At 45.4% G+C, this 144,179-nt stretch overlaps 2 protein-coding genes across 11 annotated transcripts; one reads left to right on the forward strand and one right to left on the reverse strand.

Annotated features, from left to right (window-relative positions):
• Nucleotides 1–11,490: 11,490 nt before the first annotated feature.
• GASK1A (golgi associated kinase 1A) lies at nucleotides 11,491–28,158 on the forward strand. The gene is made up of 5 exons (XM_027897538.1): nucleotides 11,491–11,495; nucleotides 20,710–21,219; nucleotides 24,843–24,965; nucleotides 25,247–25,350; nucleotides 25,931–28,158. Exons 2-5 carry the CDS (start codon nucleotides 20,725–20,727, stop codon nucleotides 26,139–26,141), a joined length of 933 nt encoding a protein of 310 aa, XP_027753339.1. The 5' UTR covers nucleotides 11,491–11,495; nucleotides 20,710–20,724; the 3' UTR covers nucleotides 26,142–28,158.
• Nucleotides 28,159–46,929: 18,771 nt separating this feature from the next.
• POMGNT2 (protein O-linked mannose N-acetylglucosaminyltransferase 2 (beta 1,4-)) lies at nucleotides 46,930–76,741 on the reverse strand. 10 transcript variants are annotated; one of them, XM_027897480.1, is made up of 4 exons: nucleotides 76,684–76,705; nucleotides 74,306–74,437; nucleotides 57,800–57,904; nucleotides 46,930–49,242 (listed from the first exon to the last, which is right to left on the reverse strand). In XM_027897480.1, the coding sequence occupies exon 4, from the start codon at nucleotides 49,148–49,150 to the stop codon at nucleotides 47,414–47,416; it is 1,737 nt and encodes a 578-aa protein (XP_027753281.1). In that variant the 5' UTR covers nucleotides 49,151–49,242; nucleotides 57,800–57,904; nucleotides 74,306–74,437; nucleotides 76,684–76,705; the 3' UTR covers nucleotides 46,930–47,413. The 10 variants fall into 10 exon arrangements, with proteins under 10 accessions (XP_027753281.1, XP_027753290.1, XP_027753246.1 ...); XM_027897489.1 differs by lacking the exon at nucleotides 57,800–57,904; XM_027897445.1 differs by lacking the exons at nucleotides 57,800–57,904; nucleotides 74,306–74,437; nucleotides 76,684–76,705 and adding exons at nucleotides 52,117–52,307; nucleotides 56,866–57,104.
• Nucleotides 76,742–144,179: the final 67,438 nt, after the last annotated feature.

The following is a 144,179-nucleotide window of genomic DNA, read 5'->3' on the forward strand; positions in this document are numbered from 1 at the left end:
AGAATATTTAAGAGTTTCTGTGAAGACATGAGACTTTCAGTTCCTTACAATATGCAGCATATAATTTCTGCTTTTTAATCAAAGCCATTAAGTAAAAAGGGACATGACCTAAAAGATCCATCAGAAACACTGAAGTGCCTGAATAGTCTTTGCATTATAAAATAATTACATATCTCAGTGTCAGCACCCATGCAGTTTTCTGGCAGGAGATAATATTTTCTTCATGCTAAAGAAAGAAATGGTAGAAGTCTTGGGTTATCTAGTAATTTAAAAACATTATTTTCCAAGTCAAATGCAAACTGGAGGAGGGAGAATATATTTTTTAAAGCATGGAGGCTGTAAGACCTTTAAATATGTCAAAAGCATACTCATATATGTTTTCAAATACTCTGATAAGCATGTGCTGTTACAAATCTGTGCTTTATCTACTTATGCAGAATTAGGCATCTGCATACTCAAAACACTTGAAACCTGTACAGTGTCCTGAGCAATTTCTATGCTCTTGGAAATAGAGTTCAAGCACATGGTTGATCCGAGTGGGTCTAACAGCTAAAGGGAAAAAATCAGAAATTATGCAAATTGGGATTAAAAGCCACATTCGAGTGTCTGGAGACCTTGATTTTAAATTGGATTTTGAAGTGATTAAATCCATCTGAATTCTGAAAACACTTAACTTGAAAGTAACTTTAAAGTTCTGTAACCTGGAGGTCCTTTAAGGTGAAAGATTTGTCCCTTAGGGTTGTTTGGGTTTTTAATGTACTACTGTTAACCTGGGTTATATAAGACTGGGGAAAAAAAATTGTAGAAGTGCCTTTAGAGAAGATGGATGTGCCTTCAATCACAATGAGCTCATGAATGCTTTTTCTACAGCATTTACTAATTCTTAAAGGTACTGTCTTCCAAAGAGTAGCTTTGCCTATGACTGCAGCAATTTATCCAGTGTTTTGTTCCTACTGGGCGACCACTGAGGTGTCCAAAACTTTTCCACAATGCAAGGTGTACAGTGACCTGCTGAGCTGCCTGGCAGCTGGGATTTTTCTGGAGTGACCCTGTAACAGTACAAAACATGCCTAGAGGATTGTGTCTGCCCAAGAACTGCACCATGAGAGGGGAGTGTTAAAGATTAAGGTGCTGTTGGGGAGAGAGTGTTTTGTGCCTTACAAGAAATCGAGGCTCTGTAACAGCATACCTGACATCGAGGGCTTCTGTGAAAGGACCATTTTTAACGGATTGGCCGAAAGGGGAAAAGAGCAGAAATAGGATATACCATGTTTTGGCACCTGCACTGTATTTCTGACGGGATGTTCCATATGAGCAGCATCTGGTGCTGCATTTAGCAACTCGTGGGACCTCTCAGAAACCTGCAGGTTTGTATTGTGGGCTGTCCGCCTTCCATTCAGTCTGCAAGCATTGTGCCTTTTGGGTGGGTTTGTCCTTTCTGTAAAGCAACGGGAATGCAGAAAACTACAGGAGTACAGATTATTTCTGAAGGTTACCACAGGATGGCAACGTTAGCTCTTCATAAGGTTGTTCCTAGGGCCAGGCAACTGTGCAAGGAATGGTGCCAACCCTAGGGGATGGCACAAACACTTGGGAGCGGTGGACGTGCTTACCCAGTTCTTTATTTTGCCTCCATATTTGACCAAGATATACTTTGCTGGGCTAAGGATGTAACTCCTTTTACTTCGTGAAGCTGATTGTAAAGAAACAGGATATGCTGTTAAGAAAGAGCTTAAAATTAACTCCCCGTGTTTGTTTTCTCATCTCACACAGAACAGATGGTGGGCTTGCTGGGGAGAGGGGGGCGTGTACCCTATCCCAGTTTACTCCCAAGACAATTGCTGTACCTGTAAAACAATACCAGCAGTTGACAGTCCCGGTCCTAATCTGTGCTGCAAAGTCTGGGAGGCATGGGCAATTCTAGGAGTGGGATTCGACCCCTTTGCATAATCTGTGGTTAAACATATAAAATACGTAGTTAATGTGAACCAGCTGTGGTTCTGGGCCAACTGGTTTGCTGGTGATGCTTAGTTGTTTGTCTTGAAAAAGGCTATATTTAAGTGCTTTTGTTTCTTGACTAAACATGTCTGTTACTGTGTTTGGCAGCTGAATGTGTTTCAATTATTGAGATGTAATAGACTTGAAAGATCTCTGGATTTACTGATGGCCTTGTGGCAGATCTGGTCTGGTTTATAGCTCCGTTTATTTTGTCTTACTTCAGTTGTAGTGCCTCTTAAATGTTTCCAGCCCCATATGTTTCTCTGCTTTTCTCCTGCATACGTTGTTTAAGTGTCTCTGAAAGCTACACGTGCCTGCCTTTCACTGAGATGAAAAGGTGCTAATTTATATTCACAGCATTATTGGTATCCAAGCAAGTACAACTTACAAGCAAGTGGTAAGTGGAGCAAATTACAGGGATGGCTGTGAGGTCTACTGCTTTCAGATCTTCAGCTTTTTGTTCTTCCATTGTAAAATTCCTGGGTGTTTTTGTTTGCTTGGTTTTTTTAATTTGGGAATAGTTTTTAATGTTGTTTTCAGCTTGAAGTTGCACGTACTATTGTCACACTCAGGTAATTTGGAATTTATACTGAGATTTCCTTCTCTGAAGCAGAAAGATCAGCTTTTAGCTGTTTAAGCATGGCATTCCTAGTTGTGCTGAAGTACTGCAGTCCTTGTCCTGCTTTGACTCAGGCAGTGGCCATGTGGATATTTGTGGCGTACCCACACTCTTTTTCCCTGAACTCGTAACAGGCTTCATTCCTGGATGCTGCGCAGCTTCCAGTTCATGTCCATTCCTTAAGTAGGAATGTGGCCCAAGCTTCATTTTGTGCAGCTGACCCCTGCATTGTATATTCTTGTTTTAAATAAGTGAAGAGTAGGCAATTTTTTCCTCACCTCGCTTTCAGTGATGATAAACCATCCTGAGTGGGCTCCAGGCGAGTAGAGTTTGTAGCAAACTGTGTGTACGTCCAAATTAGAGAAGTCTTCTACCTGCAGTCAGCTATTAGTGCTGATCACCAACCTACAAATCATGCCATTGCCACCAGCACAGAGCCACTTCCTCCCTCCTAAAGTGCATTGACCCAGTTCTTGTTACAGAGGAAGTACTTAACATTTCCCCAGTGAGCCCTGGTATGAGAGTATTTTTCAGGATAATTTGTTCTGTAGCTGTTTGGGGTCATCGCTCCTTGCACCTAGTGAGGAGAGGCTCATCATGGCCCTCAGCAGAGCTGAGCTCTTCCTTCGTGTCCACTTTGGGCCGCTGATGGAGCGTGGGTGGTGTTTCAGGGCACTGTGCCTCTGATATATGGAAGAATCTCGTCAGGAAGCTCTGCTTTGAGGACAGTGATAGATGTTTCGAAAAAGTAATGGTGTGCATAACTAAATAGCATGAAAGAATATTATCTTTGAGATCCGCTGGAGCTTTACTGAAGGACATAGTGGGAGGGCACCACATCTGAATATTTTTCACAATAACTCTTCAGTCAAGACTTTTTAGACCCGCTGTTTGAACCTCCTATTTGCAAAAGCCATCAAACAAAAGAAAGGGCCATTGTTAGCTGTCAGACTCTATGTAAAGCTATCCTAAAGAGAGGATGGAAAATAGGCTCGAGGGCTTCTTCCTTCTCTTCCTTCCTGGAGTCCCTGAAAGGGAGGTTTGTTTGGGTTTTTTTCATTGTTTATCTTTCAGCTCTATTGCTTGTCCCATTCGCATTGCACATGTGAGACTTAGTTCATCCTGGAAATCTCTGTGGATAATGGAATCAAATCAGGGTTTACAGCATAATGAAATAAATTAGGTCTGACCAGCTGAAAGTGGCATCATTTTTGCTCTGGTTGCTTGAAGCATTTCTCAAGGTCCAGGGAGAGGCTGACAAGCTGCTGCTGTTGGAGATGCATGCAGGTCCTCATCCCAGATGTGAGCGGGCTTCCTTAACTCCCAGCCCCCTGAACATGACCTTGGAAGAAAAGACATTCATACGGTGGATCTGTCTGGTCTCTGCTGGCAGTGGGACAGAGCATTCTGCTTGAGTAGGAGGCAGGTGTCAGGGCACAAGGGAGGTGTGAGGGTTCATGTGCTTCTCCAACCCACAGCTTCACAAGAAGCGGGGCATGGTCCCTGTCAGTGATGTGGTCCCCTGGCTCCCTTGGCTTTCTCCCTGGGGACACAGGCAGGATGAATGCTCCAAGTGGGAGAGACAAAGGTTCCCAGCTCACTCCCTCCCCTGTCTCAAAGTTCCCAGAACCTAATCCTCTGATTATGAGAAACTTTCTAATTGTCAACCTAATTTTATTCATGACCAATTTGTAACCAGGAGGCACCACTTCTTGCTTCTGTAACTGCAGGGCTGTCAGGAAAGATTCATGAGCCCATATGTTGGTCAGACCCTATTTTCAGCAGCCACAATTCAAAGCTTTCACTTTAAATACTGCCTGATTATTCCATGTATTAATGCATACATTTTGTCCCATCCTAGCATGATGGGACTTCCCCTAATGCAAAGGTACATGCACAGCCAATATAGCGTCTTAGTGGTCCCAAATCTCAAGCATATGCCAGTAACTCCTTCCAGGGAAAGAAACAGATTGCTTGTCTTTTTTTTTCTCTCTCTCTTTTTTAGGGGGTGGAAATGTTCTGTGCATTGGACTCATCTTCATTTTTCCCTTGTTTCAGCATGATCCTGCAGGTTAGAGCTGGAGGTTTGCTGAGGAAAATGAAAGAGCCACAGCCATGCTGTATGGAGAGACATGGCACACAGCGCCCATGCAAACCACACGAGTGGAATGCTAACAAGAATCACAGGCAGGGATGCTCTGTGCTCCTGCCTGGCACTATCCACACTCCCTTTCAGGCTTCCTAAAAGTTGTCTGCAGTTTTAAGCCACACAGGGAGCTGTGGATGGTGCAGGAGAACCCAAGTTCACCCTGACTCTGCCTGAGGAGAGCAGGTGGGGAGGAGCTGAACTGTCCCCTGCAGGGCCCCACCACGGCTCCAAGCACGAGTAAGATGAGCTTGGACAACGCCTGCTCAGGAGGCCAAGGCGATGAGCCGAGCAGCTCCCTGAACTGCCAACACTAATTCTTAGCTCCTCCAAGCCAAATAATTTGTGCACTAATTTTGCAACTCTTCAGGATTTTTTTTTCCCTTGATGCTACGGAGTTTCCAGTGGAGTTTTCCCAGGCTTGTCTGTGACTCTTCCTAGCCACCTAATATGAGTGTGGTAGCACAAGTGGATGGCTAAACAAAGTTTTTGTCAAGTAGGAAGGAGCAGCGAGGAGTGTAACAGTCACTGGCTAACGTGGTCTCATGGTCACACCAACTCATTACCTTCCCAAGGAGATCACGGCTGGCAGGGCATGTTTGGGTGTCTCCAAGGCAATGGACACAGAACCATATGCCATTTTTATTTTGTAAATGGTTTCATTTAGAGGGACTGCTTTACATGTTAGATGAGAAACTGTCTCAACAACACATCTCAAAATGAGACATCAGTGCTAAAGCTTTTATAGGTTGTGGGGTGGAATTGTTCTTCATCCAACATCCCGTATTTTTGAACACTGACCAAGCAGAGGATATACAGACACAGGTATGCATTTATTTGCTACTGAAGTTTGCAGATGGTGCAGGATTAGTGGGATACTAAATAACAGAGATTTGAATCCCCTGATTTACATGGTGACTGTCCAAGAAAATTATGTTTCTGATTATTAATTCAAGTGCTGGGTTTTTTATCTAGAAAGGAGAAAGAGAGAGGAAGAAAAGATATGGCTTGTATTGAGAGGGTGGGCATCTCTGCCTTGGAAAGGACAGACTCTGAAGAGGACAGAGGTGTCTAGGGTGAAATAGAGGTAGAAACTCAGTGTCAAATTTCAAGTTGATACACCAGCTGCTGGGAGCAAGGGAATCCCGTGGGATAGAAGCCTGTTAGGGCACCCATGTTGTGCTGCCCTGGCAGGTTCACCCTCTGCCATGGGCTTGGGTTGCCACAACACTGGTGGACTGTTGATGGCTGTTTTCACATGGAGCTGAAGTTCTGTTATTTCCAAAGGCTGGTGGAGGATGGAGGCTGAGACTCTCGGTGATGCGGAGTGGTGAACTCTTTTGGGGGGAGCATGCTACGAAACAGTTGATTCTCTAACAACACAAGAAATGTCTTGGACACAGGGCATGGGTGGTAAGAATTTTTTCTGGCTGAAGATGGGAGAGCTTTAAAAATAGCCCTTAGAAATAAAAAAAAAAAAAAAAAAAAAAAAAAAAAAAAAAAAAAACAAAAAAAAAAGAAAAGAAAACCGTAACTCATTTTACTCATAATAGTCCATGTCCCATAAAAACAATACTGCAGTCTGACAAGCAATTCAGAATTTCTAGCGTGTATTAAGATGTAAGTTGGAGGAATGAGTAATCACCTCAAAGACTTAGGATTTCTTTGTCCCTTCCTCCATATACTTGTGTTTGAGTCATGACAACAAGGAGCATACAATAGGTATTTATGGGAAGTATAAAGCCTGTGAGCTCGGGGAACGTGTGGTTTCTCTGCAGATGTTATTGTTTTCTCTGGCGTCTTAAACACTGCTTATAAAGGATTACTCTCCCTTTAGGATGTGACCTCTCTGCCTTTTGTCTTGAGTCAGACAAACGGTGACAAAAGCATCCCAGCAACATTAATTTACTCTAATTACTGGATTGGGGATGTGCAGCTTCTTCAGCATATTTATAAAAAATTCAGTGCATTCTGTAAGTGACTTGGGTGGGCTTATTTCCATGTGAACAATGAGGAAAACCTGAGATGCAAGAGTCTGTTCCCACACACAATGCACTGAAAGAAATCACCCACATCCGGCTTTTTCTCCAAATTAGGGGCTTGTAGCTTGTCCCCTCTAGGGACACTGACTAGGGAAGTGGGGCATGGGCATGTCACGCTTCAAAATCAGATGCAAAACTCAGTTTTGCAGCTTATCTGCTTCTCTGCATCTCCTGGGTCCCAGCGCCAGACCCGCAGCTCTGAGCAGGAGCCCATTCTGCTTGATCCCTGGAGCCTTAATTTCTCATCTCTTTCACAGCTGCTGCAAAGGAAGAGTGAAGTATCAGTGTCAGTCTACAGACTGTTTCTTAGTAAAGCACTGAGACCCATTACCAAGATATAGGAGATAGTGGGATAGGGAGGGAAGAGAAATTTGAAGGCTTTCTGAGCAGCTCATTTGTAATCAGTACTTGATAGGCAGTGATTTATCTGGCCAGGGTTTGGGTCTCAGAAATTCATTCAAGCTTATAATTATCTTGGCAGATGTGGAAAGTCATATTCATAGCCACTCAAACCTATTAGAGCCTCACACTTTTCTAAAAGGAAGAAAAAAAAACCCTTCAGCTTTACTTTCTTAGAGGCAGAATAGCTTTCTGTTCCTTGTCGGCTCTTGAAATCTGTCCCCTTTCCACTGCCTGTCTTTAGCTCCCAAGGGAGAAATGAATGCAGATCCACTGGGACAGAATAGGAAAAAAAAAGGTATTTCTGGGGAGAAAAAAAAAAAAGATCAGCCTATTTTCATCCTTCTGCAACAGGTATTTCTGTATGAGGAAAAGCAAGTGAAAAGGTGAGTCGGTCTGTGAAATGAAGGCAGAGTTATACCAGAAGATTTTGCTAATGCCTACACTGGTGGCATTTTGGGGAGCAGAGAGGTCTCTGTGCTGCTGTGGGTACAACAGCACCCTTGGCCTTCTTTCTCTCCATCGGTTTCCTTGGATTCTGGCCTGATCCTGCTCTTACCTCAGGGAAAGGTCTCAGCTCTCCTACTTCAAAGTAATTGCACCTGGCTAAGCTGGATCTGCCCGGAGATATCAGCAAATTGAGCCACCCTCACTGCTGCCCTGTGCCTTGCAACAGGGAGAGAACACCTTTTCCTCTTGTCTAAGTGCAAGATGAGAGGGAGCATCTTTTGTACTGGGCATCATAGATAACTGGCCTGAGCTTCTGGTGTGAGACATGGCTGTTTTGGAGGCTTTTACCTTGCCTGTAGGTTGAATGCTGTCCCACTTCCCTCTTCTCCTTTATCTCCATTTGCTGTCTATATCTCATGGGAGTTTCTTGCAGTGGAGATCATCCCTGGCATCTGATTGAAGGACTGGCCTCAGCCAAAATCAGGGAAACATCAGGGATATCTCTGTGTAAATAGTAGAATGGCTGTGAGAACGTGAACAGAGGTGGTCAGGTGATGGAAAAGAAAAAAGAGAGAAGAAAAGCAGTTTTCAGTATTCAGGTAATCACTAATTTTCCAGAATTCAGTAGCAGGGATGCTACCGATGGGATCTAGGGCTGCACTGATGGGCCTAGGACTACCCAGCTCAGGTACAACATAGACACGGCCCTATGGTTTTGGGGAATCCTCCTTAGGAAACTGATTCATAATGCACTTGGTTCTCAGGTTTTACTGCATTTTTAATCTGACTTTTGCACTGTGAACATCAATAATAAAATTCTCCAGGGGAAGGAGGGGGGAAATAAAACTGAAATTTCAAAATGCCAAGATTGGAGCATTTGTTTCAAGGCTCGCTGGATTTATCTTACTGGTTTGGCCACCAATCCCTTACGTCTGCCTCCTGCAGCAGCCATCCAGGCTTGTTTCTGATGTCAAATTCCTCAAATGTCAGGCGTGCATTTTGAACAGCGATTTGTATGGAGAGGCAATCCAGAGGGACCAGCCGGAGTGCTTGGCCTGTCAGTCAAGGCTCGCAACGCCGCTGCACTGAGGGAATCATTTCGACATAAAATTGCATATAAATTGAATCTTTTCAAAATTAAGAGAGGGAGACGAAAACAAACACTTCCAAAATGAGGTGCCACCATTGAGTCGTGATGCACGGGGTTCAGCCCTGCAGATCCCTCCTCTGGCACTTGGCTGCTGCCTGCCCAACAGATGAGAGCTCAGTCCGTCTTTGTGCCAAGGCTAATACTGGGTTATTGTTAATTACCTAATATTACTGTTTCTAATATAATTAGTAATATTAGGTCATTGTCTGCCCTGGGGTACTGACCTCAAGGAAAATGTTTTAGTATGTTCAACGCTGCAGTGGCCAGGACAGATGAGGTTGGTGATGGCAGCAAGGAGGGGATGCAGGGCTTGGTTTCTATATCCCTCCCTCACATCCTAGTGCAGAGTGGAGGAGCGTGTGCTGAAGCCAAAATTAGACTCACTGCTTTTGTGCGTAACCTTCAATCCACTTCTTTTCTTAGTTATGCTTTTGAGAAGCAACAGAAGGGGTAGGGAGATGTACCACGTTAAAGATAAGGTGCAGTCAAGGAACCAAGGGGGTATGGAGGCACTGGGGCACTGGGAGTGGCAGGAGACTCCACTAAGCAGAGCATTGAGTTGCCGTCACTGCTTACGCTCACTGTGTCCCATGACCTTGGGAAATGTCATTGCAGGACCGTGCATGGTCAGTGAGTTAGAATGGGTCTTGGGGGCATAGAAGCCTCCTCCTGGGCTCTGCCACTGCCCTCCCATGCTGCCTTGGACAAGTGACTGGGCCCAGTTTCCTTCAGCCTCGTCCTCTTTTTTTCAGATCATCATATCTTCAATATTGCTCACAATAGCCTGTACTGTGCCTTTGTCAGATTTTTTTAAAGTACAGATATCAGTAAGGAACAATGCTGATCAACTTGGTTTGTTTTATGGTTTCCTAGAGGGGTACTTCCACAGACTGGGGAGCTGGAAAACTCCCACCCCTGACACAGAGAGTTTCCTCTTGTCCCCAAGACAGGCTGGTGGGGACTGAAGCAGTTGGTGGCTTCACCTGCCACAGTGAGGAACTGATGGGTTTTGCTTGGCCATAGCCCAGGATGGGAAGAGGAAAGTTATGTGAAAAAAAAATGCTTTGCAGCCTGGCAGCTGCCTGTGTACCCTGCCTGGCTGTGGAGGGCTTTCCAAAGCCATGCCTTCAGACCCTCTTCTCCCAGAGGCTTGAGGAAATGGCATTTAGGATGCACCCCACACCCAGGTGCCGAAGGAGCAGCTGCACTGGCTGGCACTGCAGGGCTCACTGTGCTGCACTCCTGACTTGGTGCTGGTGGGTGTGAGGCTCTTCTTCTTCTGGACCTCCTGGGTCCCTCCTCTCCTGGCTGCCTGAAGACACTGTGTGCCCCAGAAAAACAAGAGCACCCTAAAAATGGTTTTAGCACATTCTTATCTGCCTTTTAGGCAGATAAGAAATCTTCTCCCAGAGCTGCATCAGCTTCAGATACTGATGTAGCACAGCTCTTTGCTGGGCTGTTACTGAAAGGCAAAGCAATATTAATAAAAACCTGCAAAAGGCACTTTCTCAGGCACCTGGGAGCAGACCTGTGGTTCACCTTCCTGGCTCTTGGGTCATCATGGTCCCTGGGGCTCTGCCAGTCCCTCTGCTTGTCTGGCATCAGGGTCACTGGGAACAAATAGGTTTGGGAGGAGCACATGTGTCTTCATCTCCTCCTTTACCTGTGCCTCCTGGCTCAAATTTGTTCTCGGTGTTAAAAAAAAAAAAAAAAAAAAAGGAAAAAAAATAGAGAGAAGAAAAAAAGCTACAAGAAGGGCTTTTATTGTGAAAAAGAGACTCTCCAAATGCTTGTTCCCCCCTTCCCAGCCTCTCCACTCCCCTCCCCACAGGGAGGTGGGTCTGGGATGAGGCAGAGTTTGAAAACTCACAGCTGAAGTTTGAAGGGTGTCCTCCCATCCAGGGGGAACCAGAGGCACACGCTGGCGTGTCATGACAGGACCCCAACAGCCCCTTTACGCGGAGTCGGGAGCAGGGATTGCAGAGATCCCGGAGGGGCATCCCTGGGTGGCAGCCCCCGGCCGTGATTAATGGCTTGCGGAGAGGAAGCGGGCTGATTAGTTGCAGCAGATTTTTTCTTTTTTTTGTTTTTGTTTTGTTAATAGCTCTTTTTCAAATTTTTGTATTCTGTATTGATTCCCGGTGTTGTATGGAAGTGGCACGGGCGGAAGGCACCCTGCTCGGGAGGTGACCGAGTGCTGTGCTGCCCGCAGGCAGTGAAACGCATGAGGAGGAGCGCGTCGGCTCGTGCTGCGAGACATGGTAGGATTTGGGGGTTCCTTGCTGGCAGTGGGAAGCAACGCTGGGTCTGCTCAGGGACACCAACCCCACGGGATGAGGTGCAGTGGCGTATCCTGGCTGTCTCCATCGTGGGGGCAAGGCGAGCGGGACCACTTGGAGTGTTGGGGCATGGTGAGTCGAGCAAGGCAGGGAACCACTCCAGCATGTGTCTGTCGTTAAAAGCATTAGGGATGGACCAAGCAGATTGTAAGGATGCCCGTAAAGGCAGTGCCTGGGGCTGCTGTGGCTGAAGGTACTGCTGTCAGCCTGGGAGGTGATTATGCTTTCTCAGCCGAAGCCCACCTCTTTTAAGTGCCCAGGTGGCACTGCTTCAGGCAGGCAAAGAGCATGGGGTGAAGGCAGTGAAGTGCAGAAAGACTCAGAGATTACAAAGAGCCCCTGTGTGCTTTCCGTTTGGTCCCCCACAAAGGACACTGCTTTCCTCAAAAAGCTACGAAAGTGCACGGTTTGGCAAGGGGAAACTTCATGTCCCTCCCAAGAAATGTTGTATTTCCCTGGCGTTAGAAGATTTATCCACACTTGTAGCACATTCCAAACTTTAGGGTGGTGTTTCATGTTATCTAGTTTTAGTGCTCCAGTTTGGAACATCCCTCAGCAACCAGTTTCCCGACCCATCAGAGCAAGCACTCACCAGCTGAGCTAAGATGGGACCCCCCTCTCCCTGTTACCACTGTCCCACTAGGGGACAGCTGGGGTGTCACACTGGGGGGTTTGCACTGGGGTGGGGGGCTCCGTTTCTGCTTTGCCACCTCAGCACTTGCAAAGCTCGTGTTGGGCAGGGATTGCAAACCTATTATGATAGATGAGCTGAGGAGGTGCCTGGTGCTGCTGCCAGAAACTGGTCATTTGTGTTGCTGAAATGTTTTTGTGTCTGTGTCTGAGACATCAGATGTGCTGATGTCTCAGAGCATCTCTGAGAGCGGTGAGGCTGTGCCAGACTTCACCAGACTGTGTGAGAGTGTCTTTGTAGGGAGGACAGTGGTGTCATGCTTTATACTTTCCATCGTACAGTTTGCACAGGGTGTTTTGAGTTTCTTAACTAATGAACTTCAAGAGCAGGAAAAATAGACAAGACTGGGGCTTGTGTCACCCATTTTGCCGTTGGAGATAACTCCTCCCTGTCAAAGGGAAAAGCAAGGCAGCTCTCCCCACACCAGCCTTTTGTCTGCAGTAACACTTTCCTGTACGAGCCTTCACTATGAAGCCTTTCAAAGCAAGCATAGCCTGTGCCAGATACCTCGTGTGGTCCCCCATGTGAGAGCTGGGTATTCACTTTTTGCCAGGATTTCCATTTTGCCTTGGCAAGGGAAGGTCTGCTTTTGCAGTCCTTTCCCCCTCCTGAGCTCCTGCCTTGATTGCTTTGATTTTGTCTGTAATCTGGGTTTGCTCTGGGCACCTGTAGGCAGGGCAGTGACAGTCATGAGGAACAAATCCGGGCTGCGCCCTAAGCTAATTGTCCTGTTGCTTCATTTGTAGCAAAACCCCAAGCAAAATGCTCAAGATGATTTTTGACTTCTTTCACAATCACCAGGAGGGTGACCCCTCGCAGAAAGCCAGAGGGATGCCAGCTGTGAGCTTCCCATGTGTTAGTATGGAGAGCACGCTCGCAGCCGGCTGCTTGTTGGATCCGCTGCCGTACATGCCCGACCTGCTGCAGCAGTGAGTGCTGGGGGATGACTGCATTACAGAAACATCTCCTTTCTTCTGGTTTCAAAATCTGCCAGAGAGTAGTTTCCAATTGCTCTGTCATTTGCCTAGTATGAGGCAGTCTAAATACAAGGGGCTGATTACACTGTATTAATCCTCTGGCATAGGTGCCAAATGCCTCAATTACCCCTTCTGTTTCCAATGTTCGTAACTCCAGTCTGTTTGCAGCTATTTGCCTTGCCCTGGAGGAAAAGCCCCTTTTCTGTGAGCCTGGCTGCACCAGTGCTTTTACCATGTTTGCTCTGCTCTCTCACCCCATAGGATTTGCTGTGAAAAGAAGGGTGGGGGGCAGCTGCCAGCAGGCTTTACCCAGGACAGGTCTGTCGGACGCAGGCAGCACTCAGAGCCAAGTGGCAAGCAGCTTTCTTCCTCTCTTTTTCTCTTCTAGATGTAGTGGCTTAAATGGAGGAAAATGGGGTTGCCTTTCTGCAACTGACGCCAGGGCTGGTATGAACAATTCTGTTTTGAAGAAAGCCCACAGGGCTGAAAGGCCCTGCTGTCCTCCTCCTCCCTCCCCTTTGGAATCCTACGAATGCACTTTCCTGCTCTCCAGGAAGGGAAAAACCCCTGACAGCCAGCTCAGGGAAACCCAAGTGTCTGACTTGGGCAACATCCACTGAAACCCCAACAAGGGAATCCAGTCCAGCCCCTTGCCAGCACCCCAAAGTGGGTTTTGCAAGCTCTCACTGGACACCAAGCAAGCATTCCCATTTCCTGATGCTGGTCCACTTGTTAGAAGTGAAAACTGCAAATAAGTGGATCAAAACATTCTCTCTCCAAAATACAGAAGTAACATGACCCCCAGTAAAATAAATAAAACTGGACCGAATGCCAAAAATGCGTGAGAGAGTTTTAGCAGCTTTCCAGGTACTCATCAGCAGGATTGGTAAACTCATCAAGAGAAAGAGGAAATAAAACTTGATTTTATTTTAATGTATTTGTCCCCATATTAAATACAACCCAGAACACGCTGTAAAAGAGACGTGGCTTTCTAGCACTTCTGCTCTTTGCCACTGTTCTGTGTGGAGGAGCTGAAGCAGCGCAGCCCCACTGGGGCTGCCAAGCCAGAGCTGGTGAGCAGCCCAAAAGTGCAGCAAGAGAAGCTGCTGGGGTGAGGTGAGTTGTGAGGAAGAGGGTCCACGGCTCCCAGAGTCCAGCTCTTACATCCCCTGGTTTGGGAGTCCCACAGGAACCATTAGTGTGAGCTACTGGCTGCGGCTGGAACCGAAGTGCTGAGGAACAGGATTCCTGAATGTTGCAGGAACAAAGCATTTTGTTCTTCACCAGAAGAAACCCAGGGGTTTTGAGGCAGTTGGTATGTGGAACTTATAGGGAAGGAGTCCAGCCTGTGGGCTGCAGGCTGCTGCCCTCCTCCAAAGCATCCTGTGTGCAACCCCTCACAAACAAAGGCAAGACTGTTCAAAATGAGCGGGGCATGAGGCGCAGATGTTGCACAAAGGCAAGCCACATCTGTTTCACCAGGGAAGGGGCCCCCTTCGTGCTCGTTCAGCAGGCAGATGGGAAAGCTGCTCTGAAAACTAACGGAGCTGAGTGCAACAGGCTGGCCAGGAAACTGGGACGAGGGGAGGGGGAAAAGGGAAACCTGGCGGGATCCTGCATGGCAATGGGGGAGTGAGGAATCAACAGTCACCCAAACCCACTCCTCTCCCTCCTTGATGTCCCTGGCAGGATTTCAAGGTTCTGCTACTCACATATAGGTGTGAGGGTTAGAGGAACGAGCAGAGGGAGAGGAGGAAAGATGAGGAGGACCTCCCCTGTCCCATGAGGTGAGCAGGACAGTCTTGCACTCAGGGCTGCCCAGGCCCTTCTTGGCTCCTGTGAACATGAAGTGCTGTTTCAGGTCCTCAGTGACCTGGATGATTTGGGTGCAGGTTGATGTCACTTTCAGTGGTGAAAAGTAATGGAGATATTTGCACACGTAATAGCAGCAGACCTGTGCATCTCGGTGATGTGTCCTGAAAGACAAACAATCTCTTGGGAGATGTATCTCGAAGAAGTAGAAGATCCAGCTAAGTGCAAGAATCTGTAATAAAATCACTGAGTCTGAATGTAAATAGAAGAAGGATGAGGCATCTGAAAGCTTTCGGTTTGCTTACTTTAAGCAAAAGAAGTATGGCATCCTGGAGAATGTTTATTTTTGTGGTGCTTTGTGTTGACTTCTGGGATTAAATTGGAGGATCCTAAGCTGCACTGTACATAGCATGGGGATGAAAAGTGCCCTGTCCATCCCTGAGTATTAACTCCCTGCAAGTTGAGATTTACACAGGGAGAGTGAGAATTATGAGTCTTTCCTTTTTGCTCAGTGAAAATCACATGATTTAGGAGTAAGGACAGTGTCATCACAGGAAAAGCAAGTTCCTGTGGGTACTCTGCAGGGCTTTATTCCAGCCCAGCTGCAGGATGAGGTGTGTGTCCTCTCTGGGTAACCCCATGCAGCAGTCCTGACCTTCACTGCATCAGCTGCACCCCGTGGTGGGGTGTCCCTCACCCAGGTGCTGACCATCTACTTACGTCGTGGTGTCTGTCCTCTGTCTCCTGCCCTAGATCTTCCTTCTTCAGAGATGGACATTTGGGATGCCGGGAGCCTTGCGACTCTTGTAGGCTATTGCTGGGTGGGGGGTTTACAAGTCTGTGTTTCTGCTGCACTTGTTTAGTCTGTAACTCAACTGTGACCAGTCAGTGCAATAAGAATGGCACTGTTACATACAAATGCTGGAATTTTCTCATTATTCGAAGCAGTTTCCTGCACTGGCTGAAGATTTTGTTTAAAATGGTCCTTTGGATGGTGGGGTATGTGAGAGGGGACTCTGCTCTGCCTGTGGCTGTGCAGAGAAGCACGCCCAGGGTAAAGAGCTTCCAAAAAACAAAATAGTCAGTCTGGGTGGGGGGCTTAGAGCAAGAAATAGGACCTCTGACCCCTGGGAAGCAAAAAGCTCAAGGGCCTGATGCAGGGCCTGGAGGCAAAGACACGCCAGAGGCTGTGGAGCTTGAGGGTTTCAAGGTTTTTATAATTTGCTGCCTCAAGGCTGTAGTGATAACTGGGAAGAACTGTTAAGGCAACTTTATTCGACAACTTAAAGGCAGCATGTTGGAACCATCCCTTCAAAGTCAGTACTTAGACCAAATGGTACCAACACCGTTCATCCCTTTATACTGCTGCTGAAATGTTGCCCTTTGTTAGTGCAAAGCACACTTGTCTTGCAGTTAGGCTATAAATTACCCTCTGGAGGCAGAAACTTTGCAGACTGCCCAAAATTTAGCAAAGCACAGCGTGTTTTAAAGTTTATCCCAGGCAATTTAACTTGGTCAGTCTCTGGTTTGGTTTTGGACATGCTGATGGGAAGGTTTGTGTGCCAGCTATGAAGACTTTGCTGACTCTGCAGGGAAGGACCCAGCACCACGTGGTGATGTGCCACATTTCCATCTCCCCAGCCTCAGCTGACCCAGCATCAGTTTTGACTCCCTCTCATAGGGTTTTTGGGAGCACAGTCCCCCTTCCCACGTCCTCAGTGCCTGAACTGAGCTTCCCAAGCCACTTGTGAGGAGCAATTTGTGGAACTGTGTCTGCAGGAGCACCTTAAACAGACAGTCATGGCCTGTCTCATCCCTGCCCTGACACCATGCAGGGTGGCCTTCACAGGATGCTGAAATGCAGTAGGGTCATGATCCTTCATCCTTGAAGGGCATTTTGGAGGAAAAAAAACCCCAGCATCCCTGGTGGAAACAACCCCAGACACAGAGCTGGTGCAGGTCTGCTACGAATTACAGCCACTTTGATGGATCGTGAGGCCAGGTGAGGGGCTCTCTGTTCTTCGTGCCCCCTGGCGATGGAGGTGCTGGTGGATGGTGGTGGGATCTAGAGCTGTACCTTTGTGCTGGGTACACAGCCAGAGCTACCCTGGGGACTGGCAATCATTATTTAATGGATGTCTTTAGTAAATTCCCACTCTGAGAGCCATCCATCTTCCCTGAGCAGGATAATATAGGAAGGCACTTAGGCACTTGAATGATGAGCAATGGATGCTGCCAAGGATTTCCTTCTGCTCAGACTTGCCCAGAGTCACTTTGGGGGTGGAGGGGTTTTGTCTCCTTCTGTGTCCTCAGCACTATTATGGGTCCCCAGGAGTGAGCTTAGCCCATGTGCCATATGCCATGCCCTTAACCAAAAATCTTCCTTCACAATACAAAAAAGAAGAGGCTGTTCTCTCCCCAGGTCCCACTGACGTGCTCGCTCTCCCCAAAACACCAGGAGCTTCTGCAAGCTCCTCGTGTGGGTGCAAGGCTCGGGAGACATTCCCAGAGGTGGGGGGCAGCCAAAGGAAGTTTCCCACTTGTTTTCAAGCAGTCTTTGTTAAAATTGGTCACGGCAGGCTGCTTCTCCTGCTGCCCAGGCGGTTTTGCGGTTCATTGGGCGGGCAGCGAGCACGGTGCTGGGAGGGTGAGGGTAAGCACAGCTCTTCGTGTTGCACCCCCTGTGCAAAGTACACCCCTCTCAGTGTGAGTCCAGATAAATGCACATACCTGCTTTTAACCTGCTCATCAGCAGGTTGCCTTCGGCAAATTCCTCTGAGCTTGGGAGCCTAGGGCGGGCTGGTAGCCGAGAGGGACATGGCCATGGCTGAGCCATCCTGGCTTCCTTGGCCACCTCTTTGGTATGGTGGCGTTTACTTCTGGAGGGGTCTGGCAGTGACAGTGCAAGGGCAGGAGCACTCTTTTAAATGCCAGAGGAAAGCAGGGACTGATTCCTGTTTTGACTCCCTCTCAACAGCCACGTATTTCCGCGGCATCTCTCTTGTCTCAGGGCTGTTTCTTGCATTCTTGGATAATGAAGTTTGGGGGTTGTTTTTCTTTTCTTTCAAGCTTGGCAAAACCAATTTGATGCATTTTGAAAAGAAATTGAAAACAGGCTTCTCTGCTTCAAATTCTGCCAAGGTTCAACCATCCTGGGAATACAGTGTCAAGGATAGCCCTCCCCCCTGCGACCACACTTAGAAAGTTTTATCTCTCAAGCATCAAAGCTGCACAGCTCTCCACTGTGCCCTCAGAGCCTGGGCAGTGCTGTATGTCTCTCTGATGAGCGAGAGTATATATTATTTACTTATTGGCATCCTGGAACAAGCAGTACCTCTCTTAAGCCTTTTTATGGGTTTTGCCTGCTGGGAAAAGGACCTAATTTCTGGCAAAGACGTGCTGTACTGTCAGTATGTCAGCCTGGCAAAGCAAACCTGTACGTATGGTTTGCATTTTGGGCTGAATTGAAGCCATAGCTTAAACTGCCGCGTTGTTTTACAACATGGGCTCAGAGAAACTCTCTTTGGAAAAGTATTTACCGAGGGCTTGTAAATACAGTATTATTTCTGCAGTGTTTTATCACCTAGGTTGTTATTAAATTTGCAATATCAACCTCCAGAAATAACACAGGGAGTGTACTTGAACTTTTTTTGTTTCTTTTCTTCGTTGATGTGGCAGGGAAACCCTGAATGGTGCTGGGGAAGGGAGCCTGTGCTGGCCCTTGCTCAGCTTCACAGCCCAGGATTTCAAGCGTAGGGTGGGAAAGTGATGAAGGTCAAACTTGTGGTGCCGAAACCCGAGCTCACTGACAGGGAAGACAAAGTGGGTTTGGACAAAAACGATTCCTTAACCACTTGGACTGTAAACTGACTTGACATTAAAAACCTGGCAATCGTTGCCATCTGTTTGGCATCCTCTGTTCTCCAGCTGTGGGTTAAAAAGGATTTTTCCTGCAGTATTTTGAAGGTTCTGCAAATGGGTCCCAAACGCACCCCTCCAGGATACTGGGATTTTTGGGACCCAGGCTTTTTGCATACCCAGGGACAGTGTAAGCAACCAAAGGGTTATTATCAGCTGGATAACAAAAATAATCACCCTGAAAACCCTCTGTGCAGAAGAAGAGGGTTATGGGGAAGTTTAGGTGAGAGCAGGGTGGGCCATGTCTCCCCAGAGGGGTAGGACAGGGGAGGTGCTGGGAGAAGTTGCCCAGGGAAGCACAGATTGAGAAAGGAATCAGTGGACGGATGCAGATGGAAATACTGAAATTTACAATTTATTCTGTCCTTTGGGTTTAATAACATAGATGTTATTGCAGTTAATGCAGCATACTTTGAGGCCAGAGGGACAGATTGTGAGGCCTTTACAGTGATGACTCAAAAGGAGTATAGATATCAGAATATCAGGATCTGCCCTTTTTATGCCACAGTGTTATTTTACTGGGGTTAAACTATGATACAGACATTGCATCTCCTCTAAACCCTAGCTCAGGATGCCAGACTTGGATTTGGATCACAACCAGCCTCTTGCCAGAAGTCCTGCTGCCTGTTGGGGCACTTGGGTGTGTTCACAGCCATTCCCTCCACAGAAAGGCAACTAAGGCAATGATTTAGCCATGCAGTGATGCCTGGGACAGTTAATGCCAAGCCCTGAATAACCCTGCCTGTGATCTGGGACAGGATATCCCTCACTCTGGACTAGGTCTTTTGCACTCTGAGGGAGAAAAAACAGGGGGTCCCCTGGCAGGTACCGAGGCCCTGTACCAGACAGCCCCTGGCTCCCAGCAGAGGCTGGTGTAAGCTGTGTCTGAACAAAGAATTCAGCCCAGCGGATATATTTTGCTGCACTACATTGTATCTCTGGGAGAGAAGCAATTAAATGAGAGCTATAAAGCTGAATCACTCCAAGTGCACCATCAATAGCTCTTGTAAGCTTCATTAAATCTGCTCAGTCCTTGAAAGGGAGACATTAAAGGAAGACTCCTATGGTCGAGGCCAGCAAGTTGGTGGCTCCTCTCATCCACCTTGGCTGATGCAGTGTCTTTGCAAGGGATGTGGCTCCTCACCATGGGGCTGTCGAAGCAGCCTGACCATTGTGGGGGCACAAACCTGGTGGATACTGGGACAGTGCTGGATCACCTTATGGAGGGGCTCGTGTACTGGGGTTGCCTGTTCTTGGGGCTGGAGTTGTGCTGGGGGTGGATCCCTGTGTCCAGTGGGAGCCTGCGATCCTAAAAGCCCCTTGGCTGGAATTGTTTTTGCTTGCCCAGCTGCTTTCTGGAAGTCATCCTGGCTGCTGGCTCTCACCTCCCCAGCTTTTTAGATCTCTTTTTTCAAGCTTTTACTCTTATAAACAGTCTCGTATCCCTTCTTTGGCAATACATTGTCTCACTGTGTCTGCCATGGATATACTTGTGCTTCCAAAATAAATAATTGCAAAAAAATGTATCGACTTGACTGCTGCCTTGACTTCCAATGTGAGTTTGAGCCACTTGGAAATGCCTGTTGAAAGCAGAGAAAACGGCGCCAATGTGCTTTTTGTGGCTCCAGCCTCCAGAAATGTGTTAGACTGCCCGAACCCTGGTGAAAGAGGCATGCCTGCAGCGTGGCTCAGGGCTGGCTTGGAGGATCTCCCAGTGCTGCCCCATCACGGCCCTTCACCTCAGCCCAAAAGGGAATGTGCTGTGCTCAGGGCAGCAGAGGGGCTGATTCTCCAAAGCAAAGGCTATGGAGAACTCTCCTGGGCTAACACTCCAGTACCGCTCTGCCTTTCTCTCCCTGCAGGCCCAGCGAGTGTGGCGAAGGATGGGAATGAAGCTCTCAGCCCCAGTGGCCGTCGGGATGCTGCTGGCCCTGGCCCTGCTGGCACTCATCCACCTGCCCCCACCGCCGGACCACTCCCCTCTCCCACTGCCAGCCTCGTCCTCCCCAGATCCCCTGTGGGAGGTGGCTGAGCCACTATCTGGAGGACCAGCCCGCAGAGAAAGGCTCCCTGTACCCCTCACTCGCTCACGGCGGGACCAGCCCCCCGGCCGGGGCAGGAGGCGGCGCCGGGGTGTGGAGAGGAAAACTCCCCCTTGGCTCTCTGAGGATGACCTCCAGAAGATGCAGCTGCTGGCCAGTGGGCAGGTGATCTCCAAGACCCGCATACCTGCCCATGGGCAAGTCATGCGAGTGGGGCTGCAGGCCTTGGGGGATGCCAAGGGGAATGCCTTGCCAGCCAGCCCAGAAAGGGACTGCCAGGATGGGCGCTGTGGGCTCATCAAGCGCCCCGGGGACCTCTATGAGGTGCTGGCCTTCCACCTGGACAGGGTGCTGGGGCTGAACCGCAGCCTGCCCGCCGTGGCCCGGCGCTTCACCAGCCACCTCCTGCCCTACAGCTACACCGATGGCTCCCTGCGCCCCATCATCTGGTGGGCTCCTGACCTCCAGCACCTGGAGGATGCCAACAACGACCAGAACTCCTGTGCCTTGGGATGGCTGCAGTACCAGGAGATGCTGCAGTCCCACAGACCAACGCTGGTGGCCGTGGATGCCCCCTGCTCCAGTATCCCACACGGCGAGTGGAGCCGCCTGGCCCTCTTTGACTTTCTTCTCCAGGTAGGGCTGCAGTGATGGAGATCACCTGTCCCACCGGACGTGCCACCTGGGTCCCCCTGTGTCTGAGCATTTATTGCCTGGCCACAGACCCTTCTCCTCTGCGGGGTCACATAGGCTGGGGTTTCTCGCGATGTATTTTCACTCATTGGCTAATGTTGAGCAGCAGAGCTTTGTGCAGAAGCACTTTGGCCCCAGTATGGTCCACGCTTGGGACTTGCAGGGGAAACACAGGCAGGTTTCAGACATGGTGAGTCCACTCTCATGTGGGTGAGCTTTCTGCCATTGTGGCTTTGCTGGATTCCCTTTGTGCAGATGACAGCAGCGGCTTGGGGCATTCCCAGGGACATCCCTAGGGCATCCCTAGGGACCAGCAGAATTTTCTGCGTCAGTCCTATCAGAGCCAACTCCAGGGATGTGCTGCTGGCACTGGAAAAGAGGAGCCCTGCCCTTTTGAACAGCACTGATTTCCTCATCCTCTGCATTAGTAATACTTAATCTCCCATCTGGAAAATCATACCCTGCTGCTACAAGGGATTACAACAGCATCCCAGAGAGTTATCAGTTCTTGGAGGGCAGCTCTAAGGAGGCAAAAGTGATTTCTATAGGAAAAAAAAAAGCCTGTTTAGGCACCTTGGGGCTGGAGCTTTGGTTATCAGACAAGGGAAAACTGCCTGAAAGGGCAAGTATTAAAGTGAAAAAAAAGAAAGAAGTGAAGAAAGAAAAAACACAAAGTAAATGTGTTCTCATTTTTCTCTCTCTCTTTGTTTTTGTTGTTGGGTGGTTTTTTTTAGCAAATCCTGACCGTTAATCTTTATAACCTTGAACTAGGACTGGCAGAGGCAGAGCAGTCCTGGCTGGGCTTGGAAATATTTTAGCTGAAACAGCCAGAGAAATGAGAAGATTAACCAACCTCCTTCCCTTCCCCAGGCCAAAATGCTGCTGAGTGTAGTGGAAAGACTGAGTTTCCAGGAGAAAGTATCTGGTTCTAAGGAGAGTTTCCCTTGGAGTGCTGGAGCAGCACAATGATAAATCAAGGTTTTCCTCAATAATTCCTATGGGATCCTCCATGCAGAAAAGCCATATAAAGGTAAAGAGTCTGCAGGATATTGTAGAAGTCAAATAGCGTTGTTCAGAAATGGCTTTAGCCTCTCACAGCCCTTGCTGGGAAGGAGAGGCTGTGAGATTTGAGACCTATTGTAAAATTGGCATTAGAACCTTGGTAGTTTTCCTCAATTACCCTTAAAATTGGGCTCCTTCTATGTTGACTTCTCTTGGTGTTTGCAATAAGGGAACCCTCCTCTACATACAAAATTTTACTAGGGGCAAAATGCCAAGCCTGGTGGAAAAGGTACAGCTGCTGATGGCTTTGTCCTGTGCTTTAAAGAGGGCCAAAACCGAATTGCCTCTGAAGCCCTGCAGCCACATCCCTTCTCTGGAGAGCTCCCTTCTGAACTGGGGAAAAGCAAGGAAATTTTCCCTAGAGGAAACCATCCCAGGCTGAATCCTGACTGGAAAGACCTACTGGACCCAAGGGGATGCCCTGGGTTGGTCATAGGACCAAAGAGGGGCTGAAGGTGAGCTTCTTACGGGGTTTGAGCTTGGACAGGAGTAGGTATGGCTCTTGTGTTCAAGCAATAGGACCTAATGTCCCATGCATTAGAGCTATTTAGTCTCTGGCAAGAAGAAATTGATATAAACACTCAGGAGAGGGCCAGGGTGAAAAAGGGCTTGTCAGCATGTCAGTGGCACTCTCAACATCTCCACAGCCATCTGGTCCCTCTCCTCGGGCTCCATTTGGACACCAGGTCCACCTCCACGTCACACCTCTGCGTGTCCAGCACCAATCCACTCTGGTTTCACAGGTGCTTGTGGGCGGGTGAGTAGAGCTCTGAGTCCTTTTAATGTCTCTCTAAGTCATCTCAGGTTGTCTTCACCTTCTGTGCAGCCTGGAAGACAACATAGCAGGTGAGAGAAACTGGCACACTTTCCAGTAGGCAGACACAGGAGATGTGTGGAGGAAATGTAATATTTTCTTCCATTTCAACGAGTTCTCTGTCAAAATGCTCAAGTACTTTTCACTGGAGTGCCTCTCAATGGAGAAATGCTCATCCAAGTGTTTCGTTAAAACTCAGGAAATGGAGAGGTTTGTTAAGGGGCTCCAGTGGGGGACTAATCCTGCTTTGCAAAGGGTTACAAATGGAAAGGGTTCCCTTCCCTTTGGAAAGGGTTACAAATGGCCATGGAAATCACAGTTTGTGTTTCCTGCAACCTCGTCTCCAGTGTTTGGTCAGTGTTTGGGTTCAGGCTGAACTTTCTCTCAAAGCACAGCCTGTGACTGACAAGTTGTGCTAATTATCAGGGTGAAAGGAATAGGCAGCCACTGTGGGTCACTTGGCTTCTGTCTAGTCATCACTCGTAGGTCACTCCAGGCTTACCTGAGACCTCTTGGGTCTTACTCCATCCAGCCTTCCTGGTGGCTCCAAGACCCTCATTGCACCCCAAGCCCTGCCTTCTGGGTTGGCACCAGCAACACCAAGTGAGTCAGTTGGACATTTTCATGCTTCAACCAGAAAATATATTTATTTTATGTATATTTATATATGCAAACAGGCCTCTGGAGCTGGAGGTGGTGAGGCAGCTCCCCTACACTGTTGTGGCAACACGTGGGAAGGACTGTTGACAGGCAAGGAGGCCCTGTCTGCCCCACAAACCACCACAGAGGCTGTGCCAGCTGCTTCTGACAAAGCTGAGGAAGCTTCATGAATACCAAGGCAGGCTTACTGAATTCAGGTCTGACAGAGATTTATGTCTTTTAAAAGTCCTTCATTCCTCCGAGGGTGTGGTTGAAACGCTGGAAGTTGCCAAGGAGCAATGGGGTTTCTGCAGGGAATTGGGGTGGGAAGGAGGAGGTTTGACAGGCTTGACAACACAAAGCATTAGCAGCACCTGCAAATAATTAACCAGAAATGTAGCTAAAACAAGTCACTGTGGCCCAACTTAAATGTCAGGCACGCTCTGTGAATGCACACATTGCTTTTTCCCTTGCTGATACTTTTCCATTCATCTTTCCATTGAGAGCTGCTCATGTTACCATAGGGATGGATGAAAGAGCGTGTATGTCACAGGAGCCAGATGAAACCATCATCCAGAACACCAAGACTTGGAAAAAAATTATCTTTCTGAGGATTCAAACCCTAGGTTTCCTTGGGTGCTTTTCTCATTTTTCTTTTTGTGTTTGTTTTTGTTTGGTTTGGTTTTTTTTACATTCATGGCCGTGTATGTTCTTCCCTTGGTTTCAGCTGGAAACACAACCCGTTCACTCTGTGAAAATACAGAGTGGGGAGGTACCAGGCACAGAATGTACCTGAACTCCATCAGGAAAGCATGTCACCATCACCTTTATCATCACCTTCTTCAAGACAAAGGAGTTTTGCAAGCCAGCTCAGCTTCTTTGTTCGTCTCTGCCTCTCACTCACTCACCGATGTATGCCATCTTTTCCCATTTCATGTCTACCAAGGATCCCTAGAAATGTTTTATTTTCCTCTGACCAAGAAAAGTTCCCAACAGGACCTCCCCATCCTGGGCATATGTCCCTGCTAAGGTTCCCAAATGTCTCCTGCAGGTTCATGACCGCCTGGACCGCTACTGCTGTGGGTTTCAGCCTGATCCCTCTGAGCCCTGCATGGAGGAGATGCTCCACGAGAAGTGCCGGAATCCAGAAGAGCTGGTCCTGGTCCACATCCTGGTATGTCCCCCTCTCCAGAGGCTAATCTGAGCTAAGATGAAGGTAGCTGGGAGGCGCTGGGAGGCACTAGCAGGGCTGAGGTGGTAGCAAAGAGAACACAGGTCCCATGGTGATGTTGGGTCCATGGAGGGAGGTGTGCCCAGCATGGAGGGACCTGGACTTGGGCATCTGCTGTCCTCCAGATAATCTCAGGCCTTCTCACTGCATTAAAAAGCAGGCTACAGCCACAAACAGGTGTCTCTCTGCAGTGAGTGAACTTCTCCTTCCCATCCTGCTGGCAGGTCCGGAGGAGCGCGCCATCCCGCCTGGTGTTCATCGACAATGCGGGCAGGCCACAGCACCCCGAGGAGAAACTCAACTTCAGGCTCCTTCAAGGCATAGACAGGTAGGAATGTGCACCTTCCTGGGGGCAAGTCCCAGACGAGTGCTGAGCTGGCATGTGTGGGATGCCCAGCAGCCCTGTGTGCACACCTTCATGCTGCTCCTGGCCGCCCTAGTTGGGCACCCCTGTGAAGCAGGGCCACCTCCCACCCAGAGCAGGGTGGGTGGGCAGGCTCACAAAAACATTCCATGTGCCCCTTGCCATGAAATGAGCTCTTTATTCTGCTCTGGATGACTGATGGCAGGCTCCAAAGCCTACTTCCCCTCTTTAACTGGCGGCTACACAAAAATAGTGAATAATCAGGTATTTCAGCATTCCTTGCATCGTTGCCTGTGAGGCATTTTGGCATGCTATAGGCCTCCTGATTTGGAATTTGTTTGGATCTGTTTCTGTTGGAGCTATCCTCCATGCTCACCATGGGCAGAGCTTTAAGCAGGAGGCTCCTCATCCTGTGTTCCTCTGGGTGGACACGCATTTCTTCCTGAAGCACCTTTGCTCAAGTGCCCTGCTGCTTCCCTGCTGTCTGCCCAGACTTCCCCGTATAACCCCTTCCCTCCTTGTCTCTTCTGCTCCTCCTCTGCAGCTTTCCAGCGGCGGCAGTGGCCACGCTGAGGTCGGGCAGACTGCAGAGCCTGCTGCTGGAGTCACTGCGTGTGGACCGGGAGCTCTGGGACAGCCAGGGCGGTGCCAAGGGCCTGAGACCCCTGCTTCAGACCATCGACAGGCGGGCACGCATCCTGCTCCGCTACATCCAAGAGCACAACCTGACAGTGTCTGAGGACTTGCCACGCTGAACTGACCTCCAGGCAGCACAGAGTGCCTGCCTGGCAAATCCCAACAGCAACAGATGTACCTCATGCCCTCAGCATGGGTGATATGAGACTGCTTGGCTCTCTGCAAGGTGTTTCCCCCCACCTTGTAGAATGCTCTGGAGAAGGAGATGGGATCACAGGGAGCAGGAAAGAGGAGGAGGAGATGTCTCCTGAGACAACCCACAAATGCTTGAGAAAGGCAACAGTTCCCATGCTGAATCCATGGTCTCAGCATGGATTTTCAAAGGAGGGGCACATCCATGAGATTTTTGGGTGCCTTCACACATACACACACACACGCACGCACACAAACACAAACATACACACACAGCTACTGTGAAAAGTGGAGGCTTGGACAATTGAACACGGACCCTGGGAAAGGTTAAAAAGCAGCAGCAGAAGTCACTTTCAGACTTTCCATTACTTGTACTGGACTTTTGGATGGTGCTTTCCAAAACATCCCAGGCAGAGAGGCAAGGGGAGACCAGAGGGGAACTTTCAAAGTGGATTAAGCAGGGACAAGATGCTAAAGCTGAGCTCTCTCTGGTACTCCCACGGAGGGTATCGCGTGTGCTTGGGAGCAAGTGTAAGCCACTGCTTGAAGCCGGGGCTAGGCAGGACCCTGGACTGCAGCAGCACCGGGCAGCAGCTGCCTTCACACAGCCCATGGTACCATCCCTGGTGAGCTCCATGTGCCTTGTGCCTTGTGCCATGCCTCAGCAGGCCTGGGCTGCTGCCAGGGTGCGCTCTTGATTTGAAGATTCAAATCTCTTGCTCACTCTTTCCCTTCATCAGCAGGGGATTAAAAGGCAAAACTACCACGGTTGTGTAAAGCGCTCCTGGCTGCTCTCTTGGGCACGGCTGCGTAAAACTCTTTCCAAGGCTTACAGAAATATGTTTTTACAAAAATACTAGGCTATTTCAGCAGAAGGCAACCAAGTGCAAAACGCTTCCTGAGCATGCTGGCACCTCTGGCAGAGCCCATCCTGCTCCTGTCATCCCTCAGGCTCTTGCTCAGCAGCCCTCTGTGATGAGGCACAGCAGCATCCCAGCCAGGCAGGTCCTCAAGTGTCAGCGCTGAGAGATAACCCAAAAGCAAAAAGAACAGGAGGAAAAAAGATACAGGGATGGGCTCTGTCACTCCCCACAATGTGTTTCCCAGCTGAGGCATGCAGTCAGTGTTTGCTTGCCAGGAGCTGCCAGTTCCTGGCCTGTGAGCCAAAGGTTTGCCACCAGGACAAGGCTTATTAAAGGGGAGCTGCCTCAGGGAGCAGCCCTCCATTTTTCCCTCCCCACAGGTAGAGCCTCCGTGCTTGAGGCACCCCAAGTCACTTGTGCCTTTGGAAAGCCTCAGTGAGACTGGTGAGGGCACCCATGCAGAGCTGCTGTCCCATTGCCATAGCTTTGGAGAACACGGCCACCCATGTAGCAGGGGAAGAAAAGGCAGGTATTGATGCCTTCCCTGCTCCATCCCTCTTAACATCATGTCAATTTGAGAGCCTGCAAGGGGATGCTTTAACACCCATGCTGATAAGCACAAGCAATTACCTTTTGTCCCCGTTTTCCTCTTGCTGAAGAGAAGATGAAGTGAGGCGTGGGTGACATGAATCAACAAGCATAAGTGCTCTCAGGAAGCATCAGCACTCAGCATTGCAGGCACATCAGCATCCAAAGTGCCATCAGCATCTTCCTGGAGTCCTGCCCTCCAATTAGCCAGGGGAAGCCTTTCCCCCAGCACTCTCTCCACCCCATGAGTTATCATCCCATTTGCCATGCCTAGGATGGATGACTGTCACGGAAGCCCTGCTAAAACCTGAATTGTGGGGATTATTATTGGTAGGTGAGCTTAGCTTGCAAGCAGGGAGGAGAGTGAAATAACTCAACCTGTTTTCTACGAAAAGCCATGCCCAAGCATGGCTGTATAAGAGTAAACAATACTAAAGGTAACATATTTAAATCCAAAAACTATGCTATGAAAAGCTATGAGGTAAAAAGAAAGTTAGAGTGTGCAGCATCAGTCATAGATGAGAAATTTCATTAAAAGAGAGGTTTTTCATCCCATGTAATCTAAGTTCTCAGAACTGAGAGGCAGGTGGGGCTCTGTGCAGTGGCCAAAGCTTGTGGATTTTGTTGTGCTGGAACAGCAGCTTTTGCCTTGCCTGTGGTTGCATCTTCTCAACCTGAACATTGCACAAAGTAGTGGAGATTTTTCTGGTGGTTTTTTTTGCATTTCCTTAGTTGTAATGTGAGTTTGTACACATATGGGTACATCTGTAAGCAGTGACGCATGTGAATAAAAATCACTCATGATTTAACAAAGAGCCATGTATGGATAAATGAGAGAAGCAAAAGCCATGATCTTGCTGAGACTGACCATTATTCTTCTTTAATTTGTCATTTGTTCCATGGGCTTGTCTGTGTACCCATTACATGGCTGTTCAGAGGAATCCCATGGACTGCTTACATCAGCCATGTAGTGTTCGGTTCAGTTTGCTCCAGATGTGAATGTGTCATATTTCCTATGATAAACTTGTTTTCATGTTATAACTATTTTATAGTTACAAATATTCACTTGGGGCCATGCTTGACAAAGAAGATTTCTTCTGAGCAGTGATCCTGATTTAACCAAATTTTACCGGATATCATTACGGATCCTGTTAGGGTGTGGAAATAAAATAAATAAATAAATAAATAAATAAAAGGACATGGTCTAAGCTGGTTGCAGCACTGGGGCGGGATAGCTTTGGCTTTAAGAAGGCAGCAGCAGCTAAGCAAGGAAAAAAGCAGTGGAGAAGCAAGGGCTCCTCAAAGGAGGGCATCCCTGCAGCACCCTCATGCTCACCTTGGCACTGTGGGAATGTACTCCGAGAACAGCCTTTGAGAGGACGGGCATGCACCTTCCCAGAGCTTCACCAGTAAGGAACTGATTCATGCTGCAGTGATCTGAGTGACATGATCTGTGTTTAACAGATCTCTGGCTGTGCACAGCCCTTCAGCTGGCAGGAAATTGGGCTGGGGGGTGGGAGGCAGGGGTCATGCTGGCTCCAACCTCCTGAACACGCACACACGTGTGTGTGTGCCAACACACTCCTACTCACTACTCCTATTCAGCCTGTTCTTAATGTCCCCAAAGTTGGTGACCCCCGGTCACCCCCCAGCAGCTTGCTCCAGTGCTTTGCTGGCTCCACCTTCCATAAACAAAACACCTTTTTGCTGCATTTAAAGGCTATTTGTTGAGCTGCCCATTGTGGCCACAGGACACCAAACAGTCTTTGCAGCAGACCTGCGTGGCCCTCCCAGAGCAGCCTGAGCTCTCAATGAACCCACCCATTGGCCAGGGGTGGCACCAGTGGGGTGGCACTCAGGGGTGATGTGACGACCCACCCTTGTGCTTCTTTCCCCTTAAGGGTGAGTTATTCCAGGTGGCACTCAGAGACCCCAGAAGATGCTTGGCAAAATCCTCCCAGTCATCCCTGTGCCATGCAGAGGAAGCGTGGGCTGACTGCTGCCTGAAAGGCAAAAGCTAGCAAGTAAATCCAAATTTATTGTTAAATAACTGGATATAAAAATAATCCGGCTTTTAGAAAGCAATTTATTTATGCTTTCAGTACTTACTTAAATATTTATGCGGAGAAGGAAAAAAAAAGTCTGCTCTGACATAGGACTATCGTTGCAGCAGCGGCCTTTAAGATAAATGGAAGTAAATTAGCCTGATGTTTTATTTACATCCAGCGAAGCAATAGATAAACTCTCCTTGTGATGGATTTTCTTCATTAGCTGGGCGAACGCCTGAGGTACAGCTTTTGACATTGTTTCTTCCGTGCGGTTAGACAAACAGTTTATCAAAAGGGTATAAAATTGTCAGGAAAAGGAGCAGATTAATGGGCAGTAAAGTGAAGATCATTGAATTTATGATATAAGTAGCAGTATCACTGAAGCTTAAGAAATGGCTTATCAGATAACCGACATGTGTACGCATGCAGAAGCGCCGAGCCCCCTGGATCTGCCGCATTGTCAGCGGCTGCTTCCCAAATCCCAGTGCGGGGATCCCCACGCTGAAGCTTCACCTCCCTCCTCCTTCCCTTCCCTTAGGTCTGGGTTTATGCCGTAACTCTCTAATTAGAGCTTTCCTCCCAATTAAAAATCCCCAAGACTTTTAATGGCTTCAGGGATTACAACCTTGTCTTCATGTCTGAGCTGCTGTAACCACTTCCGCAACCTATTTCATCAATTTTGGCCGCTTTTACAGCAGTGATAATCATACCTATATCAACAACAATAATGTACAGGTCTTATGATTCTCTGCAAAAAAATAAAACCCAGCATTAGCACCTTATGGATCCCATATGGCTCCTGCAGCAATTACCTCTGGAATGATAATTACCTGTCAGGTAAGGCTAATGGAAAAAGGAGACAGGGAACCTGGGAGAAAGGAAACATTCCTGGGTATGGTAGAGGGGCTGGGCATGTGGGTGCCTGAGGTCTCTGCCCTGCCAGGCATGGGCTCCGGCTTTCAAGCTTCAGAAGCAGGATTTTGGGTGCAAGGACAACCAAGAAACATGAATTTAGCTGGTGCCGTGAATCTCGGCCTCCAAGAGCTGTCTCCAGCAGGTGGCATCGTCTCGACAGGCTGTCTCTTCCCCATGGTTGCCAAGAGCGTCTTAAAAGTTTCATCTCCGGACCAACAGATTTCAAGCTGCTGGAGCATCATTAATTCCCTAATTCCCTTGCAGCCTAATCCACCCAGCTGTACTTTATATCTCTCCAGCAGCACTACCTTTTTCCCCTCTGTTATTCTTTTTCCAGTGAAAATCTAGATTTACAGAGAAAAGCAGACCATAGCTCCGAGCTGGGAGCAAGAAAGAGAGGAATGAAGGATGGCTGCTTGGAGAATGAAATGCCACAGCACCCAGGAATCTGCCTACCCAAGTGTGGACCCATGTGCACAGCACCCACAGGATTTCTGGACTGAAGACCTCAAATCTTCAATGTGATCATGTTTCCAAGAATAAGTCCTCTACAGATATTTTTTCTACCTGCTGTTTTGGTAGGATAATCTCTGTTCCAAAGAACTCATAAACCTCAGGATTCCTGAATAGGCCCTGCAGTCGTCCCTAGGATGGATTTTAAAATGATACATCTCTCAGAGCTGTGTCCTGCCAACCAGCAGATAACACAAATCCAACCATGCTTTGGGGCTTTGAAACCCACTGGTTTGTAAGCAAGGCAAACCAAAGACGGGAACAGCCTCTCCCAAACAGGAGGAATTTTCCATCCAAGACTATCACCACATTGTCCTTGGGGATTTCCCTGGGTTTTGCTGTTTCACTCCTGACTGAAGGATCAGCCTCACTTTTTTTCCTCTTCCGAGTTGAACCAGGTTTTATTCCACTCAGTCATACCCAGCATCATAAATCCAGGAGACAATGCAGATGCAAAGGGGTTTCTTGCATGAAAGAATCCTCTTGGATGAGGGTTTTTCCCACTAGTTACTTAGCCTTGGGAAAGCAAAGAGAAACTTTTCAAGGGTGTCGGTTCAGTCCTGTCCCCTCCCAGTCCAGCTAGATGAATATGGGTGGGTTCCAAACCAGGTACAGGGAAGAGCCCAAGGAAAAGCTGAGTCCTAACTCTGCATAGAAATGGAAGTGCCCACGTGGGGTTATTTTCCCAGTGAGAGGTGAGCACGGCTCCACTGCGCTGCTGGCCAGGCTTTCTGCTCCAGCAGGCATGGGACCACCTCTTCCAATCCTGCTTCTCAAGTGAGTTTTGCTTCACTGGATATAATTTTTGGCCATATCCAAGCAGGGATGGAGTTTTTATTGAGGATGAGGCAAGTGGATACAGTGGCACAGTCTACACTGCAGATGTTGCTGTATTTTCGCATGTGTTTGATTTTAATTGCCCATTCTGGCAGCATCAGGGAAGGCTTGGAGTAAGAAAAGCATGTCCCAGGGCTCTTTATGTGCATAAACAATTGGAGGTTTACAGCCTTGACCTTCCCTGAAACAAGTTCTTGGCTCCTCTGAGTTAAATCATGGGGGGAAAAAAAAGGATCTATTAAGCTGAGCTGCAGATCTGGGCTTCTAGGAAGTGCATCTATGTGCCAACCAGGAGGCTGAGATTTGCCACAATTGGGACAAATCTTTTTTAATGGTTTTTGTTCGATTCACTGGGGTCTGCCAGCTCTGTTCCTTGCCTACAGGAAATATTCTGGGAGCAGGGAAATGGTGATAATATTCAATTTAAGGCACATCAAGCATGATTTCCTTGATTTGGAGTGAGGGTGAGAGGTGGTGCAAAATGTATGCACAGAATGGACCGCTTAGGTCAGACACTTCCTGCCCTATCTTTCGAGCATGAAACCTGGCATCACGTGCAAAGACCCACAATCAGGTGTTCAGGAAGAGTTTATCCTGCCCACTTGAGTCGAAGTTGTATGCTCAGAGTGCGGAGATCAAAGGTCTCTTTTCTCTCACTGATGGTCAGAGCAATTTGCTGAGGAGCTTAATTGGAGGGGTAAGATGGGGTAGCTTGCACTGCTACTTCCTTACCTCAGAAAAAAGAGATGAAGGTCTCCAGGACCTTAAGCAACACTAACTGATCTCAGAAAATTTAAATGTGCTGACACATGCCCGTAGCACATGGAGACAGGAGCCCCAGAAGCCTGCTTTCCTCCACTGGCAAAGCCGGGGTGTTGGCACAGGTAAGCTATGCACTGCCACAGACAGCTGGGAGCCTCGTCAGGGTGCTGCAGCTGGTGCAGAGGGTGAGCAGCCCTCTTCATCTCAACCAAAATCACATCGCCCTGACGGCAGGCTGTGACACTCTCACCTCAGCAGGACCAGGAGGTGCAGCATCCACGTCCATTCTGCCAAGGTGTCAGACCCCAGCCTCCCCGGCACCTCACCACTCTGAGTGCCCAACCCCAACCCCAACCCCAATCCAGGCAGTCCTGGCTCTGAAGGGGAGTCCGACTGTCAGCCTTGCATAGGGACTTTGCTCTGGGTCATCACCAGTTCTCACCTCAGGTGCTGGCCTGTCCATCTGTGAGGCTTCTTTTTTCCACACCACACCCTGTGGTGCAGTGCAAGCATTTTGCCTGTGCCAAGGATGTTGAGAGGCAGCTGGGAAGAGCTGGCTGATATCTGGGGAGTGCTGTGCCGGTGGCAGATGTCATCACTCATTGCCCATGCAGGGGCACCGTATCAGCTGCAGACTCTCCCCTGCCTTTATTTTTCCTCCTCTTCCAGAAATGGGAAACAAGCAACATGTGTGGGAGATATCTCTACTTCAGCTGGGCATGGCCTTTTCACGCTAATTACTGTTCATGAAGTGGGAAAAAAGCTCCAAAACCACGTGGGTGTGCTTCTGTGGCAGCAGAACCCAGGTAGGCAACGTGGCTTCACCCCCCAGGGCTCCGCTCCAGGCTGACCTCAGGCTGTGCAGAGAGAGAAAGAGGCTGCTCAGTCCTTCCCCGCCTCTCCCACCTGGTGATGCTTTTGCACATACCCTGCTAAAAGATTTCATCTTCCTGAGGCGTTCTGATTGCTCTCGGTAGAGACTGCCTTTTTTATGCCTGCAGTGTTATCCCTTCCCTGCCCTTGCCTGCTCGAGCTGCCTCTTGCACGCTCCACAAAGCATCCAGGCAGTCTTCTATTTTAATTGCCTTTGCCCTCCTCCTGGCTTTCCCTCACACTAACTTCAGGGGGTGTGGGGCAGTGGAAGGGCTGGGAAATAGGGAACATTTGAGCACTAAGAGGCAGAAGAAAGGAGGTAAGCAGGTACCTGCTGGGCTGGTTGACTTGAGCCCTGGCATGGTAGGAGCAGATGTGTCAATGCAGACACCTGCATGGATATGGGCAATAATTTCCCTGTCTTTGCAGAGCTACAGCCTTGAATTTTGCCTCTTTTATTCTGTAGGGACCGCTGACTGCAAAAAACAGATGCCATCTGTCCACCATGCCTTGTAAATCAGATTTTAATCATCTCTGGGAGAGGGCTGTCTCCTGCTGAGTGCTGCAAACCAGGTCTGCAGGAGTTGCTCTGCAGAATTTACATTTCTGAGATAGATTAGTGTTTAGGGCTCCAGCTTCATACTGAGGAGGCTGAAATTTAATTTCTCCCCCTCTCACAGATTTCCTGGCTGATGGTGGAAAGTGACTTAGGCTGTGACTGTGTTGATCAGATAAGTGGGGATCTGGTTTCACCTCTGGGATGATCTCCCTCCCCGACACACACTGCAGCACCTCTGCATCCAGCGTGAGCTGGGGAGCTCCCATGGCCAAGGACACCATCAGGCTCGCACAGAGGCACCTCCAAGATCCAGTTTTGCTCCATGAAAACCAAAACCACCGGCAGCAGAGATGCTGGTGTCGGAGTTTCCTTCTGCTCTGACGCTGCCAGTGGCTGACTCACACCAGCCAGGGGCTTGCTTGGTGGATAATGCCCTTGTTCCAAGGGCCGCTGGGTGCTGCAGGAGCTTACAGTGGGCTTACAGTGAAGGAGAGGGCCAGGGAGGGAAATGGCACAAGGTCTGACTTTGTCTGATCTTGTACAGCCCTTATACAATTCTATAAGGCAAACACTGTCTTCCTACAGCAATAAAATGGGCAGCCGAGGATGCTCATAAGTACAGGTGAACTGTCCTACTGTCCTTGTCCTTTCTTTCAAATAATTGTATATTGCAAAATCATTGCTGGTGTTACAGGGAGGCTGCAAAGCTACCTCTTTGAGAGTAAGGAATCAATAATTCTCTTCTTCCCTCTATGAAAACAATACCATTAAATCATGTTGGTTTATTAAAAAGGTAATATCCCCCAAGCACAAATGGCAAGGCTGATCACAGCCTGCCTGTGGGGAGATACAGCTCTTTTATCCACAGCCTCTGCAGACTTACTTTTCAAAAAAGAGCTTAGCAAAGCCTTTACAAACATGGTTATTTATTAGTTGGCATGGCCGCTTTGACCCCCCCCCCAGGGGTGCCCGCAGGGGCAGAGCAGACAGAGCCTGGCATTACCAGCTGGAAGCTTTGAGACAAACCTCTTCCCCTTCTCCTCCATCCCAACCAGCCCGTAGCTCACTCACCTCTGCTGTTTTACACTAAGAAAGTGCATCCTCCCAGACCACGGATGGAGGAAGGTTTGGGCAGGGTCCCCAAGGTGGTATGAGGTGTCTGATGAGCAACTTCTGGAATTAAGGACATCAAAGCTGGTTTGTAAAAATGGGCTAATGAGAGGTAGCGTGGTACCCAGCTAATGGGGAGAGCCCATCCTCGACTGCACAAGCCCCCTGCAGTACTGGGGTGCATTCTAATCAGCACTCAGATATCAGACAGGAAAAGAAAATGTTTCCCATCTTTTCTCATAAAGATTCAGTTCTTCATTCCACCAACACCCAGATGAGGCACCTTTACTAATAGATGTGTCATGAATAAATATTTTCAAAATAATTAACTTAAATGTTAAAAGAACCCCTCCAGTATCCCTGTTCTCTAGCTAGTAGTTGTGGAGCTGGGGTGGGGAGAAGGTGGAACACCAGGTGGAACACCCTCTTTCCAGAGGACCAAAGGAGACCATGGATTAAACCAATTATTGAGCTGGTTTCTAATAAGCCTCCTGCAGCTTTGCCAGCTGGATCAAAGAAATTAAAATCCTTAGGCAAAATAAATATTTCCATTCAAATCCTATTAGTCTTCCTATTCCCCAGTCTTCCCCCAGATCTTTATTCCTAACCCAGATGCTCAGCCCAGTCTCAGTTATGATGATGTCTGGACTAAGGTGTCACACCTATTTCCAGGTAAGACTGTGATACCTGGAGGACGTTGGGACCATCACCTTACTGGAGCCCAGGGAGCTCTCACCAAGGCTGGCTTTGTCCTACACCCCTCCATGAGATCCTTCACTTGTGGCCCTTCTCACAAGCAGCATCATTTCTCCCCTCTTTCTCCCCCTGCAAAGGAAGATAATTTAAAGACTAAACCCTGCTGAGAAATTAAAAATTCATAGGTCCCTTGAGACACAGGGTACAGCTATGCAACCAACTGCATGAGCAGGGAAACAGCTTTTCTACATGTTGGGGAAGATTTGGCAGGTAGGAAAATATTTCTCAGCTGAACACTCTCCCTCTGGTTTGGATTAATAGCTTGGGTCCAGCTTCACTCCTCCCATAACAAATAAATTTTAAAACATAACTAGCCCAAGAGAAGAAGTATCTGCTGGATGTCTTCTTAATGCCATAATTTTTTCCTCTGTAAGGCATTCCTCTTTTAAAAGCTCTGGCACTTCACAGCTCATTTTTCTTGGATTTTTAAAGGTGCCTGTACTGAGTACATGCAGACAAGCAAGTACTCATGTGGTGACATACACACGATACACGTGGCAAAAAGAACAAGGCGAGCTGTTCCCGGCAAACAATTTATTTCTGCTTCTGAGTTTTCAATGAGGAGGCACAGACATGTTTTTGTTTTTTTTTTTAAACAGTCAGCTATTAGTCAAAATTATTTGACACTCCACATGGCAGTATTTGGCCCTGTTGCTGCTCACCCTGCAAGGCAAGCTCCCATCACCAGTGTCCACTGCACCTTGGCCACCACCCTTGACACAGGCTTCTCCTGGAGAGAGGTTTGCACACTTTTTTTCCCATGGTTTTGGGATCTTCTCCTGCTCCAGAGAGGACCCTGAGCTGTGATTAAGCTGCCCCTGAGAGGGAGCACAGTGGGAAGTTATTAAACAAGAGCTCAACACAATCCTTTGTACTTCTCTTAAACAAATAAACAATAGATGTTCCCTTCAAAGCTGATAAAACACTCACAAGCTCTGCCTTTCAACCCCAACAAAATCCCAGCAAGACATTGCCAAAGAGATCCTTAAACCCAAGCACTGAACTCAATGTCGAAACATTAGCACCCAAACGCGCGAGAAATATGGTGGTTATAAATCAGGTCTTTAAACTCCTGAAGAGAAGTCATAGAGCAGCTCTCAGCTCCAGTTGTGGCATGAGTTTGGACAAACCTTTATCTCTGTTTTAGCAAAATGGAGTAAAACACAGTCTGCTACACAATTTTTTTTTAGTCTCCCCAAATGAAACCCTTCATCGAGTGCCCTTCACTATTCATCATGCTGTCTCTAAAGGTGGGAGAAAAGCAAGTAAATATGAAGAATAAAGGGGGACACAAGTGGCTCCCACTGAAATAACCCTCTTGCACAGCAGAGGTCCTCTCTCTGGGGAGGAGGGCTTGAAACTCACACCTCAAGGAGGAAACAATTCTGATCAATAATGGGGAGCAAGGCCAGCACATCCACAAGTGCTCCACAGCCCTTTGACTTGGCCAGCAAACAGTGACAGAGGACAAGGAAGCTGCCACCAAACGCAGAGAGGCTTTAATCCCACTTTTGCAAAGAGTGCAAGAGCAAACTTTTGAGGTGGGAGGTGACACACCAGTCCCGTCCAGACCTGGCAAAGCCTGGACTTACACCATTGATGCAAGCCCGTTTGGTCCTTTCCCCTGCTTGCTGCTACTCTGCTGGCACCAGGGAGGGCGACTGATGAGAGCTGGCAGGAGCCTGGGCACGCGTCTGAAAGCCAGAGAGAAATGGGAAAGACGTGGCGTTAATTATGATGGCTTGGGACCAGCTGGAACTGTCGCGCCGAGTTAACTGAGGAGAAAACAGCTCACGGCTTGGGGATGAGGCGGCTCGGGGGGCTTGGCAGGGGACATCAGATGAAAACTACCACCATGTGCCAGTCTCCTGCCCTTTCCCAGCCTCCGCCCTGGAGCATCACCCTGGTGTCACCGGGGATGCAGCTTGGATAATGGGAAAATAGAGCAAGCCCACTGGCATCAGCGTTTGCCTTTGAAGCCCTGCCATCACATGTGGGCTCCCAGACTGGCAGGGTTTGAGCTGTCTTCTTAGCTAAATTGGGAAATTAATTACCCTGAGCCCCAACCCCAAGTGAGCGATGGGCAGCTCTGTCTCAGCGATGCCTGGTTTCAAGTGACTAAATCAAGCTCAGCAAAGCAGTCGGGAGCCTTGTCACTGGGTGTGCTGCAGGACTGTGGCTGTCAGCAGGCAGGATGTTGAGGGAAACACCATACACTGAGGTCTGAAATAGCTGGAGCTCTCTTGGTGGCTAGAGAGCTGAACTGGAGTAGCAGCAGACACACATCAGGTGGGTGTAGATGTACCTGTGTGCTTATTGGAATGCTTTGAATGGAAACAGACAAAACCTATTAAAATAAATGGCACTGGGTTTATGCTTCTTTTTGCCTCTATTTCAAGCAGATTTACAATTACCTTGCATTTATGGGTAGTTTACATTTTGTAAGCATTTCAAAACAGTTCAGCCTAAAAACATGTGTTTCAAGCCTGTTTTAATCTTGTGGTGAGGAACAGATTCCCCTGTGAGTCATGGAGCTTCCAAGTTAAGCAATGAACAGGTTCCTTTTATAGCCCCTTTCAGATTTGCCTTTGTTCTGTAAATCTGTGCAAAGGTAACTAAGCTCCCAGGGCAGCCCAGGTGGCGGGAGCCCCCTATTTCACAGCCCCAGCAAACCTGGCTGTGCCTGCAGCACTGCACACGTATTTCATGGGTCTCTGCTTTGGTCTTTTTCCCAATAAGCAACTGTGTTCAAGGGTCTGATTTTTGTTTGTTCCTCTGCAACCTGCAGAGGTTGTTTACATGAAGGAAATGGGTATGAGAAAGGTTATCAAACCAGAACTGGGATAAAAAGGGAAAGGCTCCATGGAGCTGCAGTTGGATACACTGACTGCTCCAGTCTGGGTTCAGACATGTTTTTGTGCTCCTGAAGCTGCTGATCATCCAATGGTGGTAATATTTTCCTATAGATTATACAGGATTGGCTGCAAGGGGTTCTTTTTTATTTCCACCACGCAGAGAGGGTTTCCAGGTAAGAGGCTTATGTAGCCTGGAGCAGCACAAACTGAGGAGCACTACTGCTCTGTGTGGGTCATTTCATGGGGCTTTATTGCCCCTGAAAAAAAAAGAGAGCTTTAAAAGAGAGCTGAGAAAGCAGAACCAAAATCCTAGCCTAGAACTGGGTGGCTTGTTTATGTGCGGTGCTTACCCATGGGGCCCTCACCTGAGCTACTGGTGAGGAGGATGCATCAAACCAGCCACTAATATCCTTTTGCTTTTTATGGGATAAGGATCAGCTCAGCAGGAACAGAGCAAGGCCAGCGGTGCTTGCCTTGGGAAAAACCCCACAGGCAGCTGTGTCCATCACAGCCTGGTGTTATATACCTGCCAAACTCACCTACACCACTGCTATACTAAGTGTAGTCTGCTGGTCAGAGATTTCCCAAACCTGGGCTGTAAAAAATACACTTTTTTTCTGAGGAGAACACACTTAAATTAGGTCCTTACTCAGAAAGGTAATGGCACATAGAAGGGGAACATGCAATACAGAGAATGAAGCCAACTGCTCTTTTGAAGTTTTCTTTCTGTCTACAAGCTTTGCAGAACAATTCTGGGAGGAAAAGGCTGAGATTTTCAGCAAAAATTCTGCCCTGCAGACAGGGACTCTCAGGCCAGCCCCAATGATTTCCCAGCCCCTCCTAGTCTCCCTAATAGAGCTTTTGGTTTGGGTTTTTTTAATGCAGAGGAAGGAAGAGTTGTCAGAGAAACAAAATGCTTCTCATAGAAGTGGCTGGGAAGTGCAACCGCGGTGTTTGGCCCCTTGGAGTTGCAGCAGAGATGTCTCTTTGCCTTCTCCAAGGACACAGCATCTTCCAGTCATCAGCATCAACCATATGTCCTGCCATCACTTTCTGCCCAAAATGAAGCAAGTGAGAGGTGGGAAAAGAACAGGAACCCAAAGCACTTGAAATCCTCATTCCCCGACAACTAAATCCCATTCTCCCCCTCAAGCAAAATGCATTTCAAATTGCTCCCTGAAGCACCATCATAATCCTGAGGAAGGAACGTGGAGGAAGAAGGAAGGAAAGAGATTTTTCACAGCTGTCTGGCTCTGAAACTGAAAAGTATTCATGCGTGGAGGAAAGCACCTTTCTCTGTCAGAAGGAAATACATGAAAAAAAATGTTTAAGAAATATGGAAGCAGCACTCATCTTCCATTGTGCTGTACAGGTGATGCTGTCAGGAGGTTCCTGGCCATGGCTGGAGATAATGCTGATGTTTTCCCATTTCCCATTAGGCTCCCCTTTGCCTGAAAGTCCAGCTCAAATTTTTCATCTTCTAATGGCAAAACAGAAGATGGAATCTCGAGAAGAGTGAATAAAAAGAACAAAGTAATGGAGAATTATATAAATTCTTGAAACAGAAGAGGAGGATCGGGAAAAGAGCTTGTACAAACAACAAATTCCCCTAGCTAAAACTGATGGCTTGGACCTACAGTCCTCCACTGATCTCTAACCTTAAAAACAAGAGACTTCAGTAATTCACCCCAGATGGCAGTGCCCCGCATGCCAACCCCCCTCTCCTCCGTGCTTCTTGCAGTGAGAATCCTGCAAAAAACCAGACACATTTCATGAAAACTTTGCCCAGATGGCCACCAGTGTCCCTACCCTGTTAGTCAGCTTGAGCAGCAGCCTGAGCCTCTGCCTTCTAACCTAGGTCTGTCACACCTTGCCACCAAGAGCCATGATCCCTGAATACAAGCAGATCCAGTCCCTGGGGCTGAAGAACAGGGAAAAGCCAGCGCTCAGCTCTGTTTATTTCAGCACTGGTGAAATCACCCCAGCGCAAGGGACCCACTGGAGTCCACACAGCAGCTGCTGTCTCAGCACCCATTCCTGGATGGCAACAAAGACCCGGCAGGTTTTTGCCAGGCAGATTGAAGAAGCAGGAGGAATTGACTCATCATGGAAACGTCACACCGCTAGAAATGTCCACGGGATAACATCATTGGAAATCCACAGGCACAGGGAAAACAACATTGCTGCTGGTGATGGAATGCCTGCAGGATTGTCCCTCCTCCATCCACCTTACTGGCCAAGCTGGAGGAGGCAACTACTAATCCTAGGGGCCAGAACAACATTAAAATAAGGAAGGACAAAGGAACAAGGAGCCTCTAGGACAGACAAGAGATATGTTAAACTGAGTGTGTCTGTGGATGCTACATTATGCATACAGGGACACGGTGAACCCAGAAGGTAAAATCAGGCAATTGGAGCGAGCTGTTGGAATACACACCAAACAAAGGGAAACTCAATTAAACTTTAAAGGCAACACATTTGAAAACGGCAGGACTAAGCGACATTTAAAGGTGATGATCATTGCCAAGTTATTTCGAGCAAACAGGAGGCTATTCTGTGTATCTGTTTGAACATGCCAACAATTAATTTGGTAATCAGCATGTTCTGGAGGGACGATTTGAGAGGGTGACAAGGAGGGCCAGGCCCTCAATCAGTGTAAATTCACGCTGGCTTGCTGCATGGCAGCCAGCCCCACGCTAGCAGAGGGTTTGGCTCAAGCCCCCTCAGGGGGGATGTGCTGGGGGAGGTGACTTCTCTTACATAAGGACGGTGATGTGCCTCACACACGTGCAGATGGTGATGCTTCTCTAACCACCCACAGCACAGATGGACTGTCAGTCATCACACTGAAAGCCATTCCAAGAGTGTGCCTACCCCCAGTCCAGCAGGGAAAATTAAGTGCTCTTTTATCCACTAAACCTACCCTGCCTTACACCACATACACGCCAAAAGGAAAAATATTGTAGAAACATGTCTGCTACTTATAAAGCTCAGAAGATGAGACAGAGTAAAAAAGATGCTGAAGTCACCCTCTTGTTCAATATAAATTAAATGGTGTGCTTATAGAGTCCCTTTCACCCACGGATCCCGGAGAGCAACAACTTCCCTGCTGTGGAGATGGACCAGCTCCTGCCCTGAAGAGGTTAAAGGCTTGGGTCAGAGCCCTTGCCAGTCCACCAAGGGTAAGTGTGGCTCTGCCTCTAAGCCATCTATGCCAACAGCCTACGGGGTCTTAAAATTATTTATTTCTCAAGTGTCTTAATTTAATTTAGGTCTTGTGAGGTGTTGATGTCTCAGGACAAGACATTTGTAGATCCCAGAGTGGTGCTTATGCAAAGCCTTAAGAGACGGGGGCGAAAAGGTGGCCTGAAATGGAAGAAAGAATAAAAATTTCAAAAAAAAAAATCAATAAACAGCTTTAAAGAAAATTACTGTCATACATTTACCTTGAGTAATGTATTTAGTTGTGAAAGACTGAGATGATAAAGCTGAAAACGGCACTTTGCATTACTTCTCACCAAAATCTTCTAAGAAATGGGTCTGGTTTCATCTGCAAACATATTTCCTAAACTGTCTCTCAAAGGTTTGTTTTTGCTTTATATTTTCCATCTCTCCACAGAAGGTCTTAAAAGTACCAGGTTATTGCTCTTGAGAATCATTATTTCCTTAAGAAAAGGATCTGTCCAAAAGAATCAGGAAAGGGGAGTGGAAGAAGATAGAAAAATCTCAAACTGAACTCTGTAAAACCAAATATTTTTATTATCTCCAGTCACTTGCTGGAGGTGTAAAACCCACACTGGGTGACCAATCTGGGTTGCAATTAGCCCATCACTGCCTGCCCCTACCACCCATGGGCAATGGGTGACAAGAAAGAAGCCAAAAGCTGGAGAAATCCATAGGGCCAGTAAAGAAAAGTGCGGTAATTTTGCCATGCAAAAGATAGCCAGTAATGATTTATGGCAGCCGTGGGGTTTCCTGGATGACACTTAGGATTCTGCATCCTTGGCAAGGGCTAAGTGCACTGCATAAGCACCGGGGCACCTCTGGCTGGTGAGATGGTGATCAGCTGGTGGCCATCAAGGTGCCCCCCTTGTCTGCAGAGGGGGATCAGGAGGAGCTGGGTTGCACCCGTGTGAGAACATTGCTCTCAGGGAACCAGCATCCTCACTGCCTCTCCCTTAGCCAAAAGCTTAGTGATGTCTTCATGCTGCACTCAGCCATGGGACCAAGCTCGGGACACCGACCTCCAAGCCACGCTCCATCACACAGAGGAAAATTCCTGCCTGGAATAAGGGTTTAAAATCCACGCAGAAGATGTTGATAGTAGCTCGGCAGAACACCGGCTATCTCAAACCAACTATTAGAACAAGATTTCATCATTATTTCCCTGTGTGTTAGGTTCCTGGGAAGCTGGCAAACAAGTGCCATAGAAATTTTCTGCGGTGAGCTCCACCATGCCAAAAGCCACCTGCAAGGCTGCGTAGCACAAGTCCCTCCCACCACTCGACAGTCCTAGAGATAGTATGACTTGGTGGCCTTTCAGCCTTATTTGTGCTACTTTATCCTGATCCCTGCTCTTCCACGCTACTCCTCCAGAGCAACTGGCCTTCTGCTGCCTGGAGCAAGGGCTGGGCTGTTTAGGACAAGCCACATCTGTTAAGTCTCAGCTCTCCACAGCCCTGGTGGCAAGAAACCTTCTCGAGAAACACAACTGAGCCAGACTAGAGTTGAGTCTCTTCAGAAATATTTCTATTCTTGGGTATGGTTTTAGAGGGGAGGATGGGCCATAAGCTGTGGAAGATTAACAGTAACATGAATTGCTCTGGCTCTATTATAAAGTCATAGTTGAGAGGTCCTGTCCCGTAGGGAACTGTATTGCCATCAACCTGCAGCTCCTGCTCCAACACTTCACAGGTCCAAGCTGGCAAATGCTCCATTTGGTCCTTCTTTGTCCTTGAATGTCAGTAAGAGCCCTCCCACAGCAGCCACGAGCTGCTCCTTGCACTAGGGCTAATTAAAGGGAGATACAAAACTGCAGCCAGAGAAAATCCTTCTCCATAAGCACAGACAAGCCCAAGAGCAGCGAGTTCAAGACCAGCATCCTGCACTACCCCCCGAGAGTTCTGGAAATAATCCCAGCTATTTCTCTTCTTCCAGGACAGTGGGGGCAAAGAGCACAACAGAGCACAATTTATTTGCTTTGGGAGCAGAAACAAGTTGATGCAGTGGTGGAAGTTCTAAGCTGCTTCCACAACACAACTCATTAAAGGAGCCCCCCAAGGTCACCGGGGGAAGAAGCTGTTCTGGAAGTAGAGTAACTCTGCTCCAGCCCTGCCTTCCCATGCACGAGAGAGATGCAGCCTCAGTCCCTGTGCACAGAGAGTCTGTGTTCATTAACAAGACAAAACTTGAAGTGATAACAGGCAAACATTCCTTCTGATTCATTAAGTGGCACTGACAGAGAAAATACCAGCGGGTTTTCTTGAAACGTGAAGGCTAAAGACTGTGAGAGGATATTCGTGTGAAGGAAGAGAAACAACAGCCCATGGGACAGGGGAGGACTGGGGTGAAAAACGGAACGGGCCTGCAAAGCACCGATGGCAAAGCTATTAGAAGGAAAGAAAATTCATAATGGAAAGATGCCAGGACTCCAGAGCAGTTCCTGAAGTAGTATAAATCAGCATTACACTACTGTGCCCAATTTATGAAACTACAGGCCAGACCACAGGCTCTCAGTGCTGTGTGCTCTGGCAGAGGAGGAACTCAGTTATAGCAGTAAGGCACCAGCACAGACATTCTTGCACTGGGCAGGTGTTGGAGGAAAACAGCAACATCACTGTCACAACTTCAGCATTCAGCTATCTCAGAATTTGAAAAGGAAAAATACCTTCATTTTCCTTCCACCTCATAAAGCACTCATAGCACTGATGAGGAAGACAGAACCTGAATGCACATTTTTGAAAAGCACATTTGACTATCTTCTGGAAAAAGTGACTCTCTCTCTGAACACAAGAGAGACCATTTCAGGCCAGAGTTAAGAGCATGGAAACCCCCATATATGATACTTCATAGCTTTGTAGCCAATTTTGTTGATTAGAGTCATTAGAATATGAGAAGAAAATAGTTAATGTGCTGTAACCAATCTGCAAATGTTACAAAATCCGCAATCATACGGAACTAATTTTAAGTGAAATGTGATGGTCTATAAATTACAGGCAAAGGATTACTGTAAAAGACATGGAGAAAAGCAGGCAGGAAGGTAACAAGCAGACTGATACCCTGTCCAGGATGAACACTGATGAGAACACAGGCAGTCACACACCCATAGAAAATTACTTCTGAGAGCTGATGCAAACCAAATGCTCACTACGTTTCAGCTCTCTGAAGACTCACTCAATACTGATTCACAGGGTGCCAACATTACCACCCTCACAACAGCCAGCAGGACAGCCACGAGCCACAGGACTACCTTTAGCTCAAATGGATGTGGGGATGCAAGACTGCTGCAAAATGCTTCCGTGAGAGGGAGCTCATCAGCCAGCAAGGTCCTGGGGAGCCACAGGTCCCAGAGGCTTCCCTGAACAGCTTTTCTGTTGTCGAGTTTTTCTCACCTCAGCTCTGACGTAAGAGCACGGAATAAGCAGCCACATGGAGACTTTGGGGCACAGCTTGGATACTCACTTCAGCAAGAAGCCCATTTTGTCCTAAGAAAACAGCAGCAGGAATATTCACGTGCCCCTTTAAAATATCGCGGCAAAAACTATTAGTTGGCAAGGTTACAATAGCAAAGCACACACAGACTTTGGGACTGATGTTCTGATTCTTCCCCTCCTTTAAATCATAAACATATTTGAAAACAAAGCAAGACATAATGAAAATGAATATACAGAAGTAGCACTTGCCTGAAGGTCCAATGTTGTACTGTGGTGTTTTGCTCATTTTTCAACCCTCCTGTTTCTTGTCTGATTTTTACAGCAATGCTTTTCTCCCCCTCTCTCCAGAACCCGTATTTATAATCCTGCCTTGAGATGCTCATCTATCAGCCCACCACTCGGAAAGCAAGACATTTATCCTACCGTTCAAATGTCCATCCAGACCTTGGGAGGAAGGTGTGTATGGAGGAGGGAGAGAAGAAGGAAGCATATTTCCTGTTGCTTCAATGCTGGTGATGAACGATGAAGGATGCTAACATCTATGAGGGAAACATCTCACACTCCTGCTCCTCTCTCATTCCCCAAGAGCTGTACTTGTGACTCAGAGCAGGTTTTCAAAGACAGCACCATTTAGGGTCTTCAGCTAAAGCAGCTCTGTGCAGGACCAGGCCCAAAGCAGTCAGTGTGCTACCCCAGCAATGAAGCCAGATTCTGATCTCACGGAAAATGAGTTTAAGTCTAGAATAAATTACTCTCCTCACTGGAGCAACAGAGGTGAGAGTGTCATCAGCCCAATCACTGCCACGTGCTCTGTCCAGCCCAGTGCCATGGCATTCATCTACCTGTTTCCTGCCTGACTCTGCTTCCTCCCACCAACACCCAGGAACAGCCATGCCCAGAAAGCTTCGCTTTGCCATCACCTGCCTATTCCTTAGCAAAGCACGTACCTGTTGGCAGCTATTATCAACTGATTATTGTGATCAAATACCGAAAAAAGGGTTTTCTTGAGTGCATTCCTGTATGTGCAATCGCTCCCACCATCATCTCTTCCACACCATCCTCTTCCTTTCTTACACACCTGTATATAGCTCACAAAATGAGCGAGCTACATCTTAAAACAGATCAACACAGAAAGACATCTTAAAACACAGTAGATTATTTTATCTATGCCACCCCTTCTACTTCTATCTCCTACTCCAGCCTTTTGCAATAGGGGTGCAGAAATCAGAAATCTGATTTAAAACATGAAGTTGACACTGTAGTGTCATTTTCTTTAACCAAAATATGAAAAATAAAAAGCTACACATACACACATTTTACCACAACAATGGATAAATCACAGTAACGTTTTGACAAATAATAAAACGCAAATAAAAAAATAGAGGAGGTTTACAGCAGTTTAATGAAGGCTCCAGTACCAAATCCTGAACTCAAAGTTACAGTCAGAGTTATTGAAAAAAATAACTTACAATGAAAAAGCTGATGAGAATTGCCCACTTAGCCATGGAATTAACTGTGGTTTAATGCTGTGCTTAAATACTCACCACACAATAGGAACAAATTTAAATCACGACCAAGGTACACACAATTCACTTCCATTCTGTTTTCAATTACACGTATTCAGCATGTAATTTAACCTCTGGAAGTTACTCTGAAGAACACAGAGGTTTCTCTTTTTTTTTTTTTTTTTTAAACACTCACTGGAAATAAATACCATCTAAAGAATACACATGGAGTGCAATAAAATAGACACTTAGGCACTGGTACAGTCTAGTCCTCTTCAGCCCTCTACAAACTACAAGACGAGAAGTTTTAAACCACAGATGGAGTGGAGAGCAGTTTAGAGCTGTACAGGTAGTGCAGCAGGTTATGTACTACACAAGAGCACATCTGCAAAAGGTCCCAGGAGATTTTTGTTGAAGATGCAGCGTATCCACACCAGGTATATCGTGAAGGGCTTAATGTTTTCTGAGAAGGTGTGATTCTGATGGGACAATATATAAGGCATGTAAGTGTTTTCCCCTTGCTCTTGTATCCACACTTCGTATTTCACTTCTCTGACCTTGAGATACCTCAGATTCCAGGGGATCTGCCAGGACACAGCAAGTTTAGCTTCACTTGTGCCCTGGACAGAGGCCTGACACTTGGCATCCCTCACTTTGCCAGGGTAGAGGCTACCAGACCATTTCTGCTTCTTGGGTCCGGGCTTAGACTTCACAGTCTGCCTAATTGTGTGGATTAGAGATGGGATGTTCACCTTTGTGTCCTGGTAGGCACGGAACAGCCACTCGGGGTTGCGGCAGCAGAGGTGCCGTGGCACCTCTGTGCTCTTAATGATGCGCTCTTGCTCAGCCTTGTCCAGATGAGCAATCCCACCCTGATCCCAAGGTCTGTCCGGGTAGGTCACCGTGTCTTCCCTGTCAGTGTTCTGCCAGGCAATGTACTGCAGGTCCATGCCAGGAAGGGTGGCCAGGGTTTTGTAAGGGGTATAGTGCTCGGGGTTGATAGCGTACGGGAAGAGCTCCACCACGGTGGCGCCTCTGGGCAGGAAGAGCGACATGACTAACTGTGCCCCGTGCATGCTGACCAGCATGGACGCGTTGCTGATCAGCCGGACAATGTCAGGGAACGAATGCTCCTCCAGAGAGACGGAAATGGTTTTCATCTGAAACTCCTGAGCGAGAGCCAGGATTAGTTCGGCCTCATTTAGGATAAGCCTGTTGATTGTTCGACTGAACACCACGACGTACTCCTCGCCGGAGCTTTCCTCCGAGCTGATGTTCAGTTTCTGCATCATGAATTTGGTAAACTGCCTGATCTCATTACCAGAAACCAAGATGTTAGCCTTTGGTCCTTGTGGCTGGACAAATCCGTACTGGTACCAGGTGGTGATTTTGGACAGTCCCACATACGATTTGGTGAAGCAGAGGAGCCTGCCCAGGGTTTTAAGCTCCTCCCTGAGGAGCGGCTGCTTGTTACTCAGTAACTTGTAGAGGTCAAAGTGAACACCTTCACTCCACCCTTCCATGAAGAAGAGCCGTGCGTCCAGATCTAAATCAGAGAACTGCTGCATGGTGTAATAAATGGGCAGGAGGTCATCGTGAAAGACGTGCATCAGGTTGTCTGGGTTGAACCTGTTGGCGATCAGCGCCACATCAGGCACAAAGACCGGCTTTGGCATAAATTTCAGTGCAGCAGCTGGCAGCTCCACAAAGTTGAAGTACTGGGTGTTGTGATCTTCCACAGAGGAGAGGTCGAGCAGGGCCGGCTGGAACCTCCGGGAGCCCAGGTTGGGCAGCATAACCGAGGAGTTGCTGTGAAAGTAGACGAACTCCTCGGCCTCGGTAGAGTAGCAGAGGGACTCGAAGCGGCAGATGCGGTCGGTGTGCATCCTCCCAGTGCACACCATCCTGGTGCCGTTCTCCACCAGCGCCTGGAGAGCTGCATGGTAGTCAATCTGAACCTCAGAAAGTTCCTGAGACTGGCGTGTGAGGACCAACTCCTCTTCCACCATGGAGGCATGCTCGCGAAGTTTGATGTATTTCCACAGCAGAGCAGCGAGGACAGACACGAGCAGGGCATTAAACACAGCTGCTATGTTCATTCTGTAGTTAGATCCTAGCAGGATGACAGGTGGGGAACGCAATGGAGAGGGAACACATCATTAACACGCCTTGACATGGTGAAGGCAAAGACCTGTGGAAAATAAAACAAGAAGGGAACCATTTAAACGTCCGGTTTACAGCTCCATCATAAATCACATTTTAAGGACTATTCAAGAGAGTTTTTTGGTTTTTTTTTCAGTAATTTTCCCCCCTTCCAAGGAACGACCGGAAAAAAGAAAAAAGTGCCAAAGCTCTACCCAAAACTGTAAAAAAAAAAAAAAAAAAAAAAAAAGGCAAAGAGAACTGGGAGCTGCTCTACAGGAAGGCTTCCTCTCTCATTTTCACTTCTACACTTTTGGAAAAGAAAATGTAAAAGAGTTTAAAGATGAAGAATCTGTGAAAATCTATCAGAAAAAATAGTACATTCTCTGGGACTTAGGCTCAGCAGCTGCTTTTTGCAGACCACTCCCCCAGTGAGAGGAAAGAGAGCACTGCAATCACTGGGTCACTGGCAAAGGGGTTGGGAGACCAAGCTCCTCCTCCTGATCTGCCACAGGCTTTTTGTACAGCTGTAAATACTCAACGGCGCCTCTCACCTTTACTGTGCAGGCAATAATGGCATAAGGAGCATTGCCAAGTACAGATTTCACAATACTCCAATGTGGAATGTGGACTAATGAACAACACATTCAATATAATTTTGCTGGGAGGTTGGGGGAGGACTTGCAGGTCTGTGGGCTGCCCTGTGGGAAACTCCCAAGTCACTCGGGCATTTCTTTGGCTGCAGTCCAGGATCAAAGGCTAGGAACTGCCATCATCTTCCAAAAGAAATACTGGCATGGGAGAGAGGAGAGCTCTGGTCTTTATGTGAGGAACCGATATGCCATTAAAGTAATCAAACTTTCATTTAGTGGGAGTCTCAACTGCACCAGCCAACTCTTACACAAATGATAAGCACTTGAAGGGTTTCACTGCTGGCATTTTCCCATCCCAACCCAAGAACCTTTTCTGTGCTGCTCCCTCTTTATTTTTTTGTTAGAGAGGTCCTGCCTCTCTTTGTAGAAACACCACTGGCTTATATCAGAGTACTGATTATATTTTCAACTGTGAACTTCATTTGAGGTATTGATTCACCTACAGTATTTATGGGCTCCAATTTTCATTATGCATCAAGATTCACTGCTAGTCAGACTGTAAGTAATTGCACCCATGGCTCATAGGGAACTTCAGGAAGGGAAATTTCTGATCGGTATATACCCCATTAGACTGTTTCTAGCTGCTGTTTTTAAAGGTAGCAATTTTAAACTTACTTTGATGTAAGTTTGCAGGGAGGGGGAAAAAGCAAGTGTACATGTTCTGACATCCCAAGCATCCCTTAGCATTTTAACTGAGAGACACTTCTTATATGGCAGAGGGGAGGAAGTCAGCAAGACATATTTGGGACCAAAGCAAAACCTCTACTGCCAAGAGAGTTCTTTTGAAAAGAGATGCTGCAGCCTAAAAGCTTGACCCTGCAAGTTGGAACTGAATGGAAAATCATTCATGGAATTCAATGAAGTCATAAGGGATTCCTACAGCTTGTGAGATCCCAACAGCCTGAGGGATCCATGAAGAACTGAAGGTACGTGGGAGTCTGAATAATGCCAAAGAAACAAGTGCTAGCTGTAAGCCACATAAAATCAAGAGGTGATCTCTGGGGATCTGAGCAACAAATTCATTTCAATTTCAGAGCAGCTCCAGCTACTCAAACGAAACAGAAATGAAGTCCACCTCCTCTGGCAAGTGGTCTGAAAAACTACCTCCCTAAAAGCAAGCAGCAAATTAAAAATGGTGTTGTTTTGATTTCAACCACGAAAAAGAAAATGGGAAGGGACCCAAAGTGGACATCTAATTACCAAGGGAGGATCAGTTCTCCATAAACCACTCCCCAAAGATGCTTCTTTATCTCATTCTTAGTACTCATTCATCTCTTTAGCCAGTCTCGACAGAGGCATGGAAGGACTATCATAAACCCTTCCCTAACACTCAGCCTTTGTTTCAACCACAGCAATTTAAATCTGGTCTTGTCTCAGGGACCAGAGATATCCTTCAGAGACAAATGATAGCTGTCATCTGCCCTTCTCTGTCAACAGGGGATGACTGCTGCTCCTGATGGCTTTGCAACTCTCAGCCACGGTTGCTCCATGGACAGCCTTGAATGGAAACCCACTTGAGACAGTGGTACATCACTCAGGCTCTGCTAATGCCATCAAACCAGTCTTCAGAAAAAAAAATAAAATTGATGGAGACAGATCTTAAGTTATTTTGTTGGTACCAGACTTTCAATGCTACATTTTACTTCTTCACCGTCTTTGAAAGACGTGTAACGATATCATCCATCTCTCTACGCAACCTCTGCACTACGAACCTCTCATCTCGTGTTCGCAGCTTTAAATGACTTCAGCAGCATCACCGGGGAAAGGACCCAGCCCCAGCTGGCTAAGAACGAACAACTCAGCTTTTTAACAAAAATCATCTGCAAGGCCCTATTCCACTTCTTTCCTCATTGCAGCTCCTTCACTTCCCTGCATTTAGCTGAAGTGAGTGCATGTGCTTTAGCCAACCAGGTGTGAGGGACAGTTGTTAAAGGCTAGTAGTGCTAAAGTAATCCATCTTCATTTCTGTTCCTCATTGCCAGTTCCTAAATCCTGGTTCATGCTGCTTGGCTGAAAGCTGCTTTTGATGAAAGTAAACAAGGGGATGAGGACAGGAAGGGGTGTTGCAGGCAGAAATGAGAAGAGAATTTCACAGGTACTCAGGGAACTGTCTTAATTCTCTGCTTGTTTTCCCACATTTTATCAACCACCTTTTTTTCAATCTGACACTTTCAGTAAAAACAGACCTTTGAGAACTAAAATTTTTGATCCTTCGGGGAACGACAGAACATAAATAGTAACAAACAATCCCACTGTTTGCTTTTACATACCCAGGAGAGGCTGCAACGAGGGGGTAAATGCAAGCAATCATTTTCCATGTCCCCTGGTTCCTCAGTCCCTCAAGCTGAGATCAGCCATTAGGCACTGTGAGCAGCAGTAGTCCTGGGAGGGGAAACTTTCCCAGGAGGCAGCAGGTAACTCTGGAATAGGTAAAAGTATTTAGTCTTACACCTAAAAAGAGCTGCTTCATGATAAAAGAAACTTTCATTACTAAATCTCCCCGGCAAAATGGGGCTAGACACCTGCCACTCCCCTCCCACGGTGCCACTGGAGAACATCTTAAGCACTGGACAGCACTTGCAGAAGTGGCCCGCTGGACACACCGCTACCCTCTGTAAGGGCAGAGTGCTCTGTGCTGTTTCTTTCTACATACAGGTCAGCGTCTAGGCCAGTCACACCCCCAACTGCCCACCAGCTACCTCCTCCCCACCCCTACCACACTCACCGACCCTCTTGCTTCCCAGCGACATTGGGATAACCACGGCTTTGAGCAATACGCCCCAGTTACCAAGGAAATTGTATGGACTGACTTTTTTTTTACTCTCTGCTTTGAAATGCTAAAGCATCATCCTTCAGCACCAGGAGACACGACAGCTGACAGAGCAGAGCCCAGGCAGAAGAGACGTGCATGTAAAAGCTGCACAGAGCTTCTCGCTGCCAAGCTGGCAGAGGGCAATGACGCCCCATGGCAGGGGATGGGACATACCCTTGAACACTCCCGGGAGCAGTGGGCTGCAGGGGAGGAGCAGGAATGAGAGGAGGAGGAGGAAGAAGAGGCAGTAATGCTGACAGGATAGCGGGGCAGCAGACTTACAGTCAGAGATGGGGAGTTCAACAAAAACACGGGCATAGGGGTGGCTCACTTTGCAAAGGAAATGAGAGCGTGTCCTGAGGCTTGCAGCTCAGCCACAATGGATGCCGCTCCAGAGGCTAAGAGCCTGTGGGAGGGAGTCTGGTTTTGGTCAGCTCATCTTTACTCTTTTTCCAAAAGAGTTCACAGGCATGAAGAGCTTACCCCATTCTCTTCCTCCACCCCCTCTCACTTGGCAAAAGTGTCACAGTTTCATCCTCTCAGCCCAGCTACTGCCTCTGTAACTAGCGCTGACTGCTGCTGAGCAGGTAAAGCCTTCAGGAACATGCATCTGGTACGTTCAGCAGGCACTTCTGGCACGGACCTCCAGCATCTTGCAGGTCCATGGTACTCTCATACAAGTTTGGACACAGCAGCACCTTCTGCCTGTTACCTACTGGTCATCTGATGTTTTAAACATACTCAGGCAGCAGGAAAGCAACAGGAAACAGAGATGGAGACGTGGCTCTTCATCTCTCCTTACCATGTCTAGGAGACCAGAGTGGGTGGGATGAGAGAGGGGAATTTCTACTAATAGGCAGTTGGCATAAGGGACTGTTTGGATTCATTTAAGAGACGAGGTCTGTTGTTCTTTTTTTAATTGTGAAGCTACAGTAGGATGAATCATTAAAGCTATTAATATGATGGACAATGTTCCAAATCTCCTCTCCATTTTAAAAATTACAATCTAGGTAAGAAATAGGGAGAAAAGCTACAAAGCCCACAAAATGAAAAACAGCCACAAAAAAAAGACATAAACATACACTACTAAAATCCCCAAAGGAAAAAAGCCAAGGGTGACCAGGGTGAACAGTGTACCTAAAGAAGGATTACCCAGTCCTGCAAGTATTAACCAAATGAAAAGTGCTGGTTTTGTCTATTTATGTTTTGACAAGCTTTCGTTAACAATGCCCAAGCATTTTCAAGCCAATGTTCAGTTTTCCAGAGATACAGCAAGCTAAAAAGCTTCACAAAATTGAAAAGAACTCCCATGAAGGATACATACTTCCAGAGAGCATCCCCACTCCATGCAGAGAAATGCCTCCTCCCATAGGCCAACTTGGGTTTGGCCCAGCTGACCAGCTCCCAGTTGTGGTAGTGGTGTCCAAACAGAACCATCTCCATCCAGAGTTTCCAGAAATGCAGCATAACTGGAAGTGGGGCTGCCTTTGCCATAGGACAGGGAAGGAGTTGAGCCAGAGCCACATGGGCAGGAAATGCACAGGGAGTCTGGACCTTCTTCTTGTTATGGCAACACAGTGGGAGGGGTGGGAACAGATATTCCCTCTTCAAGGATATTTTCCCCACCAGGGCTCCCTACCCCCAGATCCATCTCTTGCTAGACTGGCTTTCCAGGACCAGTACAGGAAAAGAAAAGCGTGCAAACATGGCATTTCACACTTCCCCTGCAAAATGTCTTCTGTTCTTTCTCCCATCCCTGATGCAAGAGGCTTAGCTAAGGATGGAGTGTATATAACACATGCAGTTTTAAATACCTACTTCATTCATACTCAAAGCAGAAGTTGCTAGAAGGCAACTTTCCCGATTGGAAGGAGGGGGAGTTAGGATTCGGCAGCCAAGAATTCGCTTTTATTCTCATCTCTGTCACAGATTCCCGCAGAACCACAAGCAAGTCAATCCCCACAGCCCCAAAAGCTGTTATCATCTTATTCACTGTATTTATTTAATGAGATACATATATCTTTCACAGTACATAGCACATTAAAGAAAGGATGGTACACTGAATGATTGATATACTGGAACATTTTCTTTGTAAAGAGCAGCCAAGTGTAGAAGTGCTGACTTCTTAAACAGGAAAAGAGCAGATTCCTGAAGGGAGCAAACCCAGCAGTTAAAGATAAAAATATCATTAGTGAAGCCTGATACAAAGAGGAGATACAAAATATAAGAATATCTTGACTGTGTAGTCTCAAGTAGAATTTAAAAAAATAGAGCCTTATTCAGAAAAAATAAAATCAAATATTACAATATGTTAAAAAAAGTCTTACAAAAACCTTATCTATAGACAGTTGTGATCCAATTTAGGTCTATCTTCAGTTTTTATGGTTTAGTGTAAGTGAGGAGTAGAAAACAAAACTGTAAATCTTGCCATATGAGACTGCAACCAAAGAGATTGAGGCTCTGTGCAATGGCCCCTACTGCAAATGTACCTTCAATGTGAACAGGAGAATGCTGGTTGCTACAGGACACCTACCAGCTGCACTTGACACCTACCAGCTGCACTTATGGATAGAAAATCTGAGTTTTCTTCCAATAAATTTCAGAGTCTGTGACAGCTGAGACAGAAGGAGGTCGAACCTGATTTTCTTTTTGACTAGCAACCATAGATTTAATATTTGTTGATACTGTTGTCTTGATCTACAAAATAACAGGTTAAAAAAAAAAAATTCCAGCACTGAGCAGTCAAGCCACAAAACTAAGCCAAAAGTATAAATCTAAAAAGAATACTTTTTGGGCTTTTAAGGTCCACATCTCCAAGTTCTCTCCTCCACTCATAATGACATGGAGTATGAAATCCTTTCCCTAAACAAAAACTAACCTTATCTCCAGAAAATTCCCCTAAATAAGATGCATTTCTGATAAACAAGCCCGAGGCAAGAGATGTAAGAAAAATGAGCTAAAAAAGGTTAAAAATTAAAAAAAAAAAAAAAAATAAAAAGAAGGTATTTCTCTCAGCCCTCAAGTCTTCTCCACGTTCTGACAGTCCCAAGCCTAAAGATGAAAACCTGAGTTACTCAAAATAACCATGGCTACAGAGAGGGGAAAGCTTAACAGACAGAGCTCATCCCAGCTATCTTTGGTCATCCGAGAATCCCACTGAAACCTATCAGGTTATATTGGCATTAACAGCTCTGTCATATGAGTAAGAAATCTCTCGTTTTGCCTGGTCTCTTGCTTTTAGTCTGTAAGCAAGATACCTTTGTCAGAAAAAGAGGTGTCAGAGAGCAGCAGCTTTATCTTACTTCAGTGGTCTGCCTGAAGTAAAGACGGAGCAGAGGTGGTAGAAGGGAAAATTTACTAATGCTGCAAAAGTGAGTTTAAAAGAATATGATGTGAAATCCCAAAGTACTGAACAAGATGACCTTCAGCAACTCCAACCATGCCTCTGGGCTTTAGCTGCCATTTGTTTTTCTCTGTATTTTATCTATCCTTTCTCTATTCTCCAATGGGCAGAGTACCTGTGTTATTTCGATACTGGGAATGGTGCTTAGAAGCATTTATACCCTGAGGTCTCCCTGCTTCCCATCAGCATGCTGTCCAAGACTGCTCCTGTGAGCTGCAAATTCTAAGCAGGAGCCAAAATTCTTGGGAGCACAGCACAGCCAATAAGAACATTGAAAATCCCTCCTTGGTTACCACAAGCTCTACATTAGCATGTTTTTAGGGGATGGTAAAAAAAAAAAGTAATCCCATAGCAGCACCTGTCCAGTAAAAAATACATTTCTGAAAACCTACAGAATTTGGTCCAGCTCAAAGACGTTTTCCCCATGAGACTTTTGTTTAAAAATGATACACCAAACCACCGGTCAAACAAAGAGGGACCACAAAGACCTGGGATTACAAATGAACTACTGCCTCCCTTCCCACATGTGCACAGACATAGAGGAGAGACTCGGTGTGAAGTTGCGGGGTAGCAAGGAGATATCATCACAAACATGCTAACCTCCCCCCCTCCCAAAGAACACTGCAGCCAGGACTGCCAGCAAAACTGAATTCAGAGCCGTATGTGATCAGCACAGCAAACAGAGCACAGTTACAATGACACCCAGCAAAGAAATGCAGTAATTCAGAGCATCTGCAACCTTTCTAGTCTTGGAACTACTGTCACTGGTAGGTAGATCAGTGTTTCCAGCACATGCACGCATACCTGGTGTTGCTAAATAACAGGGAAGGCTATCCGGTGCCTCTCTTTCACGGGAGAAAGGAAAAAAGAAAGACACCTTAAAGCTATGCTTTGCAGGGGAACGAACACTCTCCAGTCCTCTTCGTTCCTCACCACCACAAAGAAAAAGGAAAAAAATCCTCGCTATCAGCTCTCGGCACCGTAACCCGTGCACCATCTGCAGCCTGAGCTACCTTTCTCCCCCAGGTCTGAGCATGCTCTGTCCGCCGGCAGTGTCCTATCGCTCCAGCTGGCTCACCTCAATTTGTTAGCCTCCCAGAGGTCAGCCTTGCATGCAGGATGATTTGCTGCAGTATTCCCGCAAATCCCCAGCCGGGCAGCCACGCTGAAACAAACACCGCCCGTGCTGCTCCGCGGAGCTGAGCGTGCCTTGGGAGACAGGCGGCAAACTGCTTTGGGGAGGGGACACACACACACACATACACATACGTATTTTAGAAATCCTGCTTTTGAGGATCATTAATGCTACTGCTACTCCAAACACATCACACAAAAGAAGAAAACAATAGGAGCGAAAGGAAGAAAAAAAAAAATCCCCTTGCTGGAGGGCGTGAAAGCCTTTCGTCATGCTTTCTAGCAATTCCCTTGGCACCAGGGAAGCGATTTCCCTCCCAGCTGTGATGGTCAGCAAACGGCTTGGTATTGAACCTGGCTGTGACTGCCCTCCTTAAGAGATCCAGGGAACCGTATTTTCAAAATAAAGTTATCTTTTACGGTGGAAACAAGGAATTCTTAAATACAAAGGCACAGAAATGATCCTGCAGCTTGTAAAGGTCTCTTACTGCACACAAGCTGAAGGTCATGGAGGTGAAAGTGTCTCACACCAACCTTCTCAGCAGAGCTTGAACCTGCGGGGACTGAGCAGCTTCTTGAAGACAGCAAACCAGACAGTACTGACCGGGAACATTTCCAGTCGTAATCCCAGAGCAGGATCCACATGTGGATGATAACCCAGCTTTGCCCACAGCGCTCACCAAAGGGCTCATGGCAGGAAGTCACATCGCTGAACACAGGAGTGACATCCCAGCCTCAGGGACGTACTTGCAAACAGATCACAAGCAAACCATACAAGGCTCTCTCTAATGTGTTGACTGTATATTTGCAGGACACATCTTGTTGACTATCCGTGAGGATTTTTCCCTTACATTGAAACCTAACAGGTGAAAAAATAAGGATGAAAAAAAGAGGAAAAGTTCTCTAACACCTCTTTCCACCCACTTAAGGTGGACTTTGAACTACAGCACGAGCCTATGCTTGTCCTGAGAGGATCTCAAAGGGAGACTGATCAGTCACAGCTGTCTGGGAGAAATAAATAATAAAATAAAGAGCAAATAGAAGAGAGCCTGCCCTGTCTCCACCCTGTCCTGTTAGGACTGAGGATATCCAGAGACATACTTCTCTTTTTAGACCATCTCACTGGCCCCTGGCCCCTCTGAATACAAAATTGCTGCCTGATGTGGAACTAGTTCCCTGTTTTTCCTCTGAATTTTGAAAGTCGAGGAGTGGAGGTAGATTTGTAGCTGACTTCAGCTGAGAAAACACATCTTGACTCTGTGTTTTCTGCACTTCAGAAAGCTCCACTGCATAACCTACCATTGCTGCGAACAGAAGCCTTTCCACTGACTCCACAGACTTTCTCTTGTGTCCGTGGGACCCCTGATAACCAGAACACACCACATCTGATGTGTATTTTAGTGGGGAAGAAAGGACAACGTAATATAGACCCTGGTCCTCTATCTATGAATAAGCTTCTTCCCTACCAATAGAACGAGTTATATGCATATATTTCACAGGTACAATTTATCACATCACATAGAGCTGGAAAATCTAATCCCAGTCCTGAAGAGGGCCCTGCTGTCAATCTGCCACATCACAAAAGTACAAAACTACATCATTAAAGGGGGACACACACACACACAGCATAATCAAATCATTCCAACGACTCTGAAATGATAACTGTCCACTACTACTGCACCATAAGGCACTAAGTGTGGCAGTTCCAAGCTCTTCACAAACAGTCAGCACCAACTGCAAGTCGGCGAGGTTTGAATAGGAGGTCTTGGCTCAGAACTAAGGGTTTGATAAATATTTAATACCCCTCATAAAGGGGCCTTCAAAAACAGCACCACTAAAGAAATAGAGTTCATGTTTTAGAACTCCTAAAAGGCAGTACAGCACAAACAAAACTCATCAAGCTAGCAAAGAACTCTGAATAGATCCCTCTTGGTTTAGGGCTGACAAAGCGCAGGTAAGTCATTATTTACTGAATCTTTGCCTTGCACATATATGTTGCCTGCGTCACTCTGAGTCACAGCATTTATTATTTATAGTCCCAGAAGGACACTCTATAAGAAATTGTTCTTCCTGCAGTGCTTTTGAACTTGAAGTGCATCTCAGTTTGAGAGCACAAAGAAATTTCATGCCTGAACTAACAAAAAGGTCTTTGTACTGATAAATACAAAAGGAGACAAAGGAAGCATTTGGTTTCTGGACACCAAGATTGGGACTCCACACACAGAGGATGGCATTTTGATTCTGCAAAAGCTAACATTAAAACTCATGTCAAAAGGACCACGACTTCAGCCAATTATTGACAATTCCTAAGCAAGAATATACTCTGACAGGGAAAAAGGTATTTTTGGAAGAGTATCTCAATGGCCAAACGTCACTTTGCTCAACTGTGTTAAGCATGATATACTCCCAGGCTTAAGAGATGTAGGGCACAAGTTTTACAAAAATCTTAGGTTAACAAAGGCATAAGTATGATCAAACACATTTTACACACACACAGATTACATCTCAACATCAACCTGAAATTCACAGGTATTTATTCTCCTCCACGGACATGTGAATATTTTATACATATGAAATATATGCTTGCTTGCTATGTGATTTTGTCATATACTACATTACTCACTCTAATAACCCCTCCATCCCCACTAAGAACCACCCTAGCAGCACTGCAGGGACGTACTGGCCTGCTCCTGACGCTGTGTGCCATGTGTGTGCAGAGGAATGGCGTGGGAGAGTCACCTGCTCGATCCCAAGGCAGGAGAAGGCTTCAGTAGCTGTTCTGACTCAAGCCAGGTGTCACTTGAGCTCTTTCAAGTTCCCATTTTGTCATCAGTAATGACAGGTCAGCAGGGTGACAGAGATAAACCAATTCCCTCTCCTACAGCTTTGCCAACTGCAGACCTGCAAATGTAATTAGTGCCAACATGTCTGTAAAGGAATCTGAGATAATTCAAGCTCCTAAGAGCAGCTTGGGAAGTAAGTGATGTTCACCTAGACTGACATGAGAAACCAAGGGTAAGACATTGCCTGAGAGATCACTGGGTATGGCTCATGGCCTCACCCTGGCGCTTCCCACAGCCATTACTTGTTAACTGTTTTTGCCCAGGCGGCAAAAGATTATCTGCCCTCTCTCAGACGACACTTTAATATGAAGCCTTTATCACCAAAACCTCATCTGAACAAACACATCTCCCATTTTACAGAGGAAAAGACTGAAACTGTCCAAGGGATCTGGGTAGAATGTACCACACCAGAAGCCACAAATACAGCAACAGTGTCCTAGTAAAAATCCACCAACAATCAAACCCTCTTGTGTACTCCAAGGCTGTATTCATCTCCATGGGTTCCAGGGCTGAAGACAGGAGCCAGGCCTCCATGACCACAGGTGACAGTGTAAACTTGATAAAAGATAGAGAAGAATAAGTTATCAGCTCTGTCACTGTTGCTCTGAAAAGAGCTGCTGGAGGAGCAGCTATAAGCCTGACAAGTTCTGCTCCCTACACACCTTCCTCCCATCTTCTATTCCCAGCACAGTTGCCATGCAAAGGGCCATGGAGCCTCCTGCCTGCCTGCCTGGCACAGTCCCCCTGGACAGAACCTTGCCTGAAGCTGGAGGTCCTGCCAGCAAGGACTTGTCCTGAGAAGGCTGGAGGAAAAGGAAGAGAGCCCCCTTCTTCTTGTCTGTTGAGACAAACAGGGTAGTCAAAACCAGCAAGTCTCACAGATGTTTTAGGAAATTAAGATATTAACATCACAGCAAAATACAGCTGTTGAAAGGAAAAACACCCTTGAATGTGAATGTCGAAGGGGTGCCAAGCTATGCAAGAGAAGAGACATAACAGAAACACAAAACCTGCATTTTAAGAACCGTCAGGCACTTAGATCTATGGGGTGAACATATAAAAACTGTGTGGAAGTATCCAAAGGATAGGGCTTAAGATGACCAAGAATTTAACTGCCTTCACTGGATTATGCAACTGGTTTGGAAGGGGGCTACAGCTGTTCCAGAACTGCTGAGAACTTTGATGATCTTTGTGGCTCCCTTCCAACTCAGAATATTCTGTGATTCTATGACGGGACTGTTCTCTGATGCTACCTTTGCCCTAACCTTCCACTTTTTGATATATTCAGAGCCTTCGTGCTTCCATAAAAACCTTGGAGAACCAAAACCTACAAACCAATGTCCTAGTACTTCATGGAAAGAACTCCACAAGGAAGCAGCAGCAGCAGCGGCGTCTACAATTTTGATCCAAACAGCAACTTCGATCCAAGCTGGAGTGTGTGCTTCAATTAGCCAGGCTCTGACAAATGCCCAGAGGTAGCTAGAACAGCAGCATGACAGGAATATAGTTCAGAGCCAAGCTAGAGGAGAATCTAAATCAAATCAGAGGAAATAAAAAGGTTTACTGCCATTTTGAGTCCCGTAATTGCAAACAGATTGTTTTACCTCCAACGCCCCCTTCAGACACACCTGTACTCCACATCCTCACATTTTAAAGGGATGCAGGCAGCATACAACCCAACCCTGTTCATATGACAGTAACAATATTAACACAGTATGAACAACTGATAGGAGCACAGTATCACAGGATACCCCCTCTCCCCTGGAGGTGCTAATATCCACATGAAAATTCAGAATAGAGCATAAGGTCTCACAAGTCATATAATATAACTTAGATGGGAGGTAAAAAAAAAAAAAAAAAAAAAAAAAAAAAAAAAAAAAAAAAAAAAAAAAAAAAAAAAAAAAAAAAAAAAAAAAAAAAGGTGTTTCCTGACAGCATGGGCCACTGAAAAATGTTTGCTGGCCAACTTAAACATATAATTAAAATTGTTTTTTGGTTAGTACTTACAATACCCCAGTCTGACTTTCCCCCCAGAAAAGAACAATTCCTATCTTGTCCCTCATCTGATTACGGTACCATCAGAAGACCCAGCAGAGAAGTAGTAACACGTGGCTCCGGGCCAGGCATTTACTGTTTCAAATGTTGCTCTGAGGGCTACTGCTGCTACTGACAGGGGGAAGAGAAGAAAGCAATATGAATCATCTTTCTCAGCTTCAATGTGAACCACTGCATGCATTAGAGAAAGTGTGATGAATACACTGAATTACTTGTACAAACCCATTCCAACTCCTACAGGTGTCATATGCAACAATTTACAGTTCAATAGCTGGGAAGAACTTCTTCATGCCCTTGTCAGTTTGAAAATTCATGGAAGGACTATTGAATCTAGGCATATTTATCAAGGGCACAGCAGCAAGAGGAAGAGGTTCAAGCCTGATTTGAGGTTGTTTGTTGTTTGGGTTTTTTTTTTTTTTGGTATTAACTTGCTGTTATATTTATTTGAGTAGTAATAAAAAATAAGGTGGTTAATTTTTGTCCCATTTGATCCCACCAATAAAGCAGTGCATCCTTTCCCTACCACCCTCCTTGTGACCCCACTCATGTGGAGGTTATAATACCCCCAGAAGTAGCTGATATGACATTACGCAAGAAGGTGAAAGTTTCAGAGAAAAAGCAGAAAGTACCTACTGGAAGAGGAACATCTGCAAAACTGCTGGCACAGCTGTTACTCAGTGGTGGACGTTTGATGATGGGAGATTCCTTACCCAAGCCTGCCACAGCAGCTCACTTCTGTTCCCCTCCTTCCTACTGGCAAGATCTGCTGCCTCTGTTGCATCAAATGCTGAGTCAAGTATTTCACAATGAGAATCTCTTCAAATAACTGAAGTGCAACCTGACTGTCACTGAGAGAAGAGCAACATCAGCCTGATAAACCAACTGCTGTTTAAAACAGCTCCAGTTAGAAACATCTGCCCTCATTCATTTTGTACAGCTTTGGATCCATGCGCTGATACTTGCAAAGCCAAGAATAGAGTAGTCTTTCAGCTACTTTACACAGTATTTCAAGATGTCAAGGGCTCTCCAGAGAGCTTCCTACATCGGGATGTGCTTTTCTACCTCCAGGCTTCTGCTGGCACTGCTGCTGGTGCAGCCTTTCCCCACAGAAGCCACCTAGCCTTTATGAGAGTCCTGCAGCACTACCCAAGCACAGGGAAGGTTGAGCAGGTCTGAACCCTCCCACTTGCAAAGCATTCCCAAGATGAGCCATAGTAAGGACATATGTGCTGTCACACCCAGCATCCTCAAAAAGGAAGGTTCTTGTGACCTTGGAGAAAAGACAGGACTAAAATATACATATATATTGGCCATAGGCAGGGAGACCCATTTCAGCTTTGGAGGGGTCAGAGACAAAGGATACTTATCATCACAGGCAGAACCTTCCCGCCTTGGCTCATCCAGCTTCACCCTTTCTATGGCAGAAAGATGCGCTTATAATCTGTCCTGGAGGCTGACAGGAACAATCTGCTGAGGTAGCCAAACTTTCTTTCCAGGCAAAAGGATTAAAGCTACAGACACAAAAAGCTTCTCTTGCAACTAGGAAGACCCAAATCTACACCTGTATTAATGCAGCAAGTATGTGAAAAGAGAAAACACCCAAGTCAGGGGCTGAGGACTGACTAGAAAACAACAATCTTGCCAAGGGATTTACGGTTACACAAAGTAACCGCCATTTTTTTACCATCGAGGTGATGAAATGCACCAAACTGAAAACCAAAACATACATAAATAAAAACCCTCTTCTCTAATTTGCTTGAATATGTTTAACGCTTAAAAGCAAGTGTCAAATGTACCTAAAAGCGTTCCACTGTGACAAGACATGCACATAAATTAAGCAAGGACTAGAGATCCTTGTGTATAATAGCTTGACTTGTGACCTCCGTGCTAAGTATATATATATAGGTATGTAATACAAATGACTATTACAAAATTCATATAAAAGTCAGACAGAGACTACATATTTCTCCTAAGTTAACACCCACATTAAAAGACAATTAATCAGTGGCTTTATAAATCCAAAGAAATTGATTTCAGTAAGCTGCTAGCTTCTCAGCTTTAGTTTTATACTTCGATACAACCATAACACACTCAGAAGCCAAGAAGCTGCAAAGCCATATACAAATGTGTATGGAGTTGTCCCAGGGAATCTTACAGGAGAAGGGAAGGTGAGAGCAACTCCAGTCTTCATTTTCTGTTAACTCTCCAGTCTCTACATGAACATGATTAACAACTTAAGTAGTAAAGAACAAACAGCCACAGGCAAAGAACAGAGGTAAGAACAAATCATTAAAATGTGATAAGCACCAAGGGCCCTAACTTATCTAAGGGCAGTAAAAATGCAGACACAGAGAAAACCACACCATTTCTTCTCAAAATTAATCTGGTCGTATAGTTTTAGTGCTGAGTAAGTGACTGCCTCCATGCAACACCACAGTGTCTATTAGAAAGGACAGTATTTCATAAGTGCTTAGAGGTCTGATAACCTATTTTCCCAGGTGTGTCTCTTCCCTCCTTCCTAAAGAGGAAATTACACAGCAAATTAATCTTTGTGCACCTTTTTATTTGTCACCCCTCCTCCTCTTCCCTCCCTTCCCTCCTCCCATCCGTTGTGAAAGGTAAGCAGGAAAATATTGAAATAGAAATTGAAATACAGCAGGAACAGCCTGAGTCTGGTTTGGCTCACAGAGGTGAGTTTATGATATGGTTGAGTCAGTGCAAAAAAGAGGTCATGAAAGTGCTGTCACACACCTTTCTGGAGAGGGCTTTTTGTCCACACAGGTACAGATGAAAGGCTCATCTGCTGGGGAAACTAATCCTTTAGTGCAAAGGGATTTCAATTCACAAACCACCAACATCCCACTCAGTTTACATTACAGGTGGCCAGCTGAGAGTGGCGAAAACAACAGCAAAGTAAGACACAAAGCAATTCTCAGCTCACTCATTTCCAGCTCATCAAAGGCTAACCAGTGAATGTCCCATGCAATGGACTGTGATCATTCTGTAACTACATTTGACTGCTTGCCATGAGCAAATGCAAAACCCCATCACATCCACGGAATCACTGACAATACAAAGCACTCCTCTTCTGAAGAGAGAGTGCAGCCCCTACACCCAAATTAAGGAGGGTTTTTTTCCCTGGGACAAAAGAAGGGACAGAGGCAGACGGTTTCAAATGCCTTCCAGGCATTTCGAAAGACTGCGCTTAAATATTTCATTGGCCACCAGTGATTCAAAATTCACATACAGTTTAAAACTGCAAATGAGTCTCTGAGTTTAAAGAAATCAGGATCTAAACTCTCAGTTGGGTACCACTCCTAGAACAAAACACATTCACATTAGTACACCGCTGCAGGGAACTGTTACTCACAGAACATTGTGCAAAACTGGGCCCTAAAACATAATGGGAGAAATTTTAGCACCAAAAGAAATTCGAATCCCTCAGCATGGATTTGAGAAGAATGTAGCAAAAACATCCCAAACAGGCTGGTTTAGAAGACGAGAAGCTGAGAAGGGAGAGCAAAGCTTATTTTTCAGTGTTAGCTGTAAGACTTTGTAAAAGGAATCTTTAAAAAACTATGTGGTCTACTACCCGAGAGCATAACTAGATAAATAAGGAAGATCTGCATGCAAGGCTACTTCATATAAGGGGTACACAACCAGGAAACTCATTAGAATTCCTTGTAGTCATTAAAGCATGGTCCTAACATCTACCCAGCTCCAAAGTGAAGAAAGAGACAGTTCTCTGAAACAGAAGTTACCTATGTCAAATTTACCCAACAAGGACTTGCAGTCAAGGACTCAAATCCAGTAATTCAGCTCCTCTTTCTTTCTTGAGCAACAAAGAAGCCAGCAGATCAGACTTTAGAGACATCTTTCCCTGCTAATTACATGATAACAGTTTATAACAGAGATTGTATCGCACTCACCATCTCTAGAGAGCAAAAATACACGCGTAATCAAATTGTTAAGGTAAAACAGTAAAACGATGGAAAGGCAATTAACACCATTATAAAGAAATCTTTGCAACAGAAAAATGAACCATATTCTCAGTTGACCTTTGGCAAGTAAGATAGATGGTGCAAAAAACACATTTTCACAAATACAAAAACCCCCCTTCTGTTATCAAATAAACTCTTGTTCCTCTCACCTTTAATCCCAGGCTCCACATAAGAACCATAAGAAGTCCTTGCTTAACATCAAAATGCTCCTTGGCCCCTTTTGACTCGCATGTGGCCTTCAGAACATCTAGAAGCTGAAGAAGGGGCTCCTGGATGCAACTGGGCAGAGAAGTCCTGTTGTCAGTGGTTACCTAGATCTCTGTTTCAGTTTTAAAAGGCAGAGTCAAAGGCCAGAGGGGAGGAGGACACTTGCATATGTGTTTTGAAAGGAAATATTTTACAATGGAAAAGGGAAACATCACTTGGTTCAGAAGAACTGTGCAGCACAGCCTCTCACAGGTATGACAAAGCAAGCTTTGGTGCCCAGGATTATCAAATGGCAACAAAAGCTGCATGCAGGATGGGAAAAGTTAGTCAAACTTTTCAGCAGTCACTGGAAAAAGCTTGAAAGAAATGAAGGGGCAAATTACTGAGCCATTTGCTTACACAGCATTTGTACGGAAAACTTCCAAGTTAAGTCCAAATAGCCAACTATACTAAAACTCAGGTATGTCTCTTCTCAAACCTAAACAAAAACAATCCAAAAGAATAAAGAGGACACAGGACTAAAACAAAGGGAAGGAAGAGAAGAAACAAGTAGGAAGGGAATAGAGAACAGAAAGATGACGCACTTGGACAAAAGATATACAGCAGAAGAATGAGTAATCTTCAAAGACTGCTGCAGAGAAAGAAAAAGACCAGACAGGGAAATTAAAAACAGAGCCTTCCACTAAAGGACAACCAGAAAAAGACCCAGATAGAGAAAAGATCATAGAGCCATAGAATGTGCTGAGCTGGAAGAGACTCATCAGGATCATTGAGTCCCACTCCTGGCCCTGCACAGGACATCCCAAGAATCACACCATGTGCCCAAGAGTGTTGTCCAAATGCTTCTTGAACTCAGACAGGCTTGGTGCTGTGACCACTTCCCTGGGGAGCCTGTTCTAGTGCCCAACCACCCTCCTTTAGCCACTTGTCCAAGAGGTTTCTTTCTCAGGCTGGTGGAGAACAAGCCAGTGTACAGAGTTTCAGTCCAAAGGTTTTTACACTGGGCAGGAGGGAAAGGAGTTGAATTGTACATTATTGAAAATTTCTATACATCTCCCTGTTCACACGGGAGGAAAAGCTATGCACTCTCATGCAACATCCTCAGTCTCTTCTAATGCTCCCACCCTTCTAGGCCACGGCGCTGCGCTATAGACAAGGTGTTATTACCTACTACAGACAAGGTGTTCCTCTGCTCATGGTTAGCAGACATGGGCAGAGCATGAAAAGCAAGGAGAGGAAGTGGATGGATGCATCTGTGAGGCAGCAAACTCCAAACCATTAGGGTTTCCATCTACATCAAGGACAGTAGCAGAGAAGAGCAACTACTCTCAGACTACTCTTCAAGGGGACATTTCCTTATCCTACTTCAAGCTACTAAAACAAATCAAACTCCTTTGACATAAAGAGCTTTGCTTACGCCACTAAGTGTGGTGCCAGGTACACACCAATGGAAGCAATGCTTGTGCTTAGATTTAAGGACGTACCTAATTCCTAGCTGGATCAGCACTTTCAACCACACATCCCTGTGGGCCAAGGATTTGCATTCTTACACATCTTTAAACTTTCCAAGTCATGTCATTTATCATTCTGACTGTGATAAAGGATGGCAATACCCTGCTCGTTTATCTTGTTCTTAGTACTCTGCAGAAAACAAAAATATAGATTTTTTTTAACAACGAGGTGTAGGACACCAACATCCCTCTCCTTCTCTGATAATTTAACTATAACATATCACCACCAGGCTTAAATCAAAAGAAGGGAGAAAAGAACTCAAAGGATGAGAGAAAAAAAAAAGTGGGGGAAGTGACATTTACTGCAATAAACAAAATATCTACTTACAGATCACATATGAAAAGAACATCTCTATTAAACCTGATTTCAGAAGAGCTGACAAAGATAAATCTACATGAAGTTTCAGGTATTTCAGCCTGAACATGGAAAATACACATTACTCTGAGTTTATGAAGGGCTTGGTTTTTTGGTACTATTTATACACAGTTTCTTGGTTCTTTTTAGACATACTGCAAGATTTTAAACCAACAGACTTGGAGTGCTCACTGATTTTAAAAGACAACAGCTCCCTATTTTCTAACATGCTTCTAAATTATATATGGGCTGTGTACTCCTCCAGACAAACGAACCCTGATTAATTACGTTCTGTCTCTAGCCAGTCACTTCAAATAATCTCCACCCTCCCACCTCCTCATCACATGAAATAAAGACGAAGACCAAACAACGTCAGTCACGTTGCAGATCTACTCAACTGCCACCTCTACCTGAAACAACACAATACATGCATTGAGATCTTCATCAGTCTCCACCACTAGAAGCAGAATTTTTTGCTGCAGTGGGCTCAGGCAGCTCCCAAGAGGGTTCTGGCTAATATATGCCCTGCACAGCCAGCATTATGGGAGACTGCATCCAGATCCTCTCACGAGTTTCTCCTGATGGGACTGCATTCCTCCCTAACTGAGTTTCTCTTTCATGCCTGGATAAGTGATTTCGGCTGCACCTGTGGTCTGCGATGCATTTAACCAACAGCACAGTGTGCTCCATGACCTGGCTGTTCCCCAGCCACGTGCCTGCAGGAATGCTGCCTGGAGCATTAAGCCCACTGCGTGTGCTTGAGCACACACGTCCCATTTCTGACCTGCTTCATTACCCTTCTCTCGGCAAGCTGGCCCAGAGTTAATTTAATGTGTTTAAGGACTGAAGACCAGCCTCGCCACCCTGCAGTGCTATCAAACATGTTACAGGCTGAGAACTTGGCCATATTCCATCTGTGGGGTTTCCTCCAAAGTCCCCTTCTTCTGAAAATAGCTGAGTTGATGCTTGATCAGTATGAGAACAGCGCTCCATCCAACACAGCCTACCACAACCAGAGAGCTCTTTGCACACCCAGTCTTCCCCTACAATGGCACAGGAGCCAGATCATTTCCAAGTCTCCTTAACTGATACTCACAAAGTATGGAACAAGATTACAGTAGAAAAGAGCGGTCCCTATATTCAGGCTCTACTGGCCTTGTCAGCTTAGCACAAGGTCTTTCACATTCCCCAGGCCACGAAGTAGCATTGAGGTGACACAGGAATAACTAGAGGCAAGTAAGTACTTTCCAGCTTCTTCCTTAGCAAACTGCAAGAAGACTCCCCTGAGCCTGAGGACTGCCATGTTCAGCTTCAAATCCCCATGGAAGAAAGTCTTCCCTTTCCAAGAGTGACTTCTACCTTCATCAACAGCTAGCAGGATGTAAAGAGCTAGAGGCCCAGTATAATCACCACAGCTTTGAGAGAGGAGAGGGGGACAATCTATGTCAGAGCCACACCTGGACGTGCCTTTGCACTGCAATCCCATCTCTACATACAAACAGGCTTCCTCTCAGCCCATTTGGAAGAAACTGTACTTTCTACCAGTACTATATAAATTAAAAACCTTGAAAGTTCAAACACAAATCACTTCTTTTCTGATCCGGCCAATTAAAAAATGAAGAATGATAACAAGTTGTGAAATTTATCTTGTCACCAGCCTAATTGCTACTCGGAGTTTCAAATTATGGCAGAAAAAATGAGGAAAAAACCTGAAGTGCTTATAGCTTGTTTAGGTTCTGGTTTACACAGTACAGCATTATCTTTGTCATTGTGCGACGAAATGCAATTGCACTGTGGACCTCTACATCAAAACCCCCCTACTTTAATTTGAGTATTAAATCAGCAAGAAAAGAATTCCTGTACTTATTTCAGAGAGTTGCTTATTGCTTTTAAACATGTGATCTCTCTGCAAAGGTTAATACTAATTTGTCAAAAATATTAGTTCTTTTTACTACAGAATTATTATGGTACTAGGATTTAGGATTAGGATACCAAGATACTATGATTGTTAGGATACCTGGTGGTATCCTAATAAATAAAGAAATGTTTTGAGATCTCCTTTCTAAAGAGGGACTGGGTAAGGACTGAGGAGAAAAGGAGGAAGAAAAGGCTTCAATGTAAGTAGGTGTGAGCTTGTCTACAGATGGAGAGGTAAGGACAGAGAAAGATTAAGTGAGGAACCCAGTGTCAAAGAGAAAAAAAAATCAACTACAAAACTACAAATGGACTACAAACCTTCCAAGTAGAAGTATAGTACCCTGGGTGCACTTGGATGTATTTGGTTTAAAGTTACTCATTCACCTTTCTTCACTCATTCACTTCTTCACTAAAAAAGTCACCCGTAAGTACCAGAAATAAAAGCCCAACAATCAAAAAGCAATCAGAGTTACATTTTTAAAGCTAATTCTGCCCCTCTCTTCTTCCCCCCAAGCTTCCAACTTCCCATCTCAGGGCTGTCAGTAGCTGTCAGCGGATCATATGAGAAATTCATCTGAACATACAACATAACTTGACAGGCAATACATCAGAAAACCTAGATGTGACAACAGCAAATTCTACCAGATGGTCCTGGATCGTATCTATCTATTGAAAAAAAAAATTGACAGAAAAAAAAAATCTCTACCACAGAAAAGCAGAACTTCAGAAGAAGAAAAAAGAAAAAATCTGGTATATGCACTGTTTCACCCTTTGTTGTATCCATGCTAGAAAAGCAGACACACCTCCAGCTCGTCCTCAACAGCTTGTCCTGTCATAAATATCTATATGTATATTTAATCCTCCTACCCTAAGAAAAGGCTTCTAAATAAAGATGCCTTTCCATTAAAGTAGCCGTATGTGCTACTAATAATGCTGCTTTCCAACTGAGAAAACTCTGTCAATGACTCTGGAGCCTGGTCCTGCTCCAGCACCAACATGGTCTCTGGTACACCGTAAGCCTGGGAGTAGCTGCGAACTTGAAGCACTTTCAAGAGTCACTGTTTGCTGCCCTTCCCATCTCCCTGCTGCTCTTGCAGGCAGCACAGATTCTGATTGTGTTCGGTCTGCCTTCATAGCTCATCAGCCTCTGCAGCGACCCTCTCGGGAGAGACCTTGGATCGCCTTGTCCACTGTCAGTCAGGCAACTGCATGAAGGCAGATGAGGCCAGCAAGTCAAACTGTCAGGCTGCCACTGTTCAAGTGAGACCTTCAGGGACACCATTCCTTGCTCCTGTTCTGCCCCTGACTTCAATAGCTGCGTGCAGATACATGTTTTGCTCTGTGAGAAGTAGTTGTGCGTAAGTGCAAAAAACTACTGTGCATCCCTGTCCTCCCAATTACACACGCTCTGAAGTAAGAGGCGTGTAGTCCAATTTATTTTTTAACTGGTAAAGCAAAGAGACATGAAATCTGAGTGCATGTGAGGAATGAAAACAGTGAAGGATGTGGTGTTATTTTATCAAACGTTTAACAGGACAGGGTAGTTCTCCAAAGTTCTTTGGAAATCTGACAGCTTCTTTGGATGCAAAGTTGTGGCTGTGGTAGAAAGGAGATCTGCTTGCTGCCAATGCACAAGCTGCACTCCACAGCTTAGGACTCAGCAAATCTCTCTTCAGGCCACTGTGGCAAAATCAGTTTGCACCAAGAAACCAGACTGATCCTTTAACAAAGGAATATTTCTGTATATCATACATACCTATTTTCCTTCCCCTAAGGAAAGCTCCTTCCATTATAAACTCTCCTTTGTTGTTAAACGAAGTACACGCATTTCCTGAGTGAGAAACACCTGTGAGGGGGGATTACCCCAGTGCACTGCTGGGGAACTGGGCTGCAGTCGAGCTTCAGAAACTGCAAGTGAGTGGACTGGCTCTGGAGATTGCTAATGCAAAGGGCTTTTTTAGCAATGACAGATGGCTACTCCCTGACTTCTGAAGAAGCAGTTTATTGTCTCCATCCAATCCATTTTACAATTATCACCTTTAGCACAGACAGAAAGCTACTTTTACATCATGGACCTGAGAACAAAAGACTTACAAAAAAGTCAGTTCTCCCCTCCTCCTCGAACTTCAACAAGGAATATTAGATTTTTTTACTCTGCCTTTGTCGTTTTAACATAAAAGGAAAAGCCAGTGACATTTCCAAGTTTTGTTGTTGTGCACCAGTGGGGTTTCAAATACTGCAGAGGAACATAATTACATTTACAGACACTTATGACTGGAACGTAAATGTTGAGACAGCAATAACAATCTCTTAGAGATAAGAAAAATAGGCCTTTAGCTCAAAACGTATGTTCTGGTTAAACTGAAAATGGACACCACCTTTATAGTGGAGTGCCTTTTTGCATCCTAAAAGTTTTTCTATAAATACTAGACTATGATTTTCCAAACCATCAGCTCCCTACAGAGAGAAAAATACAGATCTTAGTATTTCATCGCTCTCAGTAGAAATACTGTAAAACAGGAGGCCTAAGAATAATATGTATTTAATAAAATGGATGAAACCTCCTCCCATTCTGATATTTAATTATATCTCATTAGAAAAGCAAAAATAGTGCAAATCAAAGTCCATGAGTCAGCTGTTTATTTATTTATAGGCATTTATATAGCACTCATCACCATAGCAACCGGGAACCTTTTTTCCTTCTTGTTCAAAGGCAAAGTTGTAATTTTGAAATGTGATCCTTTCACATCACAGTGCAAATAGGTACTGAGGTCATGTGCTGCAAACACTTAGGCAGGTGTTTAAAGAACATGGACAGACCTAAGTCAAACGCAGACCAGGGGAGACAGAAACAGATAAAGGAAAACTGAAAGGAAAGGAACCATGAAGCAAGAAAGAACGAGGGAAAGAGCGAAAAAGTAACAGCATGAGAAAATTCACAGTGCACTGTGTCCGACAACAAGCCATGATCTCCCTGGTACTTTTTAGCTGCGGTAAAAAGTGATTGGTTCATGAAGCACAGTTCAATTAATGAAGACTACTTAACAAGTTCCAAATTTACGCTGAGGACACCGGTGAATATTCCTGAGCAAGAATTTCCAAAAGGATAGTAGCTTAAAAATGAGGCTGCAGAGAGGGCTGTCTCTCTTTTGAGAGCAGAGAAGTCACGAGCCTCACTTTGACTGCTACTCTCTTCTGATACCCCAGCAATTAGCCACTATCAAATTCCCACAGAATTAACAGACCTTTTTAAAAATGCCATCTGCTCACAAAACATCAAAGAAATGAGTAAATTAGAACACTGCTCTTGAATACACCATTATAGAATGAATTACGAGGTGTCCTGCAATTGCAGTTTCACCATGACACTGCTGGGAACTACTTTTCAGATCCTCAAAAGAGATTGAAATTGGTTTTATACTATTTCGTCTGGTTGCTTCCCACCACCATACAGATTATACCCATACATGCACTGTGCAGTACTCCAGATCCTTTTTAAAGCTAATGAACTTCTAACTGGGACAGAAAGAGAAAAAAAAAATCACTTTGTTATATAAGAGATGTTATCATGAATATTTCCTCAAGACTCAAGTATGTGAAGTTATATCTTCAACTCTGCACTTAGTTTGATACTATCTTCTTAAAAAACTAATACTGTCCAAAGCAGTTAAATAAGGGGCGTTCAGTTGTTCCTAAACCAAACATAAATCTTTACACGAGACTGGTGGTTATTTTGTAGTCTTTTTTTAAACTGTATTCTAAATAGGGCAGAAGCTGCATGTATGACAGCAGGAAAAGTGACAAGTTCCTTATCTGGAAAAGCACCAGCAGGCACTGTTATCAGAGAAGACCAGCTCTTTTAAAGTGGATTGATGAAGCTATTTTTAAGAACACCTAATAACATCACAGAGGAGACTCTGATCTCCGCAAAGGTGAGCCGCACAGCTCGATACTCCTGGGAGGCAGCTAATGAAACTGAAGCTTGTCATACACAGACTGCGTCCAGTAATTGGCTTTGAAAAGTCGCGTTTGAGGCTCCACCCTGCTGAGCTCAATGCCCCGCTCAGAGCTTGCTCCAAACACCGGCAGAGAGGGGCACTGTCTGGCATCACCAAGTCTGAGTGGCTGTGCCTCCCCTGCCCGTGCCACCAGGCCCAACCTGCGTGCGTACTTGTAAGGCAAAAAAGGAAACCTACTTTCTTTCAGCACCTCGCACCTAACTGGTTTGCTTCCAGGACAGGGAAAGACGGTTGTGGGGGGAAGGTGGCAAAATGGTGTTGGAGCAAGGCAGTGTGCTGATGGAGGAGGAGGGAACATGTCCTACCACAGAAGGTGAAGGAAAGGGGTGAAGACCTAAAAAGAGAAGGAGAGTCCCACGTCATGCATTCATACAGCACAGCAGAACAACCAAATGCTAACTCTCAGTCAGTGCTCTGGGCCCACTGTGAAAAGTCACTGGCACTGGCTCTCCCAGGAAGGCAGTCAGCAAAACAGGGGAAGCATCACACATTTTCCCCAAAACTCCCCTGACCCTTTCTAGCTCACTCTTCCGCAGGCTTTGTGGACCCATAGGCCCATTCTTCCCCTCGATGTGAGCGACAAAACTGAATTCTGCATCCATCTTGAAACACAACCAACGAAATTACCATTCCACAGTGTGAGAAGACCAAGAAATTTCTTGAAGAAATTTTGTCTGCACAGCTGAGGACCTCTGATCTGATTTGAGCTTTGTGGTTTAACGCTCTCCTTTGCACCACCTTCTTTTTTCATGACATTTCCTGCCTCCCACCACTTCCTAGAAAAATCTGCTCCTTCACAGCCTAGATACGTCCCAGTCGGAAAAGCCATATTAAACAGAAAACAGGTTCTTCTGCTGAGAAAAGTCATCTATGGCTCTGATTATTTGAATAAACTGATAGTTTTACTCGTGGAGGAACTCTAAGCCTCTATGTCTTAAAACACCTTCTAAAAACCTTCCTGTGTTAGAGCACAGGCCAGATATGTTGGAAAACTCTGAGGAGCTGTAACTGAATGTGGGCTGCTGTTACAGGGAACCATTTAAACCCACAGCACCTACAGAAGACTTCAAAGCAACAAATTTTAAGTGAAAGGGAGTCAGAATAAGGGAGATGAGAATAGGGGGATGAGAATATTCAACTGACTGAAGCAAATCTCAGTAAGTTCACAGTGGGATGTGATTCAGGAGACTGGAAATTTAACTGGGAAAGGATTTTCATAAAGGCCATCCATTTTGCTCACTGCTTAACACAGAACGTGCTCCAGGCAATTAAGCACAAAACATCAGCCAGGTACGTAGAGTGCATGTTCATGGCATGCTTCACGAGTGTTGGAAGCTGAACTCCAGCTCTGATGGCAGCTAATTAAAGCAGAGAAGTCCAAGTAAAACTGTCACCTTGCAATCACAAACTGCTAAAAATGCACCCTGGCAGAAAAGTGCTCTCTGCAAGGCAGGGTTCCTGTATCTAGTTCATGCATTTGGTATCTACCACGGTTTTGAAAATGACACTGCAAAATACACATCTTGTCTTACAGCTGATGTGTTTAGCATACATCAGATTTGGGTCGGGGAGAACGTCCTCGCAGAGAATAAAAGCTCTTCTCGTTCTCAGCTAAGTCAAGGCTTGAGCTAACAAGCCAATCAATCAGTTCGAGTGTTTTGAGATCCCTCTTAAAAGAAGCCGTTTCTATTTTATTACCAGAGTCAGCAGTCACCGTTTAAAAGTCAGCATATGTCAATAGTTACCCAACTATGGTGCTGGTGTGAAAACACCGATATGTTCCCTTGGCTTTAACAGTTGCTCAGATACAGTCATTATTCTCATCACCGGGGGATAGCGTACCTCTTCAATTTTTTTTTTTTTTTTCCTCTCAAAACAGCAGCCTTTATTCTTAATAGCCCGTTTAAACACTGAGTTAATTGTGAGGGGCTGGAAGGAAGGAAGGAAGGAAGAGGACACCAGCAGCCACCGGTGAGCCCGACCTCACAACATGCATGTGCAACGCATCCAGAGCTGACACAAGCAAGAGAAACTTTTCCACTTTGCTTAGTCAGCACACAACAATTAAACGGGGCAGGATGCGGCACCCGGATCCACTGGGGCCAAACTCACATATCCACTGCTAAGCTCTCAAAGCCGAAGACAGGTGTCTGGGACGGGGAGGGGTTCCCAAGGCACTCAGCCATCAAGGAAAATTGTCAGGAGAACATAATTACATCTCTACCTGCCCCGGTAGGCTTTAAACCTGCAGCGTCTTTGACCTCTGGGGAGGTTATCCAGAGTTTTAATTGAACAGCTGCCTGCGAGAGCAAGCCCTGCAGGAGCAGGCACTGCTCGCCCTCACCGCCCGCCGCCGGACCGGAGCGGTGCCCATGGCAGCGGGGCCAGCCCCGCTCTGGTGGGGTTTCCCCGGGTTACCCGCCCCCCTGCCGTGGGGTCGCCACCGATCACGAGGGGCACGGCCCCGCTTCCCGCACCTCCCCGCCACCCGCTCTCCCCTCGGAAAGGAGGCGCAGCCGCCGCCCCCTGCGAACCGCTCCCTGCGGGTGCTCGGGCCGCCCCCGCCCCGCGCCGCCTCACCTGCCGCCCGCGGCAGCGACCGCCCCTCGGCCCGGCCCGGCCCGGCCCCGCCGCCCCGGCCGCCTCCTCGGCAGCGCTGTCCCCGCCCCAGGCGGGCGGGGACGGGGCGGGGACGGGGCGGGGACGGGGCGGGCGGCCTCTCGCAGGCGGCTGCGGCGCATGCCCGGCCGGGCGAATGGCATTGTGGAGGGGGCAGTGCCCGCGGCCCCGGCTGTCCTGCTCGATGTTTGTGCTGACAGTCCAGCCTGGCCTGCCCGGGGTGTTCGGTGCACACCCTCCACCCGGTCCCAGCCACCCCCTTTCTCACCGCAGTCTGGCGGGTTCCCCTCGCGGCTTTGTCCCCAGTTTCCTGGAGCTTTCTGCTTCTCATTGCCCACCCGCAGCTCCTCGTCTTTCCCCCAGATAGAATCATGGAATCATCAGGGTCTGAAGAGACCCTCAAGATCATCCAGTCCAACCGCCAGCCCACTGCTACCGCTCTAACCCCATAACCACTAAACCATATCACCCAGTGCCAGAATCAGGCGCCTTTTGAGCACCTCCAGGGATGGTGACTCCCCCATCTCCATGGGCCACCTATTACAATACCTGACAACTGTGATTTTTTAATTTTTAATTCAGGAAAGTTTTTCATACTGTCTCTCGCAGTATCCTTCTGGACAGAATGTCCAGCATACAGCTGAAGAACCATGTTACATGATGGATGAGCAATCAGCTCACAGCTTGGGTGCAAAGAGTTATAGTGAATGGGGCTGGCGTGCAGTAACTAATGGGGTTCCACAGGGCTCCATTTCTCTTCAGCATCTTCATTAATGACTTGGATGCAGCACTCGAAGGAATGCTAGGTTTGCTGATGACACTAAATTGGGAGGAGGTGTCGACTCCCTCGAGGGCAGAGAGGCCCTGCAGAGAAACATCAACAAATTAGGGAGATGGATCTCTCTCACTCATAATGTACATGCACTAAAGTGGAAGGCAGCCATCTGTATGATGAGTACATGGCTCCAAATCCATCAGGAAAACCTGGCAGATCGAAGGCACTTGCATCCTTACTGGAAGAAGGTTCCTTCACACTGGGGAAACCGTGACAGCAGCAGCAGGTCACATTCATGTGTTGGGATTTGGTAAGGTTAGGCTTCACCAGAGCAAACCAGAGACATTAGGGCTTGAATAAACCACTGAGAGCATGATGAACCTGGACAAGAGGTTGAATTGCAAGTGGACACCTGTGCATACAGCACCTTTGCTTGACCCAGCCTCTCCCGAAGTTAACGGGTCTTTTGTCATTCACCTCACTTAGGCTTTGTATTTCTCATGGGAACCTTCTATTCCAACGCCCAGACAGTGCTCTCAGTCAATGGAAAGGACAGATAGCAGTTTGGTAGCATCTTTCACATTAGCTGGTGTTTGTATGCATAACTAAACACTCCCAGAGAGACAGGACTGCTAAACATGCATGCAGGGATTTAATATAAAAGTTTAACCGTTGAAAAGTTTTCTTCTGAAAAGCTGATAGTCATTTGGGAGAATTCAGATTTAATAGCTCAGTACTCCTTCCTCCAGCCTCTTTTTTTCTGCCTTGCAGATTTTGTAGCTAATGATCTGAAGAATTTACTTGTGTTACAAGAGATACACATGAGAACTGAGGCTTTTCAGAAATGCTCATTGCTACTCAAAATTAACTTCATTACAGTCTCTATGAATTTTAGCGTTGAGCTCCCATGGACTGACAGGCAAATGTTAGACTTCTGAGATTTGTTTTCCAGAGTTTGTTCAAGAACTATTATGCTAATGAAATCCATTGCAAGAGATCCCATCTACTCTATTTCTCATTACATTTGTGAGTTATACTCCAGTCCTAGAGTGACTTCAGAATGCTAGACTCGCATCCCCATAACTAGAGGAACAGTACAAAATAATCATTATCATCACCATTTTCATTAGCATTTCTTGGAGTAAAAACTCACTATTTCAAAAATATTTGGAGATGTCTATTAATCTTCCCAAAGCATTTGTGAGTAGAAATCTTGACTAAGATTTCATGAATACCTGCTTGCATAGTCACATAAATGTCATCTGCAGTGCTACTTTTCCTCCTTGTTATGAAATATTTAATGAACCAGTCAAAAGCCAGACATTACAGTAATTTGAATTAAGTGGCCAGTCACGTATCACAGACGATGAATGGCCAAAGACACAGACATAATCGTTCAAGAAAAAAAAAGAACAGCCATAAGCTGAAATGTATTTCTATGAAATATTCATAGGATTGCGGTGATTTATTGTCATGTCTGCTTCAGAATAATCTGCAACGGGAAAAGAGCATAATCTGATAAACTTTTCATGCAAACCAGTTCATTTGTTACTCCTGGAGCAAAAAGTTTGTAGACCCACATCTGTTTAAGTCTATTGCCTGTAAGGGGTAGGGATGTGTTTTCCTTAATGCAAGGTTTTACAGGGGATACCTAGTGGAAGCAGTGTGAATGTGCTGATGGCAGACACAGTCCCTTCAGGTGCCCAGATGTAGGTGCCTAGTGCCATTTTAGACAGTTTAGGTTGCCCAAGACATCTGCACAAGGCTGGTAGATACAACATGGGGCCTATAAGCCACTGCCAGACCCAAACTTGAGCTTCAACATGGTACCACACAGTTTTATTGCCCAAATCACTTCTGATTTGACTGTTGAGGGAATAAATCAGCTTTTGGAGACATAGGCAGAGGATGGGCTCACAATTAGGAGCTAGAACAGTTGAGCCACCTTTTACAGTTCAATAGACAGAGCTGTATCTCCAACCTGAAGCAAACCTTTTCCCAGCTCATACATCCTCTCCTCACATCACCTTATCCACTTGGGTTATAGCTCTCTTTTTGTGTGCAGCCTCTTTGGATGAGAAAATACCAGAGGGATCAGTCCTGGAAGCTGACCATGTCCAGCAGAGCTGCTGATGTGCCTGCTTATGAACACCAAAACACTGGACTGCAGCACTCCAAGCCTTGCCCAGCTGAAGTCAACTAGATCCACCAGTTTCTTTGTTGTGTCTTTCTGTGTGATGTTGCCTCAGCTTTTTTTGGGCTGTTTACCTAATGCCTCTGCTCTCCCTTGGTTTTCAGTACCTCTGTGTGTGCTGCATGTATTGTGGGGACTTGTGTTCTTAAGCTTTTTAAACTAGGACAGACAGAAGGATCTACCCAGGTTTTTAGTAGGATCTTGCTGGGATTTAGCCACCCAGATATGGTTTGCCTGTGGTGTAGTCACAGCTCAGCAGAGCTTGTGGGCCAACCAGCCATTATGTAAAGCTGGATGAGCACCAGTGATTCAAGTCTTGTAAGAAGTAATAAGGGACATCCATGGAGTGTGCTGCTGCCTGATCATCCTGCCAAGGAACACTGTCTCAGACAAAAACATCAGTGAAGCCATTTGGGACTGAAGACACCGTGTAACTCTCTGCACATCTGCTCAGCATAATGCTAAATGCGGGCAGCAGAGAGAGCTGAACAAGGGACTTTGAAAGTGCTACATGCCTCAAAACTCTCTTACAAATTCATGTAATTCACTAAAGAAATTATACATATTCATGGTCATTCTACCTCAGGACTGTGAATTTGTGTGGAGGGGATAAACATTTTCTTGCCTCCGAAGAGCAAGATTTCATTAAACTGTCTCTCTTTTGGAAGAAGCAAGCAGTGACCCCAATCTCTGCAGTACCTGGCAGCCAGTAATAGCTGTTTCATGATCGGTACCTGCCCCCTGGTAGCAATTTTTCACACGCTGATGTCGAACACATGCAGGAGTAAAAAAAGAAATAAATCTGCTGCTGAGCAACACTGCCACTGTGCCTACAAGGCTGTGAGGGCACTTGGTGTGCTGAAAGGGCTGCTGTCATCCCAGTGTTTTACTCCTCGAGCCCAAAGGCGGGTAATTGCCGGTGTTGCTAAGGAAGGTTAAGGCTTTCTTTGTCTTGTTGCGGGTAAAATGAGGTGAAATGAGTGCATGTGCTGTTGAATAGGTAAGCAAACATAACTATTCCATTCAAGGAGATATCAAAAAACCTTGTAAGGATGCCAGTTAAAGCTATCCACTAGATTTGTGGTGATAAGAAGAGAACAAAAAGACTTCCCAGTCCCACAACCCGGGCACTGATCCCTGCTTCTGCCGCTAGCGATCAGATCCCACTGACCGCAGGAGTGAGCAGCATATGGTAATCTGCACTAGCACAACAGCAAAGTAATGGAGAGGGGGACTCCTTCCTAGCTCCCTGTGGTGTAGCAACAGCTTCTGCTTGGTTTTGGAGTGGTCTGCTTAGTTTGGAATGCAGGACAGTTAGATAAGCAAACACTCTACTTATTTAGTCATTCATTTATTTAACAACATGGTACAGGCAAACTATTAAGAAATAAATAATTTTTCCTTGTAATGTAGAATGTAGAGAGATTTATATATGGACTTGAAGTAGACATTCCTCTTAAATACAGAAAAAGACTTGCACTAATCTAATACCTTGATTAAAACTCCACAATGCAAAGAAGGAACAGGTAGTAACGAGTGACAATGAATAAAAAAGACAGGAAAATGGAAAAATCCAGTGACAGTCAGCATCAATAGATGTGCCAAAAGCTCCCTTGTATGACAAAGTGACTGTCTCATGAAATATTAGCAACTATCCAGAACTGGGAAAGTGTGAAAATCTTGTTGCTGTATAAATTATCTGAGACACTCCTGCCAATTATAGACTTGCTGTGAGGAAGAGAGACATTGGTAATCATGACAGCGACTGTGTTCGAGTGTCATGTGAATATTCTCGGGCAATTATTCAAATCAATCATTTCTTGTCCTGGTAGGAAAGATTCATCACTCTTAGTACCTCATGTCATTCAGTGACTGAATTGATGGGGCTCTGCTATTTCTGGCGTTCTGTAATCTGCCTGTTTAAGATGACAACACTGTCATGCATTTAACTGCTGAGGTGGAGAGCTGTCCAGCAAAACCATGAGAAAGATTACACAGGTCATAAGAGACCAGTTCCCTTCAGCACTAAGCAATGTCCAACCCAGAAGTGTTTTTGGAAGTGGCAGGAGTGATGCTGGCCATTTCCATTGTCAGGGCATGAGAAGGTATTGAACGCAGGGGAAATAAGATCCGTTTAATCACTCTTCTTCCACACAGGATGGTTATGAGACCTGCTAACCATGTCTTGTCATTACAAACCCTTCAACTTCAGTGTCTGGTGTCCCTGTCATTGAGAATGACTCCTATATTCAGTGACATTCCTGCCTCCTGGTGGTCTGACTCAGCTTTCCTGTGTGTGCTGACCTACCCTTTTACACCTGCTGTTTTCTATAAAGAGGGGCTCCTATCACCACCACTTCTTTCATTCTTACATCCTTGCTGGCAGGAATCCCTGTAACATGGCACTGTGTCCTGCTTCCACGAGAATTACTGTTGGTAAGAGACATGACTAAAAATGTGCAAGCTATCTGTGTATTCATCAAACTAATACAACCCAAACCATGGTAACATAGATCTGGATCTTTGTTTTGGGCTGATAACAGCTGATCTTACCTTCTTATTTATACATAATAAAGCATAATTTATCAGTTCACTTTTTTTTTCTTATTATGCCCCATTTATTTTTTCTGCCTCTTCCTGTAAACTTTGCATGTGTAAAGGCTGATTCCAGCCTGTAGTCACAAGGGGATGGATTAACGCTGCAGCTCTGCCTTTGACAAACCTGAAGCACCTGATTTTGCAAACTAAATAAAATACCACCTACGTGTTACTGCTAAAAGTACCAGGGAGATGTATCAGCTGGGTTTCAGAACCACAGGGCTTCCCTGCTACTGTTTGAGAAACAAAACTAACATCAGCAAGTGGTAACTTGAATTACCGTTTGTTCTTTAATAAAATCAAACAAAGTCTCCACAGAGCAGTAGTTTCCTTTTTTTCTACATGTAAGTGTTTGTAACAAAATAAAAGAGCATTTAACTCTTCAGGCTGGTGATAACAAATAAAGATGTGGTTCACCTCAGCTTTCACACGCTCCGTCTCTCTTTTCAAAGAGCTTCTTTCCTTTATTCATGAGCTCCCGGGATTTTTAACAGTTCTTTCTGCCAACTTGTGGTTAGCAGAATATTTGCTTTCTTTTTTTTTTTTCTTTTTTTTTTTTTAAGCCTGTGTTGTGGCTCCCAAGTATCCCTCTGTAACTCTCAGAAAAATATCGGGTAGCTTGCGGCTAGAATATATTTTAGGATGCCTGATTTGTCACTGGTTAGCTCAGATGCTGAAGTTTACCTTGACATCTGAAATTCACTGAGATGAGCAGTCCTTTGGAGACCCTCTCTTCAGCCACCTCTACCAGGTGACCCCTCTGAAATCCCGAGAGATTATGGACATTGGTACTGATCCATCACACTGGAGAGAATTTTTTTTTTTCTTCTTGCTTTAAGTGTATTTATTCCACAGATTATCCTCCCTGATTCCCTTCTGCATGCATCTCTACTGAGCTATGATGCCCTTCATTCACGTAAGATTTTGGGGGCGCATATCCTATTTTTAGGAAGTTATTTTGGATGAAAGGAAAGAGTTTTATGTCTTACACCTCCATAGCGAAGGTATGAGGTCTGGACATAGAAGATGACTATTCCTGCTTCACTTGATGGTTGAGCTGTGACAGCAGTCCAGACTCCTGCTCTTTGTACCTGCTTCTCATAAGATGTAAGCTTTGCCTCAGTGTAGCATAGCCTAACTTTTGTTCCCTTCATTTAATGACACACACAGATGAAAGTGAGGAGGCGTTATACCTCCTTCCAAGACTGCAGCTTTTCACTGCCTGCAGCTGAGAGCTGTGTCCATCCTGAAAAACAGTGGGAAACATCAAACCTAATGCTAAGAAATCCCTGCTTTCTATCCCAGTTTTCCTTCTGACAAATTGCTTTCTTTTTCAGCAGTTTTTTTCTTGTTCTTATGCAAGCACAAACACCGTGGTTCCAAAGTCTGAGTAAGGGTGAGTTACAGATGATTCCGCTACTCCACAGTCCCTGCTGCCCACTGCCTGGGGAAGCGATGATGGTCCCACCCTTCTCTCAGCATTCCTCCAGCAGGTCCCATCCACCGAGGGAGCTGCATATGCTGGCTCCAGCCTGAAAGGCTTCAGATCTTTCTTCTCAGGTGCCCAAAGGCACATGAAAAAATGCTCTCTCTATGTCCTCTTCTGAGGGCTGGATCATGATGAGAAGGGAAACCGGCTGTCCCAGTTTTCTAGGTGATCCTGATCCAGGCCAGCCAGAAAACAAGCATGCCCACTGCCAATCCACGTGTAGCATTGTTTTGAACTGGGAATATTTGGTCCTTGTGAACTTTCAGACTGCTTATTAGAACTTTGCCCTTCTCAGCAGCAGCCCTAGGTACTGCAGAAATGAATTGGGATGGCCAAGCCAGGTAATGCCCCTTTTGTTATTAAAGCTGTCTCCTCTTGTTGGGTTCTGCCTGCCCCAGTAATTATGTTCCCATGAACTCAGTTTTTAAACTAACGCAGCAAGATAGATGAAAATAAGACAAAGAATAACGTTCCACTTCTCTGGGAACACGGGGCTTCAGGGATGTAACATGAGTTCAGCACCTGTCTGCTGGAGAATTTATACCTAGGATGGAAGGGAAGTCTCCAGGGTGACAGCAGACAGGTACTCTTTTTCCTATCTCTTTTTTTTTTCTTTTTTTTTCTTGTATCTGAAAACAAATAACATTTTTCTGTGTGTTTTGGGCAGGGAATTTGGCTCCTTGCATTCATGTCACAGAAAAGCAGAGCATCTCTCAGACAGCATCATTTCCCTACTCACTCAAAGCACCACTGTCTGTGAGTGTGCCCCAGCTCTCCCCTCACACACTTTGTGCTGACAGAAAAATCATCTCCATCTGAAGCTGCTCCATCTCCCTGCAGCTACAACCCCCTGTGAATTGCAGCTGCCTTCCCCCTGCTCCCTCACTTACAGATGACACATCCCATCTCATTTATATTATTAAAATTATTTCCGTGGGGTCACCTTGTGCTTCATGCCTGAGAAGATATAGAAAATTAAGCTCTTCCTTTTGTGCCATTTGGATTTAAATTGTAGATTTTAAACTCGTCCTCACTCCTCAATCCTTTAATTTTCCACAGACATCACCACTGCAGTGGCAACTCCTAGTGACTGCATTAGATGTTCAAAAAAAAAGAAATCACAGGCACATCGACTCACATGATGTTATGATGAGTGAGGTGGATAATAACAAACATGCAGTACTTCAGTCACCCACTGGGTCTCTTTCCATTTTCTTCACAGAAAACCTAAACAACCTGCTGTGTGGAGTATGAAAAAGGTTGTATCAAAAGAACATCTGCACATTAGCGTAGTGATTAGCTTATGGAGTAGCACCCATGGTGAAAGAGCTTTTATCTTCTTTTCCACACACAAAAGTGATGTATCATGTGAAGGGATGCTTACACTGAAGTTGGACCTGATGTCTGTTGTGAATTCTCAAATACTTCATCGAAAATAGTTTCTTGCAGGTAAGTTTGGCAAAAGGCATTTGGGCTGTTTAAGGTAAAGTACTGGACTTTTTTAGGAAGTGTAATTGCAGTTACTGTGTTTCACAGACAGGAATGCTGCCAGGAATTCTTGGTATGGGACGCAGACTATACAGTAAATATGCAAACCAATACTTTGGAAACTGCTTCTTTCACTTAAGCTTGATTTAAATGTGTGAATCGTTTGCAGCTTTCTGGTATTTCCCAGTCTTTACCATTGTCTTTCTTTATCATCAACCTGAAAAAAGCTGGTGCCATATGGAGAGCTGGAGCAGCCAAGAGTTTTGTTCACCAGCAATGCATCATTCAAAGCATTTTGAAGCTGCCAGCCCTCATGGTCCCAGACCAAAGCTAACCTTTGTAGCAGCACTGTTAGGTTTTCTTGCTTCTTTTTTCAAGTCAGATGGTGTTGGTTCTCTCCTGTGAAGAGCAGCAGATGAGATGACCTGAGGGGTTATTCCTGATGGCAGTTCCTGTGCTAATCCAGATGAGGCTGGCATCCTCAATTACATTCAGTTTAAGGGACAGAATAATGCTCTGCACTTCTTTGCTGTGCTTGGTGCAGATGTGATGGGTCTCACCTGAGTACTGGAGCAGGGATGGAGGAAAGGAGGAGTGTTTGCTTTTTCTTGGAGTGAATGACTGAACTATTCCACAGAGAAGGCGATGCAATAAAAATTAATCCAACTCCTTCATAGTGGCTAGTCACTAAATACACAACTGTTTAAAGAAGCACCAGGCCATCTGTTCAGCCTTCCTTGCAGCATATCCTTCTACCCAGAGCAGACTCCAGAATGTGGCTGGGGAGCGAGATGGGACAGAGATGTTAGAAAGATGAAAGCTATTGGATTAGCTTTTTTGTCCCAGGGCTGTAATAGAAATCTTTAGTAAGTAAAGCCCAGGCACGAAAATCACATTGTAGTTTGAAGACAAAGTCCAATTTTGAGCAGAAATTCACCCCTGTTAGTAGTCTCAAGGCCAAAGTATGCAAAGAGACTCTGTAAGTCCTATTTTCAGGGTGTTAGTGGCACACAGATCCCTCTGCTACTTCCTCTGCATGTGGGTGAAATGAATCGAGAACACAAGCAGAAGCTCATGTCATAGAGCACTGCAGTAGGTCATGTTTGAAGATGACTTTACCACTTCTGAAGTCAAAGATTAACAAAAAAAAGTCTGAATGGAGAAGAGACACTGAGTGCTGACACATTGTGGAAGTTTGGAAGTGAAAGGGCTCTGGGTTCTTGTAATAATCTATGTGTTATAAAACTAAAATTGCAAAATACCACTCTTCTATGTGGAAACTTTGAGACACGTTCCTATCTTTGAATCTAATTTGCAATAGACTATATTCTGTTTCTTCCCACAAGACATAGTGATATTCAGCTTAGCAAAAAAGGTGCATGCAAAACTCACCTGAGCTATAAACATCTGATTCTGCTGATGGGACTGTTATAGACAGATTAATGCTACAGAACCTTTCTTCAAATAGATAATAGGTTTAAGGACTGACTATGATAGTTATAGTCCCAGCCTTTCAGCTGTGGCTTTGGTTTCTAGGATCAGTAACTCCTGGTAGGATTACCCACTAAAGTAGTCTTAGTTCTCTAGTCACGACGCACTCTGCTCATGGACACAGTCTTCTTGTGGAATAAGGAATGGAATAAGGAATCTGAGGCAGTGCTCTGAGACCAGGCAACCTCAGGCAATAATGCCCCCTACTGCTGTTTGAACATTTCCAGGAGAAAGAGATGTTTCAAAGAGCCAGCAAAGGCAGCAAGGCTGATAGTAGCAACAAGAACTCAGGAGAGGAGCACAGGCAGACAGCTCGATGCTCCAGTCAATTAAATGACTGTGTACATGGAGGAGAGCAACTGATCAAAAAAATTGGATTTTGAAAAATCAGATTTTGAGGAAAAAAAATCAGATTTTGAAGACCTTTTATTTTCGGGGGAAGGCACTTCAGTAGCTGAAAGTTAAACTTTTGTCATTTCAACCACCACAGAAACCCATGGATTGTCGCATCCAGGCCAAGGGAACTGTGGGCATGGACTGCTGCAGGGCATCATGAGCACAGCTCACACTGGAACGCTCACAGACACATATCATGGTAGATATTACAGACCGTGGTCGCCTTGCTTGCAGGGAAATCAAGCCAGGACAGCAGTGACATGACTGAGGTGTAATCATATATGGCTAGGGAAATGACTCCCTTTCTAATTGGGGGTTGTCTAATGCCTGAGTCCTGTTATTACCAGCCTGGCAGTTACAGCCCTTTACAACCAAATGCTGACAGTAATTTCATTGCCTACATACCACTACTTGTAACAGCTTAACTGAAATTCAGTGTCTGGGACTTGGGTTGCTCTGTCTTACATTCCATTATTATCTATAGAACAAATATTTCAAGTGCTTCCAAGGAAAAATGTTTTATGTTTTAAACTGAGTATCTGTAGCTTAGGAATTACAAACCTGCCTTTTTAAAATTAAAATAAAGCTCAGATATTTGAGCAAAAAAAAGGCTGCTGTTTAATTCCTTCTCTTCCCAGAAGCAAGGCCAGCCATCCTGTTACATCCACTGAGGGCCAGCCTCAGCTCAGAAGAGCTCCTGTAAACTGCCTGTGAAATGCAATCTACTCTGCAGCTTAGTGGAAGTTGCCATACTTCCATTCATGCGCCTTGAGAAAGCTTTAAATCATCCTAGGAGCCACATCTGTACAAAAAGCACAAGGATGAGTATGTATCCATGCTCACGGAGGGAGGAACAGCGCCCTCACTTCCACAGGAAAGCTGCTTGTTCTCTGGTGACCAGGACAAGGAAAGGGTGTTGATACAGTCCTGTGGACTGGGAGACTCAGGGCAAGAGATGAGACCTGGCTCTGGTCCTACCCTTAGGTGAGTTATTTCCTACTGTAAACACAGCCAGTGTTTCCAAACAGCTTTTTCCTGCCTGTAGAGTCAGGATACTGCCTGTTAAGTTTGCTGTGGCAGCCTGTCAGCATCAGATGAAGACAGTGTTTGCAAAAAAACCAAGATACCTTAAGAAATCTGAAAAGTGAGGTTGGATTTTACTGTTATCACTACCCTAAAAACACTTTATATCAGTGTGCCCTTGGGAATGCATTCAGACAGTGACATCCAGTTTTAACTGTGAAGTTAAAACCCTCGGTGCCTTCTTACGCTTTTATCACTAGGATTTATGTCAGCAAAATATCATGGAAAGTGTATTCAAGTGGTTATTATGCACCCATCATTCCACTCTGATCAGGCCACGTGAAGTTGTATCTGGCACCTCATATGCAAAGGAAATCTGCTTTTGATGGAAACTAATGTATGGTTAGTTTGCTACATTAGCATGTGATAATTAGTACACAGGGCTTATGATGTATTACAACTATATCTTAGTATGCATGCATGCAAATACACATATAATACATCAGTCAGTTAAATGCAAGCATCTCTAGGACAGAAGGTGGTATAAACAAATCTAAGCAGAAGTTTTGGACACAGAATGAGGACTGCATAATGAGTGCCCAGATTTACAGTCCAATAACATATTATCTATTCCTCCCCACACCCTGAACAGTGTGCATATATTAAAATCTCTCATCTGTCTACTTTCATATTCCTGAATATATTAGGACTTTTCTGGGGTTCTTTCTTTTTAAGTTGCACAATCCAGGGTCGATTAAATGGTTGCAGCTTGAAGATGTGCACTGTGGCCGTGGCAGAGCAGGACGCCTCATCGCTCTCAGTTTTGTGCATCCGTAACCATGGCGATTTTGTGGCTGCAGCTTTTCCCAGACTTGGTGTAACCTGGAGTGGGTAAAGGCATGCTTCTCCGTCTGGTGCGGATGTCACGTACAGGATCTCTTAGGATACATTTTTAATTACTATGTTCTCTTAATTACTCCTTTTGATTTCCCGGGTGAATTGCCTTTCTCGAGTTTCAGTGACTCATCGTGAAACCAAGTGATATCTGCAGCGTCTCCAGTCAGGAAATTTCATCCCAGACCTCTGCACCTTCTCAAGAGCAACACTTACCTGAAAAACAACACAACCTGGTGCTTTGTACTTGTGGCTACAGACCAGACATGGTGTTTTACAAGTGCAGATTCCCTTCCCTTAGCTGCTGGCCTTGCCAAACCGTGTTGGAGAGTGTGGCCGTGCTGTCCAAAACGACCTTCGAGGGCAGCCCTGCTTTGGCTGCCCACAGGTTGCCCACAAGGTGGGCTCCCCATAGCGTCTCACCTCAGGGAGGTGAAAGGATAGCATGATGGTGACCCCAATGGGAGTGCAAAGGCAACATGCGTTTGGGTGCAAGGAGAAGGGAGTCTGTCATCACCCTCTTGATAATTTGATCCCCTCCACGGCTGTCAGGCATTTTCAGAGATAGACTCATGTTCCTGTGGGACATGGTACCATAGAAAAGGTGTCTTGGATGTGCTCGGGGGGAAGCTGTGGGGTGCCCAGCACACTCATCCCTCTTTCTGAGAGCTACAGGCAGCATCAATCTGTAAGTCTTCAGTGTGTAAATCTTGTCAGCCCCTGCTGAGAGCTGACTTAGCCAGACACTGTCCCTCATCACCACACTCCTCCTTGATTGCTCTGCTACAGCACATTGTGCTGGGACCAAACAACTCTGGATTTAGCCATTTCATTGGTAGGTGCATTGCTAAGGCCTGTAATTTATCCCTTTAGAAGCAATCACTTCTCCTGGTGAGTTAAAGCCACCCCTTGGCAGAGATCCAGACAGCACAAGCCCTGAGCCCGAGGCAGGCGGCTCGGACCATACACACATTTTAGAGCCACACAGCATGGGACTGAGCTACAACAGCTGGGGAGGGGCTGTGCCAGACTGGAGGGGGTTTTTGCTCCCAGTATACCTGGGGAGCTTGCTCTCAACTTGGCCTTCATAAACTGGGAAGTTACCTTATGTCCTGGGTTAATCAGCATTTTACAGAGCACCCATATATTCTTCCACTTAAACCACACTAAACAAGCTGTAACTGCACTATTTTTTTTTTTTTTTACCTGGGCAGTAATATATCTTCTTTTCATGAAGTCATCTTTAGCTTAGCCATCACTGTAAATAGCCGAGCAGTTGCAGTGCATTATTTATCACTGTCAGATGTTTAGCACACGAAATAGAACGGCGGACAGCAATCGGATCACTCCTCGCCTTTCTGAGCAGGCTTGGATGGGATGAGGGGGATTTATGGTTAAAAGCTGTGCCACGGAAAGAACACGTACTTGTTAATTAAGGACAAGCAATTGAAGACCAGTACTGCTGCATTTCTGACAGAGGGCAGCATTGAGTTTTATATCATATAAAATTAAAAAAAACCCTACAAAACAATTCTTGGCTTTCTAGTGATTGCGCAGCTCAGAAAGAAAAAGGGAAGATGGTTTTTGATCATGACAGAAGGAACAACTATTTTGCTATTTGCAACTACTGATGCTCAAAATATTTTAAGTATAGATGACCACAAAGCAAGGCTGCCACCATGGTCAGAGAAGCGGAAATATTTACAATACAAAGTACGAGTCAACCGACATTGCTTAGTTGTGCTTTCTGCAAAAACTTGGCAACCTCTCGCTGACTATCAGCCTTGTGGAGTTAATGTGAGGCCTTGTTTGCAAGAGACCAAGCATCTCCTGCCCAACTCCTGTGCTGCCCCAGCTCACTGATTCACTCCTGCAGCCTCCTCTGCCTCTGCTTGGAGCCGAAAGAGTAAGCTGCAGTTACACTCACAGACGGCCTCACACTCGGAGCAGATGTGGCAGCAGCAAGCATTTGGATGAGAGAAGTGGCATGACCGGCTGGCAGGAGCATCTGTGCATGCTGTCATCCTTCTCCAGGCTTTCTTGCTGGCCTTCTTCTTTCCCCAGCAGCTCTTTTACCCCTCTTTTAACAGCATCCTGCCCCCTTGAAGTGGCCGCTAGTAAGCATTTGTGTTGTGCTTCATGGCTCCTAGTGGTTTTCCCCCTAACTGGTAGTCCAGCTCATCGCTATTTGCTTACCATGCCCGCCCAGCCCTCTCTTCCTGTCACATCCACAAAACCTTCACAGGTCTCGGGCTGCTGCATAAATAGCATTGCTAGCATGGGATGTGGTGTACCACCACTGCTGTCCCTTCTGTCCCGCAGTGGCTTTCAGGAGGCAGCTGTGCAGAGCTTTGGGCTGATGAGCCCTTGCAGAGCCCTTCTGGCAGCTACCCTGCCTGGCAAGCAGAGAGCAGATTGCGAAGAACCAGAACCAGAAACCAGTTCTGTTTATGCTTCCCCACCACAAAGACCTGTTTTCATGATCAGAAATTTCCATGGGAAAGTTTTTCCACTTGCAAGAAATGCTGATAATGCTTGCAAAATGTTTGCTCTGCTGTGAGCTGTTTCTTTGCCTATCAGTCACATTTTTTAAAAACCTATGTTATCAACTACCTTCTAACTAAACTTTTCTTTTAAAGCTGGCTATTTTTTGGGAATATTTTGGTGGAGAGAGTGTAGGATTGGGGTTCTTTACTCACAGCTTCATGGAAAACTCTGCTTCCCGGACTGCCTCTTGTCAGGGCCGTTCTGCTTCTCCTTTATCCAAGGTCGTGAAAGTCTCCATAATGAGATACTACCTGGATGGCCTTGTAAGGGAGACGTGTCCTGTAACTAACTCCCTGCTGTTGTTCCCCTGTTTGAGGGGACTATGAAAAGAAGGGATCTGGGGAATACTGAGAAATTATCTTGGGAGCCACCAGCTCCTGCTGCAGACAGTGGTCTTGTGAACCAGCTTTGGACTCGAGTTCTTTTCTCAATAAAAGGCTCCATTCCCTCCTGTTTTTTAATAGGACCGGAGAGCTGTGAGGGTATCCCTGCAGCTGCAGCAGGAGGGAGTGTTCTGAATGTCATCCCAGGCAAATGACTGGGCTCAGATAGTTTTGAAGGGAGGATTTAGCTGGTGCAATGTTTATGATGGGATAGACATTGTCTCTCCCTCTCTGTTCTTTGTTAGAAACACAGGTTTTCTTTTCCCTACCAGCAAGGAATCAATTCTTTTAATTCCTTAGCAATGTAATTTATGATTAGGAACAGTCCTTGACTTGGGAGTTTACAGCAAAGCCTGTGTCTAACTTTCTAGTGTTCCCAGCCTGTTGCATCCCTGGGCTCTGGCTGCACCTCTGTCTGTAACAGAAAGGAGGCAATTCCTACATGAAATTGCTGGAAGAGTGAGTGCACCATTAGTTTGAATGGACATTTAGAAACTTGCCCACATAGGAGGCATTTTCCAGTAAATGTGGTTGTTTCCCAAAAATGGCGGGTGTGCATGTGGGGTGTGCATGTGTTATCTGCTGCAATGCCATCTCCCTGTAGGCATTTTCATTATAACTTTTGGGAAAGAACTGCTGCATATTCCATCTTTGCCCTGTCTCATTGATATTCATTCATTCTCTAGTGGGCTTAATGTTGCTGTCTGCACAGAGAAAAAAAATTAAAATAACAAGACAAGGAAATAATAGAAGAAGGAGGTGATTCTTTTTAAACCTTTCTTGCGAGTGAAGACAAGGATTCATTTGTCCCGAGCCTTTGTTCCGGGAGCCCTTGGCACAGCAGTCGTCGGAGCAGGTAACAGGAACAAGGTAGCTGGTTGGAAATATTCAAATACCTCGGAATACATCTATAAATCATGTCACCATTTTTCTCTGCAGGAGCTGAAGAGTAGGAGGGAATAGGGATGAGAACAGCGAGCAGATCAAACAAGCAACCTTCAGAGGAGACATCAGGCCCACAATGATCGTTGGCATGATGTGTCTTTGGGGGTCCCTGTAGGTAATTTTGTTTGTCTAAAATAGGGCTGACCCTAACCAAATATTTATGTGCCTCTTGAGTGGCTTTAAAAATATTTAAAGATTTTTGCTCATGTAGACTGGAAGTTTTCAATGGAGCACAAGTCCTGTTGACTTGCAAGATGATATGTGCACCTATGTCACTCAGCTGCTTTTGGAAATACTCCCCACAGGCAGGCTGATGGTTACTGTCTAGCTCTCCCAGCAGGCAGAAATTGTGCAACCCCTCCGGGGCAGAGGGTATTTGGACAATGAAAGGGAAATGAGGATATTCCTGCCTCGCCCAGCCCTGATTGCCTTAGGAAGGATGTGTCTGTACAGCTTTACCTGTAGGCTAAATAGGACCTGATCAGGCCAGGGTTTGTGGAGGGAACCTCAGATAAGTTGTCAGGTCTTGGGGTGGGGGTCCTGGGGCCACTCATGGCTCCTCTGCCATAGGCTGGGTCCAGGCAGTGCGGTTGCTCTGCATCCCTGGTACCCGTCATGCCGTGTAACCAGATAGCCTAACGTGGGCACTGCTGGCTGTTTGTGGAGCTGGTGGCCAGTCACCATGGGGGGAGAAATTGCTGTGCCTCCCTTCTGACTCCTTGTGCCCACCGTCTCCCTTTCGTCCCCTGCATGTTGCCAGTTACTGCCTTTCTGCTGTAATTTCTGCCAGATCTCACTCCACATCTGGCCATCCCTTGTGGGCCAAAGTGTGTCACTGGTCGCCATTGCTGTTCCTTTGATCACTGCCCCTCCCAAAGGGACCTTGAGCAACGGAGTGCTCAGAGCACCATGACATTTTGGCTGTAGCTGCCCATAGTTTGCCTGCTTTGAAAGCAAAGGGATCTTTGGAAGTAGAAATCTTTGCAGCTTCACTGCTTTCACCTATGGACTGCAGTATTTGTACAGAGAGGTGCATGACAGATTTTATTGGTCTGGTTTTATGGGCTTTTAACTACTATGCTTCATTTGTGCCTTTACTTCCCCTATCTACCTCTCTACAAATGCATGTCTGCCCTGTGGATTCAAAAGCTGTCAATCTTAGTCAATCTTAGCCACACCATCTCTTTATGTGCCCTAACTACTCTAGCTCAAGATCATCTTAGGACAGCGTAAATTTGAACCTGCTTGCTTTTGTCCCCAGAAAGAGAGTGGACAGCCCCATGTTATCCTTTGGGCTGTGCAGGAATGGAAAGATCAAAGTCACCAAAGAGTTCAGCCAAGCATAAAATTGTGTCCATGGCACTACCATGCTGCTGCCTGTCAGATGCATGAGGACTGAGATTTGCAGAGACCAAACCCAGCAACTCTGCTTATAATCTGTGAAAATCCAGAAGTTTATGTTGTTTTAAGCTTAATCTTAACCTACCCAATTTTATGTTTTGGATGGAAAGAAACCTTTCAAAGGTGGCAAATGTTTGCAGTTTTGTTGCCAGCATTCTTTATTGACCTGAAGCATTCCAGATATTATTTTTACTACATCAAATGCTAGCAAGCAGCAATGATCCCATTTCACAGAATAAAATACAAATTTTAAAGAGCAGCAAACATGCTGCCTTTTGAGCTGCTGTGCTAGATTAAGCCTATTGTAAGTCTCAAACAAACAATTAAAAAAAAAAAAGATACTTTCCTATTTTGTATCTTATATCTCACCTCGAGATGACTGAAGCATTTACTGAGTGCTGATAATGTACTGTGTGGTTGTAGTAGCAAGCAAAATAAACCTGACCACAGAAGAGCTATAACGTCAGAGGAGAGTAAAACAGCAGCATTGAGCAGATGATTCTACTCCTGGAAGAACTCTCCAAATGGAGAATGCAGAGACTGTCCACAGTCCAGACCAGTCCAGGGCTAAGAGCACTGTACAAACCCTTAGCAGGCAACGAATCACCGTTTTGTGTATGAGCTACCTCCATACCAAGGTGGGAAAAGCTCTGAAGGTTCCTCCCCTGGCCAGCCTGGGCACGTGGCTGTGTGTTTCATCCTGCCTGGTATTTGAGTGATGGGTGCCAGCAGGAAAATGCATAAAGGCATTAAGCCAACTTACTGAGAACATGCTGTTGCTTCACCCTCCTGCTAATGACAGTGATCACCTTCAGTGCAGCAAACCCAGCTTTGCTTCTGCAGATACATCCCCCATGTGCTCCAGGGTGCAGGACTTTGTCTCTGCAACCTGCTGGAACAGGCGTGCCAGCTTAACTGGGAGATGCTCAGACACAGTATGGCTCAAGGCAGTGGAAACGATGGGAAAGAAGAAGGTAAAAGCTTCTGAGGGGAAACATCTGTTCTCTTTACCATTAACTACAAGTGGTACCTTTTTAATTATTGAGATGCTGGAGCTGGCAGAGGTTGTGAATTGACTTGGTAATTATTTTGAAGAGTCCCAATTGCTGGCTAGGATTCCCATGTAGTCATTTTCTAACTGGATATAGGGAGAAATAAACTCTTCAAGTATTTATTATTATTACAGCCTGTCAATTATGAAGATTTATTCATTCCTGCTGAGCTACCTTGAGACTCGGCTTTATCACTTCACTGCTGCTGCCGTGACACTATTATGTATGTGAAAACGTGAAGGTAAGACATGCTTTTTGAAGTTAGACACAATTCATCTTCCTGAGTTTTGACAGCTCCCCCCCCCGTGCAAGATAACACCATGTAACGCCCACCACAGCATTACAACCTGCTTTTCTCAGGTTTGATTTAGCACAGCTTCTTAGCACACACACTGTAACATCTTTAAGCAAGTGGAAAGCACAGTGAGACCCAGTCTTAGTGTTTTCCACAGCTTTATAGGCTGCTATATAAAACAGCCTGGTCCGTTAGGCTCTGCTGCTGAAGTCATAGTTAAGCCCACTGAAAATGGGATTTCATTTGTAAATTCACCATCTTATAGAGTCAGGTCCTGAATTTAGGGCAGGTTGACCAAGATCTTTAGGAAATGTAGGAACATTAAAGTCTAGTACAGTTCAGCTCATTTAAGCCTGTTCATGGATACAATAGAGGTTCAGAACAAAGCTATTGTTTTCTAGTGCAAGAGGAAGTGGCTTATGATGCCATTTCCCTCAGAATTTGTGGCTACTGTAGAGGGTGGCTCTGGCATCTGTTGTTGACAAAGACTGAATTTCCTCTCTCCTCCCCTCTCCTCCCCTCCTCATCTCTCCTCTCCTCTCCTCAGCCATCTCTTCATTCCCGGTTGTCCATTTGCCTGCAGATCTGCCCCCTATGCCTGTTACTTGCTTGCACTGCACTCCAGGGTGCACACCCTCTGACTGGTGGGAAACTCCAAAATTTGCTTTCATACACTCTATGAAAGACACAGCAGTTGAAGCTCTGCTGCCCCATGTGCCGTAGCCAGAATTCAAAGGGTGCCAGCAGCAAACCTCGCGTGGATGGAATCTTCTCATGCCAAATCAGAGGCGAAGTACCTGGACAGGGGACTTTCCATAAAAATGCTCTTTGCAGTCTCATCCCGAGCAACTGTGGCAATTTGGGGCCATCTGCAGATTTGCCACCTCACTGCTCACCTCTTTTCCAGATCATTAAGGCTTGCATTAAACACCACCAGCCTTCTTAAAGAATTTGAGAATCACTCCTACAACTAGCTGAGGAAATGATCCCAGCTCCTTATTTTCCGCCTCCATCTCTGTTTCACCATGCTTTCCCTCATGTGACGGGCTGATTTCCCATTCACAGTTATGCAAGGTGTGTTAGTTATCAGGATCCCTCACATCCTGCACAGAATTAGGGCTGGAGGAGTGGATACTGCTGCTGTGCTTGCCAACTTCCCAGCCGTGCAGCAAGGTTCCTCTCTTTGCGGCCCACATCAAGGTCATGCCGTGCAACTCTTCCAGAGGCATGGGAGAGGCACTTGGGGAAGTTTTCCTGTTGCTGCTGGTCTGCTTTGCGGCTTTTTGCAGGAAGCTGTGCTGCACCTGCAATCTGGGATAGGCGGAACCTGGAAAGAAAAGATATAAACAGCAAAACCAGAGCCACATCAGGCCAGGCAATTAGTTGTATTTATACAAACATCCCTCCCCACTGTAGTTTTCGCTTCCCTGGTGCATATTTATTTTTCTTCCTTCACTCTTCTCAGGGCATTGTGAGGCCATGAGTTTCACAGCATTTCCCTTTGGCTGGCCACGAGCCCTGCCGGGCCAAATGCCCTGCTACAGGGTTGGCACAACTGCGGCACCCTCGTGCAGCAACCCCAGGGCTCCTGGGCGATAGACAGGGCAGATGTGAAATGGGGGTCTGCACTGTGCACCCCGGATTTCTCTCTCCCCCTGCCACTTTTGCTGAGTTGGTCCTGAGCTCGCTGTGAGGGACAGGGAGCTTATTAAACTGTGCTCGCTGTGCTGTGCAGCTGCACATCTGCAGCCTTCCCCTCAGAAAGGTCATCCCTGACCCCCCTGGTCTTGTCTGGCATCTCAAGCCATTCCCCGTGCCTGAGGGAGAGGTGGGGGAGTGCCCATTGGGAAACCTTCCCATGAACAAAACCAGAGTTTCAGAAAATACACCATTGGATACAGCCCTGAGGAGACAGAACAGCCTCAGATAATGTCTACCCTTTCCACTAACCATTTTAAAGGGAAGCACACAATCCCAGTCAGATTGTTTGTACTATAACACCTAGGAGAAATGGCATCTGCATCCTTTGCTGCCTTTTCTGGTTGCCAGTGAGGAGACCTGGCTGTACCATGGCTGGCTTGGGCACTGCTTCATCCCAGAATCAGCCTGGAGATGGGCAAAGCACAATCCTTTCCTCTCAGCGTCCAGATTCTTGAAGGAGGCAAACCCCGTGGGCCTACCCCAAAAGGGGTAAAAAAGCCATTGTCAGCTGTGGGATTGTGGTGGGGAGCGCAGAGCCCTGACTGCAGGTCTTTGCTGGAGTGGGGGATATTTGCAGCCCCAGGGTGTCAGGGTTCAGAGGACTCTCCAGCCCAGCTGGGCTGTATTTTTTTTGGATGTACCGAATGGAAAATATTAGTCTGTAGACAAAACAGATGCTGTGAGGAGGAGCGCAGGGCGGTGTGCCCGCTGAAGGAACCGGGGCTGGAGCAGCACCTTCCCCACATGGCCAAGCTATGCCAGCTATGGGCTGCTAGGGAGCCATGCTGGCACTGTCCTCACCCGTTTTGTGCTGGGAATAGCTTTTACTGCTGCAAGTCACCTGGGCACACTTCATGGAAAAGTTTAAAGGTGAAAAGTCCTCTTTGCCTTCCTAGGCAGGTGGTGACCTGCCTAGGATGTCGGAAAAGGGTTTAGTGTCCATCTAACTGTCTCTTCGGAGGTAACTAGGAGGGCAGCAGTCGGCCTCCTGGTCTAAAAATGGCTCTATTTTATAACAAACCTCCCACTTGTCATTGGTAGGGAGTAACCAAAAAGCAGGGGGGTATAATGTGCAAGCAGCACGGGGTTCATCTCCCATTGTGGTAACGATAGAGCTGGAACCTACATCACACTGGAGGTGACTGCGTAAGTGCAGCCCTGCAGAAACACATGGGGGAGAATCACAACTACAGGTGTCCACCTCGGGTCCATTCTCCATCGTGTTTTTGTTTCCTACTTAAAGTAACCCAAAATTCATTAATTCAGAACCTCTCCTTCTCTATACCATCTGCTTGTGGGCCAGCCTAGCTGAGAGTACCTGGAGTCAGCTCTCCTGCCACCTGCTCCTGCTGGGTTTTCCTCCTCTGGCAAAGCTTTAACCTTTGGTTTGTAGCCTGCTCGAATGTGATTCACTATTAATTGGCTGTAAAATGGGGGCCACTCCAACAGAATTTTGGAGCTCCTCCCTCCCACTCCTTTCCTTGCATGTCCCAGCTTGGCCGAGCAGAACGGCAAAGTGTGTCTCCGAGCTCAGCCAAGGAGGATTACGAAGGAGGGCCACGTTGCGTGGCATCCCACAGCTTCTGTCTCCAATAACCTCTGCAAATCCTCATCTGGATACCAAAACTGGAGGGATGAAGAGTCCTCAGGAGGAGACACCACTTTAGGGACAGCCTTATTTCTACCTTGAAGGGCAGTATGGCCTCCCCCATGTCATGGTTTTACCAAGCCTGGTTCTGTCCTGGTCCCTGGTCCATGTTCAGGCCAGAAGAAACCATCATCATAATCCAGTTTTATCTCCTCGCAACTCAGCTGTAAAGCTTCAGCCAGACATTTCTGCACTGAGCTCACAAGACTTGCCAGAAGTAGCACCTGGCTTTTAAGAGATCCAGACCTGATTCAAAGACTTTGAACACCATTACAAAAAATCTCTTGAAATCTCTTCAACAGGCTGTAAATAAGGCAGATGGGAAACACAGCTTTCTGTCCCCCTACCCTGACAAAGGCATGGCAGGCTGCATTCATGGCCCCAGTGGATATACACCAGCCCCTGTGACAGACACCACACCTCCAACACAGACTTAGCATGGAGCATAAAGAAAACACTAAGACGCCCCAGAAGATCAGACCAGGATGTTTCAATCCTGGTCCTTTCAGGGAGGGGGGAAAGCAGCAGTTCACCCTCTAAAAACATAACCCAGTCGGTGGGGCTGCCACACTCCAAGGCTCCCTCTCCAAAACCTGAGGCCGAGTTCCTGCACTGTGGGGTCCCTGTACAGTCAGTACCCCTGCTGTTGGTGCCACAGCCCTGCTGGGGGATCAGGGGCTGGGGCAAACCCTCCCCAACTCTCCAGGAAGCACTGGCCCTCCAAAGCAAACTTAAAATCCAGGCTTCCCAGCTGGCCTTCTGCTTGTAGTCCTGGAGAGAACTTTCGGGTACAAAAAAACAATCCCAAATGCCTAAAAATAACCCTGAACTTCTTTGACAGGGCAGTTGTATTTTGAGAGATGTAGAATATTATCAAACAGTGAGACCTCCTGCTAAAGCTGTGGAGGAGATGAAAGCCCCTTAACTCCTTTTCTCTTGTCACCTGAGCTGCCCTTCAGACCTGGGTGTGCTTTTATCCGAGCACGTTCCAGAACTCAGGCGGTGGGCTCATGCTTCATGTCCTGCTTGGTCAGGACAAGGATAAGCAGTTGACACTGATGTTCTCTGTTCTTCCTGCGTCAGAGAGCCCTGCTTTGTTTGTCTTCCCAAGACTAGCCAGGGAATGAACAAACAATGTTTAAACAAGCAATGGACATTTTATTTTATTGAAGTTATTAAAAAAAATTGTTTCATAAACCTGAAGGTTTTGGCTTAGGGTCTCTGTCAGTATCCCTTCAGCACAAAGCAAGCCTAGAAGAAACATGACAAGATACATTGGCAACTCAAACACTCTGCTCAGTTTAATGCTATGTGTTATTGCTTTGAAATGTTATTTCTGTTGGATATACAAAACCTTGCTCTTTTAATAGATTTATTCCTTCACTCCTCTCAAACTTGTCTACAACAGCAGGCCTTTGTGCTCTTTCTCCAGAATCCACAACTCACTTGTCTTAGCAGGGCCAATGTTACCTTGGTTTGCTCAGGATGCTCTAAGACCTGAGTGCACCCAGTGTTCTTGCCAGTTGCCCGCTGCTGCTCCAATGCTGGTACAAATGCCCATTTTGAGGACAGAAACCTGCTTGCCTGGGCTGGAGCAAAAAGAAAAATCTGTTCTGAACTGGGGGAATGAATAACCATCCCTTCTTTTATGCTAGTAACTTTAAAAGTCATTAAAATAGAAGGCTTTGGGGGCAGAAAAATCCCCATCATCAGGCTACAGTTACCACAGGAAGTGGTTTCATTATGAGGGTCGTCTGTAAACAGATACGCCTTTTAACAAATACTCCAGTCACAGTCTTGAAACAGATCAGGTCTGTCACCTTCTCTGCTCACCTGTGGATGTGCACTGCCTCCAAATTCAGTTTCTTGGATTATTATATCATCTACAGTGGAGTTGCTGCCTGCGGAGAGCTGAGGATACCTGACTGTACAGACACACACACACACTCATGGCGACAACTATTTTTATGAGCACAAAATCCCATGAAAACAGATGGTGCTGTAGTAAAACTACAATAATCAGAGTGATTTACATACACAGGCAACTCCAGCTCTCATTAAGAATAAACTAAGTAAAGAGACCCAAGATGCAAGCAGCTCTCCAGCTCTGCTGAAGGCACTCCCAGCATCGCTGACGCCTGAGCCTGTGATGCTGCTGCAGTCCCAGGTAATGCTGAAGCCTGGGAACCACAGATTTGAATTTCATATCAAATTTGAGATGGAGTGTGCACGCAGAGCTTCGATCTGAGCCCATATCCAACATAAATGGAAGGAAAGGATGCTTTTCTTAGATTTTAGGATTTTTGAAGCTGAGCCCCAGTGCCAAGCGGTGCAAGTGATCCTCCCTGCAAAGCTGGAGCCCAGCACCTCTTGGTGTGCCCCAAGCACGGTTGCCTTGCCAGCAGCAGCCCCCCAGCCCCCCATGTGTTCAATAAGTTGGCAAGGACAAATGTGGCCCCTTTCACCTCCCCTTTGGCCATGGCCCCCGGGCAGGACACTAGCCCAATCGCCCAGCACGGGTAGGCCAGCGACGAGCCTGATATCCCCAGTCCCCTCCCAGAGGATGTGCCAAGGGACCTGAGTCAAGGACATGCATGACAGAGGGGATGGAATGACCACAGAAGGGCACACCCCCCAGCTCATCTTCCCTGCAGGCTTGGGAGAGAGCATGGCCCCTCTAGCAGCTCCCACTGCCCCTGGCTCTGCCAGCCCAGACATGGAGCCAACAGCTGGAGGAGATAGCCGAGCCCTGAGCAAGGGTTATGCTGTGCGGCACCTTTACCTTTCCAGCGTGATTTTGAAATGATGGCTTCAGCCAGCCCTTGGCCAGACATGGCTGCTGTACCTGGAAAGATTAAGTCCAGAGATTCACTGGTCCGCCTCTACTCTGCAGGGCTTCCTGAGAGCTTGCCAAGGCAGTGTGCCTCTCTTTGTGACCCCCTATGTGTCCTGAGGGACTCGCTTTGTGAGAGAGGAGGAGGAAGGAGGAAAATCCAAGATGCAGCACAATTAAAGCCACTGGGAACATGATAAACCAGCTGGCCCTCAAGCAAGTACCCTCAGGGAGCTCCCCAGGGAGCAGGCTACGGGAGCTCTTGCAGCAAGGCTCTGTTCCCACACAGCAGAGCCTGCCTTGCCTTGCTTTGCCTTTCCACGCTGTAATTTTCAGGACTTTCACCTGTGTTGTTTAGGTTTTGTTCACAATTTGTTCCCATATGGTTTAATTTGCACCTCTAAAATTAAAACCAGGTTCCTTGCTGTTAGGGGGCAGCAGGTCCAAACACCAAGCCACAAAATTTTCTATTTTTCTGTCTTGGTGAGCTCAGTCAAGTTCAGAGTTCCCTGTAGACTTGTTCCTCAGCCCAGAGCTGCAAGAATGGGGAGCTGTGGCAATACCAGAAAGTTTTCATTAAATTTTTTTTTAAAGTGTCATCAAGCTGCACAACATATAGCATTCAAAGGTGCCAGATCAGAAACTCTGAAATTTCCATTTAATGTAGGTTTTGGGTTTTTTTTTAATCCGCCATTAATCATTCCTCTCATTATATTCACAAGGAGCAAAATATTCTATTGCAAAACTGAGGCTACCTTACTCCTGAAGTGCAGAAAACAGGGCCAGAGCAAGTCAGAAGCTCTGTGACAAATGTGTACAGCATATTCTAAAGTATCATTAGCAGGTAATCCCTCCCTGCAGCCTCCATGTGCAGCGTGGATGTAAATACATTCAGACCTCCCTGAAGCGTGGGACTCAGAGCTCAGGGGGGGACCTTCCCCGCTGGGCTTGATGGGCTGAATGATCTGGGTCCCTTCAGCTTCTCTACCCTTTTGATGTCCAATTCCATGAGGCAAAACTGGATGAGGTGATTCACTCGGCAGGAATGTCAAAATAGCACAGCAGGCTGCAAGAAGAAAAAACAGCCATCCTGGGCAGCCAGCCCCTGCCCAGCAGCCAGAGCAGATGTCTAGGGAGGGAGTAAGGAAAGCGCAGACATTCATTGAGTCTGCTCCAGGGCAATCCCATCCAGTGGTTCATTGACTTCACCTGCTTGATATGACATCCTTGTGTTTCACAGCCCTTGGAGGATTTTAGTTTCTTGAACTTGTCTAGCTGATTTCTGACCCCTGACAAAGCTCCCAAACCCTACACCATCCTGTGCCAACAATCTGAAATGGCAGCTAAGTTTTGAAACACCATTTCCCCCTCCTTCTTTTAAATGTGCTGGCTAATAAATTTACAGTATGACTTTGAGTCTGGTGAAAAGAAATTAGTTTCTTCCCATTTCCCTTTCTTTCACAGACCTCTTGCATGCTCACACTTGCTCTGCAGCCATCTCACTTCCAGGTTGATACGTTCCAGTCTGTTCATCCCATCCTCCCACAAAAGCTCTTCCCTGTTCCTGTCTGCCTTTTTTTCCCCCAGCAGTACAGCACTAGCCATGTTGATCCACCTGAGGCATCTCACAATGAATCAGTGCAGGTGCAGGTAGAAGTGCCACACCATTGGGATGATCTGTCTCTACGATTATTGTGTCATGCACTGCGTTTCCTTGTACAAGGGAAATTTCACTGCTGTCCCTTTGATGCGTGCTCAGCCCTGAGGATGCTGCTGCTGGACGTGACTGTGAGTACACTGGCAACTCCAGACTGCTCAAGTCCAGCTCCTGGCGTGACCGAATGGCAGCAGGGATCAGCCACGTGACTGCCTCAGTTTCTCAGCCTTTGCCCTACAGCACACAGGAAGCAAACACAGAGCCCATACGAGACAGAGGGTCAGGAACAATCACAGAGGGAATCTCTTACTTTACATCCTGGGCAAAGGATGCCTCTCCCCTGTAGATAAAACAGTCTGGAGAGAGGTGGGTGCATCTCTTCCCTCTCATGAGGAGCAGAGACAGCACTTCCCTGCTGGGCACCCACCTCCCCTCTTGCCTTGCTATGCCTGAGCTCATCAGTGTGTTACAATTTACTTTAATTACTGCCTTTACCTCCTGCCTTTGAGAAGCTGCCCACCCCCCACTGCTTGAGTGAGGAATGATATTTTACCATCATTAAACCAGGCAGGCTGGCAATATCCCATATGTTTTTGTATCTGCCTGGATTTAAATGGGGACCAGCTGTGAGCTGCACTGAGGACCAAACCCATGCATAATCTACCCAACACCCCTCTGTGTCTGTCAGCACTGGAGATCAACCTTGATCAGTTTTCTCTGCTTCAGGTTGTGTCCCAGTCCTGACCATGTCCTCCCTCTCATGATTTCATGCCCTTTCTGGTTATTCACTTGATGGGGAGCTGAACAAGACCGGTACAAAAGGAGGCGATGGCAAAACTTGCACTGACATTTACTGGCATTGTTCTTATTTTCTGGCAGCTTGAATGTGGAATTTGTCTGATATTTATCAGAAAAAAATGTCACGTCCTTCCTCTTTCTCCTGATATATATCTGGAAAAAAAGGAAACGCAGTCTGGAGGCTGTTAATGCTGTGTGTTCTTCCACCAAAGACAGGCACATACACCTAAATGCTTAAGCACAGATGAACAGAGTGCACCCCAAGGAGATTACTCTTCAGGAGATCGTTCCTCCCACTGGATTTCTTTTAAAGGGTGCAATGTGCTTCTAGTCTTTGCAGCCTCACACTTGATATTCTGGGAACTGCCTGGCCATGTTTGTACCACCATGGGCCTTTTACATCCCCCTTTTACAGTCCCCCATAGGAAAGCAATGAGAGTGAAGGGCTGCATGTTCCCCTGCCCTTGGTCAGTCCTGCCTCCTGGTGCTCTCTTGTAATGAAAAATATCACACCAGCGACTCCTTCTCAGGTGGAAAAATCCAACCTGAATGCTAGTCCCTCCTTCTCTTGTAGGTATCTTTTCCCCATTCCAGTTCAGTTTGTGTCCTGATGTATGACACTTTGGTGGGAAAGCCCATCGGCATGAACAGTGTGAACCACAGCCATGGTTTCTGTGGCTGCAGATGTGTGGTTGTACGGGTGTGCACATGCGTGCTTTCATGTGCAAGTATGCATATATGCCGAGAGGTGAGTTGATCAGAGTATTGCATCTGCGTATTTATCATTTATTATAATGTATTTATCATTTATTATAATGTATTTATCATTTATTATAATAAATCATTAAAAAAGATAGCACGCGAGATGTAATATGTAATGTAAATGTCGTATGCAAATAATTTACTTAGTGTCACGGCCAGAGCAGTGGAAGACAAGGAATCCAACTCTCAGCAGGTCTGTGGGGTTTACATTTTACATTACACAGTCACTCCATGGCACAAGGAAAACAGCTGTCAGTAATACTTTGTGCGGAAGCAGATGCAACGTGCAGAACTGCGAGCAGGCTGATGCAGTACCTTTTATTACCCAGATTAAGGATGGCAGGCAATTTACTTGCTAAAGGCCAACAGCAAATAATCTTTTCCCTGTGAAATGAATTTAGGCAGCTTGAGGTGGGGCCAGAAAGCAATTAAGTATATTATTAAAGCAGGGCATGAGATTGTAATCGTACATATGTATATTACGTACTTACATATGTAGAAAGGCAAATAAGTCTGCAGCCATGTTTGGAACCAATATAATCAAGTTTGAAATGCAAGAAGGCTGGAAATTAGGTGCTTATCTTCCTTTGTTAATGTGTAATCTTCCCCTTTAATCAGCTGCATTAATTATTCCACCACATTGAGCTTTTACATTTCTGAAAAGCAGAAAAGTTAATTTTGTTGTAGTTCATGGCTTCTGAGAACTACCTGGGGCTGAGCTCAGCAGGGATGAGGACGGGCTGGCTACTGACTGCCTCCCTTCCCTTGTAGGCACCGTGCTAACAGGTTCCTCACGTCCCACTCCAGGATGAACCCCCACCCACTAGGGCAGCGAGATTCCCGCAGCATCTGGCGACAGAGGGATACTCCGCTCTGGATGTTGTCTGTTGTCAAGGAGACAAAGTATCTAGATTATCAGGCCAAGCAATAATATGATAGACATTCAGTGAAATACATGCAGCTTTCAAGAAAAAATAATCAGAAATCTTTCATAGTAAGAGAGGGATTTTGCCTCCCTTGCTTAAGAGGTCCCATTTATACACAAGCAGAAAACAGTAGGTTTTGCATATGGCTGTAACAAAGATGCAGACTGAGACATGCTACTTACATACGAAATGTTAATAAATACATGCCGGGAGAATATTTTCCTCGGTCATAACAACAGCCACATGCCTGATTAATTACTCTCCATTCATGACATCTGATCGTAAAAGGTAATTTCTGCTCGTGGAGGATGTGGCAGTCATGGGCACAAATGACCAGCTGAGTGAAAGGTCATTAGGACTTGAGGCCAGAGGTACCACATCTGGTCTAGGGTTGCACCTCAGAAATCTCCCAAATCCCCCTTCCCCACCCCACCAGCCCCCCATAACCTCCCTGCTTCCTCGGAGGCAGCATGAGCGTGTTACCCTTTGGCTAAGGATTCCTAGGGCTTTTTTTTTCCTTGTGGAATAGCTGATATCTGAAGACAGACGTTGCTCTGTTGAGGTCTCTTCACCGCTCCGAGGTGTCAGCACCTCCGCTGAGCCCATATTGCTGCTGCTGTCGCAGGCAACGTGGGGGGCTGAGCCCCAGCTGCCAGACTTGGATGTATAAACAGCTGCAGCACAAATTAAAAAGTGGATTTCTTTCTTCTGAGGCTGTAAAACATGGTGGTATAAACTGAGGTCAGCTCAGGAAACCTGAGTCACTCCCTTTCCCCGCTTCCCCTTTGGACAGAAATACTGACGTTTCCCTAATTGTTACGAACATGGAGTGCACAGGCTCATCTCCTTTCCTACTTATCATTAGTCCCCTTGAAAAGACCCTTCTCTTCCCTCTGAGAACCAGGTATATGGGCAGACGTGATGCAGGATGCCAGCGCTGCACAGCTCTATGGATCACTCCCTGGAAAAGTACACACAGCAAGATGGTCTTCCCTGCTGGTAGGATTTAGTGCATCCGAACTGGGATTAGAGCTAGCGGGCACTATGCTAGGTACCAGGACCTCATGCAACATCAGACTTGGGTAGGCAATAATTTGGGGAGCATCGCTGTGTATCTTCTCCTCATTCATCCTCCACAGAGCTGATCAAAAGTGTTCTCACCAAACAAATATTTTTCCACTAAGAGTTGCCCTTCTACACAAATCAAAATTCCCTTTGTACTGATTTTGACAAAAATTACAATTTTCTTCATTTAAGTTATACCTATGGCAACAAAGCAAAATGTTCTGATATTACTAAAACATCCCAGACCCATTATGTAATTGAAAACCTTTCAATTAAATCAAAATACACTTGAAAAGTGAATTTTAATCTCAGGGGATATTTAAAAATTCATCATTTACTTTTGGATTAGGAGTGGAATAAAATAAGGAAACTGCAAGAATGGAAATTACTCAGGTAATTTCTACAAAAAATTTCTACATTACTCAGGTAATTTCTACAAAAAATAACACGACTCTTACATTAACTTCTTCAGGGTTTTATTGCAGGACAGGGTTAAGATTCAAACTAATAAAGTGAGGCCAAGTAGGCAGGCCAAATAATGCAACAGCTGGCATGGTGCTCCAAGAACTAAAGGAAGTCACTAAAAATTCTGCCAGTTCACACTGGTTTGTACTTTGTCAAACTAACCGGACACCTTTGATGAGATGATAAATTTTGCTGAAAGAGATAAAAAGCCTTGGACTTGGTACTGCGTGACATTGGCTTAGAAACTAGAATGGCATGAAATCAATGTGTCAATATTAAATTAAATTAAGCGACTGCAAGCTGCTTAATGTCTACATCTTAAAATAAATTGTGAATAGCAATCACCTCTTGCGTGCATTGTATGCAGGCCACTTCAGGGGTCGCCTATTCTGTGTTCATTACAGCTAATAATTTTCATAACATCTTAGAAGAAAGCCGAACATCACCACTGATGATGATTGTGGGTGACACAGACATTGAGGGACACAGCAGTAACAAAGAAAGGATAGCACAGATCAGCATCACCTGGTGACCTGCACCTGAGCAAAAAACACTGAACTGAGCAAAGCCAAGCATAAACCCTCATATCTGAGGGCCAGAAGGTATTGACAGGGCAGGTGGCCCATGCCCACATCCAGCCTGTGAGGTGAACTAGTCCAATGAGGTCTTATTTGCAATTTAATATCGTAGAAGACCCTGGCAGAGCCCCACAGGCCTATGCATCAGCTAGCCTGGACCACCTCTGGACTTGGATGCCTCCTTAGTTCTTCCTCCTCCTGCTTGTTGACCTGCCTGTTCTTCTATTAAAGGCTCCTCATAGTTGCTATGCTCTCTTTATTCCTGATTTTGAGGCACTGTACACCCTACAGAGGCAGGACTGCAGTTATTTTACACGTCAACACGTGGCCTCCCAGCAGGCTTCCTGCACTCAGCCAGCCCCTCGGGGACAAGGGACAGAGGCACTTGCTTGGCTTATCCCTGGAGGCCCCTGGACTTCTGCTGATTTGGAATCCCTAGAGGACTTGCTTACAGGTTCAAAACCCTCCTTCGAATGCTACATATAATTCTTTGCCTTAATGGCCTCCTATTTTTGCCATCTTTTATGTCCTCTCAGGATGCTATGTGCCACGTACAATGGGAGAGGTCATTGAAGTGAGAAACTAATTAGCCTATAGTTACACTGAGGGATGCAAATAAATCAAGCTATTCAAATATCAGGCCTCCCTTTTTAAACATTGGTTAGTATTCTAGTAAAATCCTCAGGTTCTAGAGATCACAGATGCTTCATTTAACACGAACGTGCACATATATGACTGCGCCCAGGTAACGCTATCGCCGAGCTAGAGGAGCTCACCCTGACACCACCTGCAAAGCTGCACTGAGGGCATTGCATTTACAGCTGCTGCTTCTCATAAGGTGAACAAAGAGCCATGGACACTTCCCCGTGAGCCCATCAGCTCTGACCTCAGAGGCTACGAGGTGCTAACATATGTTGCAACCAAAATATATCCCCTATATCCTCAAGGGAACCTATTGCCAGAGCAGAGGAAGGATATTTAATCTGTTGCCCACTAAGAGCTGGGTGGCTGCTGTTTTCCTCTTGTTGCCTCCGTCATTGGGATCTCTTCTTTTGCTCAGCTCCTGTTTTCATGAAACTTGTAGGAACTTAATATCTTTGCACCTTTCATTCCTCTGTCAAATTTGTCTAAGGCTGGCCAATGATTCCAACCTAATAGCAGAGAATGCAAAGGGAGCAAGCAGCAGCGTGATTGCATAGCTGTATTTCCTTACAAAGGAAGGCTAAAAATATCAATGACCTTTACAAGCTCTATTTTTCCATGGTTTGGAGCAGAGTTGTGAAATTTGGCAGGTGCAGGAGGCCTTTGGGGTGTGCCTTCTGCTGTTCCTGTGAAAATCTTCTCAAATTTGGGCTAGGTATAAGCCTTTGGAAAACAAGACCATATGTTAAGAATACGGTTCAGATGCATATAAGAACTTCAGTGATTCGAAGGAATTCCCCAATCCTTTCATTGTCCCTGAGTTTCATGCTAATTTCCTGCTCTGTGCTACTGCCTGGCTCTGGGGTCTCCATCTAGATATCCCCAGTTTCCAGTGTGAATATTGGAATGGAATGCACAGGCACAGTTTCTTCAGAGTTCCCTGTTCTCACCCTGCTAACAAACACAGAGCAAAAGGATCCTCAGAGCAACCACCTGAAGGGATGAGGACACAGAGCAGATGGTGGACCAACGTGGTCCGGAATCACCGCATCCCACAAAAGGCAGAGCCAGTGGACAACCTCCGAGATCCATTCCTGCTTGGAGAAGGAGGGCTTTGCTCTGTGTTTGGTTTCAGACAAAAGCTGTGTGTAAGCCACATGCACTAATCTCTGGCACACACGTGTCTGAGCAAAATAATCCCAGTTACGTGGTTTTGTCACGTGCATGGTTGTGGGGAGGGAAGGCCTCGGTCTGGGATCTGCTTATGCGGCCACAATGTGCTTTCCTTCACAATAGATTAGTCATTTGCTTATAGTTTAAATAAGCCTCTGAGAAATCGTTGTCTGACACTGTTTTCTGGCTAGACAGGTACGAGTGGCTTTGAGCGGTGTCCATGGAATACCTACCTCACTGAACCGGAGGGGCGAGCGATGACAAGAGGTGGTTTGATGACTCCAGCCTGAGCAAAGGACGCTTCCCCAGACAGCAAACAAGTGCTTTTTTGTTTACTCCTAATTTATACAGGCTTGCTGTAAGGGAAGGCGATTTTGAGGTAGAGGATGAGCTTTGACGTCCTTTATCCCTCCAGGCTCCAGCCTGTTTCTCCTCTGGCCCCGTGTGTCCCGCTGACCTGCACAGGCCACGCTGGCAGTGGATGATGCAGACCAGTGGGTGAAATAAGAGACACCAAGTGACCGGGTTTAGCCAGGGGGATTAATCAGCCTGGAGCAGATTAATGTGGGCACACCTGATCCCCAAGGGAGCTGAGAAAGCTTGTCACAGCCACAATACACCAGGAGCGACTGGGGAGGTTGCAGGTGGCAGGAAGCGATGGAGGGAAAAATGATGAGGAATTGAATGAGAACTGGGATTGCTTGGGCAGAAAAGAATGAAATTGAAATGAAAGGTAAGGGAGAGACAAGATGGGGAAATGGAAAATGCTATATTCCTTAGTGGTTATCAGTTAGGATTTCTACCCTATGCACCCATGATGGCAAGGGTCCCGTAGAAAAATTAGATTTGCATTACTGTGCACTCAATTACATTAGTAAATAAAGTCTGTGTGTTGTAGGGGCTGTTCAGTTAAGGTTGCACAACCTGTGTCCTTTTTAACAGCTTCTAATTTCTGAGGGGCTGACTTTGTGATGATGGTCTGCCAGTGCTGTTTTTCTGACTGAACTCTAATCCTTCAGGAGCAGCACAGTGCCAGTTGATCCCTGCTGGAGATCACTGCACACAAACCAGTGCAGAAATCACAAAGCCAGGGAGAGCTGGAGCAGGCATCAGGGGAGCCATCAGCAAAAGGGGTGGCTGTCCTTGTGCAGTGCCTTCACTGTGTTTTCTATGCCCCTGTCCTGCAAATGTCCACTTCTGGATAAAAACACTGCTTGAGCCTGGAATGATTCCAGTGAGCGATGCTGTCAGCAGCAGATTATGACGGCATTACTGGCAGTGGGTTAAGGACCTGCCTGGTCAAGCTCTGGAACACCCCAGCATGGGAAAATAGGGGGCTTGTGACAGCCTCAGACCCACCACTAATGCTGCCAGACCCCATCTGTCAGAGCCCTGGGTGTTAGCAGGATCAGAGCCGACTATCTGTAGTAAGCAGAGGAAGACTTTGCCTTTGAGATTAAGGCTGGGCTTGCGGTGTAGGCAGGTGCTTGCACTTGGGTGTTTAAGCCCTGGCTCAAATGTGGGATGTGGATGTGGGACAAGCCTTGCACATCTCGTGCAGGGGCTGTCTTCATCACACAGCGTGTCCTGGTGTTGTGGTCCTGCTGAGCTGATGTGTCCTGCTGAGTGGAGGCTTGGGTTGAGGTCCCCATGCAGAGCCCCATGGGGACAACCCATCAGCTCCTGGACTCTCTGCTGATGTCTCCACAACCGATTGCATTGAGCTATGACACTGTCACACATCAGTCACCCATCTTTCCTTGCCCCACTTTAGATGGCAGATTGCATCCTAGTAAAAAGGCTGTTTCATAAAGGACTCTCCATCCTATTTGTGATAATCTAAAGCCCTTTTCCTCCTGTTCAAGGCTGTGTAACAGCCCTAGTGGCAAATGAATCAGCTGCTTATTTGGGAGAGAAATCCTGGCAAGGCGGAATGTAAATTTACGTAAGCCAAATGGCATACGAGTTTTTCAGAGAACACTGGCAGAGCCCCGTTGATTTTCAGAAATATCTATTCTTTTAATAGCTGATGGACAGGTTCATTGGGTGACTATTTTTAAAAAGATGAAGTAGACTCTGAATAACTGAAGTGACCAACATGTCAGTCCTTATCAGACAAAACTTGGATGCAGTCACTGGGGATTTTTCCCATGTCAAAATGGGGCAAAAAACTTGCAAAACTTGCTCTCTTCCCAGTGGTGAGTGAAGAATTACTCACAGATCACAAAAAATACAAAATAATCACATTTTCCCTAGCCCTTTCTTAGCTAAACTGCCTTATCACCTTGCTTAATTTGAAAAAAAATTAAACTTGTAGGTGTCTCGGAGGAGAGTCTTGCTGCCAGCTTGGCACAGTTCAGCTCTACTTCTTTGTGAAATGCTGTGAATATTTCACGGTTGACTGTCAACAAAATCTACCTGGGCAGGTGCTAACAGTAAGGACAATCTATTATATATTTGTACATAACTGAATTCGGTTAGAAGTCCAAAGAATTTTTAAGCAGATGGCAAACTGGGCAGTATAACAGGAGGGAAAACCAACTCTAATCAAATACAACTCTAATCCTGTTACGTACAGGCTATACCTACTAGAGACCACCTGTTTCTCTGGATCTGCAATGCCCCTGTGGGTTCAGAATGGCAAGGGCAGAACCACCGAAGTCTGGTGCTGTCAAGCCAGGGGCTTGTATTCTCATGGCAGACACAACTCTAGATGCTTTCCACACCACTGCCAGTGTGAACTGGGCCAAACAGAACTGGGGGACACTACATGAGTTTTTCTGGGGTCTGCAATGAGAATAAGGTTGGATCATCACCCACTGTCCCCTCTGACTGTGTGCTGTGGCAAAAAACCCACTTTTTTCTGCTGTCTAATGCTTTGCAGTCCAAAGAGCAGACTAATATTTTAACAGATGTAGAGTGCCTCCTTCACCAATCCCCTTATTGGAAGAGTTCACTGGAAGGTTAATAGGATGCTGAGAAGACAGACTGATTAAAATTAAATGAATCCAAATTAAATTAGGGGGAAGCCAAGTAACCCAGCCAGTTCATAAGAATTCATAGCAAAAGTATTAAAAAGAAACTGTTCAGACTGTAAGGAAACAAAGGATCTGGACCTGAGAGTGTTCTTTCCCAGGCATCACCCAGTTGGATTCAGTTGTGGAGTTTGCATGGCTTTTAAGACCAGTCTCAGGAGCATCCAGGAACATGCTGTGCTTGCTCATCAGCCCGACAGAACAGTGAGCTGGCTCTGGGACAGCCTGCAGACTTCCCAGGGCACAGCGTGGCTGGGAGTACCTGGTGGTGGGACTTGTCACACACCCATGCAAGAGGTCACAGGCTCTGTTCAGTGCCCTGCAGCATCCCATCCCATCCCATCCCATCCTGACTGCCAGGCAGGCTGAGACCACAGTCTGAGGGAGGTGGTACATGTTGGGAAGCAGGGCAACACGGATCCAGCAGGTATTACTGTACTTGCTGCCCCAGCAGTGTGACTGCATCCATCTCACAAGAGGGTTTGCAAGATCCAGGTCACAGCCCACAGGGTCTTTAACAACTCCCAAGCATCTCTGAGAAAGCACTTAGCACAAGTAAGGCTGTTTTAAAGTAATAATAATAACAATTAAGTGAGCTCTATTCAACTTTAAAGCTATTAAAGCTATTTCATAAAACAACAAATCTTTCCACAGATCTGTCTAGGCTACCCACTCCCCCAACACATCCTCCAGGAATTCAGGTGGTCATCTGCTTTCCTATGCAGCAAGGCAAGCTTTATTTTCTCATCATGTGAAGTTAGGAGTGAAACAGTTTCGGAAACAAAGGGTCATTAAATATTCACTATCCTAAAGAGCACGGAGCCACAGATCCTGCCGTTCAGTATGTAACAGCCTTAATATAAATGTGCCTAATTTTCTCATAATTTCAAAGTATGTGTATATCATTTGTCTTTGGATTTTTGGTTTTTTGTTCCTACTCTACAAACTAAGAGAGGCTCTTTAAACTCCATAGTGTGCAATACCTCCTTCTAAGGAGGCAATCATCTCATCACAAGATGAAATAATATATATGTAAATGTACATTGATACATAAAAACTGAAATAAGACATTAACATCTACATTTTGATGCACTAATTTGGGCCTAGTTATGTTGACACAGATGGAGTGAATTACTGAAGGAGAAAAAGCACATCTGTTAGATGTTATTGTTTAATTAAGCCATTAGCAACTGAAAGACAAGGGCCTTTAAATTATAGTATTTTATATTTATCCCAGCCCGTGGTTGTCATATGGCTCCCCTAGCACTTGGAGCGTGCTGTAATCTTTAATGCAATCAGCACAACAACCCCTCTGTGAAGCAGACAAAGAAGGGCCCCTCTCTCTGCCTTGCAGAGGTGAGCTGTTTGGCCACCAGCCTCCTAGGAAATTTGGGTCAAAACACAGTGGTCTGAGGCTGTCATTGTGGCACTGACCTGCTTCATTAGTCTGTGTGGCAAAGCCTCACAGAGCCTCTAAGGAAATCTTTTTCTGGAAACAAGCATCCTTGAAACCTCCAGTCATTGCTCGGTGAGGGCCTTGCACGCTGACATTTTTGTACACCCAGTTGTGGAGTTTTGGTCATACAAAACCGGCTACCTGAGTGCCAAGCTCTGTGCACACAGCCAAAGAAATTGGCAATAATCCTTTATTACAGCCACAGGTTCTCTCTGGAAATCTTATTCTCCTGTTCAATTTTACAGGGAATAAATTTCCTAGCTGGAGGCAAATTTCTTTCTGTGAGAGGGAACAAAATGTCTCTGTGAGACACCATACCAATGGACTCCCTACAACATAGGGGGAAAGAAGTATAATCTTGTATCCCAAAAAGCCTGCAAACTCGCCAGGAAAGAGTCCACCATCACCTCTGAGGACACAGGGTCTGCTACAAGGACTTGTCCTGCAGATTGTTCCACTAAAAGCCTGCCCCCTTTTTAAGTTGTATTTACTGGGGAAATAGAATTTTACAGAGGTCTAGAGAGCTTAGAGGTGCTAAGCACACAGAAGCAGTGCAAAAACAGACATTCATAAAGAACAAAGAGACTCTTTTCGCAGAGTTGAAGAGGTAAAACATCATCAGCCTTGTCTTTTCCCAGGAACCAAGGCTTCCTTGGTTCTGGTGCCCAAGCAATACCTGGGCGAGCATTAGGGTCATAAGGAGTCATAAGGAGTGCCCATAACCAGTTCATTTAATTTTTCTATGCCATTTACACCGTCACTACCAGCAAAATGACACAGGATAAATAAAAGTAAGAAATGCTTTCAGCTTTAAAAACAGAAATGTTTTTCACTTTAGCTGCTACAGGAGGAAGGCCTGAGTCTGCTCTCACTTATGCTGGCATGAAACAAAATTAGCTGCACAGAAATGAATGGAGTTACATCTATCAAAAAGTGCACAAGTGACAGCAGAACTGACCTCTTTTCTTCTAAACTTCTTCCCACTCAATACTGTAGGAGCATCTTTGATGTAGTAATCTTTCAGAGTTGACCCCTGCCCCTCAAAACAGTGCTGATGCCATTCAGGAACTAACAGGGACACAGCTCAGAGTGGAAAATCAGTCTTGGTGAAGGCCCAAGCAATATGAGAAGTGATCCTTGGGCCAGCAGAGAGCTATGCAAAGTGTCACCACGGAGGGCCAGCATTTGGTTTTCCTACACTAGAAAATGTTAAAACACAGCACAGTCGCTGGCAGCACGGAAGGTGCTCATGGGGCTCTCCAAGGACGAGAAACTCTGATGGACTCCTGATGGTGCCCCATTCAGCTGTCCTTGTCCAGAGCCATTAACTTTGGCCAGGCAGGATCAAGCCCCCGTGGGACCTAAGCAGATTGGCAGAACACATGGAAACTTCCCGAGGGATGTGCCAGAGAAAGAAGACAGCATATCCCTCCTAATGAAAGCAGAGGCTCAAACACAACGAATCCCTTCTCCCAGGGAGCTGGATCCCAGTGCTCTACTGTCTGAGGTGACAGCGATTTGAAAACTAACCAGAAGCCTTGCTGCTATCCCAGAGTACTGCATTAAATAATTGAAAAATGAATAATTAAATTAAAAGAGGATTATTTCCCACAGGCAGGCAGAAAATTGCTGCCTGCAGGACAAAGGATGATGGCAACACTTCATTTTCTGCAGTTCTCAGCAGTCAGGAGCAAAGTGATGTGAATAACACTCACAGTGGGCAGAAGAATGCCCCCCCGAATGACGTTGGGGTTTTGGCTCCCAGTTTATCCCTAAATTGTCTATTGCCAAATGCAAGAATAGTGATTCTGAAGAACAAGGAAGCAAATCAGGAAATACTAGACATTCCCTTTTCCAAGAATGTCACCCTTGGGGTGAGGGGGTATCCATTTACGTACAGATACCTGAGGGATTTGCACAGATCAGTCCCGTTGACTCATGGTTAGCTGCTAAACACATTTGGAGGATACATTTCTATGTTTAGTCATCTGCGTTACTTTATTGCTGGATGTGAGGAGACGTGCACGTGTGCTTTGTTCTAGCACTTTATAAGAACAGCATAATGGTACTATTATATTTTTCCCAAAGATGTATATATCTGTTTGAACAGACAATGCGTTGTAAGAGTCTGTATTTCTCACGAACTATAATTAAACAGGAATAACTCTCTGCATAGGATAACAATACTATAATACACTCGCTCTCCTCACAGAAATTTAAACAAGTCGACATGCTGAGTGAATAATGATCCTACATTTATACAGCACTGATTTTCTCTGAGTAGCTGCGAGCCCTTGGCACACTGATACCCAGACTGTATGAGGCGCTGCAGTGGGGTCTGAACATGACCAGAGGAGAGTGAGTTGGACTCTTCAACCCTTCCATCTTCCAGCACCCCAAGCTCTCCTTGCCCTGCAAAACCTCTTGCCCAGCAGCTACACCTCTTCATTGTCCCACTCTCTTCTTTGTGCCTTTTGCATCTGGAAGCCCTCTTTTTCTCCACAGTGTAAGGTTCCTTCTGACAGTCCTCCTAAACCCCTCCCTTAACCTCATATTTGTCCAGTGAAGTAATTCCTTCACTCACCACATCAGCATTGGCTATAAAAGGTCAGGGTATTTTGCCAGGAGCTGTGACATTTTCCTTAAGCCCATATTCTTGTCTCTCTCTGTCCAGAAGCTTTCTAGTCCCCAACATGGTGGTTATAGTTGTGAGTGAGCTGTCACAAACCAGATGGCTATGATGGTGCCATGGGATTCAAAAACACACATGCAGCATCAGAAGGGGTAAGGCTTCAACCCTGTTAATCGCCCTTCCTCCCTCCGCTAGCCGGTCCATACTCATCATCACATCACTATATCTGAAAACTGTGAACCAGTGCAGGAGGCCCAGAGTTTCAACAGCAGATTTCTCATTCTCCACCCCCTGTACCAAAGCAGATGGGCACAGGAAGCTCGGCAAGTAAACAGCATGCTTGACACTATGGAGCAGTGCTGTAACAGAACAATTTCTGAATGCCAATCCAGGGCTCCAGTCCCAAAACCAGCCCTTTCCTTCCTCTACAGAGATTATGTCTGCAGGCTTCATAGTAAAAGAGGACATCTTTTGTGGGATGTGGCATTTGAGTGCAGAAGCAACAAACCCATGCTGCAGCCCAGAGCCAGCAAGGCTGAAGTCCAGGAGAGGCAGGGATGAGGGCCTGGCTGGCCATGCAGGCAGCTCCATCCCCTTCCCTCACAAAGGTTCAACCCAGAAGGAGCGGAGAGCAGCACAGTAACTTCTCCCTCCCTGTAAAACCATGAATAGCAGCCCAGTGGAGGATAGTGGAGGAGATGTTTCAGCATGTGCCTTTCCATTAGAACACCCTTACGTTTGGTGAATGAATCTCCAGTCCTTTTAAAAATGGTTTCACTGTGACATTCCACGGCCAATCATCACTGATCCAAGAACATTTACATACAGAGTAGTTCAAACTTGGTATTCACAGAGTGAATACCCACCACCAGTGCTACTCTCTCTGCCTGCGCAGCTATTCCCTTTTCTCAGCCTATCTAATAGCCTCTGGAACAGAGTGGGTGACTTTCCCTCCTGTCCTGAAACTCTCCCAGACAAACCAGTGGAAAACATCTTTGTTCTGCTGAGCTCCAGCCCCAGCTCCCCCCACCACTCTAGCAGGGGCTAAAACCTCCAGAGGGATGGATACTCTAATCCCATCCATCTGGCAGGGGTCCCCGGGGGACAGTCCTCCAGCTCTGAACTGTCAGCATGCTGCCAGATGAGTGCTCCCCGCTGCTGGAACAACTCCCATCCAGCCGGCTGCCGCTAGCCTCCAGCATCTCCTTCCCACAAGCACAGGAGAAAGGAGCTGGTTTGGGGATGAGGGAGGAGGGAGTTGAGCTTGGACCACCAGAGGGGCATTGGCTTTCCCTTGCTCATCAGGGAACACTAAAATACAGATTTTGGGAAGGTGTGACAACCCCTGTGATTTCATGTTAGCACTGGCTCTTTGCCTCTTCAAAGCTCTTTGCCTTAGGCTGGCCATGGTCTCCTCTCAGTAAACACTAGGCAACTGTGCTGGGACCAGTGGCACCACACGGAGCCTGTCCCACTCCCAAATGACTCAGGCCCTGCAAGGGTACCTTTACAAGGCAGGCAGGCTCACTCAGTGTTATTATTCACTTTGACAGATGGGAAAAATGAGAGGAGGTGCAATGGTAGGATTTGCCCAGGGCCTTCCTGCTAACCTGTGCTGTGAATGCATGAATTACTCAGCCCTGTGCTCCAGCCAATCAGCTCAAACTGCCTCCAGTACTCATTGCTGCAAACCACTAACAAAAGGATCAGTGCAGCAGTTCTGGGTCAAGCCAAGGTCCAATCTTTCCCTGTATCCCATCTCTGATGAAGGGCATGGGTGGACACTGAAAGAAAGGCTATGCCGATTAGGCTGGTACAGAGCATCTCCCTCCCAGTATGCCTTGAAAAATGAGTGATTGCTTTCCATCCCCATCACCTCTCATAATCATTAAAGCATTGAATCATTCTTTTTGGCTTGCAGAGCTTGCATTGTGCAGGTCTGTTTAAACTGAAGAAAGGAAACGCTTTGATGATCCTAATCAGAACTTCCCTCTAAACACGTTTCCGTCCCTGCCAGAGTAGAAGCAAATGCAGCACTCTGCTACCCAAGAGCTCACGTCCAAAACATGCTCCCAGCCCCAAAGGTCACCAGAAATGGAGGAAAAAATGTAACCCTGCTCTCAAGCTGTTAGCCAGACAAAACAAAATATTCCTCTCCAATCTCAAGAGGAAGAAGGCCTCTGGTAGGCAGTGGGGCATCAGAGGGAGTTCAGTGCATTTCGACCTGGTTCCAAAGCCACTGAGGCCAAGAGGAGGTTTGAGGTGGGGTTCAGATCAGGCCCTTGGGGAGTGTGTATAATCAACAGCAAGACCGGCCATATGGATCTGAGATCTAAACCATGTCATAAGAGCACACAGCAACACTTCAAGCAGGCACTGAAGAGACAGCTATTCACCATATGCTATTGATCCTCCCTTCTACCTTGTGAAGACATTTTATACATTTTGCACCAGATGTAAAATTTACTCAAGGAATGTAATAAACAGCATTGCCTCAAAGACGGAGCACAAACTTTACACTACTGGCAGATTAAAAAGTCATCCGCTCCCTAGCGATTTCCTCCTGCACGTACCAAAGAAGTCCAAGTGTGGATAAATTTAACACAGATGATTCTCATTTTTTGCTTCTGGAAAATGTTGCCCTGGCAGATCGTGGAGTCAAGCTATACATCTGTCACTCCCTCCAGTCAAGTCCTTGGGAATCTATATTTATAGTCCTAGGCTTTGTACAGTTAGAGTCTGTGCCAAAGCCTGCTGCAGTCAATGGAAATCTTGGAAAAAAAGCCTTTGAAATGTTTTATAAAAGCACAGTTTTGACTAGAATATGGTAAAATATTATAATATGTAAAAAAAAAAAAAAATTAAAAAAAATCTATTTTTTAAACATTTCATAGGAAAGCCTTTCCAGTCAGTAGATTCTGAAATCAACTGTGGATATGTGCTCATGAAAATGCTCAGGGCAGCAAGATTATCTGAGCACAGCATATTACCTGCCATGCACAGCACCCTGTGCTCCTCTGGCACTTCAGCCTCTGACCTGAGTCAGAGGAAGTTTTGCATAGCTGATTCAGGTGAACTCCAATTCCACTTTAGTCTACCTTTCTGTTAAATAAGTGCCATTCTACAAGCTCATTATTTGCTGTTACCAGTCACTGAGGAACCAGCACGTGTAGACATCAATAAAAACGGGGAGATTTTTCTCACTTTTTAAGTTTGCTGAGAACAGCATTTGCTGCAAGAATTTTTGGATGAGAATGGTCGTCTTTTGTGACTCCACTGCAAAATATTGGTGCTTTTTTCGCGGGACTGCACAGATGTCAATATATCTTTTGCCCTGGTCTCCTTCAGCTTTTGCCAGGTTTTACAACTCCCTTGAAATCTGGTGTACAAAAATCTAGAATGTCTGATCTGTAGGTCAGAGATGGAGATACCATGAAGGGGACACACACACAACAGAACACTTCAGGGTGGTAAGTGAGTGAGCAAAAAATATGCATCACAACTTTAAAATCCTGTAGCAACAGAAGTAATAAGAAGTCCTATAAGGAATGTCAAAACAACAGCATTTCCAGCTGAGATAGCCAAAAGAAAAAATAAAATAAAATAAAATGCTGACCAGGAACATTAGAGATAGTACAAGCTCTGTGGGACTCCTCCAGTAAACTTGGCTTTTCAAGGTTGAAACCTTGAAAAGGTTCATACCAACCTTCCTGAGCCTTGCACAGCTGGCATAGGCCTCTAAGTTAAAAGAATTTGTCAAGCCTGAAGCCAGTTTTAGCATCACTTGTGAATAGAGCATGATCAAGCCAAATGCCTTCCACTGGTGCCATGTTCACATATATTTTAGCGTCATCTACAGCAAACCCATGGCTGAGGATATGTAGAAGAAGACACCGATACACTGGCCCCTGGGTTCCCCATGCAGCACCTGTGCCACCAAATTTCCCATGCAGATGCCTCAGTTTCAGCAGTTAGGCACTTTTGTGATAAAAGAGCAAAGTCAGAAGTGATCCAGGGCCCACTCCTGACTTCACACTGCCCACATTGTTGGATTTAGCTTATCTACTGCCAGAACACAGCTTGGATGTGAAGATCCGTAGGGCAGCATCCTTAGGGAAGATTGAGCTCAGCAGTGAAAAACATTTATGGCACAGTATGTCCTTCTGTCCATTGCTTCTGCTCGGGTTTCAGCACAGACCTGTGACACCAGTCTGGGTACCAGGTGAGCCAGGTCTCACCATGGACTTGTTTGAATTCTCAAAACCCTGCCTGGGAGCTGCTTTTCTGCAAAAGGCACTGAGATTCCACAAGCCTCAAGCATGGCCCAGCCAACTCTGTTGGGAGACCAGGTGGCTCTACCTCTGTGCAGCACAATTTCCATGGTGCCACATAGCTAAGTACAGAAGGGCTTACGAGGTCCAAAATTAGGGGCCTCTCTGCTCAGAACATCTGTTAAACCTTGCCTAGGAAGTGTTCTTACCACACATACAGTCTATCCAATCCCCCCCAAAAATGTGAAATAGGTAGAAAATGTGCTCTTACTCTGCTTCTCCACCCTTTTTACAGCATGAAGCTTCATCCACAATGTGGGAATCCCAGACATAATTTCCTCTTTTAGGAGAGGAGGAATATGTGTGTCCTAGATACATGCTGTGACTACCAAATAGCAGGTTCTATCCCGGGAAGGTGCTTCATGCCCAAAATAAAACAGGGACACTTGGCAAGAAACAACAAGATTTGGTGGTGAAAGCAGAAGCTGTCAAGGGAAATTCTGCTGCTGCCACAGCTGTGAAGAGGAAGAGGCTGTAGGATGATGGAGGCCATGGAGCAAGGTCACTGCCAACTCCAGAAGTGTGGGTCAGGATCCAAATTTTTAACTTTCTATCTCATCTAAACACTGAATTTTTAGAAATTTCTTTATGAATTTTATGTAACTTCTTCTCTATGAGGCTGATGCTATGTACCTGTTTCTTTTACATGGCAAGACACCATGAGAGCTGTTTAATATATTTCATAGTCTGATGATAGCAAGGGGTTTTTATATGCCTCATGCAATTATCTTGCTACATGCTTGGGCAATGTGTGCCCCAGGACTCCAGGAATGTCTGTTTCCAGGACATACCTGTTGGTTTTATAATATGCAAATATCTGTTAGCTGGTTTTGTAACTTCATGAAGTTATGAGCCAGTGAAATTAGAGAGTGTTTACCTTTATACTACAGAAATCCAAAGCAGAGCTCTAGCATGTGTAAATCAGTGTAGCTCCACTAAGTCAGATGGAGTTGAGTTGATTTATGCTGCTTGTGTAACTGGAGACATAACCCCAGAATGGCCTGTAATAAGACACCATCCTGCTTTTTCTCTCTTCAAGTGTACCAGCACTGCACCTTTGCAGATGATTGTATGTTATGCCACGTGCTGGCCCTTCACACACAGCAACTGGCACTGATGTCTATCAAAAGCATTGCGTGAGGTGAGAGGGAGAAAATGAACCACAACAAGAACTTGGCACCACTTTAGTCTCATCTGAGGATACGAGGAGTGTCCCAGAGGCTCTGGCTGCCCGCTTTGTGCAGGCACGAAGGGCAGCCTTTGATTCCTGGGTGGCACCAGCTCCTGCCCTTTGCTGTGGCTTTAAGACACAAGGGCATTGTAAGTGCCTGGCTGCAGTTCTTAAGAATACCAGCACTTTGGGCTCTTGGAGCAGCTGCATCCTTATCCCAGCATCTGAAAACCACTTGTACTATTGAAGTGGCAGATTTCAGAACTGGCATTTCCCCATAACCACAGGTATTTTAAATATTTAGCAAAACAAGATGGCATGCTGGAATGGTTCTTATGGGTCCTGAGTAGCACTTAGGTTGGAGACAAAAAAATACCAGAGTTGGCTCTATGTGAGATGAGCCCTGGATGTGATTTCTCCTCTTTCTCAGGCAGGACACAGCCACGGCACTCACAAAACCACGAAGATTCATCTGTAAGCATTAGTCTTCTTGAAACTTTTCATGTCCTTGTACACAAAAGGCTGCAAGACTCATAACCTACTTAAGGCTGGTAATGCAAAGTGGGAAATAATTGTCCCCAGGAAGCAGCTGGCTGATGAAAGTTCCACTGGTGTGAATAACCAGCAAAATTACAGGGAAAGGCTTCAACGAACTACTAATGGGACACTGAGCCTTTAACTGATAGATCAAAGTGCAAATGTGTCCCAGAGCAGCAATGACTCACATTATTTGATGTCCCATGGGAAACGTGCTAGGAGGGCCCATTCCAGCTCCTTAACTCATCAAAACCATTGAAACTTAAGGAGTTGAAGCCTCTAACAGACCAAGATGCTTCTGTTTGTCCTACCAGAATTGTATCTATACCTCTGGAAACCTGACCTTACTTGTCTCTGCCGCAAGGGCCACCACTGCCACTCAACACAGACTGTCTCAATTTTTGGCCAAGAACAGAAACAGCAGGAAAACAAGAGTTCCATTTTAGCACTCATGTCAATTATTTATTCATGAATGCTGATTTATTCATCAAGATGTCTGCCTTCAGCTGTGATTTAACAGCTTTGCTAAACATGGGTTTCATTTAAGTAACAAGGAACTTCACTCTGGTCCTTCATCTATCTAATAAGGACCAGCAGGGGTCCTTATTTAATAAGGAGTGCAAATGGACCAATCTGGATTCTAGCTTTAATAGACAATATTAATAGCAAAGATTAATTTCCTCCACTGCAGGAATGAGCATTAGTATGAGCATTATGAGGAAGTCAGGCTAAGTGATTGTAATTTCTAAGCCTTAATATCTATTTAGGCAGTAATTTTCAATAACAAACAATTAGATCTATGCAAAAGGCAGATAACACATAGGAAAAGCAAATGTTCTGTGGACCTTTCTGAACCATAAATATCTATCACCAGGTTGCCCAAGACTGTGTGGAACCAGAGTCAAAAGACCCAGCTGGCCCTCCCAGTTCTATATTTGTACTGAATATAAAGTAATGAGGTCCAGAGAAGATAAATTACAGCTATCTCCAATTCAGATAAAAAATAAAAGCCTTTCTACAGTCACCCAACCATGAATCACCAGGACTTTACACAGAGTGATAGCCACGTGCTGCAAGAAGGCTCATGTAATGTTGGATACGGCAAAGTAAGTCCGAACTGTGATACAAATTCTTAGACTAAGCAAATTCACTCTGTAAAATGAGAAGCTCCTGCACGATGCTGCTCTTGCACTTTTGAATGGGTAACACTGGACTCCTGGCAGCCCAGTAAGGATAGTTAATGCAAATGGAATAGACAGGGGTCAATGTACCTAGAAAGTCGATCAAGACCTAACAGGAAACAAAAACTAGTAAGTAAAGTCACCTGATTGTGACCAAGCCACCACGAACTAGCCTGAGCTCTGGTAACAGTCTATGAGTACAGCTTTAGCCCAGGACAGTTATGACTCTGTAGCAATGTTCTCCTTCTCAGTTCCAGTGGTCTAGGAGCTGAGTGTGGCTCAGATCAGAAGCAAGAATGTGCCTGTGCCACCTCTTACTACCACTGCTGAGCAAGCTGAAGGACAGAATTACCAGCCCCAGCTCTGATACAGCCTCTCTGCTGGCATCCACTGTTCCTTCACATTTACACTGGTGTGCCAAGCTCTCCCACTAAAGGGACAAGCCTAATCAGTTTAATGGTCCCAGAGAACCAACTCAGGAAGCAGAGTAGATGAGTAGAGAAGATGGGGTGGGTAAAAAGGACCTACAGACGGTGACTTCTTTAGCCAGCCAAAAGAAGACATGCACCCACAACCCAGCTTGTCAAAAACCCTGTAGCTCAGTCACATGGAAGTGTGTGAAAATACCCAAAGACACATAGTGCTCTACTTTCTCCCTTTCAAATGTTGTTTATTAATGAATAGTTCTACAAGTCTGGGGGAATGACACTGGGGTGAAACAAAGTATGTACTGGCAGTGAATAGGCACCATGGCTTGCTATATGCTTTGTATGACTTTTAAGTGCCAATGTTTTTCTTAATTTTTTTTTTTTCAAAGCCTGGCACATTACCATGACAGCTTTACAGTGAGACACCAGTCCAGCATGCTGACATCAACTAAAAAGGCACAGCAACAACCCAGCCCTTTCACATACTTTACGAGTACAATGTGTTAGTGTTAAGCAATATTTGAAGAAATACAAGACAAAATAGTTCCCAGAAAGACCTGGATTCTAACTTCATCCAGGCAAAGAAATATATGACAGAAATGATAAATCCTGATGACATTGCTGATGGCCCACCTAGTCAGGGAGCAGTTGTGAGACTCAAGTGTAAGAAATGGCCCATGAAAAACTGTCCTCTTTGTTCTTTTCAGTTCATTTGCTCTACTTTTATGCTGGCACGAGTTGTTTGGTAACACTAAGTAGCATAATAGGGCAAGAGGCTTGCTTATTTGGCATCTAGTGAAGATAAAGAGGTAAGAAAAAGCTCTGCCAATAATAACTTGTGTTACAAAGAGCAGAGGTGGACAGTGTACTCTGCTGGAACTGCACTAAAGCCCAAAAGCAATGGCACATTTCCACTGTCAAAGGTCTGCACGTTTCACAAAGAAAATGACCCTTAATCTCTGGAAATGGGCAGATAAAGGGTTCAGCTCAATCTCTAAGGAGACAGAATCCTTCATCACTATTTTACAATGCTCACATCTTATGCAATTCACTCAGCTTCCCCCGTCCCCCTTTGCCTTGTTCAGGGATGGAAATGTTCTGCTGGCTTGTGTGCTGTAGCAGCTGCTCCTCTTGACATTTCTGCTGCAGGCTGGGATACAGACCCTGAGAGTTAGTTCTAATGAAATAGCTAATATAACCCTTCCTCTTCTTTCCCAATATTTCATGTGAAATAGAAATTCTAATTTAGGCAATCATTCCTCTGAGAAGTCTTCCAAGGTTAGTGGAGATTCAAAAATAGTTCAAAACAGCAACAACCAAACCAGGGGTGCTACAGGCTTTAATTTTCTTCCAACAACTTTTGCTGCTTATCAGAAGGAGGTAAATGTTACTTTTACCAGGTATCCTGCAAGGAACTTCAGTGCATTAGTTATTTGCTCTCACTCTTTATATGGGTGTTTAGATAAATAGAAAAAGGCACAGAAAGCTAATCATAGAATCATGGAACCAGAGAATATCCTGAGTTGGAAGGAGCCCACAAGGACCATCGAGTCCAGCTTCTGGGCCTGCACAGGACAACGCCAAGAATCACACCATGTGCCTGAGAGCATTGTTCAAATACTTCTTGAACTCTGTCAGGTTTGGTGCTGTGACCACTTCCCCGGGGAGCCTGTTCCAGTGCCCAACCACCTTCTGGGGAAATAACCTTTTTCTAATATCCAACCTAAACCTCCCATGACACAACTTCAGGCCATTCCCTCGGATCCTGTCCCTGGTCCCCACAGAGCACAGATCAGTGCTTGTCTCTCCTCCTCCTCTCACAAGGAAGTTGTAACCATAGTGAGGTCTCCCTCCAGTCTGCTCTTATCCAGGCTGAACAAGGTAAGTGTCTTCGGCCACTTCTCGTGTCTTCCCCTCAAGGCCCTTCACCATTTTTGTAGCCCTCCTTTGGACCCTCTCTAATAGCTTTATATCTTTTTTATATTGTGGTGCTCAAAACTGCACACAGTACTCAAGGTAAGGCCACACCGGTGCAGAGTAGAGTGGAACGATCACCTCCCTTGACCAGCTAAATTCTGGTGCTGTGAACATGTAGGACAGGGCACAATAAGAGAGCATGATCTGGGCCCACAGAGTGCATTTGTAGCTCAAAAAATTCCAGGGAGAAAGTGTCTTTGCTGAAGTTATTAATATTGCATTTCTATGACAGAACATCCAAGCTGAGATTTCATCCATTGAAGAGGAAAATAAAACACCGTTTTCTGGATAGGAAAATGAATACGGTGATTGTAACATGAAAAAGGGACTTTCACTTGTCAGGCCATTTCTCTAATAGGCCTACAGGAGCTGCTCATTAGGAGTGTTTCAATCACAATCAGTGACCACTGAAGGCTCTGTAAAGACAGCCTCCATGCGTTCCCATCACACTGCAAATACACAGTCCATGTAAACATTTGGGTTTTTTCAAGCTCCGCTGAGACTGCTGGCTAACAAAACCATCAGCATCACGCTAAGCAAATTTGACAAAATAAGAAGAAAGCTGAATGTCAGTCAATGAGACTTGTGAACAGAAATGTCTATCTTGGATTACCCTTTTTGTGCTTCTGCCCATTACCTGAAGAAATGTGGGACATCTGGAAAGCAGGATTTGCAAATGCAGTCAGTTACCCTCTCAGCTGTGACAGATCTAGTTTGAGTTCTGGTTGTATTGCTCAATAATTTCTTTAGGGAAAGGTATGTTGCAGGAGCAACTAATTGAAGAAATGGAAATTAATTGACATATACACTCCATCTCAGCAACCAGAAAATGTTCGTTCCTGGCACTGGAAAGAGACAAGAGTCTCTTCATCCCAAGTCACTTTACAGCTCCATTAATCACCTGCATTTGCTCCAATGGAGAATGTGCTTAATGCAACTGCTTTGTCTCATGCCTGCATACATTTTCATACCCTGACTCCCACATAGCCTCCAGGAAACTCCTCAGTGCAGGCAAATTACTTCATGCAGTTCCACAGAGGCACTCAACAACGCTGCTTGGCCAGCTCCATTAATATCATCATGCAGCCTACTGATACTGCTTTTTATGCATGCAGGTTTTTCAGATTCCAGGAACAACTTTAGCATCATTAGCTAACTAAACAGAGTATTTTACCCATGGTGAATATTTCTCAACAAATGCAACCCTGGTGGAGGCTTACTGATGGATTACCACGGACCTGTTTCCAAGGTTACATTTCTACTGGCCCTTTTTCTATATGTTGTGTCTTTTACCCATACATTAAAACAGAGCCTAGAAACATACCTGCCTTAGATATGTATAGGGTTACTATAATTCAGGAGTCCTAGCAGTGAATTCCCAGGTATAACAAGCCCCTGACTAAAAGTGAGGTACAGCCTGTTGATCACACAGCCTCTCCCCAAACCCTCTCTCTGTCAGCTTCCTCCCTCAAACCTGCATTTCCTTCAAGATCTAGTATTGATTCCTCAGACTCAGCCCAGGGATTATAAATATCCCCTATCTCCCACGTTCCAGTTAGCATTCTGTGAGAAAACCTGAGGAAATTCGGCAACACAGCTAGCTTTATACAGCCTTCTGAAACAGCTCATTAAAAGCAAAGAAACAAGAGAGCTCCCCAAACACCAAGCCCTTTCTGAAATGCAGCTTCCTTTCATCTAACTCTGTCCTGCTCCAGAAGTCTCTGTAGCAAGGAAGGTAAATAGCCAGTTTAAGGGGTACCTGTTGTGAGATCTGCATCCCTTGATCTAGAGCCCTGTTCAGACCCTTCCCCTCAATGCTCCAGCTTTCTTGTGCATCTCCTTCAGACTTCACTCAGGAGACCTTTTAAACCCTCTTTCATCACCTCCTTAGCATTCCTGAGTTGCTGGCAAGTTTCCAGTGCTCCTGGGAAAAAGGGTACTAGTTTGTATTAGGAGATGATGCAGTCAGTGGAATAAAACACATTATTCCATCCAGCAGCAGCAATCCAGAAAGTCTTTATGCTTTGAATATCAGGAGACACTGCAGCTGTAAACATCGAAGTATATGTATAATGGCTGGCTGTCACCTTGGATTTTAGGGACCAGTCTCCAAGCAGATACGCAAAAAATTTCCTGTGCCTATTCCTGATCAGCAGTCGCTAGAGAAATCTTTGCCAAAAGGAAAACAATAGACTGCTCAAGCACTTCAGCTTGAATGGGTGTGAGTTATTGTGCATCCTCTGCCTACCTGTATGTGCTGAAAAGAGAGATGCACGTCTGCTTTTTCCTTAATCCCAAGGTACTCTACTATTCCACTGGGAAGGATGGAGCTATGTAGATACCATTGCAACTATCAGCTGAAGTTGAGAGATCAGTTCTGACAGCAGCACAGAGTACACCGTGAGCATATGAATACATCAACCCTGAAGTCACTAACTCACCTGGGCAATTTCGTTGTTCCCTTTAAATGTCACTCTGTTGTACACTAGCAATTATATGATCCCATAAATTAGTCAGAGCTTGGGCTAGAAAATGCGTGGTATGAAGCTGCATCAGGGGAAGTTCAGACTGGACACTAGGAAAGGGTTATTCAGCCAGAGGATGGTGGGTCACTGGAACAGGCTTCCCAGGGCACCAAGCCTGACAAAGTTGAAGGAGTGCATGGATGATGCTCTTAGTCATACAGTTTAGTTTTAGGTAGTTCTGTGAGGAGCAGGGAGTTGGACTCAATGATCCTTATGGATCCCATTCAACTTGAGATATTCTGTGATTCTATTATTCTGTACCAGACAATCAATAAACAGGGTCTCTCAGCAGTTTTAGAAGTAGAGAAACTTAAAAAATGGCAAAAGGGTAAATGAAGTCATGAAACACACCATCTATTTAATATTAACTTTAGAGTTTCGTAAGACTTTTCATAAAAATAAAGGCATGAAGGAAAACAGGAAGGTTATGTATAGGTAAAATTCTCTAAATTGAGAAAGATGAGGCATTTTGATAAATAGAAAATAAAGATGTTTTGTGCTTTGAGAATCCTGAAAATTGATACTATCATATAAACCAACTACAGACTATGAACATCATTTGTTACTATATTGTTTCAGTAAACATGTTTGCCCATCTTCTTTCAACTGTAGCTTCAGAGGAATTTTTTTTTTTTTTTTAATGCAATCAAAACATATTTTGCTGTACTTACATGTCAGTAGAACGTCCCTCAATTTTACAGTGAAATTGTGCCCTGGGCACAATTTGAACAAAAATTCAAATTTGCAACTGCAGGTAGTGAAACCCTGTTTTTGACACATGCCTCTTTGTCAGGCAGCTGGTGCAAATCAGTCATCATGGAAATTGGAAATTCATTGCAGAACAAGGTATTGCACACTGCGGGAAATGTTCTGAGACTAACAAAGGAAAATTTGATTAATCTGATTTTAGTTTCTGAATTAAGTGGCTTTTCATTTCTTCTTTTAGGTTGGGGAATTAACAGTGTATTTGAGTGTGTACCTCCTCTGTGTACCACTTGAAGCTGCACAGACACAACAGCTTGTCTGTGGAGATCGAAACCAAAGGTCGGTTTGCCTAATGTTGGGATATGGGCCAGGTCCTGTCTACAGTTTTCTCTCTCTCCCGATATCGCTCTTGTATTGGTGCCAGGAATTAGGATATTCATCTTCTCTAGGTAAACATCACTTTATAAAATGGAGAATATAATTGCACAGAAGCAGCTATGATATGTCTTGGGACTAGTGAATGCCTCCTAATTGAGCTTTAGTGAAAGCGGCAGTCCTGGCATTATTTTTATTCACCTTGTGGAAAATTATTGGAGCATATTTCATATAATTAGGATCAAGAATGGATTTGGCATCACTTCCAGCAAATGCCCCTGAACACTAATCTGGTTTATTTGGCACCACTGATGAAGCTTCTCTTGTGGGGAATACAATGACAACAATTAACCTGGCAATGCAGAACAGAAATGGGAAGTGGGAAATTGTCTTGTCTTTTATCCACATACAGCATGAAATGTGACCTCATTCAGCAACAGAACAGCAGTGCCTTGAATTTATTTTCTTCTTCCCTCCTCCCCCTCTATCTCAAGATGCCCTGAGGAATCTTCTATTTTTTTTTTCCATTTAGCTGAAAAATCTACACTTTTCATACTGTCCAAGAGGATCTCAACAAAGAGACCTATTTAAAGTGTTGGTAGCTAAATGCATTGGATTTAACCGTGTTAAATGACCAAAAGACTCCTTCCTTTTCTAGAATCAGACCAATACTGACTTTCAACATCTGTCAGTTCAGAGCGAGAAATCAATACCAGAATTTGGGCAAGGTCTTTAGGTTACTGCACCAGGATGTACAATTTTTTTTTCTTTTTTTTAATAATTGCATATCATTGATACATACTCCAGTTTCTAATGGGTTCTGTTTGTTCCTTCTCATTTGGAGAGAACTCCAATCTCTGGACAACTCATCCTCTCCTTTAACCACTAGTTATGAATTCAGCGCTGGCAATACATTCAAGATTTCCAGGTCAGATGAAGTGACAATTCATCCATCCTTAGCTTTCTTTTCCTTTGATCTAGCCGTCAAGCTGAATGATGGCACAGTGAGACTTGGGAAAACTAGTCCTCCAAAGTCTGTTTGCAGGGAAGATGTTTGGAACAGGAGACTTCCAATAGAAGCAGGACAAAGAGATTAGCTGTTACCATAGGATATGGCAAAACTTGAGAGACTGAGAGAGATTTACAGACACAGGTAAACTTTGACAGGAAAGAGGAAGAGCAGAGCAACTTGGTTTAGCTGCTGAGCCAGATGAGAAAGGGATGCAGAAGAACTCTGTGGGGAGGAGTGAGAGAGGAGGATCCTGTGCATTCAAGGAGACTTAAACACAAAGAACATTATAAAGTGGTGAGAAAATTCAAACAGGGAAATACAGAGAGTTGCTTATTGGCATTACGTGGGGTTTGGGTTTTTTCTAGAGCAGTATATTTCTTTTGCCAGATGTAGGACCTAAGTGCACAATAAATGTCTTGCCCAGACTCATATTCTGTCCCTGACAGTGGCAGGAGGAAACATCATCCAGACAAGCATGCTCATTTTATTTAGGAATACTCACAAAATCTGCCCCTTTTCTCTCTCCCAAGTGGCTGGAGAGTTGAGATGGGAACCCTCGAGTATTTACTTGCAGCTCTGGAGCTCATGGTAGGAATTTGCTTAAGCTGCTGAGCAGCCCAAGGAAGGCAGCTGTGGTCCTAGGACACATGATTTCTACACCAAGTCCCATTTCTTCTAGGGGAAAGACACAGAGAGCCTGTGGCCAAGCAATGTGTGAGAGAGACTGAGGAACAGGCAAGTGCTGTGATGTGCTTAGGTGAAGAGCACCTGAAGAGCCTTCTGTAGGCTCAGTGTAGTGGGGACAAGGTGTAAAACCCCGGTGAGAGCCATGCTAGTGTTTATGATGGGCAACTGGAAACCACCAGATTATATTTCAGTTATATTATTAAAAATCTTTCCAAACACAACAGATTTGGGGAATGCTGTCAGGTCTAGCCCCATCCTTTCTGAAATGCTGGGAAAACAGAAGAGACTCACAGCCTGTCCTGATCATTAACACCCCCCTCCCCGCAGCCCCCAAACAGCCTCCAGCAAGTGCCAAAACGGAGAGCTCCTCACAGAAAGGGTCCTTCCATTATCCTGAGCCCCAATCTGTACTCTATCCTTTTCTTCAACAACAGAAAAAGGATGTGGTAAGTAAACCCTGTGCAAGCTGTTCACATCGAAACCAACAGTTGATCTTATAAAATTGCTGCTCGTGGTAAAATACCTTGTATAGCAAGAGAGCAACTGCGTACAGCTCCTGGGCTGACTGTAGATGTAGCCCACAGATGAGCACATTGCAGCAATTTAGCTGTGAAGCAGCAAGCAACTGACCTGCAATAGCAAGGCCCATTATGGTTAAAAAATACACTGTCACAGTGTCCCGGCCAGACAAAAATGAGAAACTTCCTAGAAACTGCTGTTTTGTGGTTGTGCAACAGGAACCCACCTAGGGCCTCAGTGTGCAAACCAAGAGATGGCAGGCACACATCTTCCACAAGGGGCGGAAATGACTATTTTTCCTAAGCAAACAAGTCAGTTTTGCCAGGTGTAATTTTTGCCAAGCCATTTCGTCATGAACTCGGTCCTCCACCAATAAATAATCTGTGAGGATTTCAACAGCTCACCAAGCTTTGTTGTCAGGTGAGCCAGAGTGGTTTATTGTCAACACAGCTGCACTACTGTGGCCTTTTTTCCCTATTCTGCCCCCTACAAAATATAATTTACACAGCAGAGAGGAGCAAAGGGCAGGGCAAATGATGCTGAACCGGGGGGATCTGATCCTTGCTCTGGAAATGTTTAGTGTTGTAGGACTGGCAAATCTCTAATGCCAGACCTCCAAGTGGGACTGAGCAGTGCCATACCTCTGCGTCTGGTCCCTGTCCCATGGTGTGTGTTCCCTGGTTTTATTCATGATGCTGCACTTGGAAAGTAGAAATACAGGCCACAGTGCTGCCCCAGACCTCACCTTGTGCAGGTGGCATTCCAACTCATTTTCAGCATTTTTTATTAAACATTTTAGTTTCATGTGCACATGCCATTTTATCCTGTTTTTAAATTTAGAGGGTCTTTAATTCATCCTTGGCCTAAAAATCTTGGATGCCCACCTTCTAGCACCTCAGTTTAAAAGTTCTGGCCTAAATCTCTCATGCCTTCTCTCATGTCAGACATTGCACAGCCCCCTAAACAGTGACAGCTGATGCATTGTATATGCTGCAACACCAAGTTTCATGAGCAGAAAATGGGGTGTCACTCTTAACCACAATTTTCCTTCTCTCCTCTTCTAAAAATCTGCGTAATAACAATTAATACAGATTAAATGTGTACCTTACATTTTCACAGATTTCAGACACAAATATTTTAACCTCACACTACACCAGAATTAGAAAAATAGCAGTGTTCCCTGTCAGCACAAAGAGAAGTGAAAGACAATAAATCACTGACTTCTAAACTGCACCCAAGAATCAATAAAATGTAAATGGCTACAACACAGAAGGTAGAAATACATTAAATATGAATGATAAGAAAGAGGGATAAGACTGGAAAAAGTCTTTGGCTGTGTATTTCTTTACATCAGACAGAAATGATTGAGAATGGTTCTAGGCTGGTAAAATGAGAGTTCTTTGCAAACAAAATCGTATCTGACCGTGTAACCCTGTCCACTCCCCCTCTAATGGAGACAGAATATATCATATGACTGTCAACAACTTTTAGAAACTTTACACATCGCTGATTACAAATGAAAATGTAATGCAGTCTACACATGTTCTGGCTCTTATCTCTCCTCTGGGGGAAGCATTAAAGCCTCAGCCTGCCATGGAAAAAGTAGCATTCAGGCATCTGTGACCAGTATGTGTAGAGAAGAGAAGATAAGGTGCATACCAAGCCAACATCCGTGACAGGGGTCTCAGAGTCTCTAGAGATAGATGAATGAACACACATAAGACCAACCAAAAATCCTGTAATTAAACCTTTGCTCTCCCCAGAAGTATTTTCTCTCTTTGGATTATTTTCCATTTTGAAAGAAAAACTCACAAAAAAGATTTTGGCTGATATCCTCGATATCCAGTGCTTACACACACGCACACACTCCTCTCTTTTTCTTTTAAGAAATATATAGCCTGTTCTTGAGCAAAGATACTGTGCATACCTTAAAGACTCCCTGGAGAAAGTTCAGCCTGCTGGCCTACTGTGCAAGGCAAGAGGTAAGCTGTTAATGGTTGCAGCATGACATAAGATATATGGGCTGTGAGACAGATTTGGATCTTTGAAGAATAACTGGTTCTGAACAATAGGAGATAAATAAATCAGAACAAAGCCACAGGTGGATGCCTGGATGAACAGTGGCCTGCCAGTCAGTGGCAGTCATTAGCCCATACCAGCAGTGTAGGTATAAGGTAGAGTTTCAACTTCAAACTTCTGAGCAAGGCTCTTGAGTTTTACAGCTAGAAGAACAATCAGCTTTGTATGGTCAGCAATTCATCTTACTGCTTTAGAAACTTAAGAATAAAAAATGCAAATGAATCTTTCACGTGTTGATTACTTGGGGATGTACAAAACCATGAACAGTGGCGGTAATGAAATGTCTCCTGGGTGCCTTTGAACATTTCAGGAGGACACAGGCGAGGTTCCCTAGGAAACCAAACATGCACTCCAAAGCATGTGCAAGCTTGGCCAGCTGACAGTCACTCAGCTGTGTTCTGAACATCACTGCTAGAAGGTATGTGATTTGACTCTGGAGTGAAGTTGGAAGGACTGATTGTGGAAAGCCTAGAGGAGTTTGGGATTGATTTATTCCTGATTGCATAAATGTTCAGACCTCCAAAAGAAAGAAAAGGCTGATTGCTAGCTATCCAAAATGAGGGGGAGAGAGGGGTGAATAACACCTTCAATTAATCTAAATATTGATCTTAGTCCCAGATTCTGCTGGCCTAAATTCCACCTAAATCCTTGTGCCTACTGTTTCCCATTGGCTGGAACCCCAAAGGCTTCTAAGTAATTATTCCAGAGATGTGAGTAAGTCTTAGAGCACAGACCCACCAGTGCTCACCACTAAGTACTCAGATTTATGTAGAATCTAGTTCTGACAAAACTGGGCTTTAGGATTAGACTATATCTCTGAGGTACTTACGAGGGAAGATGCCTGCAGATTCAATGCTTGACCTTTCATCTTCTGACTTTTAGACAAAATATCAATTTTGCCTCTTTTGGGAAATACAATTTATCGCCTCTCCTAAACTTTACTCTTTTTCTGTATCCCAGCACCTCCAATCCCATACTGAGTTTGCTCAGAAGAGAGCTAAGACTTTATGTACACGTGACCCACAAGGGGAATATGAAGAAAAAAGAAAAAACCAAATACTTTGCCCTTCTTGGAAATGTGATTCCTAACCCTTTGCAGATCATGTCTCTCTTACCACAAGAAGTTGAGACCTTTTTAGCAAGGACAGAACAATGGAATTTCTCATACAGCTATGGAAGACATGACATGACCGCATTTCTTTCCAGTTGCACTTCCCTGACTCCCTTAGAACAAGCCCCTGTGTCCATCAAAGACTGAAAAGCAGTCACAGAGATTTCAAAATGCTACCTATGACTTGTCAGTGGGTCCTTCCTAATGATCTGTGGATCAAATACCCTTACTATCAGATATTTGAGGACTTGGATGTTCAGAGTGGAAAGGGTCTGCCATATACAAACTTTTTTACAGTTTTCCATGGATTGAAGAAGCACTGTTGTTCCAGAGCTCCCCTGCCCTGGTGTGAGATAGAGCAGACAGGTGTGGCTGTAACTCCAGCACAAGTAATAAATACATTTAGCAGCTAGATTAGCATAATTGCTTGCCTAGTCAGCTAGCATGCAAAGTGCACAAACAAGTATCATAACAGTTTTATTACATGTACATGCTTGCGTTTCCCTGAGACGTGATAAAACAAACAGATCAGTAGTTTTAGAACAGCAGTAAAAAAACTTAAAAAATCAATGAGTAATTTAAAACAAATGTTAAGAAAATTGTGTCTTGAGGAAATTTTCTCCAAGCTGAGCCCCAATTCTCTTTTATCAATGTGAAAGAAAAGATATGATGACCAAATGTATTGCCAATCACAAAAACTTACGTTTAGGTAGCTTTCTTCTTGTTCCATTATGAAATATACTCCACTGCAATCATTTATACTCTTCAGTGTAAAAGGTGTGATTCCATCTGGAAACATTTTAAATGGGTGATTGGTTGAGAAATGTCCCCACCCTTTCTTTGTTCAAACAACAGATAAGGAATGTGCCTCTTGTTTCTCAAACAGAGTATTTAGTTCTCGCTGATAAGATTGTACAGTGCCTTTTGAAGAGCTTGAATATCAATGAATTGTAACTGGTTTCGATACATTTCTAACAATCCGCTATAATTTCACAAATATGACATGAGCTAGCTAACAAGTTTGTTAGCCAAAACAAATAAGCTGAAACATCTTTGGTGTTACACCAAGATGCACTCAGCTGTTAAACAAAGTAAAATCAGCTGTTGGGAATATGTTCATTTTACAAATGGCACGTTGTGTATGTTACAGTGAACAGCGGCAGCAGTGAGCAAGATGTGAATGAAGTAGTCTGTCAAACCCTTGGTTTGATTTATAATAATGGGGTTGCATTGACATGAGAGTAAAATACAGCAAAGCATATGTTCGCTATGAGTAATACAGACTCATTTATACATTATAGGAGTATTAAATAAACAGGCTTGATAATTTTCTAAAATAGTCCTACAAAGAATGTGGGTATGGTGCCATGGGACAAATTCTGCTTCACAGGCAGTGATCAAACAGAGAGAAAAACAAATAGCCCCCTTTTTTCCCCCAATAAGTTTCAAGTCCATTTTCTGGCGAAGGGAGTTGAAATAGCATACATTTTCCTGTGGTAGGTATAAAGAAAAACTAATCCTGTTCTTTCTCAAGAACAGAGAATAAGCACGACAGTGGCTTCATAACATAACTTGCTCAGTTTCAGTCCTCAAAGAATTTGGTTCCTTCAATGCAGGGATTCAGATGTTGGCAGGAAAGGGCTCGGTAGGACTTCAAGAAAACGTTGACATAGTTTCAGAAATGTCACTGACAAATCCAACTCAGCTATAAAACAGTTACTGCAGGAACACAGAGAAATTCAGGCATTTATCTCGAAGACTGGCAACCATTGCACATGAATGTTCTAATTAGGAATCATGACATCCTATTTCTTTTTTTAATACCCTAGTTGTAAATGGACAACAAATGTTATTTACCAGTGATTGAGCAAGAGACTGCCATTGTTTAAACATGGAAATGGAATTTAAAGTTCTGCATTTAATTATGTTTGGGGTTGCTTTTCATTTGGAGCTAAACCTGAACATTTTTTAAAAATGTGGCTCCAATATTGTTTCTCTTTGTAAAACGGGAAGAATGTTAAAGAACATATCCAAACTGCTTTTAACAGCATGAAAATTGTCTAAAAATAGTAAATCTCCTAGTTGTTCAAATAATCATGCACTGTATGAGCATAGTTATTTTGTGTTGTGGCTCTAACCACTACATTGTGTGACAGATCTTATAAACCAGGAGTTTCTGAAGTCTCATTTCTATTTCTTCTCTTTTCCTTTTTTTAATGTGAGAATGGTTCTTTACTTTATCACTCCCAGAGACCTCAATTTCTTGTCCACCTACTCAGTATCAGAAGCAAAGTCATTATAAGAAAACATTTTTTTTTTCTTTCCAGCCTGAATTGAGAAGTTCTATATGTCTGCCAGTAAGTTCGCAAATTGTAAATCTGATAAATTAAACACAAAGCATTCTTCTCAGGCTACCTTAAAACGGGAAGACCTAGTATGGAAAGGAAGACTGAGTGAAAGGAAAAAACAAACAAACCAACAAAACAAAAGGACTGTTTCCTGAACTCTAAGGCATGGGCCAAATTGAACTTGAGGTGTAGGTGGATACAATTTGCACAGCACTGGTAGCGAAGTGCAGGCCAAAGCTGGAGCTGTGAATTCTTGGGAATGTGAAGCTTCAATCTTCTAACCCTGGAAAGCTGCTCTGCCCTTTGCTCTTCATTTCAGGGGCGTGAGTTTAACTACACAGCTTTAACCAGTGGCTTTTACTGCACTGATGGGTCATTTTGACTATATTTGCTGCAGTGCTAAAAGCAAATGTGTAAGTATTTAGTATGGCATTCATCACAATCAAGAAAAAAATTCAAACAAAACCCCCTAACCCCAAATCTTTTGTTGAAATGTTTCATTTAAAAACTAATATGTTGCACTTGTAAAAATGGCAACACTATCCTTTTAGGCGAACAACCACTATTCCAAGGAAAGACATTTTGCTGTGTAAAACATGATTACTGCTGTTCCATGACTACAATTGTCCTCAAAGGTGCAATTCTCAAGCTTTACTTCCAAGAAACTGCTTATTTTTTAATCCATGGCATTACATCGTTTTAAAGGTCTTCAGTTACAGATTTCCATGTTGCATCTTGTTATTTTCTGCAGTGCACGGGCTGCAATTCAGCTTAAATCAGGGGTATGTATTGCTAAGGACCTTTCCTTAGGTAATATGTGTTTGAACGTAACTGAAAATAAGCAGTAATTATAATACTTTAAAAAGCTTTTAAATATTTGTGTGTTTTTTTAAGGGCGTGATGGTCCTGTTTCATCCATTAAAGCGGCAGGGTGGAATATAGGTCATATCCTAGCCATTAGCACTTACGCTTCAGTAGCAAACAACTGGGGTTGAGTTATCTGTCACATGACGAGAATTCTAATTTTGATTTTAAAGCAATAATTGTGTACTTTTTCTCCCTGCAGCAGTGCGCATATGGCTGATTTTCTGCACTTCCTACTATTTAGTGTATTCAAACCCCATATTACATAAAGAAATTGAAAGAATTCTTTCTGCCATTCATTTGCAAAGTCTCTCACCACAGATTTGTTCTTCAGAAGGACAGTTTTTCTAAACACAATCTTTCATTCTTTCTCCCAGGCCAGTGCTGCATTCTTTATTCTTCTACCCTGGCAAAGTTATAGGGGATTTTGAGAATCCAGTTCAGACAAAGTCTTCCCCAGCCAGTGTGACACCTGCACAAGGAAACCTGGCACTTTGTCCCACACAAAAGACTCCCAACCCTTCCCAGAACAGAGAAAGACAGAGAGTACTTCTGAGTTAAGGTCCTGACTGCTAAAAAGGAACATGTTGGCACTAAGGTTTTTTTTTTTTTCTGGAACTGACTCACTTATTCCTACCCTGTGTCTTCCAGAAGAGTTACTAGGAATCCCTAAATAACTTGGGCCAAGCCCAAAACCATAAGTGAAAAGGAATGCAACTCACCAGTCTTAGAACCACTCCTAACTTTACTACGTTTAATTAGTTTATCACTTAGTACACTAATGGCATGTCCTCAGACTTTATGCCTCTACCTTCCCTTCCAGATTCACACATTTTTATCCTTTCTAAATGAGAGATTAGAAGTCCACGTCATACCTGACTTCATTCATCATTTCTATGCCTGATGTTCTTTTAATGTCCTGTTCCTTTCTGAGTGAAGCAGGAGCTTTTGAACTGTGTCATCAGCTCACCAGAATGAGATGTGGGACAAAGGTATCATAGAAAAGGTAAAGTTTCTGCACTGCCTCTGTGCTAATTGAGACTCGGAGAGGCTGCGTGCTGGGTCTCAGCCTGATATTTTTGTCCCCCTTGCCTGGCAGAAGTCAGGTTTGGCCATATCCCAGGTTTCCTGTCAGTACAAGGGTTCTGTTCCCTGCATTGCTGGCTCTGCCGTTTGTATCACCAGCTGGATTTGTTGCTTGGACTAAAAAGCAAGTGAGGAGTTAGGGTACACGATATGTGCTTCCTTCACAGTGGGCAGCAACTCTCTAATTGCCTTTGGCACCAGCGGGAAATGCTGCTCTCCACCCAGAGCAGGAAGTACACACCTTCTTCCTCCATGGCATTGAAGCACTCCTGGCCTTGCTTTGTGTTTCTCCCTCCATGGTAGAGGCAGTGGGTGGGTGTTTGTGCCCCTCCTCCTTCCTGGAGGGAGGAGAGACCTTTTGGAAGGACCTGCAGCAGCATGGTAGAGCAGCTACGCGGTGGTGGAGAAGCACAGTATTCCAGATGTGCTCCAAGTGCCAAGTAGAGGATGGTAGTTGCTTCCCCCATCTCCTGGCTGTGCTCCTGCTGACCCAGCCCAGGGTGCTGTTAGCCTTCATCATTGGCTTGGGCTTAACCAGCTGTCCCTCAGACGCCCAGGCCTTTCTCTACAGAGCTGTACCCTGCAGAGTTATTCTGTCCCAGATACCATTTGTCCTGGTTGAATTTCATGAGGTTCTCGTCATGCCATTCCTCCAGCCTGAGTCCCTCTGGGTGGCAGCTCAGACCACATTGACTAGTCCCACCAATTTGCTGTCATCCACAAACTTGATGAGAGGCCACTCCTCTAGGCATTGACACACACCTTAAACAGGTCATGTCCTAGGATAAATCCCTACAGTACTCCACTTCTTACTGGCCTCCAGGCAGAGAACAGTCTGCTATCTGCTGGTCTGAGTCCTATCATGCAAGCAGTTTTTTTACCCATGTGGTTGGCCACCTATCTAGCCCATAATGTCCTTCTATGGATACAAGATCATGGTAGACAGTGTCAAAAGCACTGCAAAAGTCAAGGTAAATAACATCCACTGCTCTTCCTCATCTATAAATACAGTCATTTTATATAGAAGGCGATCAGGACGACTCACCCTTGGTAAATGCATGCTGGCTGTTTCCAGTCACCTCCTTCCTGTGCCCAGAAATGTGTTCCAGCTGCACATGGATTTCCTCATGGACTGCAGAAAGGATGGTCAGCCAACAGTTTTCCTTTTTTTCCCAGGACTCATTGGGGAACAGTGCAGTGGTTGTAGAGACCCCAGTCTCCACAACCTTTCAAAGATATAAGTATAGCCTTGCAGTGACACCAGACACCTCCCTCAGCAGCCTTGGGTGCAAGCTCTGATAACCCCAGGCATGTTTATGGGTTAAATTCTCCCATGTAATCCCTGACTTGATCCTCACCCATTGCCAGCAGTTCTCCTCCTTGAATATTAAACACAGAGAGCTGGGAGACCCTGATAATATGCCTGAGGCAACAATGGCTCTGGGTGCCACAGCCCTACCTGTTTTCCCTGGTAGATCATTTGCCCCATTCAGGAACAAGACCTTTTTTCAGTCTCTTACTCTTGGGGTTGTGGCAGAAGCTCTTATTGCCCTTAGGGTCACTTGCAAATCTTAGCTATGGCTGAGCTTTGACCTCAGAAAAGAGACCGTATGTGATTCCTTTGGACATTTCCAGCAGTTTCTGCATCAGCCCAGGAACCCAAGTTACCTTCTCTGATCGTGGAAATGTACGGAACGTTCAAATGCAAGCAGTGAGCCTATTAAGAAATGTAATATCTGAATGTCCTCCACAAGCTTCAGTATAAATTGCACTCTTCTATATCTGTCCAAAGGCAGCTGCTTTGTTCTGCTTTGTCAGGGAAACTGTTAATAATTTAATAATGAAAGGGAACTAATGAGGCCTATGGATTCGAGCCTCATGCTCAGATTATCCAGTGTCTAATGAAGTGTGAATTTTGACTGAAGCTTTTTCCACCCTGAGGGGAAAAAGCCACTCTCATCCATGCGGATTCTCCTGTGACTAATGAAGGGTGAGCTCACACTGCAGCTTTTGCTATACAGGGAGTACAGGTAGGGTTACTCTCCGCTGCCCAGGCCTAGTTTCATGACACTTGTGAAAATATGTAGTTCTGGATATATGTACCCCTTTAATTCAGATTTGACCAGTGGGTTTGGGAATTACTAGGGAGAACGGACATACTCACAAAGGCTGGTCCAAAGTCATTATTTAAGCCTTAAGCACTTTGAAACATCCTAAAATTTTCTTGCACTACTTTGCATTTCAAAAGCATTTCATTGGAAAGGTGCAAAATATTTTACATTAAGTATTAGCTTAATTTTTGAGACAGGTGAACCACAATGATTCACCTTTTTAAGACCATATTACCTTTTCAAACAGTGTAGACTAACAATTTCACATGTGTTTATACACTCCATACTTTTGACAGAGGGCTTACATGTTTAGTATCTTATACAAAATAAGGTTATTTCTAATGTCAGCCAGTAAGCACTCTGTAAAAACAAATATTATCTACCATTTTCTTTCCATAGGAGACTATGCCTGGATTTAGCAAGGAGGAATGTTGTCTGGTCTGATGTGGATGTACTTATGCTATGAGCAATCCCTCAAACAGATGCACGAGGCTGCTGCTGTCACCTTCCCTAGACAAATACATTCAGGCTAATGACTGACTGGTGAGGTGTGTACTGCTGTGGCACAGCTGTCCTGTTTTATAACCAATGTGGGGACAAGGCATGGCACTTTTATTGAGAGGTAAACCAGGTGAGGCCAACCAAAAGCAGCAGCACAGGGCTGACCTCCCTTGGCAACCTCGCTACAGCTTGAGTGATTTTACAGATGTGTGGCTGCCACATTAATTAAGTTTTCACTGTGAAAAACCTCACAGAACAAGGCCCTGTGCCACCCCAAACAAAGCCCAGTGTAAGTGCCTGTATGTGTGACAGGAGATTTCCATTACCTTGGTGTGGGAATGGTAATGGTCTCACCCCAGCAGCGTGAGATCTCCTGCAAACAGTGATAGAACTGCCTGAAAAAAAGGCAACTCTACCCCACTGTGACTGTCAGACTCCTTCCAGTCCCTGTTGTCTCCTCTTAAGTACTGCACCTATCCTTGACCCTCTTCTTAGTCTCACACATACTCATCTACAAAGACTCATCCTATTGAGTAAAAGAGCTGTTGTTATTATACAAGTGACCCAAAATATAGTGTCTCAAAACAGCTTTATCACAGGTGAGAATTTCCTTTTGTTCCTGCAAATGTATCTTTTTCCACCCACTTGTTCTCCTATGTAAGCAAACACATGGAAAGGCTGAGTACATCTGAGTGCGATATCCTGCATGGCAGTGCACTAGATGTTAACGTGATTTCTGAAAGCTGACATAAAGAAGTCCTTTAGGACAAAGTATTTTGCAAAGGGAGACTTAGTGGCATTGTTCCGAAGCATCGTTTGGTCTTTGTGAGACGTGCCTTCTCCCACATGCCAATGAAAGTCAAACAGCAAAACAAGTGGAAATACATAACTATTATTAACCAGAGAAACAGAATCTAGACTTGAGTTTTACAGAACAATATGCAGGAGGCGTCACCTGATTGGAGCAGGCTCAGAAATCCAAGTGGTGCGTGCAGCATGCTGGTGACTTGAGAAATCAGCAGTAATCAGGCAAACACAGATGATGGGCTGGTTATTGCAATCTTTTCTATTAAATCTGTCTTGTAAATTCAGCAATCGGGTGTGTTTTATTGGTGTCCAAATGATGTAAGAGTGGCGAGTCAGGCCTATGAAGTGCTCTAAATTATGACAAAATCATGAAATTCTCATTCTTGTTAGGAAGCAGTGACCAGAATGAAAAACTCCTGAAATCTTCCTGTATTTTTCTATTTTATTTCTCTTTTGAAATCTTAAAACATGAAATCGTTATGTCCTTTTAATTACATATGATTACATTATTTCAATTTAGTTATTCCCTGAACTGTATTTTCTGGTTTAGTTTATTCACACATTGGTTTCAAGATAAAAATTGTATTTCTCTCTCCATATATTCCAATTGGCCATTTCTATTTGAAAAAAAAAAAAAAAAAAAAAAAAAAAAAAAAAAAAAAAAAAAAAAAAAAAAAAAAAAAAAAAAAAAAAAAAAAAGGCACTTTTTAAAGTGCCACTTTTAAGGCTTTCATTTTCCTGGCTATTCGAAGATTTTCTT

Source organism: Empidonax traillii, unplaced genomic scaffold (genome assembly GCF_003031625.1).
Source record: "Empidonax traillii isolate 1590-97213 ecotype Southwest subspecies unplaced genomic scaffold, ASM303162v1 scaffold19:size3308961, whole genome shotgun sequence".
Taxonomy (NCBI): domain Eukaryota; kingdom Metazoa; phylum Chordata; class Aves; order Passeriformes; family Tyrannidae; genus Empidonax; species Empidonax traillii.

Coding starts and splice junctions, on each gene's coding strand:
- GASK1A (XM_027897538.1), top strand. CDS start 20,725: ATGCAGCTGCTGGCCAGTGGGCAGGTGATCTCCAAGACCCGCATACCT. Junction 21,220..24,842: donor TCTTTGACTTTCTTCTCCAG/GTAGGGCTGCAG, acceptor TGTCTCCTGCAG/GTTCATGACCGCCTGGACCG. Junction 25,351..25,930: donor CTCCTTCAAGGCATAGACAG/GTAGGAATGTGC, acceptor CCTCCTCTGCAG/CTTTCCAGCGGCGGCAGTGG.
- POMGNT2 (XM_027897470.1), bottom strand. CDS start 49,150: ATGAACATAGCAGCTGTGTTTAATGCCCTGCTCGTGTCTGTCCTCGCT.